This window comes from Micropterus salmoides, unplaced genomic scaffold, assembly GCF_014851395.1.
Source record: "Micropterus salmoides isolate LMB-PRFRI ecotype aquatic unplaced genomic scaffold, ASM1485139v1 Ms_hic_scaffold_15, whole genome shotgun sequence".
NCBI classification, from domain to species: Eukaryota; Metazoa; Chordata; class Actinopteri; order Centrarchiformes; family Centrarchidae; genus Micropterus; species Micropterus salmoides.
This window is the reverse complement of record NW_024040596.1, coordinates 7,282,968-7,427,146: the sequence shown is the minus strand read 5'-3', so window position 1 is coordinate 7,427,146 and position 144,179 is coordinate 7,282,968. Positions and strand designations below refer to the sequence as shown.

At 40.6% G+C, this 144,179-nt stretch overlaps 4 protein-coding genes and 1 long non-coding RNA gene across 15 annotated transcripts; 3 read left to right on the top strand and 2 right to left on the bottom strand.

Moving 5' to 3' along the window:
* Positions 1–25,571: 25,571 nt before the first annotated feature.
* LOC119903888 (basic leucine zipper and W2 domain-containing protein 1-A) lies at positions 25,572–35,218 on the bottom strand. 2 transcript variants are annotated; one of them, XM_038720170.1, is made up of 12 exons: positions 35,073–35,217; positions 34,126–34,199; positions 33,431–33,607; positions 33,050–33,144; positions 32,643–32,708; positions 31,281–31,416; positions 29,201–29,310; positions 27,882–28,052; positions 27,397–27,543; positions 26,922–27,060; positions 26,540–26,662; positions 25,572–26,304 (listed from the first exon to the last, which is right to left on the bottom strand). In XM_038720170.1, exons 2-12 carry the CDS (start codon positions 34,187–34,189, stop codon positions 26,273–26,275), a joined length of 1,260 nt encoding a protein of 419 aa, XP_038576098.1. In that variant the 5' UTR covers positions 34,190–34,199; positions 35,073–35,217; the 3' UTR covers positions 25,572–26,272. The 2 variants fall into 2 exon arrangements, with proteins under 2 accessions (XP_038576098.1, XP_038576099.1); XM_038720171.1 differs by lacking the exon at positions 27,397–27,543 and having other exon boundaries at positions 35,073–35,218.
* Positions 35,219–36,117: 899 nt separating this feature from the next.
* On the top strand, positions 36,118–98,654 carry myo1b (myosin IB). 8 transcript variants are annotated; one of them, XM_038720161.1, is made up of 33 exons: positions 36,118–36,406; positions 46,433–46,579; positions 50,416–50,531; positions 66,514–66,608; positions 69,254–69,358; positions 70,663–70,709; positions 72,750–72,813; positions 74,697–74,795; positions 75,835–75,938; positions 77,578–77,725; positions 78,474–78,592; positions 79,135–79,221; positions 79,365–79,430; positions 80,073–80,078; positions 82,410–82,514; positions 83,875–83,937; positions 84,130–84,330; positions 84,574–84,800; positions 85,169–85,369; positions 86,402–86,495; positions 87,692–87,841; positions 87,963–88,031; positions 88,128–88,214; positions 88,569–88,655; positions 89,724–89,810; positions 90,600–90,686; positions 91,974–92,048; positions 92,230–92,364; positions 92,727–92,833; positions 93,024–93,156; positions 93,760–93,912; positions 94,601–94,731; positions 96,540–98,654. In XM_038720161.1, the coding sequence occupies exons 2-33, from the start codon at positions 46,454–46,456 to the stop codon at positions 96,670–96,672; spliced, it is 3,507 nt and encodes a 1,168-aa protein (XP_038576089.1). In that variant the 5' UTR covers positions 36,118–36,406; positions 46,433–46,453; the 3' UTR covers positions 96,673–98,654. The 8 variants fall into 8 exon arrangements, with proteins under 8 accessions (XP_038576089.1, XP_038576093.1, XP_038576094.1 ...); XM_038720163.1 differs by lacking the exon at positions 36,118–36,406 and adding an exon at positions 42,501–42,522; XM_038720162.1 differs by lacking the exon at positions 36,118–36,406 and adding an exon at positions 44,685–44,974.
* Positions 98,655–115,068: 16,414 nt separating this feature from the next.
* On the top strand, positions 115,069–119,327 carry LOC119904553 (motor neuron and pancreas homeobox protein 1-like). Its single transcript, XM_038721330.1, has 3 exons — positions 115,069–115,744; positions 116,634–116,794; positions 118,019–119,327. Exons 1-3 carry the CDS (start codon positions 115,276–115,278, stop codon positions 118,358–118,360), a joined length of 972 nt encoding a protein of 323 aa, XP_038577258.1. The 5' UTR covers positions 115,069–115,275; the 3' UTR covers positions 118,361–119,327.
* Positions 119,328–119,879: 552 nt separating this feature from the next.
* cfap65 (cilia and flagella associated protein 65) lies at positions 119,880–131,888 on the top strand. Of its 3 annotated transcripts, none has more exons than XM_038720159.1 (35): positions 119,880–119,926; positions 120,272–120,354; positions 121,024–121,214; positions 121,343–121,445; positions 121,685–121,851; positions 121,983–122,191; positions 122,411–122,547; positions 122,630–122,855; positions 122,997–123,265; positions 123,363–123,539; positions 123,633–123,871; positions 124,021–124,177; positions 124,331–124,456; positions 124,724–124,975; positions 125,060–125,196; positions 125,321–125,405; positions 125,532–125,678; positions 125,815–125,980; positions 126,149–126,277; positions 126,385–126,598; positions 126,781–126,909; positions 127,034–127,124; positions 127,222–127,307; positions 127,513–127,579; positions 127,876–127,986; positions 128,338–128,529; positions 128,832–128,990; positions 129,149–129,292; positions 129,541–129,657; positions 129,826–129,960; positions 130,044–130,094; positions 130,254–130,474; positions 130,655–130,786; positions 130,999–131,412; positions 131,524–131,888. In XM_038720159.1, the coding sequence occupies exons 2-35, from the start codon at positions 120,274–120,276 to the stop codon at positions 131,597–131,599; spliced, it is 5,337 nt and encodes a 1,778-aa protein (XP_038576087.1). In that variant the 5' UTR covers positions 119,880–119,926; positions 120,272–120,273; the 3' UTR covers positions 131,600–131,888. The 3 variants fall into 3 exon arrangements, with proteins under 3 accessions (XP_038576087.1, XP_038576088.1, XP_038576086.1); XM_038720160.1 differs by lacking the exon at positions 119,880–119,926 and adding an exon at positions 119,937–120,027 and having other exon boundaries at positions 123,636–123,871; XM_038720158.1 differs by lacking the exon at positions 119,880–119,926 and adding an exon at positions 119,937–120,027.
* A 109-nt stretch (positions 131,889–131,997) lies between these two features.
* LOC119903886 lies at positions 131,998–132,569 on the bottom strand. Its single transcript, XR_005444627.1, has 2 exons — positions 132,503–132,569; positions 131,998–132,204 (listed from the first exon to the last, which is right to left on the bottom strand). It is a non-coding gene; the product is annotated as an uncharacterized LOC119903886 (long non-coding RNA).
* Positions 132,570–144,179: the final 11,610 nt, after the last annotated feature.

Here is a 144,179-nt window from a genome sequence, read left to right as displayed (position 1 = left end):
TAATGCACCTGCTACACGCACTGATGTTTATAAAGGTATTTCTATCTTAGCAGCCCACAAAACATTAAATAATTATATGCCAAGAAAGAAAGAACAGAAAGAAAAGACCTTACATTACTGAAAGCATTTGAATGAAATGCCAATTTTCTTCAGTATAGTTTTCACAGTGTGGCTCATCTGAACATGACAAATTCACAACAGCTGAGTTCCAATGTAACTTTTATGGAAGCAAAAATTGGGCAAACTGTAGCAAACTTTTCATGACAAAATGCTTACTCTTATGCCGATTCTGTAAATGAATGACTTTGCTGTTGAGTGTGTTGGTTCCTTGCACATAAATGCATCCCTGCGTGTGCGCATGTGTGTGTCACAGTTCCACTTTTGCTTTTTGTGTGGTTTATGGAGTTATAATGCAGCTGTTTTAATACACACTGTCTGCATGACTTAGTCCCGCTGTCTCCTATCAGCCAGCGGAGATAAATCAGGGCTTGTTGGGTGCTTGCTGAGGCGCTAACCGTGCCGGTTGTTCTGATTCTCAATATGTTTGCCCAGCTTAGAAGCTGCAACAGTTATTCTAATTCAAATCCCTCGTCCTATGGATGAAGAGACATACAAGATTTCTAGACATCTTTGTTTGGCTGAGTCAGGCCCTATGTGGCGCAGCTGATATGAAAAAAAGGATTGCTTAGTGTATTTTGGTGAAATACTCCGGCGAATAAAGGAAGATTTTGAGAAAACATACTTTCATCCTTCATGTTCTTGAAAAAGTGACAATGAAAAGCAAATAATAATGCTGTCAGACTATTTTATACCTTCATTCCCAGTTCAGTCTTTCCACACTATTGGTGCACTTTTAAATATTTTTACTGCCTAATTGTTCAAAAGTACAATAATGCACCAGCAGGGGTTTGCAGGTGTTATCAGTCATGCCAGTCACTGTTACCTCAGTGGCTGCTGAGATATCAAGCTTAATAAGCAGTTTGGTCTGCCCTCCTTTGTTTTGGTCACAACCCCCCACAAGGCATTTAAGTTCATGCCCAAATTATTTTGTAAATATTTACCTCTCACTGTTTTTTAAAGAGTAAGACAGCATTTAAACATTTGTTTTGATTAAATGTTCTCCTGCTGGGTGATTATTACACTCAAAATAAACTCACTACCTCAAACAACAGGCAACAGGAACTCATTTTGCAGAAACTTCAGTTAACGGGGTGCCCCAGTAGCTCACTTTGTAGAGCGGGTACCTTTAAGGCTGAGTCCTTACTGCAGTGGCCTGGGGTTTAATTCCAACCTGTGGCCTTTTGCTGCATGTCATCCTCTCTCTCTGCCACCTTTCTTGTCTTTCTCTGCAGCTGTCACTAACCAACAAAGGCAACAATGCCCACAAAACATCAGGTAATGAATTGGTATTTTTAATTTCCAGCATTATTATGACTGAGATGGCAAGTGGCATCAATGCTATTGATTTACTGATGTTAGACAAGGCAGCGCAGAGTCAGCTCAACCTCAATCCTCCTGTGATTGTCTCAGGCGTGCACCTGCCTCCAAAGACAGAAACTCTTAGACACTCTTAACTTCTGAGCATGGCAAGGCAGAAAGCAGGCGACACTCTGAAACACCTTCAACTGCTGGGGAAACACATTTTTATGGGATTTAAAGGTTAGTGATATTGATTTTTGCTTAGGCAACATTATGTCACGCAAGCGACATAAAAGACTGTTGTCACACACAGTATCTCTGCTATGCTCAATCTTCTTAACCAGTTCTGCAAATTGACTATGATGATGTTATCTAAATTGGGGCGATATGCTTAAAATGTGTCATTAGAAATTGACAATTTGCAGAAACCCCTGCAGTCATTTCCCACAAGAAATGGTAGGTGCTGCAGAGGAGTGCCCTCCTAATGCCACAGTTAGTCCTTGGTCAACTATTCAGCAGATATCTGCTGTTACTTTATACCTGAAGTCAAGTCAATTTTATATCACATGTTGCCTAATGGGGCAAAATACAGAAACACTGGAGAAAAATTCAAATTCACCACTAACCACATACATATCTTTCAAACTGTGTAATACAATAAATATCATATAGTGACATATAATAATTTAATAGTATGCAAATCTGTTTTTTTTTTTAACACAACTCAGGCTGCTGGGCCAGCTGGCAAATCAGTTCTCTATTGTAAAAATGCACGCATGTGGTCTAGTTATGAGATAGTGGGATGGTAGGGGCTGAAGAGAGAGGTTAAGGTGGAGCTGGGAGCAGTTTCTGAGACATACTTTAGACAATATGGAAAAGAGTGTGTCATTCTAGCTGCATTGTTCACAATCCAATTGATTTCCATACTTGTCAATCTTTTACATTTGTATATCAGATTCAAATAAAAAATAATTAAGCATATTCTCTGTAAACATTTCTAGTAACCTACAAAAAGATGATAGTATGTTAAGTTAATGTTGTGCTGGTAATTGATGACTGCTTGTTTGAATGGGTGGCCTATTTTTCTTTGGCATCTGTTACACTTTCAAATGGCAGAAAGGAGTCACATCTCGGACCTCTACCCCTCAGACATGATTCATCTTTGCCATCTTAAAAATTTCAAAAGAGCACACCACAAGAGTTCAAATGATGGCCAATGAGAGACCTTATCTGACAATGGATTAGCAATATTTCACCACCACAGTTTTTCAGAATATTATGTATTATACATGAATATATAATATTCAATGAATAAAGTTTGGAAAAAGTAAATAATATATAAAATCCTTACTCTTAGCTGCACACTGTAATACCTGAGGGCCACTAACAATGGAGACCCTGTACTTTACCACCTCCTCAATGAACCCTGTGAAACTCTTTAATTATAGGTGTCTGAGGCCTTCTTCAGACCCCTGTAGTTAAAGATTCTTCGTTATGGTCAAATCAGTGCACACTGAAGTCCTGGCTTTGACTGTAGATGTATTTCATTATCTGTGCAAATCCATTTTGACTTGGATAACCCTAGATAAGCAAATATTAAAGCTTGATATGGTATTACGCCAAGACCCATAGTTTGAAGTCTTTTTCTTCTTCTCTGGTTGCTCTGTAAATTAGAAGCAGCAATGAAATAAAGCTAACATTGTACCATGTTACAATATACTACTGTGTTGCTTCTGATTAATTACTTATTGGTCATAAAACATGTCTACTCTGACAGACTAAATGTCAGCATGAAGCTGGTTTAATTGGAAGGCTTTTTGCCCTTTTGCCCAGTGGTGTGCAATGATGCATGAATAAGAGAGAACCTGTATATTTCATGTGTACTGCAGGGAACAGCCTGCGCAAACATCCTACAATCATTATTTGTTACTTGAGTAATGAAGCTAACAAGTCACACAAGTACAGTTGTACAAACCATGACTCTGCGGTGAAATCAAAGATTTCATTAAATAAAACCATATATTGACTCCAGTTCTAATAGGGGAACACTGAATTTTCTGTGAACATACACTGAACTCTACAACATGTTATGGACATGCTCTGACCAGTGAGCGAGAATCAAGCCATTGTTGCTTGTCTCTTAAAAATCTTCCTTTTCTGCCTGGTTTATTCTTTTACATCTCCTGCTTTGAAAGGCGAAATCAATAAGGCATGGTGGCTTTCATCTCTTTCATCTCATCAGTGACAAAGACAAAATGTCCTTATTGTTTGTATTCTGTGCAATATCTAACAATAACACAAACCTGGAGAATCACATGAAAGCAGGCGATAATGCCCTAACAGAGTAGTTTCATCAATCAATTTTACACACTACTCAGCCTCAAAGCGAATCATGTTTTGGTGGATCTGAACATGTGTTTTCTTCACCGTTCCTTTTTTTTCTTGAAGGAGGGTACTATATAATGTAGAATAACTGTTTGTATTATGAAAGAAGTGCAGACCACGTTAAGTGTTTTACAACTGAAAACCAAGGGAAAAAGATGATATGAGCAATACACCTATTAGAGTCAACTCTGCTTGTAAAAAAAAATACACCTCTGTACAGGAGGAAAATATTCAGTCACAATGTTTCTTAGTTCCCTGATGTTTTTTAATTGCAACTTCAGCTTCATAATCCTGCAAAATCTTGACCTTATGTTCCATTTTAGGCTCTTTCTTAGGTTCTTTATACCCTGTTAGCAGTAAAATGTCTCTTTCCTGCTGATAACTTGTCCACAAACACAACTCACAGTACTTAACAAACTTATGTGTGTTACTATGTGATTTCAGGATCTTAGTCTGGTCACACAACTCCACACAACCCTGTCTCCTAGAAATTAAGTGCATACAAAACTGATTTGCAACACGTTATTTGAGGGAAAAGTAATATTTGCTGTCCACATTTTGGGTAAATTAACTTATTGATGCTTCATTAGTTAAATGTTCACTGACAACATATTTTTTTTGTTTCCACCAAAATATCTGATCTTGCAATACAATATCCACTCATAATGACTACTGCATTATTAAACTTTTTTTTATGTTCAGGTACTCACAGCACTTGGTTTGCAGTGACATAAAATACAACATGTTCTCCTCCCCTCATCCCTTTGTAGTGTACAAACATGCATTTTATATCAAATAAATTTGGACTACTCCAAATTCTGTCTCGCTCCCTGGAAGAAAGAAAAGGAGGGGGTGAGATAACAACCCTCAACAGAAGGCTGAAGAGACCCCAAAGGAGGGGGGTTGAAAGGTTGCTTTCCCTAAGTGCTATTTCTGGGCAGTTGATTGTAAAAACTGGCCACCTTTGGCAGCAGCCAAGATAAGCCTCAGTGCCTGACTGATAAAATGACAAATAAACACTGTTCAGAAATTAGCGTTCTCCTGAACAGCCTATCGGAACTCTTCTTAAGAGAGGGCAGGAAACCCCCAACACTGCCCCACACACGTAACCATGGCAACTTACCTCCCTCTTTGTTTAATTACCTCACATCAAAGGATATTCTCCTTTCACACCCAGTTGTAAATTCGTGAGGAACTCCAGGACACCAGAAAGACTGCCCTGAACTCTTTGTGTAAACCAAAGAGTACTGTCTCCTCAAAACTCAAAGCATTACCTTGTTTAATTAAATAATCTTTTAGTTACTTGACTAGGTCTCTCCACTCCATTTGAGTAGTTATGTTACCATGTTGGTGTTATTTGTTGTTGAAAAGAATCTAAACAAGTTAATTTTGCAGTGTTTTAATTTTCAGCAAGGATCCCTGACCTTTATTCATTTCATGTTGTGACCAATGCTTTGTTCACAACACTTTATGACACTTCCTTTAGAAAGGATATGATAAAGAAATGTCATCCTATACTACTCGAGCAATTTTCCAGCTCGAATTTAAGGTTAAATAACTAAATTCCCCCACTAAGCACCCCCAAGTGGACAAAATAAGTATTACATGCCATCGTCTGAAATGCTGTTTAATGTATAAATGTCACTCTGTATTTACCTGTCCATAATCTAATGCCATATGTGTATCTTGCTTATATTCTCCAAGAACGTGTAACAGCCAATATATCCAGAAAGCTAGTTAAGTTCCTCTCATCTGATGTGATTCCTATGAAATGCTAACCTTTTAAGGTCTAACTACTGACAATTGTTTTCCTTTTTATCAAGTGTTTAAAACTAACAACAGTACAACCGTTTGACAATTAAGGTTTGATTGTGGGAAGATATTTGATTACAATACGCACAAATAGATTGGTTGATTAACTTTTAATGTCTAAAGAAAGACGGTCTCTCAGGAAACCGGAAACAAGCCCTCCCTCAAGGGAACAAAGGACTGCCCTCTGGGAACCACACCCCAACAGACAAAAGCAGCAACACACGCTGTCTCGCTTTCTCTTGTTCCTGTTCTCTTCAACGCGCCCAGCGTGCTCCCTCTCCCGGGAATGCCCTAAGAAGTTCGATCCACCGCAGCGAAGGCTTTGTTCGTTTTCAAGCCACGCACGCGAAGTGCCTCCGCATCAATTTTTATCCCTCGTTTCTAGCAACTTTACTTGAGTTTCATATTCTTTGGTTTTGTTTTGTTAAAAGTTATCAGTCCGTTAAGTTACACTAGTTTAATTGAAGAACGACCAAGTTCTTTTTAAGCTTCATTCTTCGAGGTAACTTACATTGATACCACTGACCCAGCCATGTGGTCCCGCCAGCAGTAACCCAAGGACATCCAAACAGAACAGCCTCATTGCCAGACCGAGGACGGTCAACACTTGAGGGTTTTCTCCATTCAAGACACGGAGAACCCCCGGAAAATTCCTTAGCAGAAAGCCAGGAATCGGGCAGCTAGCGTGGGGACCCGTGCAATCAGCCAGGCAGGCCGTTGACCCACAGAAAGGCATTCTGTGATCAGTGATGTCCAATAGTCTGTTAATCCATTATCTTTAGTCCTTAAACTCCTAGACAAATTTAATTGAGCTAGTATCATCTAACCACTTTCATTAGTTGTCTTCCGCCGTGAGTCAAATGCTCCCCACAATAGAACCCCACATTCTCATTGTTTAGCCATTGTTTATTTCTTTGATGTATATGTAACCGCATTTATAGTCACCTTACTTAGTTAATAAATTTCACTGTAATCAAAGGAATTGTGTGTGTGTTGCCTGTCTCCAAGTCCCTGTCATGAGAATTTACCCCTTTGATATGAGACTGACTGACTGATTTAAGATAATTGAGTGATCGTTAACTAACTGATCACTAGTGAATAATTGTCTAATTATTAACCACACTCAGGGAATCCCGAGACCCTGGGCGAACAGAATCTCAGGTGATGCCCCACGAGAGATTTATGAATTTATATTCTCTGAATATTAAAATTCATAATTTTGTATTAATTCTCATAAATTTATTAGATCAAAAGTAGTCATGCTACACCTTCTTATTCAATTTGGTGCACACCTCTCTAACATCTCATTCTAGGTACCGTCTGGGGGCCGATAATGAGCTCAGGTGGGAACACACCAGAGACGGAAATCCCACACTGAGTCTCCCTCCACTCAGTCCTCCCAGACCAGGCTAACAGACATCTTCCACCATCACCCCTCCACTTTACATCCATTTTTCTGTCCTCAACATCCTTACTTACTGAATTCCCAATAAGCCTTTAAATTACTATATTATATTGTTGTGATGTGGTCCTTGCTAGTGACTGACTAGCTAAAAAAAAACTAACCACAGACGGGAGTCTGGATACATCCACTGCACATGTTGACTTTAAGTATTTTAATTACAAGTAAATTTTCCATATAATTTTAGTACATAAGTTCAATGTAAAGGGTCACATGTAATGCCATGTTTTTCTATCATGTTCAGTCAGTTTGAATAAATTACATAACTTCATAACTACATAACTGTCAGATTTGTTTTAATAAAATAAATGTAAACTTCTACAGAAACCTAACATGTTTATTCAACTACTGCATATGCAGTTTAAAGGAACTTCTACAGAAACCTAATGTGTTTATTCAAGTATTACATATATAGTTATATATAGTAGGGGAACTCTATATAAACATTGTGTTTATATATGTATAATAATTTATGATAATGCATATACTGTCCGTTAAACACTTATTCTTACAATAGTTTTGCCTAAGCACTCACAGTTCTTACCATCTTTTAGTGACTGTTGCTTAATCTCATAGTTGTTTTCAAAAGTTTTGGTAGCTAACGCTACTGTACTTTAGCTTAGCCGTTAGCGACTTTAGCTTAGCAGCTAGCGATGGCTTCTCCTTTGCCCTCTCGCTCTCCTACTTTCTCTTGCTCGGTGTGTCAGATGTTCAGTTACTCCTCTGCCTCCTTTAGCAGTAATGGTATGTGTAACAAGTGAAGTTTATTTGTAGACATGGAGGCGAGGCTCAGTGATTTCGAAGTCGTTAGCTACTGTAGGTAGCCAGTCCCCGGTAGTCGGTGTGGAATGACCTGAGTTAGCCTGTGGTAGCCGTCCCCCTGGCATCTCCTGAGCAGCCAGGAAAGGGTGGCTGGGTGATTCTCCGCAGGAGGAATAGTCGTAAGCATTCAATGCCCACGGGTCACCACCAACCTGTTCACGTTTCTAACAGATTTTCCCCACTCAACGACACACCCGCTGAGAAACCAACTCTGAACATTGGCAGCTCCATTTTGAGAAACGTGAAGTTAGCAAAGCCAGCAGCCATAGTTAAGTGCATCCCCGGGGCAAGAGCGTGCGACACTGAGTCTTATTTGAAACTGCTGGCTAAGGATAAACTTAAATACAGTAAGATTGTTATTCACGTCGGCGGTAATGACTCCCGGTTACGCTAATTGGAGGTCACTAAGATTAATGTTGAGTCGGTGTGTACATATGCAAAAACAATGTCAGACATCGTGGTTTTCTCTGGACCCCTGCCAAATCTGACCAGTGAAGCCGCATGTCGTCATTTCGCCGCTGGTTGTCAAGGTGGTGTCCAGCAAAGGATGTGGGCTTTGTAGATCATTGGCAGACTTTCTGGGGAAATTAATTGAATTAATATTAGATTATAATATTGATTTGTTTTGTCTTACTGAAACCTGGCTGGGTGATGGAGAATATGTTATCCTAAATGAATCCACCCCTCCCAGTCATATTAATACTCACATTCCTCGAGGCACAGGCTGAGGAGGTGGAGTTGCAGCTATCTTCGACTCTAGCCTACTAATCAGCTCTAAACCTAAACTAAATGATAACTCATTTGAAAGCCTTGTTCTTAGTCTTTCACACCTAAAGAAATCACTGCAACCAATTCTATTTACAATAGTGTCCCGAGCACTCTGAATTCTTATCTGAATTTGCAGAGTTTTTGTCAACTTTAGTCCTTAAAACGGACAAACTTATTATTGCAGGGGATTTTAATATTTATGTGGACGTTGAGAATGATAGCTTTAGTACTGCGTTTATATCTCTGTTAGATTCAATTGGCTTCTCTCAGAGTGTTCATGAACCGACTGTTTTAACCACACCCTCGACCTTATTCTGGTATATGGTATTGAAATTGAACATTTAATAGTGCTCCCACAGAATACCTTTTTATCTGACCACTATTTGATAACATTTGAGTTTGTATTGCTGAACTACAGGCCATTAGGCAAAGATCTGTCTGGTAGTGCTGTAGCAAGATTTAGGTATGCGATTCCATCAGTATTCCCAGTAGGTATGACTTCATCAGCTTCTTTAATGATAAAATTCTAACTATTAGAAACAAAATGGCACCACACTGGCAAACAACTGTAAAGCCAGATATATGTTTAGACTGCTTTGCTTCCCTCAATCTTTACCAACTAATTTCTATAATTCTTCACCTAAACCATCAACCTGCCTCTTAGACCCCATCCCAACTAGGCTGCTTAAAGAAGTTTTACCCTTAGTCAGCACTTCTCTACTAGATATGATCAATCTATCTTTATCAACAGTACTTTAAAGTAGCTGTAATTAAACCTCTTCTGAAAAAGCCCACCTTGATCCAGCTGTTTTAGCCAACTATAGACCTATATCTAACCTTCCATTTCTCTCTAAGATCCTGGAGTTAGCAGTTGCCAAACAGCTGTGTGACTTTCTACATAGCAATAGTTTATTTGAGGATTTTCGGTCAGGATTTAAAGTTCATCATAGCACAGAGACAGCACTGGTGAAAATTACTAATGACCTCCTAATTGCATCAGACAAAGGACTTGTCTTGTACTGGTTTTATTAGATCTTAGCGCTGCATTTGACACAATTGACCATCAGATCCTATTACAGAGACTGGAACGTTTATTTGGCATTAAAGGAACCGCTCTAAGCTGGTTTAAGTCCTATTTATCAGATCGATTTCAGTTTGTACATGTTAACAATGAGTCCTCCATGCACGCCAAAGTTAGTCATGGAGTTCCACAAGGATCTGTCCTCGGACTAATCCTCTTCACTTTATATATGCTTCCTTTAGGCAATATTATCAGGAAATATTCCATAAACTTTCACTGTTATGCAGGAACCAGGAAAAGAGATCATATTTCTCCTGTTTTAGATTCTCTGCATTGGCTTCCTGTAAAATCCAGAATAGAATTTAAAATCATTCTTCTCACCTACAAAGCTCTTAATGGTCAGGCACCATCTTATCTTAAAGAGCTCATAGTACCTTACTACCCTACCAGAGCACTGCGCTCCCAGAATGCAGGGTTACTTGTGGTTCCTAGAGTCTCCAAAAGTAGACTAGGAGCCAGAGCGTTCAGCTATCAAGCTCCTCTCCTGTGGAACCAGGTCCAGTTTGGGTTCAGGAGGCAGACACTTTCCTCTTTGATAAAGCTTATAGTTAGGGCTGGCTCAGGTGAGTCCTGAACCATCCCTTAGTTATGCTGCTATGGGCCTAGACTGCCGGGGAACTTCCCATGATGCACTGAGCTTCTTTCTCTTCTTTCTTTCCCTCTGTATGCAACCTCATCCCATTAATGCAGGTTACTAACTCGACTTCTTCCCTTTCCCGTTTTCCTTGCCTCTGTCGCCTAGTGCTTGCTCTTGGTGGGAATTGTTGGGCTCTGTAAATAACATCAAAGAGTACGGTCTTGACCTGCTCTTTTATGAAAAGCGCTCTGAGATAACTGTTGTTGTGATTTGGCGCTATATAAATAAAATTGAATTGAATTGATATATATATATAATATTAGTTATTCTATTTCCTGTAATAAATCACAAAGCAATACCTACAAGAACAGTTCTGGACAATTTATTGGCAGATTTATTATACACTGAACAAAATTATAAACGCAACACTTTTGTTTTTGCCCCCATTTATCATGAACTGAACTCAAAGATCTAAGACTTTCTCTATGTACACAAAAAGCCTATTTCTCTCAGATATTGTTCACAGATCTGTCAAAATCTGTGTTAATGAGCACTTCTCCTTTGCCAAGATAATCCATCCAACTCACAGGTGTGGCATATCAAGATGCTGATCAGACAGGATGGGTATTGCACAGGTGTCTTTAGGCTGACAATAAAAGGCCACTCGAAAATGGAGCCATGAGAAAGTGAATATTCCTTCCTGCAGCTCCGCTTCTACTGCTGAAGACCTTGATTAAGTTAGCTGTGTAATTGTCAAGTTGTGCCAGGAACTTGGCCTGAAGTGGTGATGTTGTCATATGCATGAATTCTGCATTTTTGTTTAAAAAAAAAAAAAAAAACACTGAAAGAAAATAGATGTACATGAGGAATTCTTTTCTGCGTTACAAAAATAAAACAAAAGAACTCACTTTTTGACACTTTGGACTATAAAAAGCCAAAATTGGCTTCATATTATCAGCCAATAAAATCTGATAATATAAAATTCCCATTATGGGCTGAGAATTGATCAGTACTGATAAATATATATTGTGAATCACTTAAAAAAATAGTATTGGTACATAATTTTTGTGAAGCAGCTTTACATCAGCAGAGTAGTGGACACAATATCAATCAATACTCACTTCGCTGACTGCAAACAAGGCAGGCCATCTGCTTACAAATTCAGAGATCAAAAGGTGCATCCTGGACAACCTCCTGACGTCTGTAGGAAAAGGTCTTCTGCATTTTCGCCTTGACCACAGCCTCATTGTTTTTCTTTTTCAACTCTGTCAAGAGAGCTACCCTTTCATTCTCAAGACTCTGTTTTGTTTCACCCCAAGGAAAGGATGGAAGACAGTTGACCTCTGCTTTTCTTGTTTTTTTTTATGTTCGCAGCTGCTTTGTCTTGACCTTTGCGCTTGTACTTGAGAGAATTTACACTGACCACAGGTTCCCCAATTTTGTTGTCATGTTTTGTGCAAAAATTGGCAAGCTTTGTCTTTATGTAGCGTTTCCAACCCTCATGGCCGTCACAAGTCCCTCTTTCTCTCAAGCATGGATTGGCAAGCACCAAGACCTCAGCAGCCTCTACAATTTGGGAATCAGTGGGGTACGAGCAGCCATGAATTCAAGGATGTCCATTCTTAGCTTTGGCGGGGGGGTAAAAAGAGCCATTTGCGATGAGTGGTCAGAGGACAAACTGTCTTGGTCAAGGGACAGAGTGCTGAGTGGGTTCGCAGAATCAGAGCTGTAGGATATAGTGGGTGAAGTTACTGGTGCTACAAGATAGTGGGGTCTCTGGAATGCTTGAGCTAGTTTCCCTGTCCAGTGACTCCCCTATATTCATTTAGGAGCAGCGGTGCGCCACTGCTGAATACTGCATTCTTTCCCCCCTGTACACTAATAGCTGCACCTCCAGTCACCAGTCTGTCAAACTCCTGAAGTTTGCTGACAACACCACCCTCATTGGGCTCATCTCAGGTGGGGATAAGTCCACCTACAGGTGGGAGATCTGGTGACCTGGTGTAGCCAGAACAGTCTGGAGCTCAACGCTCAGAAGACAGTCGAGATGGTCGTAGAATTTCAGCCTACCAAAGACAATGATGGTGCACTTCTACACCGCCCTCATTGAGTCCATCCTCACCTCCTCTATCACCATCTAGTAAGCTGCTGCCACTGCCAGGGACAAGGACAGGCTGCAGCGCATCATTCGCTCTGCAGAGAAGGTGATTGGCTGCAATCTTCCTTCTCTTCAGGACCTGTACGCCTCGAGGTCTCTGAGGTGAGCAGGAAAGATTGCAGCTGACTCCTCCCACCCCGGACACAAACTGTTTCAGACTCTCCCCTCTGGCAGGAGGCTGCGGTCCATCAGGACCAGAACCTCTCGTCACAAAAACAGCTTCCCCCACTGACACTCCCCCCTTGCAAATGATATAAATGTCTCATCATGTCATGTAAATACTGTTTCATCTCGTGTCGTGCTCAGACCTGGCACATTGCACATATTTGTTGTTGATTGTTGATCTTTGTCGTTGTATATTTCTATGTTGTACTTCTGCACGGCACAGACCCAGAATAATGCACATGTATATATCTGCAACGTTGTTCTTCCATTCCATATTTATATATTTCTACATTTATGTATGTTGACTGTATGTTTGTCTACGTGTAGCACCTTATCACCACAGCAAATTCCTGGTATGTGTAAAACACTACTTGGCAATTGTTACAAGCCCCTGTTGTCTAGCGGTGTGGGGGCCATAAACATATAGGCATAAACTGGAGTTGTTCTTAAAAAGGTAACTTTTATTGGTAACCAGAGGTGCAGGCAGGTAAACAAACAAACAAAAGGAGGGTGGATGAGGGTGCTGTGTAAATAACAAACCAAGTTAAATAAAAGAGGTCCTCAAAAGGACGACTGTGCCTATGTAACGGAGTTAAAAATGCACTTTAATAATTCTTATTTCCAAATGTGCATCTGTGGATTTTATTTATCATTTAATGATTTTATTGAATATTTGTGAATTTTATCTCATTGAGTTATTTTTATTTATATTTATTTTTGCTATTTTTTTTCCCTGTGGAAAAAGTCCTTAGCTGCACACTACCCCTTTTGTACCTCCTAAGCTTCCGTAGTGCTCGTCTCCCTCAGTTGCGTCTTGTACCGCTGAGGGTAAGTTGTGTGGGTTAGTGCTGCTGGGTTTATGTATTGTTTTCTTTGGAAATGGAAATTGAACCATTTACGTTAAAACTTTAAACACAAATTGTGCAATGTTAATATGGTTATGTCACGTAGCAGTTTTGTATTAGTGTGACCGTTAAAATACGTTTTATCAGTGTTTTCATTTCAACTTTCTAGCGCCAGTTTTACCACGGCAGGCGGGCCGTGTCATGTACCTATGTAACTTGTCGGAGTTTTCAGCGTCTTGTCACTTGAGTAAACGCTGTATTATTGTATGTTTAGGAAGCAGAGGTAATGTAAGAGGAGGCCAGAGGGCAATTGATGTGTGCATTGTGTTCTGCAGGTATGTGTTTTCCTTCTGTTTATTAATGTAACTTTTGTTGTCTCTGTCACCTCCCACACACACTTTTTATTCAGACCACCAGGTGTCGCTGTTAGGCGATGTTGTTTTAAGGAAACCTATGTACTGTTTTTATGTAATTGTTGCATTTAATATTTAGTATTTTCTGAACAGTGTTAATGGCTTTCTATGAACACTATGTACACTATGAGCAGAGTGACTCATGTGATGTTGGAGTAATGTGTTTGTAATGTATTTTGAATACATGAAGCTCTCAGTCGCGTCTTGCACCGCTGAGGGAAGCAGAGGTAATGTAAGAGGAGGCCAGGGGGCAATTGATGTGTGCATTGTGTTGCTGCAGATGTGCGAGCCAATAAATCGTGGAAAAGAAGTGATCTCAAGAGTCATCCTTCACACACCCGACCAAACCCGTTACACCTAACTATATATTTAAACAAGGTAGATTCTTACTAAGAAACACAAACAGCACAGCACCCACTACACCTAATGAAAACAACGTACAAAGTACTAAGGTACAAAAGGTACTGTGACACAGGCTATGACAAACTGAAACACAACTGCAGAGGCTAACAAACAACGTAGTTACTTCACTAATATGGCACACAATCAACACATGAGGCAGACAAGTCAACTGACATGACAAGCTGCCCAGAGCAACTGGTGGGCTCTCCTTAAAAGCAGGAGGTAATGCTGAGGTGGTGACGAGCCATTTGTCAGAATGTCCACCAATGTCCCATTCCCAGCTCTGTACCTTTCATACAGCTCAGCGAGCCAGCAAACTGCCTAATAATCCCAAATAACTTAATAAGGCAGTATGAAAGTGGCTATATGACAACATTATGACAACAACCATAATCCATAGCCTAGTCTCAACCGATCCAGCGCAACAATTTGCCCATGCAGGGACCAGCAGCAGATTCAGGATGATAAAAGATGCTTTCACTCACCACAGCTGAGGCCCGGCGTGAGGAGAAAGGAGGCACAACGGTTTTTCCTCTGGGCAAACTTCTGGATGACTCTGAAGTTTTTCAGACAGCCCGCAGACTCGTTGTGGCTCCGCAGTGTTTGTTGTGCTGCTCAGTGGAGCGCCTGTTGGGCAGCGATGTTTACCCATCCAAGTGATGTTGAGCCCAGTTTCACAGCATCGTCCAGGTGACTCCCCGCTGTTCTCATGTTTTGCAATCCTTTCAGAAAGATGAAGATGAAAACAGGCACAGGACGGTCTCCCTCAAAGCAAAATGTTAACAGCCGGTCACACACTAGGCTGTCAGGGGCTCCAGTGTTCGGCACAACACACCGGTCTACTCTGCTGTGCCTGTTAAACTGATGATACACAGAGCAACTTTTAGAGCAATCGTGCAGGGCAACATTGCCGTCAACGGTAATGAGTAAAGATTACTAGCGTAATTTCCTTCCCCCACCACATTGCCAGCCGCCCCGCCGCTATCCGATCAAAACATCATCGGACTTGCTACTAGCAACATTGCTCAAAAAGTTGCCCATTAGTCCCGCCCCTTAACCAGTCACAATTTTAGAAACGTGATTGCCATCTACATGAACGAATCGGAGGCCTCTCCTAAAATAAACATCAACTGTCACACCTCAGGGTCAGAGGTTACTCTCTTAAAGTGACAGAGCCTAATATGAGAACACTTGTAAACTGCTCTTCACCTTTTAACTCAAACCAAGGGTTTACATAATATATACAGTATATATTGTTTTTTGCATATGCTCCTTGGGGGCTCTCTGGTATTTTCAGAGGGTGGCCGTGTCAATATGTCTATATTATTGTTTTGTTCATAGTGTGTATATTAGTGTTGTCTATTCTGTAGTTTGTGTCTGAATTTATTTTATTATTATTATATTGTTATTTTATTATTGTATAGGTAAGCACATCGTGAGCAATGTACAGTCCTGAGTCAAATTCCTCGTATGTGTACACATACCTGGCAATAAAACTGATTCTGATCTCATTACAAATAAATACAAGTGTATGTTCACTTCTTTACCTTTATCTGAGAAAGACCATTTGAAATAATTCTAGTCATATCCACATCCAATAAAAGACTTGGGGGGGTGGCGTTGTTTTTAATTTTTTAAGTTACTCACTACGTTACTAACCAAGTAAATGTTTTAGTAAATACTTTGGTACTCTACCTCAAGTAGTTATTTTAAAGACTGTTACTTCTACTTGATTACTTGATTTTGCAAAGCAACAGGACTTTTTTTTACTTGACCATTACTTATAGCTTCATATTTTAACATCTGGCAAAATTCTTAACATTTACATTATTTTAAATATAATCCATGAGAAATTCTTCTAGGGCTCTATGCTAAGCTTTTTCTCAAGGAGCACACAAAGAAATTTAGGAGCACAGCAAAAATGTTCAAGTAACACACAATAAATTAATAAACTATTCAGGTTAGTAAATCGTTTTGTCACGTTTCATCCTCTATTTCATTTTTATATTTCACTTGATTTGATTTGGTCAGTTATATATATATATTTTTTTCATGTTATAAAGGAAATTGCATGTAATGATGTTGAAAAACATTAAAAGGTAAAAAAGGAAATCAAGACATAAATAATGTGTAGACACATAAAATATGTACATTCAATATCCATCTACATATAAGACAAATTGGTTGTAAATTCCCATAATGACCAACTCCATGCTCTGCTCATTTAAACAAATGCATGAACAGGATAATTGTTCAGGTCTGCTTCAGGTAATAACAATAGAGAGGCTGGTGGAAAAAAATGTTTTTATTAAAGTAAAAGTTTGACACTTGACTATTCCATTACTCCTCGAAACGTTTCAAACTTAACTACTGTCAAAACATTTTGAAAATGACCATTGTTTTGTAGACACATTTTTTCTGAATGATAGCACACATAGTGCTAAGATCAATGACAAACAAATTGCATTTCTTATGACTACTTCATAATAAAAGACAACTTGTGTTTTTAATGTAAAGCTGCAGCAGTAGTAGCAGTTTGGCTTCCATTAACAGTAAACTTATTTAGCATTTTTCCAAGGAATGTTGCCATAGATACCTAGATCGTACTACTGCAAATAGGTTAATGTTGTAATACTTTCATGTGCCCGTATACTCAATCACCATTACCTCATTCAGCAATGGATAGGGATTAAACAGACATTTATTTAAATAAAAATCTGTAGATTATTATTACTTCAAGGAATGCCCTGGCCTAAATAACATACCTACCTGCCCCGAATACAAATAAAATCACAATCTTAATAAACTGCCCAAAAATATCAACTCCTAGTAAGGAGTTCAAGGTAGTTGTTAACACACACAAAACAGTTAACAATAAATAATGAACTGATTTACTAACTTCTAACAGCAAAATGTTCTGACAATGATTTGACCCAACATACAAAGGAGCTATGGACTAAGTCCTGACAAAACAGCTCACAATACACAAACACTCAAAGGCGTGCAGCCAAAGTGGCCAAGTGCAGCTCCTCAGCATTTATACGTTAAACCCCCAGCAAAACTGTGATTGGCTGCAGGTCTCCAGATTCATCAGCCCACAGAGACTAGGAGCAACACAGCACATTAACACATTTTATCAGTTACACCTTTACCTTTGAAGGGATGTAACACTTCTCATGATACTCTCTGCAAGAAAGCGAATAGGCATATTTCCCAAAATGTTGAACTATTCCTTCAAGTTGAAAGAGAAAAATGTATCCCGTCTTTTCTGGCAGGCTTTGTTTTATGAATAATTACCCATTTCAGGATTCACAATTGGATGTATTTAGTTAAATGACATGCATGAAAATAACATTTTTAGAAGGATGTTTATTTCCAACATGACTACATGTTATGACAACACGACTATGAACAACACATTTTGAACAGGATTTTCCTGTGACTCTCACGTTTTACCTTTCAATAACTAGTATCATATTTTATATGCATGCATAAATGGTTGTAAATAGGTCTTTTTATTATTTTTCAGTAGCAGAATATCCATCCATCCATCGTCAACCGCTTATCCTGCGTACAGGGTCGCAGGAGTAGCAGAATATCTTATTAAATAAATCCATAACATAAATCCAATTTAAAACCTAAAATGCATATGTGGTGTTTATACTTCTCTATACACGTCTCTGGTAATAATATATTGATTAAAAAGCAATACGGATTCCATCTTTAAACTTGTACAGTAGAGGTACACTAAACAATCACTCCACAAGCACATGCCAGATGCACAGATGAAGGCCAGATGCTACATTGTGAGTGCAGAAGACAGGTGCATTAAAAGAGGTGTGAAGGAATCCATTACTGTCAGACTGCAACAACCATCCCTCAGTAGACCTGGAGCACTATGGCTTCTCCACCTGTTTTTTTTCACAGCAATTCATGCTCGCACATAACTCAAGCAACACTTACACATGGGTAGTGACTGTCACAGAGGTTTAAATAATTCCTCCTTTCAGTGGAACTGATCAAGCCTCCTGCATGTTCAAGACTACACAAAATAGTTGCTATTGTTGTGATTCCTGATCACGTTTTCTCTTGTGTTAAATGTTTACAAACAAATATTTGGAGACATGACCCTGTGTAAGTAGGGAAACTTTAGGTTAAGAAATGAACCCTGAGTTAGGAATCTCACTATGGGACACGCTCCCCGTGCTGCCCCCCAGAAGATATACTAGTATTTCCAGACAAGCTTACCTCGAAGACTTGTCATTAACACATAGCCAGTTACTATAGATAGGCACATTTGGTACTGAACTCATGCTCAACATATGAGACAGTGTAAACACAGTAACATCTAATTTATAGAATCTGGTGACAGTGTGAGGCGTTGCCCAGCTGGAAGCCTTACTTAAAACTTCTTGAAACAGTGCCCAGGACATGGCCATAACATGAGTGGAATGAGCACGTAGACCTATACAGGGGGTTGCAACCACTGCTGAACTGGCCTCATGTATAAGATGAGTGGAATGAATACCAGCGGTGACCCTGCCTCAGTAGCCTGAACCTTTTCACTGACAGACGTGCACAAAAAACAGCAATTGCTGTCTGCTACAGGATTTGACTTTACGTAGCCTTGGTGGTGGAATTCAGGCCACGCAATATCAAGCTTTGCAGCCGCTCTCTTTTAGGCCCTCTGCAGGTCCATGCTGGCAGTCGGGTTTGGAGATCTACTGCACATACCATCCTCCTCCTCATCTTCTCCAGAACCAAGACCAATGGACGTCCCCTGAGTCAAAGTTGACACCTGCGATGTCACTGTGGTCCGCCATCTGGCTGGCCTCATAATCGTTGGGGTTGGTTAGCGGGTTGACAGTGTCAAGCTGTTAACCCCATCTGGCTCCCATGGAGATGGTGTGTCCTTGGGGGCTCTCTGCTAAATCCTGTGGCAGGGGCTTGGATATCCCCATCATAGGATCTGTTGCGCTAGTGTGTGCCAGTGACTCTTGAAGAAGAGATGAGTGCAATGCTCACTAGTAGCCAGGGATTCTAGCATAGCCTGGGTGTGTTGCACCCCTAGATACGCAGTACACACAGAAAGGGTGTCAGCAATGTTACCGTATGTGCATGTCTTGGTTGGGGGCTTGCCCTTGTCCATGGTAAGGTCAAAGCTCCGTCATTGGGTTGCTCTGTTGGATCCAAAAAGCATTATAGAGCTAGTATGGAGGCCAGCTGTAGCAGCTACAATTTGGTGACAGCCAAGCTACTAAATTCAGATAGCATTCTGTGTCCAAGTGGTTTGCTCACTCTATAGACTGTGTTGCTAGACCATTAGCAACACCTGCCGTCTGCGAGGTTTAAGACTGAAGGGAGAATGTTACTTAAGGCTTTTATAGCAGGAGGAAGTTCTTCCTCTAGGGAGCAGATGTCATGTCTGTCTGCCAGTCAAGAATGGCATAGTGTAAAATAGCTTCTGGGGGAGTGCTACAAAACACACTTAACTGCAGTAACTGCCTGCTTGGTAATCTGTCTCGTTGAGACTGAGAGAAAATCAACTAGACAGCTAAAGCAAGAGGGGTAGCGAGTTTTAGCTAGTTATATCTAGTGGCTGTGCCCAGGAGGTGGAGCTGGTTATCTACTGATCACAGGGTGGACGGTTCCCCAGCTTCTCCTGCCCCAAACTGGAGTCGATAGGAGGTCAGCAGTTTGTTAGTGTGTGAAGGGGTATATGAGAGGCAAATGAATAAAAGCTCTGTATTAATGCTGCCATTTACCATTTCAAGTGAAAGCTATGTTATAAATACAAAGTATACATTATATTGTATGTGGTACACAGTAGACACACACCTAGCAAAACAGAAAAACATTTCATTCCTATGAACAATACACTCCCTGCGATAGACTGGCGACCTGTCCAGGTTGTACCCCACCTTTCGCCCAATGTAAGCTGGGATTGGTTCCAGCCCCCCGGTTGACGATGGATGGATGGATGGATGGAACAATACACTGTACACAATACTTTAAAATGGACAAGAAAGTGTAACATAAAGGCATTACAAATAAACCATGTTTTTTCAACTTCACTGGTTTTGTACTAGGTCTTTTGCAGATCAATTTACCTAAACAAATTACTCTGAACGTGGTACATGTACTCTTATCAACATGTCCAATTCAAGAGTTAGCCAATTGTAGGTACAAGGATAGAAATCTTATCCCTGAAATGCCTCTGCCATTCTCTTAACATAATCCATGTAAAAAAAAAATTAAGATGAAAGAAGGAAATTGGATCAGACAAAAGCTGTTTGGTAGTCAGTCCTCATGCTATATTCAAATCTACTTTTTGGCTATCATTGATTCTTCCCTGCCTTGTTCGGTGATTATGAAAAAATAAGTCCTTTATATGTTGTCATTGCTTCAGTGGGAGCTATTATTTGAAGGAAGCAGCATTCATATATGTGATATATATACAGAAAGCTCATTTTACATACAAGTGCAAAAGAACATTGAAAATACTCATTGACAACATTGAAAAAGCTTTTCCTGTTGCTTACCTAATATGTCCTTGGTGAGGTTTTGCTTATTACATTTTTGAAAATATCAAAATTCTTTGTATTTGGGTGGGTTTTATTGAATATTTTCTAAGTAACTGGGGGAGAAAATGTAGTTATTTAATATTAAGTGCATTCCTCCTCCCTACTCTGCCATTCCTTACAAAAACAAACAGTTTTGTAGAGGCTTTTTCATGTCTTTCCACAGCCTGTCTGAGTCCCTAGAGCTGCCGGTGCATAAACGGGCAAAAGAAAGCTGAGAGCTGCATGCAGACCGAACACTCGCACTATCTCTCTCCGTTCCAGAGTTCCACAGTCATTATGCCACACTCCAGGGAGACTCGTTAAAAACATTCGAGAGATCCAAACTTTCATTCCATTTGCAAGTTATCAGTGCGGTTTGTCACAGTCAAAGTGTTGTGATGTAGCTTTGGTGTTCCCATGAGGGCTCTGTCAAAGTGCCTACCCCTTCCCTTTCACTCCTTGCACAGCTCCAACTAAATGCAGCTACTGTATCTCCAGGAGTTTCCGGCACAGCCCTGATGACAATGATTAGACGTACGAATAATCAGCCGAAACTCTTGAGTAATCAACATGAGTTGCGGCAGGTAAGATGGTAATGGCGTCAGCTCCTAAAGACGCCAGAGATGAACACAGACCCAATAAATGGTAGTTGATCATTCTTTATCAAACTAGGCCATCCATCCCTTTGCTCCCAGTCGTTTGTATGCAGCTATCAGACCTGGGCCACTGAAGAGGGAAAAGGACAAGCCAAGAGAAAGTAATGATGTTTGTGATGAGCCTCAGTGTTGACTCAAGTCTAGCTGCTAAATCCCTGGACTCTCACAGGCTGGTCATTACACAGACTCAGTATGGTCCCTATAAGCTGGCAGAAGGGTTTTGGGGGAGTGAAGATGCTCTTATTTGAGGCTGTGGTGACCATCAGATCATCGAAACCTGCAAGTTTCACCCTTTCAATTATAACTCAATTCACCCACTTTTGCAGTACTTACTTTTATGATTCTACTGTTTGTGTAGCTGTCTTGTTTGACCTTTTAAAAGGCAAGCCATTTTCTCGCTGCATCTCTGCCTTCACCTCTCAGTTTTCAATAGCATGAACTATTGGAAGAGCACAATAGCCACAGTTGGGTCATTTGAAATTTTCCTTCACTCACTGTTCCATCTATATATATACATTTTTTATGCCATATACCTTCTGTACCTACAATGAATCTGTTGCTAATGTGTTGCTTTCTTGCCTGGCTCCATCCAGCTTGACATAAAGGATGAACACCTGACCCTAACTCGCATTCAACGGAAAAGGTTTGAATAGAATATATCGTGCAGCATTGTCTGCCAAATCAACATATATGATTGCTACGCAGATCTTCAACATCAGCAAGACCGACATACTATTAAGTAACAAATTTGCATCATAATGTCCATGTCACATTTGTCAGATTGGGAGTGGAGTTGATGATCAACTAAAAAACACCCACTTGTGCACTATCCACTGTTACCTGTACATTTCATATTTTGGCATTATATGGCAATTATTAATACCTGAAGTTTAAAAAAAAATTATCTGACTATCATAAATGATATCCAACACCAATAAGAGATGTAAATTAAGGTATACAGAGACCAAGTCAAGACTTACAGTACTTTCAGTCAGGCATACATGATAAAAATGGTATAATATATGATGAATATTGTTCAGGGCAAACAACATTAAACTTGAGTCCTGACGCCCCCGGTCCTGGGGGCAGCGAGATATTTTCCATGAATTTTTTTTGAGGAACATCATCTCCGAATCTAGTATTACATCACCCCATCCATGTTATACACCTCCGTGAAGCTAGGAGGCTCTGCTAGAATCTCAAACCAACCATTTTTATCCAGCTTATATCACAACATATATTACTCTGTGAATACTGTACATGCCTGCAGTCATTGCCATCTAAACTTAGCTCAGCTCCAGTTCTGATTAGCTGTGAAACTCATATCACTCAAATCAACAAACTCACTAATTAGCCGGCTAACAATAACGAAAAACGCACCAATTTACATTTAAAATTACAACTTACTGTTTTCAGGCCAAAAATAGCATATGGATTCATATTCCTTAGCTTCTGACCTATCAAAAGAGACCAGAATTATGCATTTAAGCTTACTGGTTATGTTATTTTAGGTGTTTTTCCTGCAAATAGGTGGTAGTTTCCAAGGCAGCCATGTGCTGCCTGCCTCCAGGAGACAAAGCTGACCAACAGGAGCTGAGTGAGGACAGCTGACACACAACAGCGGCTGTCTATAACCCAAAGACTCTTCAGCTCTCTTGGTTTTAAAAGCTTAGCAGCTATTTCCTGTCACAGAGGTGCTCAGTCGTCCGTAATATGACTACGTTGAGGTGGGGAAGGCTGCACCTGCTTTAGGTTGTTTGGCAAAAGTTGATCCGAGGACAAATTGGCGGCATTTAGTGAGTCAACATGTTGATCCTCATTTCCATATTTCACCTGGGTGCTAAGCCCAGCATTAGAGTGTCGTCCATAAACACAACAGCAGCAGAGCAGAACAAACTGGCCTGCGACACAATGCTGCTTTAAATTCAAAGCAAACAGATATCACTTGCAATGTGCCCAATCTAAAACTGCATGTTTTGGGGTGGTGATACCCCGAGTAATTATCCCAAGTCTCTCCCTTTTCATTCAAAAGAGCCGTTGCTCTGTCTCCTGCTGTTTTCTGACATTATTCAGATAAGTTCTGCATTGCAGTCTGAGTCATGTTTACTGACCAAAGCCGCAGTGTGAAATTCACAATAATTGCTCTCCACAACTCCCCTGGCATTCCCTGGCACATTGTGCTGGTCTGTTCAGTTCAAGCACTCCAACTGAGACAGATTCTTCTAAAAAACAAATCAAGTCAGTGTTCTTTTCTTCAAGTTGTGTCTGACATATTTGTTTTCATGTCAGTGAAAAACAAATGATTACAAAATTCAAACATTTTTGTTGTGAATGCTGCAGGATGATGACATGAAAACATGCATAAAAAGTCACTAAGGGAATGCAGACACCTCTGGCCTTCCTGTCACTGAGAGACAAGTTTAAGTCTGTCTTGTAGAGTATGTTGAACACCTCCAGTTTCCACAGCTTGACATGCCTTGAGATACACTGGTAAAAAAAACCCAAAACAGATCCACTGTATATCCACAGCATATGTAGTGGCTTAAAAATGGCAGCAATAAGCAAAACAAACATGTGTGTCAGGACACAGTGTGTACTCATTATAGCAGGTTCTTCAGTATGCCGCCATACGCTGTGCCTGTACAAAATGACATGCAGGGAGGAGCTCTGTGTGTGGTGTGAAGTGAGGCAGCACTTGTAGCAAGCAGATAACAGTCGCACCAAGATCGTATTGCCAATGCTTTGCACAGGAAGAGGGCGGAGGGAGGGGTGGCATCATTGCCATTCAGCACTGCACACACACAAATGTGCACACGCTCTCGCACACAAATCTCAAAAGCAGCTGTGTTTCCCCCCTGCCGGCATGTCACTCTCCCAAATTGTTTCATGTTCTTTAGAGCGACTAAATAAAACCAAAAGGCAAACAAATCCTCCTGGGACAGAGAGGCAGAGAAAATACTCGTGTCAGATACTTTGTAGTTGTGCCTGGTGTCTAATACTTTCTAGTCTGGTTTCTTCAAAATGGCATTTTCCATTTGAGCTTGGCTCCTAAACTGTGGAAGGTTTTAATAGGAGGAAGCATCTCTTAAGGACTTACTGCCATCTGTTGGTACTGAGTGAAACTGATTATCAATCGATAATGTTCTTTGTGCTCTGCTTTACCGCACCGTATTCCTTTGTATATGACTTGACTATATTACCCATTCTACTAATGTTTAAGGTCATTGTAGAAATACACTTAACAAAAATTTGACCTAGATGTAAACAATTACTGTTCAGGCATTCAGCTTCCTCCTGACGTACGTACTGTACTTTTTTCCATAACCACTCAAATGTGTTCAAGGACCAAGTAACTGTGCTGAAGTGAATATTTTTCCTCAACAGTTCTGCTCAAGTACGCATGAATGGATCCTTTTCAGAGGAAGAGATACTGGTCTTGCTTCAACACTTGTTCGAAACCCAGGCCCTCTGATGTAAAAAGTATAAATTAAAAAATATCTCGTTTTTTGGGAAATCCAAACTAAGTTTCCTCACACTTCAAAATCACCGGCCAGGCATGAGGTTAAATATGCACTCAAAATTTGTTTTGCGGCGAAGCATTAAAGTTATCCCTCTGTTTTTTTAGGCTTTGTAAAAATGACTTGTCATAATGTATGTGCATGGACCTCCGTTTTTAACATCTCGAATCACCATCTCACTCATTTTTGCATGCTTGACTGAGCCATAATTACCATTTAAAGTGGGATAGAAGTGAGGTGAATGAGATGGTTGTTTGCACCTCAAGTCACGCATGCTAGGCTGCCTTTCTTGATTACTTGATTAGGTGAGGCTAGAGTAGACCAACCAATGGAAATATTCGAGGGAACACAGGCTGATCTGTGACAGATGGATTTCCCTGAATTTCTGCAAGAGCCTTTCCATATGATTGGCTGTATATATATATATCTCTGCTAATTTAACCTAATTGCTCATAATATTACTCCTAGGTATGTTCTCACTGTAGTTATTGGATTGACAAAATGTAATAGTAAATAACTCAGTAATGAAAACGATTAATTTCCATTTTATTTTAAAAAGTCAAACTATGATAAAGGAATAAAAACGACAAAGCTAGCATGGTTCTGATACATAAGATGTATAGAACAAATAAAGTTCATTTCATGGGACATTGCAACCATCACCACTGCCATTTAAAATGGCACATCTCTGTCACCAATGATGGAGAAAGATGTGCAATGAGCACAATGAACTGTCAAAAAATTCAAACATTGTCACATAATTGGCAGAAATGTAAAATGAGGTTACAAAAACAATTTGCTTTTAAGAGGACCAAGATATCATGGCTGCACAGATGGACCTCTGGCAAAGAGAAGTCCCATGACTAAATACCTAGCTGTGAAATATGCCCCCCAAACTAGCTAATTTTAAAGGGAACCATTTATCCAAAAAAACAAAAAAAGGCCCCGTTGTTACATGAAAGGGGTTTTGAATTATTTAGCTAAATGTGGCACTGTGACCAGCTCCTAAAGGAGTATAAAGAAGAGTATTGATTCTGACAGAAAACATGATGAAAATCAAAACAGTATTAAAGCCCTTACATTACAGTTGAACTAGATATGAGGAGGTAGGGAATAGAACAGGAAAAAACAAAATCTAGACAGGCTGTAATAAATCCTTCTACTGCATCTGGAGCTATGTTAATGAAAACATACAAATCAAGATGGTAGTTATAGCTGTAGGGTCCTCAGTCTGCCTCCTCTTCCTCAGACTCGGACTCTGGAAAAAAGAAAACATCAGTCAGCACTATGCTCAAACGTCAACGCACACTAAGCTTTACCACCGACGGCATTTACATTTAGAAGTGGGGCAGGAAAAAAATGAAAATACAAGGGGTGAATCTGTTATTCAGCGCAAACCCATGCCATGTTTTATAGCAACCTCTGGCTGTGCGAGATAGAAGCAAAAACACAGACTGACAAAGACAGAAAAAAGGAGATGGTGAGGTGCTCACCTTCCTCAGCGTTCTTGAGCCATTCAACAAACTTTTTCATCTGTTCAAGGAAAACACTCTTTCCTTTGGCAAGGTGGGCTTCATTGTACCACTTCAGAATTGCCTCTTCACTCAAGACATCCGCTTAAAGAAAACAAAAAAACAAGAATATAGAGGAAAAAAGCAACAAAAATGAATTCTGTTTATCATGACCCAGCAGCACAAATGAATGTCGCCGGGCAATGATACTGGGTTGATGACATCGATCAAGACAAACAGTATATAATCTCTGGCCATCTGTCATTCTTCACACATGCCTTTAGTGCCTCCTGCTATGAAATAAAATTTTTTTCTACAAATGTGAGTGTAGAAAAATTAGTCCCAACGACACAAAAAAATTTACCTTTGTAGAGCAGTACAACGATTTTCTGGAAGGCCTTCATGAAGTGGATGTTGTCGTAACAGTACTCCTGGATCTTCAGTAGGAGGGTAAGTTCAGAGAGGCCCTGGGAGGTAAACGCTTTCAACAGTGGGCTGTATTGCTGAGAATGTAAAACAGGAGAAATCAGAGTTAGAGTTGTACAGAAATTGTAAAGATTCATAGAAGGGGTGGAGAGGTGGAGGGGGAAAAACATTCAGAATATTTATCAGATTTCTTCCATTACTTTCACTTTGTCAGTGGAATGGCTTTCGGTTAGTAAATCAATTATCCTCTCTGCTAAGTTCAAAGCCTACAGTAGCCTGGATTTTGAAACATCTTTAAGGCACAATTTAACAGTGACATCCGACGAAGTTACTTTAGATCTCTCCTTTCCAAGCATGTTGTCATGACTGCCACAGAGTGGGGGAACAGCAGAGCCATATATCAGAAGTGTCACCTTTAAAAGTTTGATGGCTTGTTCTGTGACTAGCTCCTCCTTCTTGTTCCACTCCACGGAGCTCATTACACTGGACCAAATTAATCCAATCATTGTCTGCTCGGAGATGTTGTTCTTCTTGATTTCCTCTCGGACGTAGGCGATGATCTGCAAGACCCCGAGCCCAGAGATGGAACACACATTATTGGCAAAGCAGGCAAACCGTGGCCAGCATACGCTGAGGCTTATTGCTCATCAAATCCTGCCGAAGAGTCTGAGGTGCGAGAACCCTGGCAGGACACAGAGGCTCGCAGGAGCAGACAATATATTTTCCGGTTGAGTAAATTTCAGCAACTTGTCATTGATTCACTACAGTCCAGTGCTTCTCAAGACGAAAGGGGGCAGAGGTTAAGAAGAAAGCAATCCTAAGTGCTACCCTCAGTGGTGTGATACACAAAAAGGGACTCAAGTTAATGTAAAAGAGCTGCAAGACTAGCAAGGCTTACATCTTTGAGGGGATCTCCACGTGACATTTGCTCCTGAAGTTCTTTCTGGAGCTCCTTCCGAGCACCTATGGACTGCTGGTTTCTGGCAAAGTCCGAAAGCTCCTTGAGCCCAGCGTCTGTGAAGTACTTTGAAAAGTGCTCACAACTGCGCTTGTTTGCAGGGAAAAGCTCCTAAAAGAGAACAGTCAAATATTGAATGGAACATATCTTAAGCAATTGAGAAGCATTTTTTCATTAATTGTACTTGATGCCTAGAAAGATATGTACTAGACAGAGATGAGAGATAGAGAGAGAGAGAGAGATAGATACTTTATTCATTACAGAAGGGAAATGGCTAGAGATGTAAAGGCCGATGCCGAGTACCGATCTGATACCAGTGTAAAATTAATAAGCCTCAATGTGAGGAAGAGACTGGGAATCATTATTTTATGTATAAGGCAACATCAGGCTTGATCACGAGTGAAATGCCTCCAAAACAACAGACTCAGGAACAGTTTCTTCCCACAAGCCATCACTCTGATGAACAGCTGATTTCGGACCCACAGGGTCAGGAACAACTTCTGTGCAATAAGCCCAGTAACTATGCCTCTAATCAGCCACCTGTTTACTGATTACCAATTATTTATTCATTATTCTCTATTTCAGTTCATATTGTATATACTGAATACCAAATCCACCTGCCTCAAGTACATAACACCTGCACATAATACTTATTTATTCCAGCATCCTTTGCACCATCGCACTGTGTACATGTACCTGTATATCTCATCCATCTCCGACGCGTACATAATAAAAATAATTCACTCCTGCATCCTTTGCACTCTGCTCATTGCACTATTGTGTCAATCTTTCTGTATTTTGTTTTGTTTATTGTGTGTGTGTGTATATATATATATATATTGTGTAGCCTGTGTTTGATATTTTTTATTATTGTATAAGTAAGCCCATTGTGAGCAATGTACAATCCAGAGTCAAATTCCTCGAATGTGTACACATACCTGGCAAATAAAGCTGATTTTGAAACTGCTGACCCCTTGTTTTCAGATCCCGCCATGCTCTGTTAGCTCTCTTAGTAAAATGTTCGGGTCTACCAACGTACTACTGCGGCCCCACAGTCACGATACCTGATCCAGCTATTTGAGTCAGTATCGGGCCGGTATCTGTTATCAGTATTGGATAGGTGCATCCCTATAAATTCACGCAGATTATTCATTTTATTTTCATTGTCATTTAGAATGCAAACACCCTTACAGCATTGCAAAGCACAACGCATCATCTCTGCATTGTAAAGATTTATGTATCTGAGATGTCATTCTCACCATGAGCCTGTTGTCCATGCCAACCTTTCGGAGACTGGCAGAAACAGAGTTGATGTCCTTTTCAGAAAGCCAGGATTTGAAGAGTTTTACTGCAAAGCACGCTGAAACACCTGAACAAATGCATAAAGATGTGTCAGCTGTTGCTAGCAGACCTGCCAGGATAAAGTTAGGCCTGAGTAATCCATTGGTAAACAACTCCCCAGGATGCGATTAGACAGGTTTTAACTGGAACAATGCCTAAAAATACAATCACGTAGTCAACTAAATTAATATGGACCACAAGTGTATTAAATATGCATCTATATCTAAACTAAATGTACTATGGTTTCAGTGAACATGATATCAGAGACCGCTGTCTTCCATCTATCATAGGGGCCTGATACATTAAGCCATCAGGCGCCATCCATCAGGCATAGTTTTTGCAGTCCCTTTTTTCCCCCCCTTTGACTCACCAAAGACGACATTCTAACAACGCAAAGCAAAACTTCAAAGTACCATCTGCATCTTTTTTCCCCAGACATTATCAATATATAAGCATGCAACGAGACCATTTAAACGCATATATATATATATATATATATAAAACCTAATAATTTCCTGTCATGGGGTTGCCTCTACGTGTATCTTGGCCAAAGTCTTTGTGGTGGGTTCAAGTGCAACTTTTATCTTGAAGTGATGTTAGACAAAGCATGTAATGCAGATATGCTGGTATCGTGTTATCGACCGAAGCTGCAGTATGGAAATTCCGAAAATATTTGAGGCATTTGAGAAACATGGTCTCTTTACATACTTTGTCCATCAGAAAGCAACGACAAGTTCATTTTTCAACTGTAAAATTTACCACTCGTTACGTCTTTGTCACAGTTTTTAGTTCACCACTTTATTAAGGGATAGAAATGCTAGTTTAGTTTTACATTTATAAATAAATATTGGCCAAGATTGTTAGCAGCCTTCAAATATCGATATTAGCCTAATAAATCCAGTATTGGTTGGACTATAGTTTGATCCGCTGCTCTTTGTTGGTTTTATTTCTTTCACAGTAACTTGTTGTGTCAGTTTATAAACCACCAAGTTAAGTGACTGCCAGCTGACAAAAGCTTAAATTGTTTATGGAAATTTCCCTAAATCTCTCATTTTTGTAGTCAAGGATTTCAAATGCTTTCATCTTTAGAATTGCAGAAGGATATTTCTTGCTATACTTATCTTTCAGAAAAAATACAATGTAGGCACTTGCTTTGATTTCTTGGTGAGTAATTAACATGAGCTAAACAATCGCCCCAAAGAAAAAACAAACAAAACATTTAGATATCATTACAACATGTACAATACGTCTAAGCAAGTCTGCAAACGGCATCATAGGTCACCTCTCACATTTAACATGTATCAACTGAAATGGAGGAATACTTTTTTAATCATGGTTTATGCCGTGCAGGAACTATTTGATTTCCCTAATTGAATGACTCAGAAATCCTGAAGGTTAAACAGCAATGTATATGCTTGATGCATCTTTAACCGATGCCACCGTTATCAGACATGGCTGTAGGCATCTACTGCTGTTCATTATGTACAACTCAGAAACCGAGATTGATTGTGTCACTGATCCATTGTGCAGTTTGCACTAGATTTGGGATGGGAAACTGTGGGTAGCAGCTTTTTCAAGAAAGGACTAAACAAGGTTTTCACTCTTCTTGACCAAATATCTGATCTGATAAATGAACTGTTTACAGCGGTAGTGTCTGGCTAGTGTCTTGTTGGCATGATTGCTTATCTGTATCTTGATTGTAAAGCATTGAGGAGCGCTTTAAGATGTAAATCTTAAAATATTAATTTTCACTTTTATCTTTAAAATGTGAGATAATTGTTAGGAAATCATTGTGACAACAATCCGCTGTGCATTTTAAAAAGACAGATTTTGGGCGAGAGGTATTAAAGAGATAAAAACACAGGTTCATATTGTGTTTGAAGATGAATTTGAAGACGACGAGACGACCCCTCCCCCATTACATTTAATTATTTTAGCTCAGTCCAAGTACGACTTATCTGTGAAACAACACAGCTAGGCACACCCAGAAGTAGGTACCTTCTTTGACTAAGTTCTCATTGAAGAGGCTGTTAAGAATGGATGCAGAGAGATTGCCGTTGGCCAGCAGAATTCCTGTTAGCATGGCCAGCTTGTTGCGCTCAGACTCTGTGAAGCCCTTGAGAAACAGCAGCAGCTGCCAAAGAGCAAACATAAACACAATCCTGTAGGCTTAATTGAGTCAGACATATATATATTTTTTACATTTAGGTTGGATTAAAATAGTCATGAATTGTAAGACCTGGGGTCTCATTTATAAAACCGTACGTAGGAAAGACAACTAAATCCTGTGAACGGACGAAACATAGGAAGTGCATGCATTACTGCTGCCGACAACTGAATGCACGTCACGGTTCCTCGCGGGTCTATTTAAAGTAGCCGGGTATTTAAAAACGATAAAATATTCTTTGTGTGTTCATCAACGGTGATAAATTATCCGAAAGTCCCGCGAGCACCAGTGAAGTTGGGGCTTCGTCTCTTCAGCAGGGTTAGGGTTACGCACTTTATTGAAAGTTTTATTCTTTTTACATGTTTATTTACAGCATTAAACGTTGAAATGTATATTGTAATAGGCTGTATATTACCTTATTGGGAGTACACTGGCAGTTCTACGTAAAATCAGACGTCAAGCACCGCCATATCGCCAAAATGGCATGATCCACGCTGCGAAGCTTCGACTGTGAGAATGACAGTTGAATCAGGATCCGCCCATCAAAGCATCGAATCTTCGACTATTTGGGGTACATAATTTCCTCGGTTGAAAAGACAGTAAACCAAATGCATTCCACTTGTGTTTAAACATTTATTTAGACTACACAAACACCCTACTTACTTAACGAGGCTGCCGATGAGTTCAAAGAACTATGACTTGTTTTGTGTGACATAAGTTGCAGACTGAAAGATTTACTTAATAGTGTTACATTTTACCATACCATGTTTTTACAAGCAACACGTCACATCCAAACGTTGGTGCACAGCGTTTAATTCAAATCCCATTACAAACCAAACATGCGATAACAATATATGAAACTATGCACTTGTATTTGTTAGAGGAATCGAAAACGGCATCAATTTAAATGTAATTTGTCCTCCTGTTCACCTTATTTATGAAAATATATTACACTGCATGTTAGTCTTAATTAATATGATTCCCGATTGAACTGTGCAACATACATTAGATAGATCTTTTGCAAAAGCATATCTCCATTTGTGTTTATTATAACTTATTATTGTATTATTATTTTTTTAGATCACGACCTTTGCATAGGAATCAGCATACGCGCCTTTCCAGCTGTTTTATAAATGAGACCCCTGGACAGGTACTACGTGTTCCTGTAAAGGTGCTCTTAGCAAAAGACAAACCTTTTTAATCTCCTCCTCAAATCCTTTCTCCAAGTATTTGTAACGCCTGATGAGCTTGTTAAAGACCTAAATGAAACATAAACCATTTTGTTTCATTATTGGTACGAACAGACTTTTTTTAAGTGACCACATTATTATACTATACAATATTACTATTACTATAATATGGGGTATAGAAAAAGGTCTGCAAATTTACATAGCCCAGAGTCCACACCTTAGAGAGTTACTGTCTCTCACAGAAAACACTTCTCCTGACCTGGCTGTCACTGTGTAACACATTTGCATAATTCCTGCCACGGTGACAGTAGCTACACATACCTCGCAATAAAGCTGATTCTTATTTCGATAAACCTAAAACCTTTTTGAACTTCCCTGTGTTAACTTTTTTATAAAATTTATTGGTTTACCTGTGCATATGCCTGCATGGTCTCCATGTCCTCCTGTGCTTTGAAGAGACAGAACTCAGTGCAGGTCACGTCATCTGACAAGGTACCCCCTGGAGCTGAAAGGAAACACATTTTCTTAAGATGTGTGTTTATATGTGTCTTATGTTTCATACCTCCAATAAGTTGCTTTACTTTGCATGATTTTGTGTCTTCTGTTGCATATAACTGAATGAAGACCAGAAAGGTTTTCCTGGGTACTATTAATCTGATGACACATGGTGCTAGGCTTTACCATGGTTTGACTTTATTGCCTGCAAACGGATAATTCCACACCAAAAAAAGGCCTTCTTGCTACTTTTTTATGTAAAGGCAGTACCAATATGAAACAGTCCTGCCTCTTACCCAGCATTCCACCAGCCACCAGGATGTCGAATAGAGTCTCAGCATAGCGTCGGTAGTCAAGCTTGGCACCAGAGGCATCCAGGAATTTTGCGACAGCTTCCAAATCGGTGCCAGTTTGGTTCAGACCTTGTATGATGCTCTCCTGAAACTGGGAAGGGTCAAACCTCTCCTTTTCATCTGTTGAAAAGACATATTTACTTGACTTTACCCCTGCCACTTACATATGACCTTATGACATTCTAAAAGATTTTTTCCAATCTCAAGTCATGAACATATACAGATTCACATATTCTCTTACTTGCACAAGTAGCATTTAAGTTATGTTCAATTGGGCAACACAATTATGTTAGAATACGGTGTGTGGGCCTACTCTTCAGTGGCAGTAAAAGAATACGACACGCCTTACTACATTTATTTGCCAAAACATGCTTTGGGCCAGACACCTTTCTATGTATGAAAAGTGGCAATTAAAATGCGTTTACAGGCATGGTCTTCAGTGATCAACCCTACCATATTTCAATCCTACTCCTGTGTCTGGAATTCGAAGCAGGTAAGGTGCTGGATAGACAGGCCAGTACTGTGAAAAGCTGGGAGTCAATCAAGCAGGTGTTCTCCATGGACTAATGTTATCCAAACAAGACAGCTTTAATTGTAGTATGCAGAACTGTGTGATGCCTTAAAGATTCTCCTCTCACCTCTTTTTCTGGTTTTGAAACGCTGGCCTGTTAGCGTAGGCTTCTGCTGCCTTTGATTACTCATAAAAGACACTCTGGAAAACAAAAAGGGAAGTTAAACAAAATCAAGATAATATAACATTAGTAAATAAAAGTGAAAAGACTTTTCTCATCTATATATCTATGATACACTGGGGGGGACATGGATGAAAATAACTATTCCAGCCATCACCTAAGTTTATTTAATAACTTAAGATGTAGTGCAACACAACATCACAATATGAAGGCCGCTGTGAAACAGGCACAAATCAAATGATAATTATAATGGAAACAAAGTTGGCAGAGTGGTTGTAACGTTATGTTCAGTATGTTAATCACACATGTAGTGATTTTCACATTTGCATTTATTCATTTAGCTGACGCTTTTACCAAAGCGACTTATAATTGCTATATATGTCATCACCACCACATACAGTGCGTGCAAGGTAAAAAAAAAAAAAAAAAAAACTCCCAGATATTAGCCACCTTGTTCACCTGACATATGTGAGGGGCCATGTACTGATCAGTGACTTCTGGGCCTTCATTACTCAACATTTATGTTAGTTAACGTTACAGTTAGAGGTAACGTTAACCCACATTGTTAACCTTAGCTAAGTGGATTCATATTCAACAGTCTTGGACATCTGTCTAGCGGTGTTCACTGTTATTATGCGAATCTATTAAACGTTATTAGTTAACGTTACAACCAAGATCTGACTAAATGGCGTAAGCGGTGACACTAAAGATTTAGAAATGTTAAAGCCAGACAGAGCCGAGCTGGATGGCTGACTCCACCTGGTACCGTTAGCGTTAGCTAGCTAACTGCAATTAGCTTCAGCTTCCTTTATTTTCCTGAAGCAGAACCACAATAAGCTCAAATATACGACCATCACTCAATTACATTAAACAAAAACAAGCCGCAATCTCACCGAAATCTTCTTTTTGAGCAAAAACAGTCCGTGAAATAAAAACTAAAACCGCTGGATCCCCCCCAACAAAATCAGTTCCAGGGAAGAGGAAATTGTAGACGAATCAGCGCATGTGCAGTAACACCAAATCTATGTGGGTCATCACACTTGTGTGGGGAGAGTTACAGTTCACAAACTGTTCAAAACTGAAAAAGAAACGCCGGAGTGAAATAACCGTGGTACACTTACAAGCGCCTGTAGCACATAATACAGTATGATTTAATGTTTTTGTCGGAGGAAGCAAGATGGCGTGATATAGAGTCAATTCCTGTACAAGAACCCCCCGTACAGTTCGATGTCAGATTCTTTGGTTTACGTGTAAATGGATAGAAGAAACGTTTCCCCCCCTCCACGCAGACTGCAACAAAAGTTTCTATTTCCATTTAACCCTTTCTACTGACGCACCACACTTACCCAGAGTGACTATCATTAAACAATGGGTCAACAAATCGTTGCTATCTAGCATTAAGACACAGGAGGGGGGTGTTGTGCTGTCGGGTGGATGGCGGATCTGCCTGTGGGATGAAGGGAAAACTTTAATGCTGCGTTACCATTCACCTCGTAAATCTTGGCTCTGATTACTGCAACTTCTCAAAACACGTTTGATCAAATCATTCCCCCCACTTTTTTTTTAAAGGATTGACATTTGAGTCTAATAATTCCCATTAGGCTATTTAGATACGCTACAAAACATGTTTCAAAACAACCTACAGGATTTTCCCGTAAGTTATCAGTCAATTCATCAATCCCACTTTCACCATGTAAGTTAGGCCTTTTTAGGCATATAATTTAAAATGTTTAATTAAATTGGTGAAGTGTAAAATCACAAATAGCTGGTGTTTGGTAAACTGTTGGTGAGCTGGTCGTGGGAAGCATTGTATTTCCACATAATGACAGTGAAATGCGTGGCGAGCGCTTCAGGTGGACAACTAAATCACTTCGCCATATTTCCGCCGGAACGAGAAGGCATCACAACCCCACCTCCCCCGCCGCCTCTTCGCTCTGGAGGTGATTAGGGGACGCTGGACTAGCCTAGAGACGCCGCTCCAGCCACTCCCTACGCCCGGCGGACCCTGCACTCTCCAAGTCCATCCAGAGCTCCATTCAAAGTCCACGAGATCCGGATGAGAGCCACGTTCAGCCTCATCCAGCGCGGCAGACACGAGTTAAAGTGAAGGCAGCGGGGAAGGGCTTCAGGAGTCACTCCAGACTTCGGAGAACCACCTCTCGGATCCTAATTTTGTCCGTAGAGTGGATTTAGGACGAGAAGGAACAGCTCTTGCGGAGATAAAGAGGCAAGTTTGACATCTTCATTTGCTTTAGCTAGGTGCTGACAGTGCGAGACCAGGTCCTCTCGTTTGACTCATTTGTTACACGGTTGCAACTTTTCCTCAAAAGTTAACTTTTTTTGTGTGTGTGTGTGTGTCTGTGCATACAGTCTGTAGATCGTCTGCTCCCCAACTCATTCATTCCTCCTCACTTCGTGCAGGAGGGGGGTTGGGCTTTTTCTTTTTTGTTTATCTTTATTTTTCTTTGTGAGCGAATTGTAATGTCATAAGGATAAATCTGCTCGGGCTGAGCGTGTCCGAGTTTAGTTTCGCTGTTTCGTCTCCTTTCTTAATCCAAACCGAGGCTCGTTGAGCAACGTTCACGAAAAGTGTGGTCGCTAATTGCCTACATCTGCTGCTTCTTTGTACACCCCGAGAGAGTCCAAACCACTGCAGACCCCGGCCCAGAGGACACTAACTTAGCAAAAGTGTCAACTTTATTTTGAGATGACATTATTATCAAAGTGTGGCTTGTTCAGCGCCGTATGAATGTAACGCTGGCTGTGAAATGGGCGTTTTTAGTCAGTTATGCTTGGGGGGGAATGAAGTCTGATTTCAACTTTGGGATCCTTCAAAGTGAAACAACCACTGTCATCATATTTCATTATAAGTAGGCTATATATCCTTACATTATGTACACTGTTATCTGTTGCTGCATTTGAGGGAGGGGAAAAAGATGTCTGCTTTAAAAGTGGATAAACTGACTGAAGGTGGGTTTACCCTCCAGGACGCCCCTGGTTTTTGGCTGACTGGAATAAATTACTGCTCAGCATGGACTGCATGAATAAAACTATTCACCTCTTTGAGGAACATCCCAAAGTTCCTTCTTGTCAAGAATTTGACCTGCTTTCTCTCTGCTGCCATCCCCTGCCAGATCTAGCTTGAAACTTGTGAAATCAAACAAGGAGTGGAATACCTCCTTTTTTTTTTTTTTTTTTTTTTTTTTATGGGAAGGAAATCTATAGTAGATGGAGGATAAAGTCACTCTAAAGTAATAATGTATGCAGTTAGCTGAACTGCTGCTGTAACATCACCATGGATTGCCACTGAAGCTTTAAATCTATACGTGCATGCCCTTTAGAAATGTGTTAAAGTGATTCAAGTGCATATGTTTTTGTAACTGGAGTCAAGGCGTGCAGAAGCTGCTGATTGCACTAAACAGCCTGAGTTTTTATCTCGACTTGGACTGAGATTTCTCTCTCTCTCTCTCTCTGTCATGTTTAGTCCAAACTATGTGCATCTTAGTTTACTGTATAAAAATATTCATGCGTCTGAGTTGTGGGGCCCTAACTGATTCAAAACATGACTTCAGTGGAAATGTTCCAAAATGTTATGCTTGATATGTTCTAGTTTGTCGCACGGGTGTCTTTTGATGCCAGAGTGCGTCTATGCTTGGCTCTGTTTTGAATCCTGTAGTTTTTCCCAACTTCTAATTCCATTTGTGAACTTGAAATCCCGAGAGGATCACATCAGGATCAGATGTGAACTTTCCTATTTTAAAAAAAAATGGATTGTGTCTTTCTCTTTGTGGTTTTCCACAAATATGTCCCGCCTCTGATGGCCAGATTCTCAGTGGGGAAACCAGATGGGAACTTTATTGCCCGCACTGATCAAACAAACAGTGATGTAAGATGACTGTGTGAAAGGTAGTGTGAGCTAAGCCTTTCGGAGTTACTGAGAGACTCCTGGAAAAAGTAACAACCGTTTAGCTCAGACTTGGATGACGACCGTGTGTGGGACTGTCGACCGCTCTAGTAGCTCTCCTCAGTGTGAGCTTGTTGGCGGGCTTACTTTAAGTTGCATCAGTGCCTTTTTTTCTTATGTGCCAAAAGCCTCTTCATGAACACTGTCGGGTGGGATGCTGTGGTCTAATGTGGTGCGCGTAGAGGACCAAAGTCCCCCAGCCAGTGCCATGGTGATGAATAGTGTTTGCACATGTCTGCCCGTGCAGCTTAGTGTAGTGAGGCGTGCATCTTGTGTTAGCCCTGCATCAACATAGACAGACGGCTAGAGACTCTCTCTCATAGGGCAGCCAAGAAGCATAAAAAGTCTTCTGAATGATGTGTAGTTGCATTTCCATTTCTTATCAACTTTCTGAAACATTTTTTTACCCCTTGTTTCCTGATTTATGTTACTTTGGAGTTGAAAGGGTAAAAATCCCACAGTGTCCTCAAGTTCACTATCCTAACAAAGAACTACCCTCCTGTGCTGTCTGACTCAGAACATTTTCCACGTTCAACTTAACTGCTTAAACTCTACTTCCTTTGTCTCCCTGTGGAGCGAGAGTAATAAGGCTGTACGTTTTGATTCGTCTCACTGTTGCTTTGTTAAATCTAGTACAGCCGCTTTCTCCATTCACTTAAGTTAAACCATGCCAGACCAAGCGTTGGACTGCCTGTTGTGCAGACGACGCTGAAGCTGCGAATGCAAAGCAGTCTGGGTAACGTTTGAGTGCGTTCATGTACTATAATACAGTGAAAAATTGTAACCTTGCAGTGTTCTCCTGTGTGCGTTTATTTGATAGCTGATAAGTGGCTGAGGCACTTCAGAGCTATTGTTACTGGTGAAGACCAACAGCTTGGACCCTGAGGAAGGAAAAGAGGAGTGTTGACCACATTGACCGTAGAAAATAATAGGTCCACCCGGAGGATTTTTATGTAAAAATCCACCCTATCTGTCCCTTTTATAACATTCCAAGTGGACTGTGTGCATATATGAGCATGCTTCCTGTCCTTAAGCTAATGTCATTTTACATGATTCCCTTACATTGCCATTTGGAGCTGCAAGTGTGAAAAGTTGCATGATGCAAGTTGAAATCAGTGGTAAAGGCCCATAGTTTTCACTTGGTCTATCCCTCACGTATAAATCACATTTTTACAGTGTGTTACTTCTACTACAGGAGATAAGTATGTATAAGGGACGTCTTGGCACACTTAAGGAGAAGAGGGGGGGAATTGACAAATATTATTCTGCTTCATTTGTGAAAATAAATGCTCTAAAAGTTACCAGTAAAACTCACGATAGTCACACATTATTTAAATAGTTTTAGTGTATGGGTGTGGGTTGATCAGATTTGATTGATAGTAGCCTGGAAACAGAAAGCAGGAATGCTGGAGGTGCAATTTTTTGATGAAGGTAAAATGTGTCAACGATACCATTATAAATGAAGCAATGTGGCGCTACAGAGATGCCCCCGGCCTACAAATCATATTCTCCAGACGCAAGGCAACATGCTTGGTTGGTACAGACCACAGCAAAAATAACATTGATCATTTTTTGGATTTATTTTTTTTCAGTGAAAAATGAAATGCAAAAATTACCATTTCTACTAAAAATGTGATGCATGTTGCAGTATCTGTCACAATAAATACTTTGCAAATCGTTAAGACCTGCCGTTAAGGCCCGGTCACACCAGCACTTAAATTATTATTTTATTTTTTGTGACACATTCAGCCGCAATTAGTATATTCGTTAAATCTGCACATTTTTCACATCAGGCTCCTCTTGGGAAAACTTTGACACGCAGATTTGACGGTCAGTAGCTGTTTTGCACGATCCACTTGATGATCATATAACCTCCTGTGAGAGTATAAACTGTTAACAAAAGAGAAACGGTTTTCAGACATTTGAGACAGGATGTGATCAGGCTATCGCAAGTCAAAATGTCTGCTGTGAAAAAGGGTTAGCCTTGGACCACCACTTTTTGATTTAAATGTTACTAAAATCTGATCGGTGCGTCACCATTTTCCAGCTGAGCCCTGTCCACCTCAAATCAGTGAGAAGCACAGACAAAAATCCCCAAATGTGGAAATCTCGTGACATTACCAGAACTGTTCCGACTTTGGCAGATTATTTTGTGATCATGTAGTACCCCGTTGCTCATAGTCAGAAGCTGATTAAGAAAATATGTTTTCTGGGCCTTTTAAATCTAACACATCAGACAGTTATTCCCATCAGCTATTGGGTCTCTCTTCAATCAGGGTTTTGTATGTCCAGTGGATTAATCATGGGATGGTTGTTTGACCGTCATTTTGCCAGCTGTAGGCTCGTGTTTTGCAAATATACCAGTATGTCTCCCTGCAGTTTGAGATGTATTGTAAATAAAGCGGTGTTTGTTTGGGTTACAGGTTTATGTTTAACCAGTCCGGATGGTTGTGTGGCATGAAAACCCCACGCAAATGTGTGCACTTTTGACAGACAGAAATCATCAAATAGAAGTCATTAACTGCAAGTTATTGTTGTAAGTTTGTTCAGTCTTTTTGCCTGCGAGTAGAGCAACTGCCAGTTTGTTCGCATGCCAGCTTTTGCGCACATACTCTTGCACAGATGTGCACCTGGAGCATTGTTGAGGGCTCTGGATTTGAGGTCACTTTCTCAGGCAGCAGCTCATTCTCTGCCCCTCTAAGCCTCTGTCCTGGCCTCTCTGGCACAGCCCCATGCCCTACTGCTGCTCCATTAGGGAGGGTTTTAATCTCCATCATTGCCAGCAGCCTGTGATGTTGTGACTCTCCTGCCCCGCAACAAGGCCATCTTGATCTGCTGGGAATTTACACACTATTACGCTGCATAATAGATTTTATTATCATTTCTTTGCACATGTACACACGCCACTGTGTTCTCAAACAAACGCTGCAAGGTAGAACGGCGCTAGTCATCTCTCCGTGTAGCTCCGACCCATTTGCTTACTCACAGATTACGTGTCATAGACTGCAAGCTTGCTTTGTTGATCATGATGAAAATATTGGCCATTTCAAAACTGATAGTCACTCTGAGCTGCTTTTATTTTTAATCCTGTACGTGTGCGCATCCTAATGAGGAGCATCTGGCTTACTGACTCCACGTTTTGTATTTTCACTGCCCATCTACGCAGCTCTTGACTTTTGGTCAAGTGACTAAAGGACAGAAAAGAACACGTGGTCATAGTCTAGGGCCTGTAAATAATGTATGCACATTTAATGGTGTTTCTCGATGTTTTCCTTGTATCTTGACCTGGTTGGGAAATCTAGGTCAGCGTCAGTGGCAGGAAGTAAAACATGTCTCATAATACTGTTGGTTACGTGCATGGAAATCCCAGCTCCAGCCCACCCATCACTATCAGACTTTTGATGACAAAATCTCTCACGCGTGTTTATCATACTGTTGAGCAACTTGGCTCTTATGAATACAGCACTTTAATCTGTGGGAATTATAGATCCAACTCCAATTTTAAAATTAAATTCTGTGGCTTTTACTGTATGTTATGCAGGATCAAAACAATGCCCTTCTCCTGACATTCAAAGTGGGCTCTAGATGATGATAAGTAAAGGCAGATAGGAAGTCCCAGCAAAAGTAATTATTAGAGGTCCTATGAAACACTTTCCATTTTGCCGTTACATGTAGCCTACACATCAGTGTTACAAGGACAGTTCAGAAAAGTCTCCATTCATATCCAGCTATTTGAAAGATGATGTTGTTTTTTTGTTTTTTTTAACAGAAAGCAATGTTTTTGATGCTTTTGGTAAGCGTATGGTATGTGTAAACCACTGCCATGCACAGGCACTGTGCCGGGCAGATTTTGGAGAGCGCACTCAGTTACATCCAGACGAGGGCATTTGACCTTAAGTTTTGCTACATCACTGATTCATTAGATTTAGATTTGAGATTACTGGCAGCTAAACCATGTGGGCACACGTGATGCTTTCCTCTTAAACATGGATCAAAGTGATTTAATCAATCTCTCTAATGCAGTTTGCAACAGAGAGATTGATAAACCAGCCAAAGGTTTATCAGGGTTCCCACGCGGTATGGACAAGTATGGAATTAGATTTTAGTCATTTGAGAGTCCGGGTAAGTATGGGAGCATATGTGTTTCCAGATTATTGTTGCCCCTATTCTGTTTTTGAGTATCGAGGGGGGGGGGGGAAATAATAATACAAGCAGTGTGTTTTTTGACATTTTGAGCAGGCAGTCAGTGCAGCCAAAGTGTTTACCACTGTCTGAGAGAGAGCGGGCCAGAACGAGCCTGATGTCATCAAAAGCAAGGCAAGAAGTGTGGCGAGCGAAGGAACGCACACTCCTACACAGATCTGCATCTACACCTGCAGGTCACAGCCCCACAGCTCTGCCCCAAGTGCCTCATGCTGCGTTCCAGTCAAAGTTAGAGGTCATAATTTTCCAGATAAAATTTCCAACTTCCGACACAAAACATCAACAAAAAACATGGCTGACGGTAACAAACTGATGTTGGTGGTGTACACACAAATGAACTCTCAGCAGTGCCCTAGGTGTTAATTAAAAAGATAGCTGTTTTAATAAAAAAAAAAAAAGGAGTGACGTATGTTACTCGTTAAGTGTGTTCCCCTTTAGCTACATAACTTGCGCACACAGAAGATTTTCAGATACAGTATGTATACCGTAATCAGCTGCTGCCTAACACTGGTGACACATTTGACATCAATTTGCATGCAGAACAGGTTTTACTATTTGATTGTATAATTTTAAATAATTTTAATTTAATACAGGAAAATATACTTTAAACGGCCTTTTAGTTAATGGTTTACCATTTACAAAATGCTCTTCCATGTGGGCTGCAGCACCAATGTCACTGCTGAGAGTTCAGTTCTGTGTACACAAGAAACTTCAGTTTGTTCCAGTTTTTTGTTTATGTTTGGCGAACACTTCGAGGTCGGAAGTTGGAAATTTCAGCTGTAAAATGCAGACCTCCAACACTGAATGGAATGCAGCAATATAACTGTACCAATTCCAGACATCCACGACCAAATTAGTTTGAGAAAGATTGCGAGAGAACGAAGTGGCAATATCTTTTGAATTGAATATTTTACATAGCAATGCAAATAACCAAACACTAAGCTTGTCTGAACATTTGAGTTCTGCAGTCAGAAAAGTAAACAGACTTTTCTGCGTACGGAAACCAGACCTTCTGTGACTGCAATAATTATTGTTTAAATGGACACCATGAAGAAACAAGGCTTCACAGCTGAAGTGAAAATGGAGTAAAGTAATTTTCTGTTCTTATTTTATTAGACACAAGAAATATACAATAATATAATTTATTAAATATTTAAAGGGAAAATAATACAAGTAAAGGTAGCACCGGTTAGTTTATTTCCTCTTTGGGCAGATGTGTTTGACAGTGGAACGCCTTCTAACTTTCTGCGTAGGTGTGTGGACTGAACAGCCACAGATCGATCTGTGTGAGCTACAGTACCAAGATACAATCCTCTGGCAATTATTTGGCAACATAATAGCATAAATAGGCAGAATGTAAAATCTCTAGATGTCAAATCTACCTGGACATTTTTGTAGGAGCCCTGGTTCATACTGGGTCGTTTTGATTTAGATTGATAAAGTGATTTTCTTTAAAACATAACAGTGGGAGGTTTTTTTTGTCCTTCATGTGTACACTTTGCAATAAATCTGTGTTTTTACCATCACAGGCATTTACCAACATTTATCTCATCTCTCTACCACTCAGCAGTGAGGATAATCCCCTGAGTTTAATCAAGGCTGTCAGCCCCCGCCCCCCCGCCCCCTTTGGATCCTCCAGTACAACAGTTAGCAGCAGGCAGCAACTCTTATTAATGGGATTGTGTCACTGGCTGCCTAGAAGCCAGCTCTGAATCTGGGGTAGTGGGTTATCAGCAGAGGAGCTGAGGGCGCCCAGGCTGCAGACAAATACAATATGTTGTTGGTCAGACTGGCACAGGCACTCGGGCAGCATGGACACACAGTTCTCCCCCAGGTTGCCCAGAGGCTTCAGCATCTGTTTTCACTGAGAAAGATTAGGCTATGTCCTTTTTAAACTTCATTCAGAGACTAGACGCAGCACTTCCAGTGTAGCAGATATCTCTTTGTCCGCATAGGCAGTAGGTTGTCAGGAGCTAAGTAGTTAACTACTTGATATTGTACTACTCGGCCAATATTTAGTCTATCTATTTAAAGTAATGTAATACCCGGCACTTTTGAGAGTAACAAACACACCTGGGGATGCTGTAGTAAAACAGCAGCAACAACGTGAAACCCTACAGAAAGATAACATACGGTGTGAGCTCTCTGAGCAGGTGACTGTTGTTTCATCCCTCCAGGGAATCAGCAGCTGTGTTTTTTGTAAGGAAATAACTTGATTTAAAACTGCATTGCAGGCAGCCAAATCAATACGTGAGCCGTCACTGGGAATGTTTTGGCACAATGCCATCAGACCGACACATTGCGCTAGTCAGCGGGCACAAAGGAATAGACCTCACTGGACTGTGAGTTGACAACAGACCTGCTTTGCACATTACTCTGGGTCAAGATGGAACTGTTGGTGTGTTTGCAGCAAGGCAGCCCTTTTTTAAAAAACATCTTAATTGCCAAAGAACATCAATCATTTTTCAGCATTCTCCCCCACCGTTCCCCTTCTTGTTTTCATGCCGGGTATAGGAGTGAGTCCTTTTGGAGCTTGAATCTTGCCTCCTACCAAGAGCCAGGCAACTTCTTTATGGGCCAATAACATTGTGCCCTGCAGGCGAACAGAAGCTGGGGAACAAGTGAAGTGTAAGTCTACACAGGGGATCCTTTTTATTTTTTTTTTCTGGGAATGCCACGCTGCTCCAGAGTTTCTACAAAAAGTTGATTTTGTTGATAGGTTTATGCTTTGCAGACAAAGTGAGGGTTTTGTGCTGAAATGTTGGGAGCTTTGAGTTGTTCTGTTTTGGCTGTCCACCAATTGTTTCAGATCACATACTGTTTTACCCTCTAATCCAGTTGTTTAATCCCCAAACATGAATTTGCCACGTCTGTGTCTACACTGTGTCTGATATTTGTGTGATATTAATCTAAGCAGAAATTGTGTTGTTTTTTTTTTCCTCCAGGGAGGGAGTAACAGATACAAGCTATAGTCATTTTGGGGGCTTCTTCTAATTTCACTCACATCTCTGCTGTATTTTAAAGATCTTAAACATCAGAGTACATTATAAATATGCAGCTTTGCCATTAATTTATTCTGCACCAGCCAGTGTCTGTCTCTGTTATGCAAAAAAAGACATCTGTACTAAGAGAGCAGTGAACAATAGATGACTACAGGGCCTCATCTGTCTGTCACAACTGCAGACATTGGGTTTTTAGTACAGCAAATCCCTGTATCAAGTTCCTGAATGTATCCTAGGCCCCTCTTTTATCTCGAGCCCTATAGCATTGGGATTACTGTCCCAAAGGAGATGGGAGGCAACACTGGACTGAAAACTGCCACCCCCAGCAGTGTCTTTGTCAGAGGGCACTCCGGCCCAGATCCTTTACCGGCCACAAATATTATATTGCTGCAACAAGCAAGTGGGGTGAAAGAAAGAAAAGAAGCTATGAAGCAGTTTACTGTTTTGGGGGCTATTTCTTTGATGCGAAAGAAGCCACGAAACAGGAGCAGATTCCAGCTGCGCAGACAACCAGAGGTCAAGGGCAAAGTTCCTTAGTTATGCAATCGCCTACGGGACATTCTCACGTGCCACAGGAGAACAAGACTGAATAGCCAATCAAAAGGCCCCGCTCCTCCCCCTGGAGTCAAACCACTGCTGTACAAACATGTCCACCCCGGAGTTTGTTTGCATTGGCTAAGTTTAGGACTGTTTATTTTCTGATCAGAGAATGCCTCTTAGCAAAACATTGCTGGAGAGCTCGCCAATAATGGACTACAAACCCAATATAATGGCCTACTAGGTGTAAAAGTGAGAGGTCTTTTGAACCAATGCTTGCTAGCAGTTTTTAAAAAATTTTTTTTGTTTTTTCCCACAGACTTTCTGGCGTGTTGTTTGTTAGCGCATTTCAGCCACCTCCTGTTCATCAGCATAATAGCGAGAAAGTAACGAGTGCTTGCATGTGCTTCATGTGTACGTGCACAATATAAACAAAACAGACTTGTAGCTTGCAGTGGTCAAAAACTCCAGGGTACATTTTAAAATGTATTTATAGTATGTTTAATTTACAGTATGTGTGATGTCTTCCTTCTGTATGTTTGTGCAGGGGGGGACACCTACAGCCAAAATGGAGGTGAAGACGTCACTTCTAGACAACATGATTGGGGTTGGCGACATGGTCCTGCTAGAACCCCTTTCAGAAGACTCATTCCTCGAGAACCTGAGGAACCGCTTTGATCACAATGAGATATACGTAAGTCTACCATTTTATATTCAAGTAACGATTGCATTAATATAACTGAACCCTATTCGAGTAGCAGTTTAACAATATTGTGTTGTATTAGACTCTTTTGCCGGGCCCTACCTCCAAAGACTGACACAGACGGCTTCCCTAAGGAAGCACACAGATACTTTTCATAACTCTATTGTTCCTCCATTCCCTTACTCGTTTTAGTCTTGGGTACAGAAGTGGCACAGAAACACAGACCGCAGTAACCAGCCAATCAATAAATCACATCACCGAGGAATGTAGATGATGCCTTTTTAAATGGGGCATGAAATCCACAGCTCAGGGACAAGGAGGGACTGGCAGGCTGGCTGGCTGTCTCTAGAAGAAGGAGGCTCTTGAGCTATCATCCCTGCATCAAACAATTGGTTGCGGGCTTTGTGCTGTGGCACTCCACGGTTCTTCCTCTGCTCTGCAGGTTGGCTACTCTAGACATCAGCCAAGATGATTACAGCTGTGCTCTGGTTACTGTTGGCTCCAAGGGCTCAGGGCCCAAGGGATGATGTCACCTCATATAGCAGTGATTGCCTTAGTGGTGCGCTAGATATTTTGTCGAGATGCAGCCCACATCCTGCTGAGGAATGGGAATAGTGTTTTCACATTTCAGATGCCCTCAATTTTCTGTCCTAAACTATAAGCTCAGAGCTTTTTATTTCCTGTGTGGCGCTGACCTAAATGTTGTGGAACTAGTTAAACATGCACAGTTGCGCTTTTTAAAATGTATTTATGTTTTACAGGCCTCAAAGTTTTCACTGTACTGGTGCAAATCCTAATATTTCTGACTTACATTTTTAGTTCGGTACTGACTGTCTATGAGATGAAAGTTAAAATGGCCTCTTCATGGAAAGGTAAATCCACATAGTCTATAATAGCAGCTTTTTTAGTGGCATAAGCTGCACCTCAAGATTGATGACCAGGACATGCGCTGTAGCCTATACTTATCCAATAAATCTGTGGTGCATGTGAATGTGTTTTTCCCTCATGTGGCATCATTCCTTACAAATGGCCCCAACCCCCACCCCAAACTATCATATGACAGCTCACAGCAGAAGAAACATGGCTTTGTTTTCCAGAGGGACAGCGGATTATGTATCCAATAACTGTGGAAAATCAAAGGGACTGAAAATCACCCTGTTAACTGTTGCCCTGCTTCTTACTGTGAGTTGCATGATTAGGTGTAATGCCCTCCTTTCCTTCACACCAAAATTGTAGCAGGATGATCAGTCTCCAATCTTTATCCCAAATGAATTCTTAGTACTTCGAAGTGTATCTAGCATCTACATATGTCATTTTAAAGGCTTTTCGTGACGGATGAAAAGATCAGGGTACCTACATATGTTTTGTACATAGTCTTCAACCCCACCGCTTTTAATTAACCATAACCCTAGACCCTTAACGCCTTTTCACACCTGCCATTTTCTTTTTTTAAATGAACTGAATTCATATGTGTGCTGTCTTGCATGCAGATTTGCTGAAGTGAACGCTTTTTAACATTGCGTTATATAAAGCTTAGTGGCAAAGAAAAATGAATTCATTTATGTAGCTGTTGGGCATGTGATGTATCATCCACGCAGCTATAATTTTAGTGACTTACCAGATGGATTTTTATAACAAGCAGAACAGCAGGTGTGGAAATGCAGAAGGAAGAAAACATACAGCACAAGATTACAACTACATGAAAAATATGAATTGGGTCTACGTAACATTATCGATCTCCGCTGATAGACATGCTGCTCTTTGAGTTTTGACTAAAATCCTGTCCAACCTTTTGTACTGTGGAAAAGGTCAAAAGATTGTAGAAGAAGAGAGCTGCATGACACTTTCAGTGGGCAGACAGCAGGAATCAAGAAGAAATAGAAATACAGACTGGATTTTGGCCCCATCAGTGCAACCGGAGCACAGTTATAATTGGAAGTTTAATTTTTTTCAAATCTGAAACTAATTGCTTCATATTTGATACGAGAGTTTAAAATGCATGAAAGTAACCTTTTGTCTTGTTTGTATACGATACATTTGTTTTGGATGTGGTGTGAAAAGGTGTAGAAGTAATGAGCCTTTTTGACACCAGTATTATGACTTGATCTGTATGAAGTTTCTTCATGAAGTCCCCTGCATGTTATGTGTTTGTTTTTTTTATGATCAGCAGAGGCTGAAAAATATAACGTTTTTTTGACACGTGTTTTCTGCTTTTGGTCAAGAAAAGCCCTCATTAACATGTGATGCTTTGTTTACATTGCACACACTCTTTCCCTATTGTACCCGTCCTCTGCACTTGAAAAGGCCTCATTTTGCCTCTCGTGGGCTATTGAATGGGAGGCTGTAGGAGGTTGTGGTGTTGCCACAGGGAAGGCCATGCTCCACTCTTGTCAGAGTGGGTTATGCAACAGCCATTACCATGGAAAGCAAAGAAAATGTTTCAGGTTGATGTTTCAAAGTGCTATCTGGGCTCTGTTTTGAGCGTAGGAGGATGAAGATGATGGCTGGTTGCATTCGCTTTCAGAAATATCTGACAAGTGTTATCTGTTGAACTGGACCTGTGTGGATGTTACATAAAGGTGTTCTTTTATATGAAACCAGAGAAATGGTGCTTTTTAGGTTTGTCGATGTGATTAAACAACCACCACTGACGTGTCAGATCTTGCAAGTTAATTAGATATTATGTAATTGACTAATGTTACAATGTTTTTGATGGGGAAACACTTAACCTAAATGGATTATTTCAGCAATTTGTTTTTAATTTTATTTTATCTTGAGTTTTAGGTTTTTGTTTACACCAGTTGCTAAACTCTAGGCCTGACGCTAATATACTTAAAGAGATAGTATTATGGTTTTTGGCTTTTTCCCTGTCCTTTTATTGAGCTATTTATCTTTTTTTGTGCATGTAACAGGTTTGCAAAGTGGGAAAAAGCCCAATGTCCACCCCAAATAGAGTTCCCAACTCCCACAGAAAACAATGCTCTGAACTGCCTGAAAACAGCTCGTTTGTAGTCCGGCCTTTACTTCCCTTTCTTGTGACGTCACAAGTAAATACATGTCATAATGCTCGCCGAACGACTAGTCCGACACGCCCTCAAAAACACCGGTGGGCTGCAGCACACCTCTCCTCTCCCTTCCAAACTTTATGGATGAAAGGTTCTTTTGTTACAGATTAATAACTCGCTACTCTTGCTCCAGTCATATTGCCAAGCTGGTCGGCAACATTTAGCCTACAGCTGAATCGAAGCTGTTTACCGTCTTTTCGCTGACCCGCCTTTCTCTGTTTCTGATTGGCTAGTAGTCCTTAACTAGGAACTGCGCATGTGCAACTCCCAAAAAGATCATTTAGAGACAAGATGTATCACTCCATAGCTAAAACAAAGCCTTCAACACAGGGTGAAAAGAGGAGCTGCAGCAATGTGCAGTATGACGACAAATATGTGTTTTTTGAAAATTAAACCATGTAAACCTGTTCTGGTACAACCCCTAAATAGGATTTGGAACCTGAAAATGAGCATAATACCACCTCTTTAAAGTACATAAACAGCCTGGCAACAGCTTGACCTCGTTGCAGTCTGTGTTTACTGCCTACCCCCCCAGATTTCCTTGTTTTTACGTGTCTTTCGCTTCAGGCATTGCATGCCTCGACAAAGTATTAGGAATACACAGCTGGGAAAAGCTGACGGGCAAAATTACTCCCACCTATGCTTAACAATTAACAACAAAATGGACAGAGGAGAGGAAAAGTTGAAACCAGTGCTCTTGTTAGAAACTGACAAAATGCAATGTGGATTCACACTGTTTCCTTTTTCTTCTCTCCCCCCTAGACATATATTGGCAGCGTGGTGATCTCCATGAACCCCTACAGGTCCTTGCCCATCTACACGCCAGACAAAGTGGAGGAGTATCGCAATAGGAACTTCTATGAACTTAGTCCACACATGTGAGTCCACCTCCCTGGTCCTCTCCAAAACCATCTTGTGTTTATGTGAATTGTCTGTCCTGCTAAAGGCTCAGGGGGAACTAGAGTTTGACAGTGAGGTTTTCAATTAGGTTGGCACTTCATAAGAGGGTTGTTGAAGGCTTTGTTGGTCAGAATTTTTTTTTGAGTGGAAACTGTCATCTGTCTGTTGAAGATACAGTGTATTGCAAACTCTGTAAGGATTATCAATTTGAAGCCAGTGACATGTGGGGAGGGAGGGAGGGGGGGGGGGGGGTGATCAGAGGGACACTAGCTCTTGTATGGAGAGTCAGTCTGTCACTTCTGCTGGCCATTCAGCACTGTGGCATGCCATCTGTCCATTGGCAACATTAAGTCAACATTGCTGTGAGGCTGCCAAGATAAAACAAAGCCCAGTACTCGTCAATTAGCCTGCTGTGTCTCTAGGCTGCAGCAAAACCCCTCAGACGGACTGAAAGAGCGAGAGTGCCCCTGTCCCAGAACAGACCTGCTCCCTGCAGACAAAGCAAGTCCCTCGGCTTTACTTTACTGCCAGCTACACAGAATTGACATAACAGTTTCAGGCTGTTTTGACCTGTTTTCTTTCTCTTTGTTTTCCAGTGCCTGTCTCTACCCTCTTTTCTTCTTTTGTTCTTTCTTCATCTACTGGTAGGGACTACTGAGTGCCTTGTTTTAAAATGCATCAAGTTTTTTTTGGAGGTGTCTTGATTTACCTGTCGCCCACAACAGATTCCCCATTCAAAATAAAAGTTCTGTGCTTGCTATGTTCTTTTGTTTGCTTCAAGCTGGGACAGAGAAATGACCAGGCACGTGTGCTGGCTTTGCTGGTAAACAACACAGCTCATTGCACAGACCAGCTTGCTGATAAATGCCTTAAACGAGAACTGGAAGTCGATGGAGGAAGAAAACCGTTTTTTTTTTGTGTTTTTTTTTCTGTAAAATCCTTTTGTTAAAAACTTGCTGGACTGTCTTTTGAACCAATATTGTGGAAACACTGATGCCAAAATTCCCCCATGTGTTCCCAACCAATTATTCACTTCTGATAGTTTGGATGTTTTTCTATGGATTATCATTTTGGACCCAGAGAGTTTACTGGCCTCATAAATAAAAGTAGGCAAGAACCAAACATCTAGATTACGAGAAAGTTCATTTAATGATGGTTAATATTGGAGCATTTCAAAAAAATAAAATGTTTCTGTTTGGCAGTGGTCAAACATGTTCAAAAATGGTCTTTCATTACCACAAGATAATTTGGATAGTTACCGTAGGCTAAAGGCTAAAATGCCAACCATTTGTCAAAGTCTTTGCAAGATCATTTTCATACCATACTGAGGTGAACTGAAACTACCTTTTAAAAAGGCGGGGATGTAAACTAGGAAATCACTGTATGAGCTAAACATGCAAAAACACTGGTATAGTCCTTTTTAAAGCTAACGTTCAGCTCTTGAGTCAGAAATGACAGATGTAATGCTTGTTGCCTGCTGCTCCAGGGACATTTTCTTTTATTTGCACAATATTCAGTGACTTCTCTTGTGTTGTTCTGAGCTGTTACAACTGATCTGGCTGAAACTTCAAAAACCAAGACAATGTCTAGGCCGTCAGACAGGTTGAAGGAGCCACGCTAAACCAGAAATGTGTCTTCCATCACATGCTTTGTGAAGCTGCAATAGAATACACACCCAGAAAATGTTGTGTAGAAATAATTGTGTTAAAAAAATAAAACCCCTAGAAATAAGCCTACTTTCCTCTCTGTTCTACTTCTGCATAGTGATGGATGACTTGGTTAGAAATAAGCAAAAACGAATTATTTCAATTGACTGACATGTACATCCTCTAAACATGTTAAAATCATCTTACCATTACTCTTTAAAGAACATTTAGCCCTGTTTAATAGCTCCTGTACAAGACCTAAAATGCAAATGGAGATTGTTTCAACATGCTCCGTAAATTGATCTTAATCCTCCAGTTAGGCCATCTGGACCAAGCTTTGTGGCTTTGCATTGATCATCGTGTGAAACCCTCAGTCCTGTCAAATGCATCCACAATTCTTGTCAATTTTAGGCAAACAAAATTGCTCTGTTATTGCAGTTCATGTTACCTCTATGCTAAGTTAAATACACACACAGCTCTCATAAGACATTATTGAAGATAATTGGAAGGCACACAACAAAGCTAGAGTCTACCTGCTTCCACAGTTTGTGAAAAATTAAGCTAATGTTGCCTCTGTATTAAGCACACAGAGCGGAGGTTAATGTTGATATATTTTATAAACTCAACTAACTTCATATTCCTTGAACATTTGTTTTCCCATTTTGTGGACTTATCATCCAAAGTATATACAAAGAATATGAGCACATACAAAATTTGGACTTGCCTCGAATACATTAAAGTACATTATCCTAGAAGTATCTGGATAGTTGTGGTTTGGAAACTCATTTGAATGTTGTAATTTCAATGTATTTGACTTAACTGGAATTCAAATCAGAGCAGCGAGCATGCATTACTACAGGTGATTTGAATGCATGATTTGCATGATTTGTCATGCTTTAGGTACAACACAAATCTTTTTTTTTACCAAAAACTATGCATGAATATCTGGGATACTGAGATGACACAAGTTTTAGCAAAAATTGGTTCACCGGTTAGATTTTTTTGTGTGCAAAAAGATTTGATATGAGCTAAATGTTAGTTTTAGCCTTATTGCTAAGCCTATGTCTGAGAGAAAATTCATTTAACTACTGAAGGACCAAGAAGGCATTACCACATAGACTATTCCTTGAAAGAAAACGCATAGGAATTTAGTGTCCAGTCAATATTTTAAAACCAAAAGTGACTTCCAATTCCTCATGATGTTTCCAAACCAGAAAACGTTTGTTTTTGATGACCCTGTTCTTTTGCGTGGCTGAGCTACAGCTGGTTGAGGGGCATTATTACCGCTGTGGTATTACCACATCAGTGTTGGGCTTTAATTAAGGAAACAACAGGGGGTCCTTGGAATCTTCCTCTTGTCTTTCATTAGACACTTCAACGGTATAAAGTCAGCAGCTCAGAACAGGTTGCTTCAGTCAAGGGTGTTTGGATATGCCATAGTCCCTAAAGATGTTGTTGGCCCTTGTCTATAAATCCCTTTTGACTTGGGCAACTCTGTGCATCAACATTGACCAAAAGACTAGTCATTTTTTTTTTCTGATGTAGGGCTAAGCAATAAGGCTAATCTGTATCATCATAAGTTCAAATTTTTTTTTTTTTTTACAATTAATGATAATTAAAAGGTTTGACAGTATTTGATCTACGGTCACCTTCCTGAACTAATAGCATTGTGTGATCAGCTGAAAGAATATGTAAGTATGATGTGTGTGTATATAAGCATTGTATTAGCCGTTATCATGTTGTATGCTGTTTCATGGAAGTTGGCTAAACTTTCTTGCAAAAATTTGTCACCTGAATGTTTGCTAAGATAATAATCTCCCAGCCCAATGTAACGATCTTCAAAGCTTTGGAGACACTTTTGCTGAACATATTGAAGAGTAAAAAGAAAGTCATGTCATTAGATTAGTATTGGTGAATGGGGGCTACTGACTTCATTAAATTTCTCACCTTACTGTTACTGCAGGGATATTTTACAGAGCAAATAACAAGCAACAGATAACTGCTCAACCCTTAAACCCCATTTAAAACCAGCACATACCCACACTCAGAGTGTAAAGAACACTAACGTGTCGATCAGCAGCATCCACTTGGGAGATCAATTTTATGTAACCTCGTCATGGACAACACCATGTCAGAATGTCACAAATCTGTTTTCAGTGACTTTCTGACAGTACACAGTCAGTCCCACTGTAAAGAGCCATGTACAGTGACAAAATGTCAGCTGATAATGTCAAACACGTGCTGTCCCCCCCCCCAAAAAAAGAGAGAAATAAAAGAATCACTGGTCCTCTGTTCTCAGAACACACGGCACACTCTGTGTATGTTCTTTCATTGTCTAACTTGGTGTTGTGGGAATTGTGTAAGCATCCTGGTTGGTCTGTTTGGATGAGATGAAAAATTAATGTAGCTTACAGTTATTGATTAAAGCCAGGAAAAGGTGCCCGAGCAGGATTAGTTTTGTAAAACGTGTTGCTTTTGGCTCACCCTGTGTGTCTTTGTATCTCCAACGAAGTCTGAAATACCATGTGTATGTGCGGCGCTGCTTTTGTGTCTTTTGAGTACTATTAGGGGGGTGTGTTTGTGCATTGGGGGGGGGGTGTACATCAGCTAGTGGGAGAACTGTAGCTGGCCCCTTGCTCTAAAGTTGTCACTAGACCAATTGACGGTTAAGTTCCATCAAGAGACCAGTATACCGTGTAGGGGTTATATTCAGACAGCAGATTTATGCAATTAATCTGGAAAAAAATAAAACAACAAATCATAGACATGCATCTACTGGTCACACAACCATGACAGGAAGCTTGTTATAATGTACGCCACAATAATCTAATATCTGGGGATTGTCAGGAAATTGTACCATTTTAAATACAAAAATATTGTGATATTGAAAATTTTAAGACATGTCATTGGCTTTCTTTGGTTTCCTTTTCCAACGTTTATTCATAGTTCCAGAGAAATGCATCATTTCCTCTGCTGGACAATTTAGCAAAATGCTCTCTGCCCAGATGAGGCACCTCATAATTAACTGGCAGGTGTTTTGCTCCCCTCTACACAAAGTCGAAGCATTAGACATGAACTAATTAGTGGTCTTTCACCATGCACAGCAGCATTACAGATGGCCTGGAGGCATCTTTTGTATGTCCCTTGCCATCCAGGCCAGACACAGATTGAGAGTGTGTGTGTGGACGGGCTGCCAGCCTCATGTCTCTAGGGTAGGATCGTATTTCCTCGATGTTTAATGAGGTATTGAGACCCCCAATGCTCTCAGCGCTCAATACGCAGTGCATTGGCTACAGCAGGTCATCACGACTGCCTAATGGAGCAAAGAGTGCAAGGCGTATGTCAAGGTTTTCAGCTGTCATGCACATGGTTATGACAGCTTGACTGTGAAATTTGCTTTGTTATACAGTGTTGACATCCAGGAATATTATCTCCCCTGAGTGGTTTAATAATTCTCCTTCCTTAAGATGCGTGCGTCCTTGCAATGCCTCATCATAGCATGCCTTATGATGATAGCCAGGTCACGTGCCCTTTTTAGTCAGTTTGTCAAAGATATTTCCTTTGATCTTGTACAACTACAGTATTACTACACTGTACATATACATTTGTGTGTGTGTGTGTGGCTCTCGCTCTCTTGGCTAAGAACATGAAGTATTGATTTGCATTAAATCATTAATTGTAGTGTATAGCAAAATTTCCAAGTGCAAGAACTGCCATTTATGATCAAACAGTAGTGCTTAGCATTTGACACTCTAGCGTGTTTGTCACACCGGCATCACTACAGGCTATCTTTCAATCTGATGCCTAGTTTGTTAGAGTAAATTGATGCTATATTGTGCAACACTCCCCAACTACCCATTTGCATTAATTTCAAATCTGTCAATCAATAGACATAAGACTGGGTGTGGTTTTACATGCAGGATGTTGGGTTATGATAAAATAACCATGGTAACTTATTGCTCTGTCCGTGGGATGGACTTTGGAGCTTTTTACTGCATCATGTCATCACACTTGTGTTTACCTTTCCAGGTGTACTGTCAGTTGGAACAACTGATCAAAAGGCAATAAGTAAAAGTTTAATATGTCCATGTAGGATGTATTAGGGTTTTTCCCAAATACATTTGTCCCTTTGGTTTCTATTGGTTTAAAACTTTAAAAAGTCTGCCTTGAAATGCTGTTTAGATTAATGAGTTCTTCGTGTTGAAATCGGCTGTGTGAATGCATGCTGTGTTGTTTTGCAGCAGACTGTCAGCTAACATCTAAAACTGTAGAAAACTGATTGCACAGCAAGCCCTTAATAAGCCATATGGATGTTCGTTATAAGAGTCTTGTTTGATGTCCTTATGTCTTAATGTCAAAAGATGGAAAGGCACATCTTTTGTAAAGTAGTACACATTTATTATTTTTTTTATCCATTGCAGCTGCAGTTGTTTGATAATAAGCTTATGCCACATGTACGCTGTACAATGTTTTCAAGGAGGCGTAAGTTGCAGCACAGAACCTGTACGTAGGTAGATTAAGTGGGCACTTGTTGAAATGGCATTTTGACTCAGGTGGGTAGAGTGAGTCCTCTCCAGAATGTGTGTTGGCGTAATGGTGAGCTTGGTGAACTTGGAGAGTGTGTGTGTGTGTGTGTGTGTGTTCCTTTTTCCACCTACGTCTTCAAGCCGAGAATAAAATGCAAATGTATTAAAATGGAAAATGCTTCCATTATAATCAATTGGTGCATTTATTCATACAGGCAGCACTCACACCTCCTTGGTTAGGTAGATACACACACTAGTATACACACACTCCAGGTCTCTTTCTCCCCCCGAGCTTATAGATTTTGAAAATGTGCTTATTCTGACATTGGAGGGAATAGACCAACCTACAGTTCCCTCCAAAAGTATTGGAACGGTAAGGCAAATTCCTTTTGTTTTTGTTGTTCACTGAAGACATTTGGGTTTAAGATCAAAAGATGAGTATGAGACAAGAGTTAAACAACTTAGGACATATCACCGTTTGTATTAGACCACAGCATTCTTAGGTGAGCAAAAGTAATGGAACAAATAATCTTAAATAACATTTAATATTTGGTGGCATAACCCTTGCTTGCAATAACTGACTCACGCTAACTGACTACCGCAGCTTCTTTCAGTTGTTTGTTTCGGGGTGTTTCTCCCTTCAATCACCTCTTAAGGAGGTGAAATGCACGCTCTATTGGGTTAAGGTCAGGTGATTGACTTGGTCAGTCTAAAACCTTTTCACTTTTTCCCCTGATGAAGTCCTTTTGTTTTGTTGGCAGCGTGCTCCAGATCATAAGCAGTTCCTTTATTTTTTTTTCCTCCACACTTTGGCCTTTCCATCACTTTGGTAGAGATTAATCTTGGTCTCATCAGTCCATAAGATTGTGTTTCAGAACTTTTGCTGCTCATCTCTGTACTTCTTTGCAAATTTCAATCTGGCCTTGCGACTCTTCCTGCTGAGGAGTGGTTTGCATCTTGTGGTGTGGCCTCTATATTTCTGCTCTCTGAGTCTTCTTCGAACAGTGGATTGTGATACCTTCACCCCTGCACTGTGGAGGTTGTTGGTGATGTCACTTATAGATGTTTTGGGGGTTATCTTCACAGCTCTCACGATATTTCTGTCATCAACTACTGTTGTTTTCCTTGGTCGACGTCTGTTGCTCAGGACACCAGTAGTTTTTCTCTGGTCGATTTTCATTCTTTTCTCAGCTTGAACCACGGATGAAAACTTAGACTAGTCATGCAGAGCTATTTAATGTTTGGACAATCAACCTAAAAGGCAACACCTGGGCAACAAGAAACATCTGTCAGTCACATGTTCCAATAGTTTTGTACATTTGAAAAATGGGTGGGTTCAAACAAAGGATGATATGTCCTGAGTTGTTTAACACATCTAGATGTGAATACCAGGAAATCAAAGCTGAAATTCTGAACTCTTGTCTCATAATCATCTTTTGATCTTAAACCCAAATGTCTTCAGTGAACAACAGAAACAAAGGAATTTGCCTTACCGTTCCAATACTTTTGGAGGGGACTGTAATTCTTCATGTATACTGGTAATAGCTGACCTTTACTACATACAGTAACCACAATGTTCAAGTTTGGCCTGGGACTTTTGCTGCATGTCATCCCATCTCTCTCCACATTTCCTCATACTGTGTGAACCAGGTTCTGTCTGGTAGCGCGTAGTATCTGAGATTGCTAAGCCTAGTGACAATCATTAATAGAGAGAGCTTATGAATTCATGTTTTTTTTCAGAAACTATGCATCTACCTGCAGATAGTTTAACACAGTGCTGATAAAATATTGTCTGCGCTGTCTTTTTAAGATAGAATTTTTATAGATTTTCTTTTGTCTGTTGATTTCCAAAAACCATTGTAAACTCTTTCTATTCATAGTCAGAACAATGGGTATTGAGCTTTTTATCTGTGTACACGGCTTGCGTAACAATATGTGAGAGGCATACCAAAATGAAGGTACATGGGTAAGACTCGTGTTAGCTGGGTAGAAGATTGTTCCACTTTGGAACCTTTCTCTCTCTCTTTGACAATAATATATTTTGGCCATTATCAAAAGGCACGGACTTCCACTGATGGTGGTGCTAGGCAACTAATACCTGCAGAAGAAAACAAAGTTTTATTGTTTTATATTTTATGTTGGGACACATTTTCGGGGTTTAACTGTGACCAAATCCCCTTATTTAGGGTTCAAATGTACCTTAATTTACTTTTTAAGATGCATATGCACATTTTTACATGTAGTACTGAAGTTGAAGCGGTGCCATGTTGAAACTGATGGAGAGGACTGCAGCTCCTGCTGTTGTACTGTTGAAGTGCTGCTTTCACTGTCTGGCTGGTGTACAGTCATGGCAGGGCAGCATGTGATTTGTCACATGAAATCAAACCAGCTGTCAAACAGATTTGGAAGTGATTTGCGTGGGATTGAGGATTCAGTTGGCTTTTGAAAATTGTCTAAGACTTCCCAAAGTGCCCAACTAAGGGCCCTAAGGGGTCAGGCTGGCATTACATAGAGTGCTAATGCTAATAGAAATCTAATCTGCCAGACATCGTAGCAGTATTATTTAAAAATAAAAAAAACGCGCTCGCTCGACATGCAACAATCTGTGTGATATCAGTGCTTTGATTGGCTGTTGAATGATCACAGTGGAAAAAGAAAATGCAAATCAGCTTGATTACTAGCTTACAAATCAACCCACTGTTAATGAACCAGAGCCATTTCTCTCTTCTGTTTCATTGTAAACTATTTTGGCTCTGGGGGGAAAAAAAAAAACCCTTGATGGCTTTATTCCCTTCCACCAAACCTCTTGTTCTGTGGCAGAGGAGGAGAAGGTGTCGCCCACCACTGTGGTGCTGATGTGGTACACATTACACTGTTGGTCAGACCCACAATGGCTCTGTCTTCTTTAAAGACATCTTGTACTAAATTAGGCATAACAGTTTATTTCTATGCAGCCTTTGTGTTATGAGATCATTCCAGTGTATCTACAATTGAGTTAAACAGAATGAAAACGATCGACAATCTATTGCTGAAGTCTGCAGTGCTACAGTCAGCATTGTGAAAGACATCAAAACATCATCTTTTAGTGTCAGTCCTAAGAATGAAAGAGCAAAGTCTTCCTTCTAGACTCCTTTTTGTACTAATACTGAGCATTCTAAGAGGAAAATGTCATACAAGTCTAGTACCTTTACTAGTTTAACCAAACGTCAGTTGTCCTCTCAGCAGAACTATACATCAGTGTCAAGGTGTGTTTTGCGTTGCAAGGTCTCTCTGTGAGCCTGCAGTGGCCAGAAACGGTGCTACAGTGGAAGGCTGAGACTTGGAGAGCAGGATGAAGAGAGGAAGTCCTCAAACCTGATGGAGCTGGTGCTTTTTGGGCTATAAAAAGACTTCTAGTCCTCCGTTTCTACCATCCTGACTGGCTGTGCACATGTGGCTATGTATTTTTTTTCCCCTTAAGCGTGTTTCTCTATCTTCTAGCCAAAGGCACAGGGCCTCATTTATCATTGTATAAAATCTTATGACTCGAACCATCCGGTCAAACTCTTTTAGCCCCTTCACCACCTTTTTATAATTGGGGTCACTTGAATATTCTGTTTGTTATTTAAATATGCTGCATGCTGATTCCCATAAACCTACTGGAAGAGGCTCAGAAGAGTCTTTGTTTGGGTATTACTTTGAGGATGTTTTGCCACCTTACTCAGCATGCTTATTTCCTGCTTTTCCAAGGATCAGACAAACAACTTGAGCCTGTGTTTTCCCCTGCTGTGGAACACTAAATTGCTGTGCAGTAAAGTAAATGAATGCCCTGGACCCCCTCGAAGTTTGATGTACGGGTAGGAGAGTATCAATGAGTAATTTAGCAGAGGTCTCAGGCAACCTCTGGTGAGTGTTGAATAAATTAGAGATCTGTGGCAGCAGTACTTCTCTCTAGGCTTTTAATTTAGAGAATTAGAGGTATTCTTTTTTGCACCTTGTAAGTTGCACATTGAGGGTGCTCTTTTAAATCTAAGACTGTTATTATGATCTTCTGTCAGATGTTTTCTAGATTTTTGCCCCATTTGCTGATCTTCTTACTACCACCTATTTTACAGCAGCACATTTTCATAACCAATACACAGATGGGCCGCATCTGTCAGAACCCGGTTCTTTTGTCTGTTTGCATGTATCCGCTCGAGTGTATCCGCTCACTGCCCACCCCCACCAGCGTTCGACAACAAACTCCATATGCATATCAGTGGACTGGACTGTTGTAGGAAGGTGGGTGGTTGGCAGTGTGTTTCTTGCCCCAGCCACCCACTCTTCCACCTGGTTATAATGCATCAGGAAAGAGACGCTTCCTTGGCTGTTCCTTCAGAGCAAGGCGGATTTCCTTTGGTCTCCTGGAAGAGCCAGATCACACTGAGATCACAGGCTACTGTACTGCCCCCCCTGCCCCCGTGCATACAAACACATAATGGAAACTAAGCTGGATTTAGCATCAAAGTTCTGAACAGAGCTGATCCATTTTAAGGCTGGAAAATGAACAGAGTTGTATGTAAATGTGCTGCATGTCATTAAGGCATGGCTGGAGATTATTATTGTTTGCAATAGTCCTGTCATCTCCTAGTGGCTGGGTGGGCTGCGCTCCAGCCCATTCAGTACATTACAGCTTCATTAGCGCCTACAAATCAACACAACTACAACTTTGAGGGCAGATTCAGCACTTTAAAGTACTCCACCCTTTTAAGATTCAGGTCACACAGTGCAGGCCCATCATCTCTGCATGTGCCCCAGTTACCAGAGGTTGGTAGTAAAAAGAACTGACTAGACTATTTTCTACTGCTTACCTCATGCCAGTGTGGCTTTGTGTCCACCGCTGCCACGTGCAAGTCCAAATTACAGCCTGCAGGCAGATGTGAAGGGGAGGTGCCAAGCAGCACTTACGGTCCAAGGCCTTATCCCAGCCCTAACCCCCACACACACCCAGCTCCACACACACTGATCAGGGAGGCCTTTAGGATTTTGGTGCCTCACTCCCTGCTTCCTCTGCCTTTGATGGTGACCTTTGATGGTGCTTCATCATCATTTCGACTTCCACGTTTGTGAAGTGGTATATTCAATTGCTGTTCATACCGCTTTCATGGTCTTAATGATAGCACAATGTTAGAGCCAAAGGGATGTACATTATATCTGATTCTGCTTTTTTATTTATTTAATTTTTTTCTTGCTTTTGTAACTGGGAATAAAAATACACATTAGGTTCTTGTGAGACGTCCGTTGTAGATTGAGTACAGTGTATCATCTGCTCACGCACATTGGGTGTGGCCCCTCGCTTCTGCTGACCTCTATTGATATTGTGATTATGTGAAGCCTATTCATATTAGGGGTGTGTGTGTGTGTGTGTGTGTGTGTGTGTGTGTGTGTGTGCGTGTCTGGCAAAATACCTCCCACTATTTTACACCCCTCACCTTCCCCTGACAACCCCCCCCCCCCACTGGCCTCCTCTGGGGGCGAGATAATTGTGTGATGGTTTGCTCATTGTCAGGATCACGTCAGGCAACAGTGGTGTTTTCACAAAGCAGACATCTGCTGTGCTGTGCTGCCCTTTTCAACAGTGACGTAATGTCCTGTTGCAAGTCCTAAACCATACAAACATGGTGTACAGGAGACTGTAGGGGTTAAGCAGTGATCAGAGATTGTGGGGGTGGGGATCTCTGAGTGAGAGGCTTGTGCTTTGATGGACAGAAATGTTACATTTTTGGTGCCCTCAGATGCTTCAAATCTTTTTAAAGATCCCCTGTAAAAATATATTTTTCTCATAATAGTACATTCAGTGTTTCTCAACAGAACAAATGATATGTATCCTTGAGGCACAATAAGCATGTTGAATGCAGTTGTTTCCTTATAAACATTAACAAAGCAGATTGATTATTTTTTCTATACTTTTGAAACCATGTTGGTTAGCTGTCTTCATCCTTGCATTTTGCTGGGGCATCACTTAGTTTCTTGGCTAATGTCAATCAGTGGAATAGTGGGAAACCAAACGACATTGTATGATTTGCATGCAATACAAATATGCATTACTGCCCTCTTCAGTCTTCTGGGATATATTTAGCTCCACTTGTGTGCTCATCTGGATACACCACAGATCTCTTTAGAGAGAGGCAAGTCCCACCACTCGGCAGCTATCTTGGTGATATCTAAATAATAGGGATGCACTGAAATGAAAAATCTTGGCCGAAGCCGAAACCAAATATAATGAAAAAACTTGCCAAATGCCGAACAAGTACATTCACATTTATTTATTTATTTATTTTGTCAGGTTTTTTTGTTTGTTTTTTTACCATTGCATAAATGAAATGGTCAAAATGTGCTTTTTACTCAGTGTTTTCTACAAGATTTGCAGAGAATATGGGGGGTGGGCCGAGGCCCGAGAGGATCCACTAAAGTAAATTACATGTGTCCATTTTACTTTTAATGGACACATGTACTATGTTTTATACTTTTTGTGAATATAATCCAATTAATCTTATTTCCATCCTGTGTAGACACCTTATTTTGAAAACCGGACGTTGTCACATGTATATCCTTTCACTAATTTCATCAAGTCCGACCCAATTTGATAAATGTTGTATGTGGTTCTCATATCGTGCAACATGAAGACTTCACAGCCTCCCTTCAGGTGGATTCTCATACTGCAACACCTGTCTTTGTAAAGAGAGAAAATGAGAGGATAAAGTTGCTAACCTACCTGTCAGCTCGTACTGGTCTGTTTCAGTGGATTTAACATAAAGGCTTGAATACGTGTGCACTTCAGCTTTAGGTGCAGCTAGCTTAATTGCCTTCTCATAAACGAGTGACAGAAACACTCAATGTGGGTCAGACCGTTTTTTGCCTTTTCAGTCAGCCACAGATGGAGTGGATGTGTTCGGAGACAATTCCGCAGAACAGTGTCTGCAAACTGCGATTTTTGCGTCTTTCTCAGACACTTTAAAATGCTTCCACACTGCCGAAATGTCAACGTAATTGTTCAGTAAAATTTCTTCGGTCTTTTGACGTAGTAGGCCGAACACCGAAAGTGCTTTTTTTGCTATTTTTGGCCGATTCATTTCAGTGGCCAAACATTCGGTGCAGCCCTACTAAATAAATGAGGAGAGAACCATAATGCAATTAACAACATTCCCTTAGTCCCAAAAAGCATTTCCTTTTATAGGCTTCCGTTATAAAACATCTGAACTTGTCAACAGTTTTACAATCATTACTGTTCCTCCTATGAATTTAACCATGAAGGTTTTATGCTTGACATTATTGCAGTGTAAAAGTCCATCGGCTCAGCGAGGGGGAGAGAGAGAGAGAAATGGAATAAATGGGAACCATCTTCGTCCAGTTCTTACAGTCCAGTTGTATCCTTATGTCATCCTAGTAGAGCTCAAGATAATAAAGACAAAAAACCAGGGACCTGCCCATAAAAACAGTGCACCTCTAGTGTTCAAAACCCCCACAGGGTACCTTTTTTTTTAAAACAAACAAACAAACAAAAAACAATTATAATTTCAGTATTAGCTAACTACACCAGCTTGACTCAAAGGAACTTTTACTTTTCCTGATTTAATTTATTTTTTGCTGGTGATGGGCCCACAATGTGGGCGGACAAGGGAGAGGGCTGGTTGCGGGGCTACATAGGCTCTGGTCCAAAACGATGTGTGATGGTGCAGAACCTTAAGCTCTTAGCCAGCCTGAGCTTTAACTTTGTATTGTGGCCTGGAATGCATTCATCTGGCTGTCCATCTCAGGCCCCCTCTCCGTCATGGCTTCTTACTAGCAATCAGCTACTTTTCAAATTGGAGGTCAGTGTTAGTTCAGGGTGTGATTATATGCTCCAAATTGTGCTCCACACCGCACTGACTCCACTAATACATTCATTGCTGTATCCCAAATTAGATTTAGACATTAGCTTCTTTTTCCATGTCTTAGTGTATTTGTGAAAGTTAGAGTGGATAATAAACAAATTGCATGAATGATGCCACATAGCCGTTCAGCGCACAGACTCGCATGCTGTCTGAACAGCTCCCTTTCGAAATCACTTGGAGCCCTGTCTAACCGGTTTTTTCACCCTGCTGGTTGGTGCCACGCTACATTTTGATGTGCAGTGTGCTTGAATCTGACAGCAAATGTAACCACAGCAACCATGTTCGGAGTTCGATATCCCAATTTCAGACCCAGATACAGAGCCCAGTGGGACTGCTGTTTTGAAAAGCCCTTTCAGCATCTGTGAATGTCACATTCCTTTTTGCATTCATGTCTAGGACTCTTAGTGCATATAAGTACTTGATTAATATTATTACGCAGACCTGGGAGACCTGGAGTGCCCCCACCCTCTAGGAAAGGACCTAATTAGACACTGGGGAGAGACTATTTTGATGCATTCCTCCAAAATTACCTCAAGCTAAATATACCCTGTAATGTGAAATATAATACTTTAAAGATGTTGATCTTAGCTATATATTTTAAAAGCTGGGAGATTAAGCCTGTGATGGTTTTGAAGCTAGCAGCTTTAAGTTACATGAAAACTATATCCACCTGTAGAGGTGGTAGAGTTTGGTCCACCAGTACAGACGGACTCAAAGGGACTCTACTTAAACCTAGCAGAGCTCATCATGGAGGTCTTAAATGATAGTCTTCCGCCTAATCCGCCCACTTTCTCAACAGCAAAGACATTTTGAGGTTGTCATAAGGCACAATCACAGCTATTACCAGATGTGGCTTTGGAAAAAATTCCTGAATAATGAATGCCAAAGTACGAAGGGGACGGGAGACAGAAGGAGTAAGGAAAGCTAATGTAGAGTCCCGTGCCCCGCTGGAGGAGAAAGTTTGAACATGGTTCTTGCAGCACTGTAAGTGACTGTTTGCTTGCCAAATGTTAAGCTGTAAAAAAAAAAAAATGAAAATAAAATGTTGCTGCAGTCTCACCCATCAGTGTTCCTTATTGGGGAGGATCATATTGAATTACATACCACTGTGCGACACAAGATGTCAAATGTTGTCATTGTGATATGGCCATCACACCATCCACACCCTTCTCTCAAACAATCATAAAGGCTTGGCGCATAAAGAGAACAAATAATATATTGTTCTGGAATTCAAAGGGGATGAAACTGCAAAAATCAGTCCCACTTTGCCCATTGTATTACTGTCCTGGAATGTATGACAATAGGCCTCGTTTTATAATAGGCACTCCTTTTATCATTCAGTAATCCACCATGTTGTTTTAAATTCTCAGTGACTGATTGCGTTATTCAGACACCTGCCAGGGTTTGATTAAAGCTGATTCATCTCTAATTGTGTATTTTTATAGCAACAGAATTTATTATGTGGCAGTCAAAACAATCAGTTTAAAAATGAGGGGCGGGAAAAAGGCCTTGTAAGCATGTAACTGTTTGTTTGAGTGTAATGTTAGTGCAGTGGTTTAGGAAAAGGAGTAGGAAACGGTCAGTATTCTAACTATCCAAGCCAAATCCCAAATGTGAACCAGCCAGTGTAGCTAAATAAAGTTTAATGTGCCTGTCCTACAGATGCGACCCAATTTCCAATAAAGCCACATGATATTGATTTGTAGTGGATGCCATACAGCATGGCACAGTAGCATACCATTTCTCTGAACTCTAAATTGTTTTTTAACCCTACTATCTTTGTATCACCCCCCAAAATACCCTGGAAAATACTTAGAAATAAATTGAATATTGTGTAAACTAAAGGTGTATAACTCTAATGTGAAAGCTGATGACTTTGTGCTTTTTGTTTTCCAGCTACGCTTTGGCAGATGAGGCTTACCGTTCACTGAGGGACCAGGACAAGGACCAGTGCATCCTCATCACAGGCGAGAGTGGGGCTGGGAAAACCGGTAGGTAGCCAAATGCTAACTCCTTTTCAATTTAACGTCTGCTCATTCCATGGGAAATTTAGACTCAGGCAGCGTACACTCCAGTCTAGCATCACCCCGCTATATATATATATATCTCACACATTCATATCTGGGATCAGCCTGGCAGAAACGCATAGCTTAAGGCTACTAATATCAGCAATGCATCTGTTCCCAGCATGAACATGAAAAGTTCTTCATTTATCAGAAGCCAAGGAGGGGAAAAAAACACTTAAATGAGCAGAGTAAACAAGGCACCCTGCAGTCAGCCAACACATCCGTGGAGGGTTACAAATGTGCCATCAGGCGTTCATGTCTGTTTAGCTTTTCTTGTTTGGAGGGCTGGACAAAACTCTGTTGAAAGTGTAGTCAAAACATATTTCTAAAGGCCGCTGTAAGATGAGGGTTGTTATCTATAAAGCCACAGTGCAGATTTAGATCAGATCTACCTTCTTTTTTTTTTTTTTTTTAAGGCAACTTGATGCCAGGTTTTTCCAGAACGACATGTTGGTACTTCAAATGTAAGAGTAACTCCGTCAATGTCCACACCTCCCAGTTAAACAAACTTGAAAGCTCGTGTCGGACTGCGTCCTGGACTAGAAATACTAAACGGAGCCTGCTGATGCTAGAGGCAGCTGTGTTCACATCCCTGGTCCTATATATTCCTGTTTTTATAATAGCATAGCCATCTTTTGGAGCAGTTTCCAATAGGAATGGAATTTCCTGCTCTGTTAGGCAGTGCTATGCTGCAGGTAAAAACCATATTGAGTTGACAGAGCACATACTGTGGGAAAGCAGTCACAATCTACTCGTAAATGATCTTCCTGTACAGTAAAGTTACATACATTCTTTCCTTAGAACTGTAAATGTTGACCCTTCACCCTTCTATATTATTGACCCTTCTATATTATTGACTTAGGGTGCTTGACTAATTGATTCCAGTCTATATTATTGACTTAGGGCATTTCAGTATTATATTATAATTTTGGGGCGGCGCGCTTCAGTTTATAGATGTTTATATTGCTAAACTCTACCGGCTACGTTACCACTTGGTCACAAACTGGCTGCGACTCACAGCGCTAAAGTGAGGAGTTTACTTGATTATCACAATGTACACCGGTGTTGCATCAGCTAATTGATGTGTGGCATGAGAGTGTGTGAAAAGTGTTACATTGGTATGAATGGCTCTCCCATCCTTATCTTTTTAATCCATCTCCAAGTCCTACCTTTTGTCTCATGAATTGTAACACATTTGTTTGTGTACTACTGGACTGATGCCTAATCCATTGCCTGTATTGATACATGACTGACTGTTTTCATCCTTTTTATGGTTTTGAACTACTGGTACATTGATCTCTGAATTCTACAACATAACTTTCACTGTAGCTCTTTGACAGCAAACATCAAGAGCTATGAAGCCATACATCCTTTTCAACAAAAGCCACTGTCAATACTGTGCAAGATTTGCCAGTTATCCAGAATAATCAGTGTAATTTCAATAGTGAAATGCAGTAATATGACAAATGGACCCAGGACAAAGCAATGAAAAGCACAGCACTAGGCTTTATTTGGGGCCTCTCATGGATATTAAAAACCTCACTCCAAGAAGCTATTCAGCCAAGACGAGAAGATAAATTTGGATTTTGCTAATCTCATTGGCTCCAAAGCTTTGTAGGGGAATAAGGCCATCAAAAATGTGCCTACCCCATCGATATGGGTCATTGACATTCATGTCTGGCTGGGGGTTTTCTTGTGCTCTGTCTCGCTGTGGCTTCTATAGGAGCGAGGAGCTGTGACGAACATTATTATCAGATGCCAGCATGGCATAGGGGAGACATAACATAGTTCCATTGTCTGTGAGAAATGACTAAGGAAGTATATTTTGCTACCCTGAGAGATTAAAATGTGATGATTGCATACCATGTTACTCAGCAAAGCAGTATCTCTTGATCCCTTTATTTTTCTGTTGCACACCTTCCTCTTTACCTACTTTGGCAAAATGTGTTATCACATCTGGAGCTGTTTTTATTATATGCCGGGCTCATCAGCAGTCTGTACCAGGCTCTTTTCTATCCCTCTTTGGCACATCACACACACAATCACTTCTGGGTCACTGTCATCTCACTGGACAGGAGAGATTATCCTGATGCCAGCATCCATCCTATAAGGCATGGCACTTGTTTCAGACAGCAGCAAGATGCCTTTTGAGCCCGTGTCATGTTTCTCAGGCAGAAAATGTATTTTCACTCCCACAACACACACACTGTCTGAGTCTGTCAGATCAAATTCAGGTCCAACACGAGAAGTGGATGAACAGGGATCATCTCTGTCGATCCGAATAAAGTCATGTTTTGTCTGCATTCTTTTGGTTCCCTGTAAAACATTTGAATGATGATAACATGATGCAACTCTGGTCACCATCTAACTAAACAAAGTGGGTCTTCATTATGAGGCCTCTGGTCTGTACCCCAGCCTAGTGAATCCCCACCCTGCCCTGATGGGTGTCTGGGGGGATGAGGTAAGGGGAATTTTATGAGGACCAGTGGGATGGGTGTGCAGGTCGCACTTGTTCTCAGTTTTGTCTAGCAAATGCTTTGACTTAATATTATTTTGTGTGTGTGTTTCAGAGGCCAGTAAGCTGGTGATGTCATATGTGGCAGCAGTGTGTGGGAAGGGCCAGGAGGTGAATAAGGTCAAGGAACAGCTGCTGCAGTCCAATCCCGTGCTTGAGGGTGAGTTAGCGGCATTCACACTCGAGCTGCATCCCAGTTTGTGGGCTGATCGTCTGAAGTTCACATTTAGCATTTAGCGCCTGAGTCTTTAACAGGTTGGCAGCGCTGTCCAATTTCAAAGCCTCTTCAAAATGCAGCTGCAAAAAGCAACCTTTTTAATGGAGTTTTATGATGAGCTTTAATATTGTTGCGTGGTTTTTGGAATTATCTAATGACCAGAAAAAGCATGTAGGCACACATAAGCATAAGCATGGAATTTGTGTGGCACAGACAAACTGATCAGCAAAAGAGCTTTAGTAGTCCTATAAATACTATGTAATACATGCTTCTTATTTCTTCTACTTTTCCCCAGTTCAATGCACGTGCACGCGCGCACACATATACTGTCTTATGCCTACAGCTCAGTGCTGGCAAAGGAACAGCTGTATTTTAATTGGGGGCAATGGACAGGAAATGCCCACAAATGATGAAGCTATCTGCCCGTGTTCAGTTGCTGCAGAAACCCTCACATCTGCAAGAGTTTAGCTCCTGCCGATCTAATTGCCCTAACGCTAAAAAGGGGGCACAGTTACCATGCTACTCACTATGTGTCTGTGTCGTGTTCGCTCTCTGTGACACTCTGTTTCGTTTTCTCTCTGAATCTTTTATTGGTTTCATTCCCCGTCACCCAATATTTCTTTTCATTTCACGCTCTGATTCCTCTTCCTTTCTTAACAGTAGTCTTAAACACCTTAATCAGCTGTTATCAGCAATTAAGCACTTGCGATAATAGCGCTGCGATGCATGACACATTAATAGCATTTTAATATAGAAATGTGGTTAGAAGCAAATTAGGGCTCTGGATGAGGAAAATACTCCAAAAGCCTAACACGAGGCCTACATTCGCACACATGCCTGAGATGCTTTTAAAGTGCCCACACACAAGCATCCATACTTGACAACACCGTATTTGGATATCCTGTTTGTTTATAAGCAGTGGCAAATATTGAAGCACTTTGACTTGTGGTGGGGCAGCAAGGTTCAGCCCCTCCTAAGCCTAGAAAGCCCCGGTGCTTTGCTTAATCCATACAGAATTATGCAGCTTCATCAGTACAAATGGCTTTGACATCCAGCCCTTATGTGATTGACAGCTAGCTGGAGCGAGGCACAATGTTAAGAATCCATGAATGTTTGGAATATTTATAAACAAGCTTTGATTAGTTTTAATGCATTGGCTATGGCTTTATACTAGATGGATTAGCATAAATTATGCATTGGTTGCAATGTTTTCATCATGTCCCTTTTATGATATTCCTCTTTTTCAGCCTTTGGAAATGCCAAAACAGTGAGAAATGACAACTCTTCCAGATTTGTAAGTATCCTCTTCCTAACTGATGAACAACTGTGATGTGTTGTTAAATTTGATGATTGCTTCTCTAATGAAGCCTTGCTACTCGCTAAATGTTATGCACAGCTTGGATGTTTTCATTCAGACTTCATTCACACTAGTGCATAATCTGGCGCTTTTGTCTACATTTTTCTCTTAACTTCAAAATAAGCCCCACAGTTTTTTATTAATTCCCCAGTTGAGTTTCCCCCTCTATATTTCTTTTAATTTCTTTACACAGTGAAATGAAAGTAGGATCTTCAAATGTTATGGTGGCTTATTTTCCTCAGTTCTAATGACATTGACTCTGTCTAGACCCACATTCTGCTGTTGCATTGAAGTCATAACAGCCTTTGTAACTGCTTGATGGCTTAAGCAAAGGCCTGCAGGTGTTTGTAAATGAACTGGTTTAAAGCTCACATCATGTCAAGGCTGAGGGTTCCTGTAGACGCATGTCCTTGGTAAGTGATGCGTGTTGGTAAGTGTTTCACAGCAACATTGTGACGTCAAGCATAAAGGACTAAATACAGGGAATAACATCCTTTGTTGAGAGCCTTTGCAGCATGTGTGTTTCCTGATAGCTTTGCCATAAAATATGAAGACACATTGGATCTGTACCTTATACCCATACATTACAGCGGGCTTTGCACACTTTTGTATTGTGCTCACAAATGTTAAATGGCCTTTGTAAATGCTCTCTAACATAAGGTTGTTTTGTCTGCCCAAAGAGAAAGCAAACTCTTGTGTAATTGCACTGATTTTATTTATTTTTTTATTTTCTACTCATTTCTCAGTTGTAAAAAAAATAACACTTGTTTATTAGTTGAGCTCCAGACAGTTTGATCATCTGATTACTTCTGCAACCTACTATGTTTTGAGAATGTAGAAATCTGAAGCTAATCTCTATGGAAGCCGAGAGAGATAGCATCATGAGAATGATTCAGTGTCTGCATCGCTCTCTGTATAGACACAAATCCATAAAAAACATTCCAGGCAGTAGCAAAGGAGACCCGGTGTGTTTTGCTTTTTATTTCTGGCTCTGCATTTTCAGCGAGGCCTGATCCAGCAGTAGCAGCCTGCTTCAGTTTCCTCCCTTATGACATGACATTACATCAGATCAACCCTATTCGACCCACTTCTGTTCATGTTCATTTTTTTAACATTTTATTTAGCTGCAAATTCTTCAAAAAGTGCCTCAGTTTAACTGAAAAACTTCCAGTACATCCAAAAGCCTAATTGCAGCACACTGTCGTGGCGAAATAAGATTGAAGGGATTTTTGCCTGAATATTAGGTTGTTTTAATGGAAATTGGCTATACCAGCCAGTAGCAACTAGCAGGCTAACCGCCAATGTACCTTTCCTAAGCCAATTTTAGATTTTCTTTTCACACTCTACCTACATTGGTACATACAAACACACGCCAGCGCTTGGACTTGCAGTTGTAACACAGAGTATTATAAAGGATTATGCCTCTGATCTGTTTATATTTAGGTAACCTTGATATAAACCTCTAGACACGGACCTAAGGCCTCCCCATTAGATACCAGTTCATCAGAGCTTCATCAGTTTATCTGAGATTTATGAATCAAACGGTTGCTTCATTTTGCTGAGTGCAGCAGGCTTATTGAGTTTGGCTTGTGCCCACTCACCAGCAGAGCTTGGCCTTTTCTGAGGACCTGTCTGCTATTAATACATCAAAGGGGGGGAAAAAAACTCAGACACAGGACTCTATGTTCTAACTTCCAAGTTTCAGACAGAAGGAGAGAGGGGGGTACATGAAGTGGTTTGTTTTAGTCTTCCAGTAGGAAGAACTTAGCAGGGTGGCGGGGGATGCTTTCCCTCCACAGAGGCCAGTTATTTCATAGCAGTTGGTGCTGTATCATAAATTGAATGAGTGTGTGCAGAGGTCCTCACTGTGTACTGAGCTGAACAAGTGAGCATGGTTTTTTTGGACCCGGTTCACAGTGCGCAGTGTATATTAACGTTCTAGAAGTTGTGTTCTAACTGTTGTGCTCTGATCTGCAGGGGAAGTACATGGACATTGAGTTTGACTTCAAAGGAGATCCTCTGGGTGGAGTCATCAGCAACTGTGAGTAGTATTTGAGATGAAAATGCCCCTTTTAAAATTAGATCTATCTGTAAATGTCTTTATTATGTCGCTCCGATTTTTTTGCCTTCTTGTCATGTCCTTATCAGTCCTCAACACTGATCCCTTTGTTTAACTATGGTGCTGGGAGACAGTCCAATTAAAAATACAAGTGTCTGTCTGTCTATCTTCAAAAGCAGTTTAAGAGGCCGTTCAGTTGCACATTTTATGAAAATTGATTCATGCTTTATTGGAATCAATTCAATTCCTAGACTGAACAAACCCCCCCCCCCTCCACCCGCTGACTTTCTCTCCTCAGCTCTCCCCTCTGTTTTGGTTTCGTCTTGGTCTGATCACATTGTTTTGTCTGCGCTGACTTCTCCACCAAAGGTCATAGAAACAAAGAGGAGCTGACGGCCAAGGCATAAATGAACCTCTGTCTGTTGGCCTGTGTTAGTCCAGCACAAGGGACTGCCTGTTATGAAGCGCCACTGACATGTGACTGCTTCAGACAGGGCTGGCTAGACGGATGGATGAGGATGTGCTTGCAGGGCAGGCCTGGATGGATTTCTGTTCAACTCCCAGCTCATTATTTTCCCCTTGCACATCCTTCCAGCCCTCAATGCTTCCTACACCTCCGATTAGATAGCTATAATTTGTGAAAAGCCAATTTCTGTAGGTTTGGTAATGATAGAGTAGTAAGATTTTTTTATTTTTTTATTTTTTGGGCAGCTAAACAGCTAAAGCCCTGAGTCAAAATATAGCAGAATATTGTTCCCACATTACTGCTTTAATGTGCGTTTGCTTATCTAAAAGAGACGGAGCATGTTGTGGACAGAGCATACAATAAATGTCCAGGATGCTTTACTGCAGAAAATGGGAAGCTGTGGCTCTAAAAAGACCAAATGACTAAATGTTTTGGCTGGAAACAATGTGAAAACGTCACTTTAGTCCACTTTGGATGAGAATAATAAGAGACTTCACACAGAAATAAAAAAGAAATGGGGACCCAAAATATTAAAATGCTGAAATAGAGGAAGTGGCTCTTCAGTGGTATTTTTCCTACCTTCTCTGCTTCTTTGATCATAACTCTGTATTGCCGCTGCCAGCCACTCAGTCATGGTTGTATTATTGATGTGCTTGCTCTTATCGAGTCACTTAATGTGATTCATGGCCAGTGGGTGCCACATATTCACTTGCAGCCTGATCCACCGCTGACTCTGACAACCCCAGGTCTCCGTGTGGGGCTCTGTAGTTAGGTGCTCGCACTGATGCAGTGCAAAGTGGCAATTCTGTCCTCTCAGCACCCACAGACTGGTGAGTCAGAGTTTGTGAAGTCTGAAAATGTTCACTTCAGTGTAACGCATTTCTCCTAAAATAAGATGTTTTCTAACTAGACAAATTGAATGCTATTATCCAGCCAGACTGGCAGTGAAGAGGATCTGAAGCAGCCTCAGATGCTGAGCTCTGCAGTTGCTCTTTAATTAAATCATCTTCAGCCTAATGCGGTGAGAAGATGATGATTCCCTTTTAATCAGGTACTGTTGCACTTGGTCGGTGGCCCAGAAGAAAGGGCTGACGTTTGATATCCTTGCGTGGTTTCTTTCTTGTACGCTTCCTGTAGCGTTTTCATACACGCAGAAATAATTACTAACATTGGCTGGGTCACCGTGGCAACTTAAATACATGCAGTAGTTGGAACCAGGGAGCCCACTGAGCTCCACGCAGATGTTGGGCATCCTTAATACTCAGTATAGCTGGTCATCCTCTTATTTACTACTCAAGGACACCTCAGTGAATCACCTCAGAAACATTTCCTGTGAAGTCTATTATTGGGAAATTACTTTTTGTCACTGTTTCCATTTTGTTGTTCTTTACTCTTTTAGATCTGCTAGAGAAGTCACGTGTGGTGAAACAGCCACGAGGAGAGAGGAACTTCCACGTCTTTTATCAGCTCTTGTCTGGAGCCTCTGATGACACACTCAGTAAGTCGTAAAAATTAATTGGAAATGAATAGAGGCGTGTTTGTGTGGGAGGTTTTTTTGTAGAGTGTGAAGGGACAAACTTCACTTGAAGATTAAAGGTCTTGTGGATCTGAGAGAAATGACAGTTTTGAACTACTATAAAATTAAAATTTATCAGCCCAAACCACAACCACTGGGGTTGTAATATATTTAATATAATAGGAAGTAATGAATCAGTGCAGTAGCTAGTAAGGAGTTTTGTACAGAGGAAACACTATTGTTGTTGTATGCTGTATGTATCTTCAGTCACGTTGTTTTTATTCAGGTGTCAAGACTGTGATGGTAATCGTCAGCATGGAGTTTGTCTTCTTAACTCATAGTCATCGGAAAACACCAGCATGCCGTTCCTTAGGTCGAAAGCTTGCATAAATGTTTTCCAGCAGGACTGCAGCTGCACGAACACATGGCTGATGCATTAATAACCCAGTCTTCCTGCCTAACAAACAGCACAGAGAACAAACGCTGGCTGTGAAACCTGTTCCCTCTATTTGTGGTTACTGTGGACAGAGGGCATTGTTTGAATGGCCTGAACACGGGAGCGCAATATAATGCTCATTGACTCCGGAGCGCACACATCAGAGGGGCTTGATTCAGCTGTAGCTAATGCAACCGCTAATGAAATCCGACACTCACACCCACGAGAGGAATAGATTTCTTTGCTTCCAGATAGGGGTGCTTTTAAAAGGGAATTTGATCTTCCAGAATAATGTTCACAGCAGTAACTCTAAGTGCCTACACTGTGTAGTAATACACATGGAGTGACAATTGACAAATTTGTATTAAGGCATGAGGTGTCAGCCATTTGAACCTTCAAGTGATTTTGTTTCTAGATGGTCCTTGAAGAATACAGCTTATAACTATCATTACAAGAGTGTGTGTGTGTGTGTGTGTGTGTGTTGTGTAATTTACATTTAATGTAAATAAGGCTAAAATTGCCTTTAGCCAAACTGCTTTGAACAAATGTAATATAAATTGCAACCACATGGTTTGTGTTTCACAGAGAAGCTGAAGCTGAACCGGGACTTGAGCAAATACAACTACCTGAGCCTGGACTCTGCCGCGGTCAATGGGCTGGATGATGCAGCCAACTTCAGGACAGTCCGAGTGAGTAGTACATACACGTATTTGTCTGAATAATATTACACTTGACCCCAGTTTAGACACAATCCCAGCTGATATTTTAAGAATAAGCCAAACTAACTTCTTGGGAAGGTAGAAATTATCCTTATGACAGTTTTCTAAACCAAAATGGACTCTCTCAAAAAACAGACAAATAAGAACAAACATTCATCTCAAGCAGCATCACGCTCCAGTGGCGTTCAGCGCCGGCTATCCTTTGTTACATCATGCCAAGTTAATTTAAATCCCGCACAGAGGGTAGAGGCGGTCTGATCGACATAACAAAACTAACAGATTGTAGATTAGAAAAGTCAGTCTTCTCGATTGTGAAAGCACTCCACACCAGACTCCCTCCTCCCACCTATTGTGACACCAGCTGATCTTTGAACTGAACCTGAACTTGAAAATAAATTTAAAAAAACCAGAACTACTAGGTTTGCATTGATTTTAAACACAGGGAATTCTATGTGCATCATTTAGCCAAATTTCAGTAATGGTTCAGCTTTTAACTGCACAGTGGCAGCAGCATTTATTTAGGGAAAACCAGCTGCTTCCTTTTATTTAAATAAGTCTGTGCGCATACATGCTCTGTATGTACAGTGCCACTATGTCTTATACTTACTAATGGTGAAACATAGGATGTTGTGTCTATAAGAGACTATTTCTACTACACTCTATTGTCAGTCCTGCTCTAACATGCGCTACTCTGCTACTGTATAAGCCTTTGCAGTCTGCTTTGTCACATTCTACTTGTATTTCACATCCTGCTTCTCATCACCTCTCCCAGTATTTCCCATACAGCTGCATTTCACCACCGGAAACACAAGAGGACATTCCCACTAAACAATAGTCCCTCCACATGGTCTTGTCTGTTATATACCCCAAGACGGCCACGCCTTCTTCCCTTAAACTTAAATGTTTAGTTATCGTTATGAACTTTAACTTAACTGTGGTCAAATTTTTATTTTAACAAATACCAAAAGCGCTTCAGAAAACAAGAAACCAGATGTTGTAGGGGGTTTGTAACACTAATCTCAAGCACTTAACTCCATTAATTCTCTTTTTCCTCAGCTTTTTTAAAGGAAGTTGTTTTACATTTAGAGCTAATGTGATGAACTAGGATTCGGTTCACGATTTTTAAATATTCAGTTGGCTAATTTGTGTTTTTTATGAGTAAATTGAACTTGTATGTTTTATGGGTTTTTGCTTATCTCTGCTTTTCTTTGCACCATTGAATTATGTAAATCAAATGTACTCTGAGTCTGGAGTCCCTCAAAATAGAGACCTCAGTCTGAATGAAGAGGCTATTCTCTTGAATGAAAGATTAAAAAGACACGGTACCTGGCTGACACAGCTTATTGACTGGTGCAGTCTTTTTTTCGTTTTTAACCACAACAGTGTGCACAAATACTTTGATTGGTGATGTCAAATTGATGATCATCCTGACAACACTAGTTCTGATAGGCTGCTATAATAATGTCTCAGTCTCACTGAAGTGGTGTGTTTGCACAGTCATTAAACACGGTCACATTACAATGCATTTATAGCTTTCTTCCCTTTTGCAACCATGCTTCTTAATAAGATTCAACAATGTCCGCTCTTCGACTTCTTACTTTTTGCCCAGAATGCCATGCAGATCGTGGGCTTCATGGAGGACGAGGTACAGTCGGTGCTGGAGCTGGTGGCGGCCGTGCTAAAGCTGGGCAACATTGAGTTCAAGCCAGAGTCGCGCTGTAACGGCACTGACGAGAGCCGCATTAAGGACAAGAACGGTGTGTTTGACAGATGACAAACAGGAAGCAGAGGGTGTCTCTTCGTGATAATATCTCTGATCCTTTTATAACTCGCCTCCACCTTCATTTGAATGATTTGGCAGCATGACGTAGTTGCAAACAACTGAGTGGACTGGGTGTATAGTTATGATTAGATATCAGACAAGCTGAATATTTGTATTAATTTATTGGTTGTAATTTTATTCTGCAAACTTATTGTCTATAGTTTTAACACTCAAAACTTTTGACCTATATGCCCAACTAGCTTGATATTGAGCCACTGCCCCCTATTGGCTGCTTGGATCCCTTCTGCAGTTGTCCTCACCAAATAGATATTTGCATTTTATGATTTGCATTACAAGAGCTATTTATGTTACCAGTCCTGCAGCTGATCTCTTTAGGTAAACATGATATTTACATATTTCCCTCCATGACAGTGGCATGATGCATCTAAAAGCCTCTTTTTCCCCCCCATATGAATCACTCGCTTGTCGCCATCATATTGAAACAAGTTTACTTTTTAGCGGTCTTCTATTTCTACCAATGTGCTTACCATGTCATCACAGCCATATGTATTTAGTCCATAGATGTCAACACAAAAGGTTAGTATTTCGCTTTAACTCTTAAAACTTTCCTGTACTTGATCTACCAGCTTTATGTTAAGATACAACTTAAAATATAGGTCAGAATTCTGTCCTTTTCCCTTGATCCCTGCAGTGGTTTGTTTATTGTTTGTTGTGTTTTGCAGATTTGAAGGAGATGTGTGAGCTGCTGGGGATCGAGCAGTCAGTGCTGGAAAGAGCGTTCAGCTACCGCACAGTAGAGGCTAAGCTGGAAAAAGTGTCCACTACACTGAATGTGGCCCAGGTCAGAGGGAGCGTTACAAATCTGTCTTGCACCAATTATACCCCTGCATATCTGTCCTACTTGTATTGACAGTAACACACACACACACACACAGTAAACACAGGCCATTTCTTCCCCCTCCCTTCGGCTGCCACCTCTCATCCATGTCAATGCTACAGGAAAACCTCTCCATTATAGATAAGCTGATTCCTCCTGGAAATTGAAATGTAGGTCATATTTTAGAGGTTCTTCAGTTCACCCAAACAGCTCATATAACGTGGATGCTGCAAACCTAGGCTCTCTGTGTCTGAAAGTGGAGACGGAAATGGTTCAGAGGGTTAACCTGACCTCAGAATGATGTTTTTGAAACTTGTGTTCGTGTCCTCGGAGCTGCGGCTTTCATGATTAAATATTGTGGAAGCTGTGGACTATTTTTTTTATTTTATTTAGATTTTTTCCCAAGCTCATGTATAAGCTTTTAGATTTTTTTTCTCTCATAGTTTGGGTATCCAGCAATGTTGTGAAAATTAATTCATGCACCAATAATGCCTTTTTATTTACAGGCCTACTATGCCCGAGACGCCCTTGCCAAAAATCTCTACAGTCGTCTGTTTAGTTGGCTTGTTACCAGGATCAACGAAAGCATTAAAGTAATGTCCACAACATATGATTTTATTTCAGTTCATTTAAACAATTATTCTGCTTTTTTTTTATTTTATTCTTGCTAAGTTAAACTGGTAGTACATTGCTCTAATAATATCTTTCTAATACTGACAATATTGTCTCCCTATAGGCACAGACTAAAAGTCGCCACAAGGTCATGGGTGTGCTGGACATCTATGGCTTTGAGATATTTGAGGTAAGACAAATGGCAGATCAAACCCGTTCTCCTAATTCTGATAAGCCACAAGGACAGAATCTGACCACTTAAACAGTTTATTACATATAAAAGGATTTTGCTCCCAGGCTGTTTTGGTACCTGTGAGGCGCTTATCAACAAGACCTGCCGGGCTGATAAAACCATATTGAGATCAGATTACCCCAGCTTTATTGCTCCCAGGGGTGAAATTATTTTTGTAGCAAGGTGATTTCAACACTAAAATCAGGATTTCACAGTAGAAAAATGGCCACTACATTATTAAGGGACTGCTCAGTACACAGCAAACACACATTCCCAACGCATCACATACAAGTTATGGCCACCCTGTCAAAGAATTTACTCCGAGAACAGAGTGTCTCAGCGTCATAGTGCAGCATAGGGTTAATTACAGATAGCGACCAGCCATTTGGACATCAATGTGCACGTAGATAAGTATGTGCATGCAAACACATGTGAGACAGAGTTTGAGAGCACTGTATATACTAAATGGAGATTGCTTGATGCCTCCAGTCCCCTCCCACCCCCACATGTTCATGTCTTTTTCATATCCCTGCTTGTTCACCTCACTCAATCTCAAGTCCTTCCTCTCCTCTGACTGTTGTGTTGTGTCTTGGTCACCAGGATGGAGTAAGTAACACCTGCACCGGCCTGTTTGCTGTGCCAGTGTGCATGCTGTGATCTAAACTCCTTGCTACTTAATTTAGTTCCCCATGAAGTCAGGGCTCCCGGTGTGCAGCATAGCCACGCGACTGAAAAAATGCTAAAGAAGCCTTTTCATCGTTTGAACCATGACATAACACCCAGTTGCCAGTTTATTAGGCAACCTAGCTGAAAATAATGCAGTGTAATATAACAGCCCTGCAATAAACTGCATTTATGACGGCTGCTGTATAAAGTTCAGCTTAGAGAGGTATTGAAGCAAGTTTAGTCACTTTGGAGGCTTATGTTTGTGGCGCTGTTGAGTTATACTAAGTGGTGTTTCTAATATTTTAATACCCATTTATATCAACACAGGTTGACTAATGTTGTGTTCCAGGCTGTTCGGTACTTCTGACCTCAAGGCATTCCTGGTGCATGACGCCGAAAGTGAAATAAAAACATCTCTGACTGTGACAAACTGATGTTTCTTTGTTAAGTGTACAAACAGTTGAACCCTCAGCAGTGCCCTTGGTGTTAATTAAAAGGTTGGCTGTTTTAATCAAAACAAGTGACATAAATATACATTACTCGTTAACTGTGAATCCGTCTAGCTACATTAGTTGGTAATCCTCAAAACTCAGTAAAGGTGGTAGGCTATATTTCCTAATGTGTTCACTTTTTTAAACGTGTTCCTGCATAACGTTTGTGCAGAGAAGATGACTTTCAGAGATTGTTTGCTGTAACCAGCTACCTTTTTATAAAATTGGCAAAATATTTCTACATCAATTTACATGCGAAACAGGTTTACTATATGATTTATATGTATTATTTTAGTTAAATACAGGCAAATATACTTTGTTGTGTGACGTGGTTCAGCTGCTTCTCCTGAAATCGTAGTCTATTTTTATTTTTCCCCAAGTAGAAACTCCGACTTCAAGTGACGTTCCATGTTTCTAGTTCTGAGTTGCCTGGAATGCAGCATAAATAATGTTTTAGAAGTACTGACTTATTGCAAGGCTGTTGTATTATACTTAGTTAGTTTTAGGTAGGTGTACCAAAGTGTGTTGCTTGAATCAACACCTGAGAAATGTGACTATTAACTTCAAACATAGTTTATAAGACGGTTACTTTCTCAAGCTGCTATGAAACGCTTGTCATAAAACATATATTAGGGTTGCAGTACAATTCTGTCATATTTCAGTCTGGTGTCAGCTGCCACTTGGGGGGGGGGGGTGTGTGTGTGTGTGTGTAGGGGTGAAGATGGCCTTTTGGTTTCTCAGTAAAAGGAAATGGCGTCTGAACAACAATGACAGATCTCCTTGTGACTTTGCGTTCTGTTTCCTGGTTACTGAGAAACCTTGCTGCGTCCTTCACTCTGAGCTCTTAGACTAAACATGCTGCTCTAACCATTGTTGTGTCCTTAGCAAATGAGTGTTAACCTAACCCAGCGCACAATAAGGCCTTCTGCCAAGAAGCATGACTCACCACTCAATGGTCGTAATTGACACCAATAATAATTGAGCAATGCGGGGAGTAAAAATGGTTGAGGCATTTAAATTGTTAACCCGTCAATGTTTAATGAAATCTATGACAATTTATTGGAACTTGTTCTGATAAGGGTTCAACATCATAAGATACATCAGCAAGATTTACTGGTATAAGTCATTCACTCTTTAGATTGATTTAAATATTTGTTCATTGATGGTTATCTAAGTGATGAGGTAGTGAATTGTTGAGCAGAAGGAAAGAGCTACAGGTCCGAAAAATATGTCTGCAGATGAGGTCAGGGTTTTATTTAAGAGACTTTTTCTTTTAACTTAATGTAACTTTAGACACTTGCACATTGTTGACTGTGGGCGTAGTTCTCAGAGTGTTCTCAAGTGTTCCTGCTCCAAATCTGATACTAAATCTATATTCCAGGAAACTTTGGACTAGCAAAACTGTGAGGTGTCCTCATCTGTACACGCTGGTGTGAACGTCCTCTTTAATAGAACACTGCAGGAAATTGATAGAAATGGCAAACGTTGGCAAATTGGTGACCATGCTTATGAATGTTTGCAGAGAAGAGCTGAAATGAGCTTTGATAAATAAGAAAATGAAGCAGGAATTGTCAGTGCATCGATGATGCATTTCCTAATCGTAGGGATTTGTGAGGAACCTAGCACAGAAATTTTGTTCTAAGATATGGAAAAGGTCCACCTTCCCCCATTGCAGGCCCAATAAAAGCAATTTCACTGGCAGTAACAGAGAGAGATAATTAGTTTACATGTTGACAGTAGCTGGAACTAATTGTTATTGCTCCTGTTGCTGCTCCCACAGGACAACAGCTTTGAGCAGTTCATCATCAACTACTGCAACGAGAAGCTGCAGCAGATCTTCATCGAGCTGACCCTGCGTGAGGAGCAGGAGGAGTATGTCAGAGAGGTAAGCTCTCATACAATCCAAGTAAACTGGAGAAGACTGGTAGTGGATACTGGGATAAATTACCCATAATGCCCAGCCTGTGGGCCTGGAAACACTCTGTCACCTGCAGCTGCGGCTCTAAATCATTCAACATGTCAGCGCTCAATTTGTTGTGTTGACAGTTCATCATTGCAGGCCCCTGCAGCACGATCCCAACCTGGTCGTGTCACTCATCTCTTAAACCTTATTTTTCAGCTTAATGTGCAGTATTGCCCTTGACCCAAACCCATTTCTACTTCATTTATATCTTCTATCCCTTCTCTGCCGTCCATCACGCTCAGAGTTTATTCTCTCCCCGTCTCCCCTCTGTGGAGTCTCGGGGACGGAAGTGATCCCTCACTCCAGCGAGAGTAAACACTCCCCGTTGTGGGCCTTTAAGCTCTGTTTGTTTTCAAAGCTCTGTATGTATGTGAGTGCTGCCGTGGTGACCCCCACACCCCGTCCCTTACCAACACCACCATCAACGATATCCCACTCCTGGCCGATATCCAGCCTACTGCATGGGAAAATACCACAGCGCTGGAGAAAGGAGGGAGGCCCGCCAATCAGGAGTTCCATCAGTTTAAGCCACACCTTCTCTGCGCCCTCCCCCTCAAAATATCTGTCACATTGCTTACATCAACCGAAGCTATGTTCCCAACCCATTAGCAGCTGTGGATTAGATATCGGCAAAGTGGGTTCCTTAAGCGACGGGGGGGGGTTAGAGGGTATGATGGAGAATGTTTTCCTGCCCTTACTCAAATAATGCAAAGACTAAGCATTAGGCACAGCAGGAGAGAATGCCTGGTGAACCTAACATCAACATCAGCTAATAAGTGCTAGTGATATTAATGTGTCTAGACTGAGTATAACCTCAGTGTAAGACTTTCTTTGAGTTAGAGACACATGCATGATGTATACGCTGCCATGCTCTCCACTCATCCAACCCTTATTAGCGTTCTGTTGAACAACCGACTGCCATCAGTTGTGGCTACTTCACATCAAACGGCTGAGGTTGAATAAAATTGGAACACAGACATCTTGGGCTTTGCTGCACTGCATCCAGTATTGCCCTTTCTGTCTGATAAACTATGCAGAATCCTCTCTAGCTCTCTACTGTGAAGTATACAGTACTTGATGAGGGCCATTGTGAGAGCAGCACTGATTAAGTGACCTTCAAAATCTTAACCAGGGCCTCAGTGATGTGTTAAAACACAGGACTGTTATTTCATCAACCACTCAATTCGGTGAGCATGTAGCTGATTTAGAAAAGATGTCTTGATAACTCTGGCGAAATGTAGAAAAGCTATTGTCCCTTTGACCTTCATTTCTTTTGATACAGGGCATCGAGTGGACCAACATTGAATATTTCAACAATGCTATTATCTGCGACCTCATTGAGAATGTAAGTCAGTCTCCCTGTTCTCAAAGATCACATGAACAAATTCAGCATGAATCCACAATCCCCAGCTGTTCTGCTCACCGCAGACAGGCTAGGGGGTTTTAACAATGAATAATATGGAATATAAATTTCAGTAACACTTCATGATTGGTAAATTATACAATTTCTTATGTCTACCGACCTTGCTATACCCAGCATCAAAATGGCATTTTGGCCATGTTGGACGAGGAGTGCCTGAGGCCAGGGACAGTCACCGACGAGACTTTCCTGGACAAACTGAACACCATCTGTGCTGAACACCAGCACTTTGAGAGTCGCCTCAGCAAGAATTCCAAGTTCCTCACTGACCACAGCCTGCCACACAATTGCTTCCGCATCCAGCACTATGCTGGGAAGGTACTGGACATTAGTCTGCGTACAGAGTAATAAGGAATGAAAGCAAGATGTTTGTGAAACAATACAATTCATAAATGGAATGCAGAAAACACTGAGATATAGATAGTAATATGAATTTATGCATTTGATGCGACTATTCCATTCTTGATGTGCACTCAGTAGGGCAGTATATCACAAAGTTGGTGTTCCGATGAAAAGAAAATACGTTTAAGTCATTAACATTCTTTTTCTTTTCATATCAAGGTGCTGTACCGTGTCGAGGGCTTTGTAGACAAGAACAACGACCTGTTATACCGGGACCTGTCACAGGCCATGTACAAGGCCACCCACAGCCTCATCAAACAGCTGTTCCCTGAGGGCAACCCAGGCAAAGTCAACCTGAAGAGACCCCCAACTGCTGGATTCCAGTTCAAAGCATCAGTGGGAACGCTGATGAGGAACCTGCAGACCAAGAACCCAAACTACATCCGGTAAAGTCCTGTTATCCAGCTAAATGAATAAAATGTAAATTAGACAGACAGTATAACTGTTGTTACCCTCCCAGTGAGATTTGCAGCCTGACTTTTTTTAATGTAATGCCAAATAAAATGAAAAATGGACTATCGAACCTTAAATTTCTTACATCCAGATTTCCTTTTATTCTCGATTGATTGTAGTTTTGTGTACTTGGGTTGAGCATAAAACCTAATATTATCAATGATAAAACAGTCTTTTTCATCATTCATTCATTAAAGTTAGACAACAATAGCTGGTCCAAATATGACTTTTAATAAAAGGGTTAAATCAGCTCCATATAAGTCTAAACTTGGTGAGAAGAATCTCGCTTCTTGCTTCCCAGGTGCATCAAGCCCAATGACAAGAAGGCATCCCACATATTCACCGAGTCTCTGGTCCGCCATCAGGCGCGCTACCTGGGCCTGATGGAGAACGTCCGTGTGAGGAGAGCAGGCTACGCCTTCCGCCAGGCCTACGAGCCGTGCCTGGAACGCTACAAAATGCTCTGCAAACGGACCTGGCCCCACTGGAGAGGGCCCGCCAGGTAATGGTTGTGTTTATTCTGATGCAGTGACTAACTGTGGAGCAGGTGAGGGGGAGTAGAGAAAGGGCTTTGTCACTGGAAGGTTGCCAAAGCAAATTCCTCCCAAGTTTTTTGTGAGAAAATGTCAGTGTGTAAACTAAGAAACACTCATCGGTGTCTTTAACTGAGGCACCAACCCTCAGACTACTCCCAGTGGAGTGACTGTGACCAGCACTAATAGACTGCAGTCGGAGCGGTCAGCTCCCAGGTGTGATTGCGTGGAGCTGTGTGAATGTGAAGCAGGTTTTTGCTGGGAAAGGGCTCAGATGACCTTCCCTCGATAAACAAGGGTTATAAAGGGGGGGAAATATTTGCTGAAGGGTTCGCCTAACATACTGACATATCTTTAAAGATACCGAGCATAGTCTAAGATAAATGTAAACAGGGCACTTTTAAGGAAAGGCTATTTTATTATCTTTGCCTTTTGACTGTTATCCAACATAATTTTAACAAACATTACACAGTTTCAGGTATTTGCACACTCTTCTTAATGTACTACCAGCAGTCTTGACACAGAACAGTTTTTCTCTGTTCAGCAGAAATTAAGTATTACCTCTCTGAACCACAACATGTTGAGACATTTCATCCTTATCTGTCTTCCATTCCATGTGAGCCAGACTTGCATGTTTCATCCTCTGTGCTAGTGAAAAAGCACTGATTCCTATCTGCTGTATCACAAATCTGTATCTTGTTTTTCAGCCATTCCTCAGTGCTTTGTGTGGTTTCCTAATTTCCTCCCTCCACATGTTTCTCCAGATTTGTTTCATTCTCCTTTTTAATCATTCTTTTCTCCCTTTCTCAAACTCGGCGTCCTCACTGCTGTTCTTTTTTGTTTTGCCGTGTGTCCAAAATCTTTTCACTACTTCTATACTGTTGATCTTGTGTTGGAAATCTTCTCACTACTTCTGTACAGTTGCTCTTATGTTGTTGATGACTACTTGAAGGGTCAAGTATGCTTTGGATGACCCATCTGACCCTTCTGGCTTCCCATAGGGAAGGAGTGGAGGTGCTGATGGCCGACCTCCAGGTCCCAGCAGACGAGTTCTCCTATGGACGCTCCAAGATCTTTATCAGGAACCCAAGAACGGTAGAAAACACGGATAAAGCAGCCCTGCATACCTTTAAATCTGTTTTCTAGCCAGTTTTGACATCTGCTGTGTACTCTGATCAGAGCTGTATTTGAAAGTCTAAAGGTTGAATCCAATGTACTCAGCTGCCCTGTTTTCTCACAGTAAGATGTTTGTGAAGCAGGGTGGGCTGCATTTGGAGCCCCCACTTCAGCAATTAGCATGCAACCACCACTCTGAAAACACATGGTTTCACTCAGCCACCCCGTCTAACATGGGAAATGAGCTTCTTTGCTAGCCGTTTGTAGGCTCCTCAACTGCTCAAGCCTGAAGCGTTTTAATGGACTTTCTCCCCACCCAGCAAACAAAGCTTGGAATTACATGATCTCATACTGGGAGAAATTCTTTTCTCCTTTAATTGATGCTTCTGTCTGATAAACTTATTTCTCTTATATATCTACAGCTGCGAAACCACTACATAGTCTAGTTTGGTGGATCTTAATCTGTGTTTCCAGACTATGTTTCTTTTGGCTTTTAATCCAATGCAGCCCCGCCTCAAGTTTAATTGTTTCAAGGTTTTGGGAAATTCTTGTCAGTCAACATGGAACTTGCTTCACTAGACGCAATGCTGAGTAACTTGGAGTTAATAGTTAAGCTCTTGCGTACGTTTTTAATTTTATTATGCAATTTGTGTTCTTTGAGCTGTAACAGTGTTGTTACCTTAGCTAACCTTAACATAATATCTTAACAGTGAGATGAGGTTACGTAAAAATATATATATGCATTGTTGTGAAATTTAAAAAGCCCCATTTGCTCTGCCTGCAGATGAATAAATTGCATCACTTTACAGCAGGACAATCAAATGTTGTACTCACATCCCTGCGGAAGATTAGTCACATGTCACTTTTTTTATTGTCTTGCTATAAGCCCAAGCAGGAAAGGGTTATTTTTCTCTGCTGCAGATAGATTGGACTTTGTACTTGATATCTCTAAATCAGTATTTGCTCATATAAAAAAAAAATTCTGTTGATCTAATAGCGGGAAACATTTTTTCCCCTTTTTATAACTTTGATTTCCGTGTGGTCTTTTGCAGAGGTTAAAAAGACACAGTACTAGCCAAAAGAAAGTGTGATCTTGATACCTGCCAACTGTAACAACGGACATAAGCGTGTTTTCTTGTTGTCTTATGTAGTTAATCCTCCCCTCTTCCCCACAGCTCTTTTTCTTGGAGGAAAGGAGGAGGCAATGCCTGCAAGACCTGGCCACACTCATTCAGAAGATCTACCGTGGCTGGAAGTGCCGCAGCCAGTTCCTGCTGCTGAAAAAGAGTCAGATAGTGGTGGCAGCATGGTACCGCCGATATGCGGTGAGGCTCTCTGAGGAAATGACCTCAAAATCCCACACAAAGCAAAATATACAAAAAGGCGTTGATGTATTGTATGTATACCTGGTGTTAATTTCCTATCCTTTGCTTTTCCATCTCACAGCAACAAAAGAAATACCAGAAGATCAAGAGCGCCACCACTGTGGTCCAGTCCTACACCAGAGGATGGCAGGTGTGCACCTTCCTGTGAATTAATGCTCTTTAATATCGAATGTGGCAGGAAGTCGTGGAAAAACACTGAAATGTTTGCATGTTCTATTTCCACCAGGCCCGTAAACTCCTGAGAGAGCTGAAATATCAGAAGAGATGTGAAGAGGCAGTGACCACCATCGCAGCCTTCTGGCACGGCACCCAGGTACTGACGCATTAAAGTACAGAGGGATATCAGAGTGTGAGGTGTTTTTAATTCAACAGAGCTTCAGTCTGGGTTTGATACAAGCTTTTTATTCATGTTGGAGAAAAAAAACTGCTCTTGAAGTCTTAGCAGTGTTCCTGCCTAATGGTCCAACAAATTACAAAAAATTCTGTTCTTTAACAAAGCTTCCCTTGATATTATTGCTGCGGTTTCCCTTTGTTCCTGCCTCTTTTGCTGATCACACACCTGCCACTCCCATCCCCGCCCTCCCCCCAATCCCCCTTTCACTTTCCTTTCTTAATACTTCTCACATCTCTCAACCCTGTCTTACCTAACACCACCACGACCCACCAGGCTCGGATGGAGCTGAGACGTCTAAAACAAGAAGCGCGGAATAAACATGCTGTGACAGTAATTTGGGCATACTGGCAGGGAACCAAGGTATTTTCACCCAGCCGTAGTGTGTCTCTGTCCCAGCTGTCTTGTCATCCCTGTTCACCACGTCCCGTCCCATCCCATTCCCACTATGAAACTGCTTAATAGAGTAGCTGCCCCGTGCGGGAACCTCAGTCCCTGTCCTTTCAGTATCTGGCCGGGTTAATGTGCATTACTGTTGTTCGTCCTGTTTTCTGTTTTGTTGCTTATTTTAGTCATGGTGTTACAAACCAAACTAGATTGCAACACACATGAAACAAGACTTAGCTCTGAAAAGTAGCCATACTCTGATCCTTTGTGTATCTTTGGTTTGGTTTGCATCCAGTCTGTTTGTGTTTTTAGATGTGTACCTACTCTTCTATAATCTAATTAGCTCCATACGGTGCTGATTTCCACTGTGCTGTCTACTCTAGCTCATGCTGAGAAGCCTCTCTTTAAAATACTGATATACTGACAGCAAAACACCAGGGAGCTCTTATAAATAAGCATGGAATTATGTCAATATGATGACACACATGTTACTACTTTATAAAGCCTCAGTGGCTGTGTAATCAAAGCCACTGTGCAGACTTTGCAGTCTGCATATCTAACATGCCTATATCTTATCCGTATTGACATTGTTAACATTTGAGATATCCTTGTTTGTTAATAATCAGTATTTCAATTCAAAGTCTCACAAACTGCTGATAACCATCAATTCTGACTCATTATGGACGCGGTTAAAGTTTATTCTGTGTTGTATGTGACCTTTGATCTTAGCAAACATAAAGGCTCCTTATTGGTCAACATCTTTATGAAGATCCAGATAATGTCGCATTAATCCAGACTCTCCCACAGTTGTCATATATTATTTATTTTCTCTCAAGGATTGTAAAATGCAGTCACAAAACGTGAGCACCCACTAAAAGATCCTCGCACGTTGATATTAACCACCCGCTGTCCCATCTCTTGACATCTTTTGTTGTCTTTCGTCAGTGTCGTCCTCACCGTGCTTTTTCACTCCTCTCCTGGCACAATTAAGTTTTGATTGTCACTGAAATTAACCTCCTCCGCAAATGCCACGCTTTTCATCAGGCCCGGAGAGAGCTGCGTCAGCTGAAGGAGGAGGCGAGGAATAAACATGCCGTATCGGTCATTTGGGCCGGCTGGCAGGGCACCAAGGTATTTGGGGAAGCCTGTTGACTTGACTTGCCGTGACTACATGACTTGCCGCCTCCATCAACTGCTGAACCCATTCTAAACATTTTATTTGCCGTGTAAGACAGTTTACCACGCACCCTCTCAGATACAAACTCGCCCACCTGATGCTGAGGTGAAAAGAGTCTTACCATTTCAACCAAAACGGTCATTTTCACCAAAGCCTGTCTTTACAGCTCTGTCTGCCAGTCTAAATGCTAGTTAGCAACTTAAGCAATATACTGTCTCTCACACACACACACACACACACACACACACACACACACACCAGGGACAAATGGGTCATGTTTTGGGTGTGTTTTCAGCATCTTCCTCCAAGGTCCGTGCATCACCAATGCATGCTGCCTGCCGTCTGCATGACATCTTTTCTCCTCGTGTAGTTAATGCATGTTTTCTCTTTGAACCGGATGAAACTGTCTGGATTCATTGAGATGATCTCTGCTGCTTAAGTTGTGACTTTTGCTCTCCTCCTCCACTAAAAAGTGTTAAGTCTGTTTCCCTTACAGAAGTTCCCCTGATAAATGCTGAAATTACCCAGAGTGCCATGTTTGTTTCTGGAGAAGTGGAGCTGTACTTTTAACAGTCCCTCAATGGTCACACGTGGCTGGTGTGCAGTGTGTCTGTGTTTGTGTGTGTGTGTGTATTTGATGTTTTCTGACCTGAGGCAAAACAGAGTCTCCCTCTTCTTCCTCTCATCTTCTCTTGCTTCATTTGTTCCCGCTCTCTGTCTCTTCCCGCCCAACCCCTGAACAGGCACGCAGGGAGCTGAGGAGACTGAAGGAAGAGGCCAGACGTAAGCATGCTGTCGCTGTGATTTGGGCCTACTGGCAGGGACTCAAGGTACCTACCAGCCCCCCACGGCACAGCCATCACCAAGTCTGCCACCTACTCATCACTCCTGACCCTCTTCGTCCTCCTCAACCATCTATAATATGCACACTTCTACAGGAAACGTCTCTACCTAGTGCTCCAATCACACTTTATCCGTAACACCCTTGTTTTAAACTGTTTGCAGCATTCGACAACCCAGAGGTTAAACACACTGGAACATGAGTGATTATACATGGTTATTGGCTGATATATTACATGAACCTTTGTTGCACAGTCAACCGAGAACAAATAAACATACACCACAGCATCTAGTTGTGCTAAACGTTTACCTCCAATATGCAAATCCCAATTCCCTTTGCAGCGCTGTTCTTGTGAGACTTGCAGGATTTGCTGATCTTAAACATTTACCTCTGCGTCACCTGTGTGTGGCCCGGAGAGATGTATTTAACACAATAAGTGTGATCTCATCTTAAAGGGGTAGTTCAAAGCATTGAAAAAATACTTTTGGAAGCAATGTCTTTTGTTAGGAAAAAGTTAGCAAATCATTAATACACTCCCTCCTGTAATCCTATAACTTTAGATACATTTCAGATCATTATTTAGGGACAGCTACTATTTTCCTTTTTTTAACGTTTTTAAGGCTGAACATTTAAACCACCAGAGCCTGCCTGGCTTGGCAGTCTCTCTGTCTTACTCTCTTTCTCATCTGCTCTTTTCTAAACATCTTCCTCTGTCCACTTTCTCTACATCTACCCATATAAAGCAGCACTGTTTTGTGCATCCAACTGTGTTTGTTTCGCTTGTAATTTCTCTAGATGTGTAAAGTGTGTGTGTGTGTGTGTGTGTGTGTGTGTGTCCTAGTTGTTGGGGATTATCTGTAGCGTTGCTGTCTGGGTTTTAGAAGAACAACTGTCCTCACACTGGTCATTTGTTGCATTGCTAATCTTTTCATCATGTTAATTGACCCACCCTGCACCTCACAACGCACCTGTTCACAACTCAATTGGTGTAATTAAGGTCAGCATGAAGGTCAACTGTAACCATAACAATCACTGGATTTTCAGTTATCAATGTAATTTTAATTAATTCCAGCAGCTTGCAGTTGACTGTCAGCTCCAAGTGTTCATTGTTTGTGACTAACCAAACTTCTGTTATTCTAGTATGCTGTTTATGTCTGTCATCTTCCTATCAGTGTATTCCTTTTCTTTCATGCTTCACGATACAGTAATGAGCGGCAACAGGTGATTGACAGTTTGTTTGTTTTTTGTTTTTTACTTTTTTCTTTTTCTGTAAAAGGTCCGTAGAGAGTACAGAAAATTCTTCAGGGCAAATGCCGGAAAGAAGATCTATGAGTTCACCATACAGAGAATTGTAAGTATGAGTTGAATATTTGCCTCAGTGTTTACTGGAATAAATTGCATAAAAAAACCTAGAAGTCGGTATGAGCAAGAATAAAGGGTATTTATTGTTGTTTTTCATCAAAGATTTGCTAGGATCTTATTAAACTGCATTCCCTTTCCATACAGTTATCATTTTATGTCCATTTATCCAGATGCAAAAATACTTCCTGGGCCTGAAGAGCACCATGCCCTCCATGTCACCCATAGAAAAGAACTGGCCTGCCAGGCCTTACATCTTTCTGGATGGAGTTCACACAGCGCTGCGAAGAATCTTCCATCTCTGGAGGGTTGGTCACAAATAACTCTTCCCCTGTTTATCCCGTTCAACTATTTAATTCTTGTCATTTCACGATTTATGGTCATCGACTTTAAGTATCAACATCAAGCTTTTAACTGTATCATACAAAATCTTTATATCCGAGCCACAGGCTGTAACAACGAATTAACAAAAGGTCAAATGAAAAACACTTGAGGCAATGATCCTGTCCATTATTGATCAAATATATACAAAGAATGAAATGAGCAATACAACACAAGATCGATATAACACACTTGAAACCTGAAAATGGAAAATATTGGAGAGGCCATACAAAATATTTCCTATTTCTCAACAACAACCCTTATTTGGTGAATTTATTCTGCTGTTCAGTGCAAGAAATACAGGAGCCAGTTCACAGAAGAGAAGAAAGCGGTTTATGAGGAGAAGCTGGAGGCAAGTGAGATCTTCAAGGATAAAAAGGCTCTCTACCCGAGCAGGTACCTGAAACTTACTGTAGCAGAGTGTCTTTATTTCACAGTACATGAAAGTAATACCTAGTGATCCACTGTTTTGATAAATGAGTCGATTAGTGAATCTCTTAATTTCATGGTAAACACAAAGCGTCAGACCTCATATGTGGCATGTATTGTGAATGCCTTTGTCTCTGGCTCTGTGTTTTTGTCTCAGCGTGAGCCAGCCCTTCAAAGGTGACTACCTGGAGATCAGCAAGAACCCCAAATATCAGAAACTCAACAGCGCTGTGGATGAGAAGGTTCTGCTGGCTGATGTGGTCAACAAGATTAACAGGGCCAATGGCAAGGTAAGAAACATCACTGGCTCTACAACATTTAGAATCCATTTAGCTTGTGTAAGTCCAAAATGAGCCGTAATTACACTGTGACCTGCTGTTTAGACTGGAGCAGAAAACTATTACGTTGATTTGATGGGTATTTCACCCTGCTGTGCAGCAGTCTGATGTTTTTTGACATCTAAACAACTAGTATTATTTTGATTCCAGCAGATAGCAGACATGTCGACAGGTGTATTGTGTTTAACTCTTAACCCTGTCTCTTTTATTTATATAAAAAAAGAGGGAGAAGTGCACTTAAAAACCCATTTCGGTCTGCGCGTTTGCTTTTGCCACAGTGTTGACATGTAGCGTAACTAAAATTCAGAACAGTCCCGAATTACTGTTACATATCCACAGTTGTTGTGTTTTTTCCTAATGACAAACGGGTGACTTCATGAACAAAATAATTAATTTTAACGTTGTGTTTTGATTTTCACGTGTGTTAATGTTCATTGACGCTGAATGTACCGGTAGCCACGCCCCCTCCCCACCCGTCCCGAATTTCAGCCATTCTCATCTGGTCACCCTAAGCACAACATTAGAAGGGTGAACACTTTATGCTCTGGTTTGCAGGGTACAGCTCGAATCTTCCTGCTGACTAAGAAGAGCTTCGTCCTGGCCGACCAGAAGACTGGCCAGGTGAAGGCCAGTGTTCCTCTGCCAGACCTCACCAGTGTGTCGGTCAGCACACAGAGTGACGGCTTCTTTGCTCTCAGACTCAAAGAGGTGAGGGAGACCTGAGCTGTTGTGATGTGTTGTTTCAGTGCGGGTATGAGTCGACCTTCTCATCTAACTCAGCCAGATAGCGTTGCGAATACAAGGATTTCTTAAAATGTCTAACTATTTCTTTAAGGCCACTGAGACCGTTGAACGGTGGTCAGTTGTGCCCTTGTGGTGCTTTATTTAAATATCCATGGACATTAAAAGTTACACTAAGCAGCATTTTTGTACACACAAGTGAACCTGCCTAATTTACTAAATGAAGTAGATTGACCCATTTCTCCTTAATGAAATTGTGCTGGTGGGAGATCTCTGGCTACAGGAATTACTGATACAAAACTTTCTTTCAAAGGTTTTGTTTTTTGTTGAATATCACTGAGAAACATGATCATAATAATAACTTTACAAGAGTTAAGTTTTTCTACGTTAACTTCAGACACCTGGCTGACGTGGACACCTTTTACCCACCCATGCAAACACATAGAAACATTAAATGGAAAAAGCCAGAAGGTTGTACATGACATTTGAGCAGTGGCAATACATAGAACAAAAGATATGAGACAAAAGTAATAGAAAGAATGCGTAAAATAAAAAATGAACTAATAAACATGTTCCGACCAACGCTTTTTGAAAAAGGAAATGAGTGCATGATTACAGGACACTGAATACAAAATTCATTGATATTTTTCTTTAGGGTTCGGCCTCAGCCATTAAAGGAGACTTCTTACTCAGCAGTGAACATCTGATTGAGATCATCACCAAAATCCACCGCATCGGGGCCACGGCTGCAGACAGGGAGCAGCTCAACATCGACATCTCAGACGAGTAAGAGAGCATGCAGAGTTAAATGGGGTTATTTAGGTTGGGATTTGTCTCCCACCTGGATGGTTTTTAGTGACGTGGCTAATGTTTCAGCTTCAGTTTATTCTATTCACAAACATCTTAAAATACAAGTACAATCACAAGAAATGTATGTAGGGGCCCAGACACTAAGCAAATGATAGACATACAGTATCTCACAAAAGTGAGCCCACCCCTCACATTTTTGTAAATATTTGATTTATATCTTCATGTGACAACACTGAGGAAATGACACTTTGCTACAATGTAAAGCAGTGAGTGTACAACTTGTATAATAGTATAAATTTGCTGTCCCCTCAAAATAATACATCACACAGCCATTAATGTCTAAACCTCTGGCAACAAAAGTGAGTACAGCCCTAAGTGAAAATGTCCAAATTGGGCCCAGAGTGAAGATTTTGTGTGGCCACCATTATTTTCCAGCACTGCTTTAACCCTCTTGGGCACGGAGTTCGCCAGAGCTTCACAGGTTGCCACTGGAGTCCTCTTCCACCCTGATATGACAAAATCACAGAGCTGGTGGATGTTAGAGACTTCAGTCTTAATTTAAAAGAACTTCAGCAGACCTGCTGTTATTTGGAAGTTTATTCTAGATATATGAAGCATAATAACTGAACACTGCTTCTCCTTGTTTAGTTTTGACTTTGGGGACAGAAAGCAGACCTGTCCCAGACGACCTCAGAGGTCTGGATGGTTCATAACGAAGCAGAAGATCAGAAATGTATTTTGGCCCTAAACCATTTAGTGCTTTATAAACTTACAGCAGGATTTTGAAATCTATTCTTTGACACACAGGAAGCCAATGTTAAGACCTCAGAACTGGAGTGATGTGATCCACTTTTTTGGTCTTAGTGAGGACTCTAGCAGCTGCGTTCTGAAGCCGTTACAGTAGTCAAGTCGACTGAAGATAAATGCATGGACATGATTCTAGTAATCCATGTCCCTAGTCTGCTTGTCTTCAGCAAGCTGTTTGCGGGCTGTCTTGTGCATCATCTTTAGAATAGGCTTCCATCTGGGACGACAGTCATGCAGACAGATTTGATGCAGTGTGTGCGGCGTATGGTCTGAGCACTGACGGACTGACCCTCCACCCTTTCAACCTCTGCAGCAATGCTGGCAGCACTCGTACGTCTATTTCTGAAAGAGAACCTCTGTCGCTAAACACGTGCACTCAATTTCTTTGGTCGACCATGGTGAGGCCTGTTCTGAGTGGAACCTGTCCTGTAGAACCGCTGTTTGGTCTTGGCCACCGTGCTGCAGCTCAGTTTCAGGGTCAATTTTTTTTATAGCCTTGGCCATCTTTATGTAGAGCAAACAATCTTTTTTTCAGATCCTCAGATTTCTTTGCCATGAGGTGCCGTGTTGAACTTCCAGTGACCAGTATGAGGGAGAGTGAGAGCGATAACACCAGATTTAACACAAGTGCTCCCCATTCAGACCTGAGACCTTGTAACACTAACGAGTCACATGACACCGGGGAGGGAAAATGGCTAATTGGGCCCAATTTGGACATTTTCACATAGGGGTGTACTCACTTTTGTTGGCAGCGGTTTAGACATTAATGGCTCTGTGATGTGTTATTTTGAGGGGACAGCAAATTTAGACTGTTATACAAGCTGTACACTCACTACTTTACATTGTAGCAAAGTGTCATTTCCTCAGTGTTGTCACATGAAAAGAGATAATCAAATATTTACAAAAATAAAAAATTTTGGGTGTCCTCACTTTTGTGAGATACTGTGTATTAGAAGTAAGTTGTTTCTGTGCGACAGGTTTCTGGTGCAGTTCAAGCAGGACAAAGTGTGTGTCAAATTCATCGAGGGAGCCCCGAAGAACGGCAACAGCGTGTCCTGCAAGCGCAAGAACAACCGCCTGCTGGAGGTGTCTGTGCCAACATCACCCTAGTGCAGCTCCCTCGCCAGCTCTTTAGCGCTGTTCCTGAATGCTCAGATTGGCGGGCAATTAAACACCGAACTACCACCCACTCCCGAACCTCTCGTCTCAAGGTCCAACCCCCCCACCCCCCATCCCAGTGCCCACCCTGAGTTAGAAAATGACAGTTATTTGGCTTGTTGTTGTGTTTTTTTTCTTCAGTCTCTTCTTATCAGATTTACTATGGCACCACTTTAGCTGTAACCATGCGCCACTTTTTTTGGCAAACTCATCCCTTATCTGGGTTGCATGCCACAGAAATTTGGTCTAATGTTTCACTGGTGTTATGTAAAACTGGGGTAAAGGGTTAAAGATGGATGGAAAGAAAATCTTGGTGGCGCACAAGAGACTTCTGTATACCAGCGGTGATGTTGATAATGATTGTTCTCTCTGTATGTTGGATAAGTCTTTGGAGAAAATGTCATTATGAAAACTTTGTGACAAGTGCCAGCCTTAACTGGCATTGACTCATCCATTTTTTAATAGATGGCTTAGAATTTGAGTTGAACTAACTTTTGGGCTTGGCCTGTCAGATTTAGTTTCTCTGAAGAACTTAAAATACTGCACTTGTTTTCACCTCGGTGTAACCAAAGGAGTATCATCTGAAAATGAATTTTGATTGAATGTTGTATGATTTTTATATATATATTTTTTTTTTTCAGTGCGCAGTTGAAGTAAATGTAATTTGCTAGATAATTGTATCCACAATTCCTATGTGCCAATGAACAGGTCCCATGACATGTCACAGGTCAGTGCACAAACATAGAAAACCCATGTAGGTGATGGACTCTGGTTCTATTACTATTAATGACAATACATTACCAAACTTTTTCGAATAGAGGAGCTTGTCAACCTGGCAATTTCTTTTAAGTTTTGACGGCACTGCACATGTGATTAACTTCCATTTCCTCTACAAGCACAGTAGAATTTGTGATCTTTTTGAAGCTTTATTTTAACTCATAGGATGTAGGACTCATGTATGATTCAAAGACCCTCTGGCTTAATGAGGAACTTGATTAAAGATACTGATAAAGGCAGTGCAGACACTTCCAGAAGAAGCAAAGCTACTCACACCAGATTCTGTTAAAAAAAAAAAATTCTGGTGAAAAGTTAGTCTTTTTTTTTTGTGTGCAATAAATAAAATGCGTTGTCTCAATTATTCCCTTTCCAACAACACAGTAGTGAGAACCCATAGCAGTCACCCTTACTGTACCATAAGCTGTACATAGGCTATATAGGCTGTAGCCCTGGCATGGACAAAGGGTTTCTTTAGTATCCTAATTTTAAGTGCTGTTTGTTAAATAGCTGTTGCCACTGCAGCTTGAGTTATTGTAGTGCTTGAACCACTCTGACAAAGTGTATTTTTCAAGGGGAAAGACCAAATATTAAGCGCACATGAACATAGTGTATCCGAAGAAATCAACCAGCTTTTACAACCTTCTAGTACACATATAAACACACAGGCCAAATATGATATTTCAAAGAAGCAACAGAGTGCTGTATTTTCAGGTATGTTGGCTATAATTTTATTTCTGGTAATTGTATTGGTAATTGGTTTTGTACTGTTGAGTTCTAAGTAAACCAGATGTTTCTCTGGTGACTGAGGGAATAACACAGCCAAAGTTGGTCTAGTCATGTTTTGCAATCCGGGGTACCTCGGCTTGTAAGTTATTGTATGTTTTAATTTTTTTAATGTCACACACGACACAGGGATCAGTTGTTGCTGTCCCTCTCACGGGAACGTTTGAGCTGAATGCCATGCCCCCACGCGCTCTGTTTCGTATTTGAACAATGGCTAGAACTTCAAAATGATGTCTGCATTCTTGTGTGCCTAATGTTAACCTGTGCTGAGAGACAGAACATGGAAATGTTTCAATAGAATTCAGTGTAACATTTACAAGTAATCTTTTTTTAAATTAAATAAAAGTCAGTAATAAATAAATGTTGTTCTTGGATTCTGTGACCCTTTTCTTGTTATTTTGTTCATATTCATTTAGTCTAGCAATGTTACGTTTTCTGGCGGTGATCCCATCTGCCCATCAATGACACTTCTAAACCTTAAACAGTACTGAATGAAAGCTGAACAAAGTTTCAAGGTATTTTCTTGGGCTGTTTTTTTACAGAGTCTTTCGTGTAATCCTCAGTGTGCAGGAAATGGTCCATCAGCCATCAATGCATCAGATTATTAAATCTTACATTCCTGTGAGGCCTTGGTTGCTATTTATCAGCAGTAACAGAGGGCTGCCCAGGACTGAAAAGTATTTTGGGGGTTAGTAACATTGAGGCTGGACAGCTAGGCCTTGTAGTCAAGCAGCTGGCCACATGTTTTCCATCGCATCTGGGGAGAGCTGTCCTAGGGTTAAATTCCGTGGCTTGGGGAGAGCTGCCGGCAACAGGTCTCCAGGGAGCAGCCCTCAGTTTGAGCACAGTGTGGTAAAAATAGCATACCATTTTGGGCTGCCCAGTACCCAGTTCCCACCACTCTGCAGGCTGGGAAAGGAAGGAGGAGCCCCAGCATCCCAGTGGATATTAAAAGCTCAGTGGGAGTGCAAAGGAATTGTACAATGCACAATCCCATCTCCTGCAAAGCCTGTAGATTTCAAACAGCAGTGTGGACCTGCATCAAATCAGCACAAAAGAGCAAGAGTGGCTTGGGGAGATAAAAGCTCTTTGCTGATGTACCAACCCAAAGCAGAATAAGGAGTGGCGTAATTGAATTACTTTTTTAATATCTTGTACCAAATTATAACAAACAGTTTTCAGGTCTGCTGCATTTCATCTTAGATTTGATGGATACTGGGATTGCCACTATGGACCACTATGATAATTTACAGTACCATCTCACACAGCAGGGGCAAATGGGAGGTAGGATCAGACTGCTTTGAGGTATTGGGTAGTCTTTGGTGACATCCCATGGACTTTAGATGACATTACAATAAAAATGACGGAGGAAGCTGGAGGAGGATACAAAACAGAAAGATTGTTACTGATGGATAAAACATTGATAAATTAATTATCATTACACTAGGAAAACATTACTTGTGGCTTTTATTCTAATTAGAAGTTTTTCTTTATTCTTTATAAACTACAGAAGTGTTGCAAGTTTTTCTATTTGCAATTCCTGTGGAGCATTTCTTGCATAAGAGAAATGACATGATACTGGCTTCACTAAATTTATGTAGTCTACTAACGCATGCAATACTGACCAAATTGCTTTAAATTTGTGGTGTTAAGCCAACATTATCTTCTCTTTCCTTTAGTTCACTGTATTTTACATGCAAAGCAAAATTATAGTAAGTTGATATACAGTATCGTTTTGAAATTTCACAATGTCACTTTGCTATGATAACTGATACAAAAATATGCCTCAGTGGCCATGCAAAACCACTCATGTCTTTTAGTGACCAGGCATATGGAGAGCCTGCAAACAAATGGATTTGGGAACTCTCTTTGGGGGATTTCACATCCTGTCCAAATCACATCAGCTGCAGTGGATTGTAGTGCTGCTGGCAATAAAGGCAATGAAGAAAGTACTGCAGGTATGGAATTCACTTTACAAAAAGTCACTTACTGCTTTTGTTACTGCTGACTACAATCCTACATAACAGGTGTGAGGCCTTCTATCTTAATCTCAGTGAAATCATCCCTGTCTAATAAGGTGGAGACCAAACCTTCAAAGGTGTGTGGCTCTAGGTAACATCTTGATACCAAAACCACTAACTGTCACTGTAATTAACCACTCTCTACAGTAACCGAATTTTATTGATGCTGGCTCTGGTATCATAATTCACTTTCAGTTCCTCTATTACAGTTTTAGTGATTTAAACATGCCTGCAGTTATGTTTCAAAAGGTAGGATAGAAGGAGGAAGAAGTATTAATTGTCATGTGAACTGAAATGACCCCATAACATTTTCACACAAGGACAAACCTTTCCTCTAGCTTTTCTCTGAACAATATACTGTATACACGATACACACCATGCAAACACACATACAGTATTAAAACAAAATACACCAAAAAAAGAAACTAACACAGCATAAGTTAAAAAAACAGTGATGATTGAATAGAAAAATACACCATGGCTACTTGCTCTGCCCGTTAAAAAGTAATTGCCTGGGGATAAAAGCTGTCTTTGAAAAGTGGTACTGATGCTGTGATAGTGCTTACCTGATGGTAGCAGTCAAGATAAATGGTGACAAGTGCTGTCTCTGATTATCTGCTGTTTTCCTGCAACTTTATACCACAGATCTCTTCCAAGTACGGCCATTCAGCTGATTGCAATCTTTTATTTTTGATGCCAACAGTTTTGTCCCCTCAGTTCAAGCACACAGGTTACCTAACCTCAGCACTGTAAACAGAGCTCCCAGAAATTGTCACCATAAGGTGGCTGGAGTGTGAGTGGTCCTATTTTTGCTCAAAGCAATAACTATCTCTTGGTTTCGTACACAGCTTGTTTGTGGGATGTACTTGTGTTGTTACATACCGAAGGCCAGACACTAGGGGCCAGTCAAACTCAGCTTGTGAAGCCAACAATAACTTCCTTTTAGAAGTGCAGAATTTAGAGGTGACCTGGAAGGAGGAAATTCTCGGCCCAGAAGTCCTTTGACAATTTTTCAAGAAGCAAATAAAACTGTCAATTTTATTTAGGTGTATTTGATGTTAAGGTGAGATCTTCAGAAAGAGTTCATGGATAAACAATACATATATTAACTATATGAATTACCCTTCAGTTAGTTACCCAGAAGAGGCTTTTAAATGTGCATATGTGACCTTCTTCTCCTCCAAAAGAAATGGACTGCACTTCTTAAATGAGGCCACTAGCTCACATCATTGCCTCCTCACTGTCAACAGCGTAAAGCCACAACTAGAACTACAGTATGTTAATCTTGACTGCAGTTTGCACTGTGGGGGAGACCCAAATAACATTAAATGCAGGAAGCTGTCATTTATATTCCCCTGGTTGATTACCATTGGTTTTTCCAAGTGCTGAATTTACTGCCGTCTAGAGTCAATAAGATAAAAGTTCGGTGTAAACTAATGAATCTTTAAATTCAACATCCAACCTTCCCTCCCACCTTTCTCCTTCTCCCAACCTTTCTTTCTTTCTTTCTGCCATTAATTTAATGTTGCATATTATTAGACTTCACAAGTAACCACCTTTCGACAAAATATTGGACAATGAGGTATTACCGTATTTGAGTTTACTGTTTTAAATTAATATAATTTAGTTAAGAAGGATGTCTCCGTTCATTCATTAATTTTCTGAAATTGAAAAAATATCATTTATTTTATTAACTCATATTGCCTATTATAGTACACAAAAAAGGTTTAAAGAAAGTTTTTGCAAGGCTGTGATATGTTACAAACACGTCCTATGTGTGCTGGTGGTTAGTTATCCATATTGACTGCATTGAGCTGTCACAGCGTTAAGGCTGATTTCATTATTGAGTGAGGGAGTTTAGGACGTAGATGTCAACACATTGGCCACCAGGCTGCTGATTTACTTTGGTATAAATCTATGCTGTGATTTAAATGACACCAACCTTCAAGAACAGAAACAGACTATCTGTCATTTGGAGGAAATTCATTTTGAGCCCGTTCCATGCAGGACTAATAAGGTGAATGTCTACTTTTGGAGGTTATTTTTGTGTTGTTCCCAGTTTCTCTTTTCACCATTTAGTTTTTTTATCCAAGTTGAGGTGAATACAGTAGATGAACAATCAGTCAATTTCTCTAAGTGGTTAGCAATTTTATCATCATTTCTGTCTTATTTTCCTAAGAACATAACATATTTGAGTTTTTTGGGAACAAGAATACAGAAATGAGGTAGAAATAAAGGCAGGCAGGGAGAGACTCCCTTAGACAGAGAATGACACACAGAGTGTTGCATGGCCACCCCTGGCAGTGGGTCAGACAGTCTGGAGGGAGGGACAAGGGCTGGAAGAGGTCTGATTAATGAGTGTTACTGGGTGGTGGAGAGTTTGTGTCCCCACTCACCCTTGTGTCACCAGCACACTCAATGGCTTCATCAATTTGTAGCCATTATCACGTCAATAGGCAAGAATGGAGGGAGGACGGGAGTTAATGATTGAGGGGGAAAACAGGCTTCTGCTGCACCATCTGTGGATAGCTGAACATGGGTGAAGCAAGAAGTGATCTCTTTAGTCATCTCCTATATAAATGTACAGAAGTGAAAATATAACCATGAGTGGCCAAAGTTTTATTGCTTACAATTGGCAAATATATAAACTTAAACTAGCTTTACTTTTAATACCCTCAGAGCAGCTTCTGAATTATCAAACATTTAAAACATTCATTGACTAGACATTTTAAGATTATCTTTAGTTTCTGTAAGTTTTTGTACCCCAAAGTGGAAAAAGAGACATGACAGAGCTTTGATGGTCACATCCACCAACAATAAAATCCTGTACTATGAAAGTTTTCACTTGTATTGTTCTCTCTGTTTGTCCTTTTCACTTTCTGTCAAGATTTTTGTGTCCATACTAAAATATGTTTGAGAGATATCAACTGACGTTTGGTCACATCCACCAACAGAAATTTTTAAGTGCTCACTCATTGCTCTATCCTTCTGTCTTGCTCTGTCTTATAAAGTAGTCTGCTTAAAAAAAGAAGAAGAAACACCGATTCTGTTGTGGGACATTTGCACAAGTTTGAAGAGTAAATTGTCACTATCTTTATGCTCATTCATCATTGAACCAACAAAAGTTATTGGGTCAGTGAGTGTATCATGTCTTCATGTACCGTACATGTGAACGCATGCACCTGTGGAACTGATATGGATAAGCAAATAGCTGCACACACATCATTAGGTGCTCATTTACAGACATTAGGTGGGAGCACTGGCCCCTGAAACACCCTGTGTGATTGCATGCATCCTCACCTCCCCAGACCTGTGAATTTAGGAAATTGTCATCTCATGAGGCCCATAATGTTGTCAAGTATTCTTCTTCTCATCCACTTCCTATTTAATTTCCGCTGCTCAACACTCTCTGATCCTTGTCATCATTACATCTAGCTGTGGCAGCATTAGTCCAGATATACCAGTTTCATGTATTAACACATAACAAGGATATAATAACCCAAACTAAAAGTCATGGCTTTTCAATGTGTAAACCCTTACTTACCTTGGGTGCTGAATAGCAGTTTGGTTTTTGTGTGACAAAGGTGTTAAAAACAGAATTATTAGCTAGCCCAGAGTGAGAGACAGAGAGAGAGAGAGGCAAAGAGGGAGAGTGAAACAGCCAGAATGATTCTTCATCAAGCAGTTCATACGGCCTCTAATGACGCTAATCGGTTCAACACCTGGTTTTTCATTGCATATCACTGTAACTAATTAAATTGTTCCAACCGCAATTAGACAGGCAACATCTGGGGTGGGGGCATAGAAAAGAAGCAAAGGCAGGGTAGAAACAGAGGCGATACTGGCAGAAGGTAGGGCAAAACCAGAACGAGAGGTGTAAAGTAAGGGCATTGGGGGTTCAATTAAGGAAATTAAATCTGGTCGTCAATGTGGGACAACATACATCAAGCAGTGACAGGCCTTCCTCTAAGCCTGTCTGTCCTGCCTCTGTCAAAACGACCAATTAAAGCAAAGCTAATCCCCTGTTAACCCATGGCTAGCCTCTCAAACACAACCTCCTCCTGGATACAAGAATTCAGTCAATCAAACACAAGCTGTTCACAAGTACATGAACACATTTGTTATACATTAGATTTCAAAAGTCTTTCTGTGTGTGTTTCCTCTATTTTAAACAACATTATGCTTTTTAATCCAGTACAAGCTGTTGTTAAACAGTTACTCTAAGATTTGTGGCAGTGATCTGACTTTTTTTTTTATATTACCATTAAAAATATTTATGGAGGCCAAAAAAAATTAAAAGCAAATGTCTCCCTTTTCATCAATATGAACTTTAAACCTAAATTGAAAGCCTGTTTTATTTTGTCCGTGAGACATTTGTACTATTTATCTCCCAGCAATTTTGTCTGTATTTTATGAGACAGAATTACCCTTATTGTTGACTGATCTCAGGAGCTAACACTGACAGCATTTGGTTCTTGGATTTCAGCTATTTTATATTTTCTATACTTAAAATGAACAAAAGCAGCATGGTTTTGTATACACACTTTATATAATATAGAAGATTCTAAAACAAAAAAGGTTAGCTCCATGGTGTAACCTCGAAGCCCACAAATTAAAGCCAACATGTTCCATCAATCTGGAACAATGTCTTTTAATCTGGCGAGATAGTCGTAAAGTATAAAGGAAGGCCCTCCTTAATGTCAGAGCAGCCTATTACTCATCATCAGCAGAGGAAAATAAAAGCAACCCCAGGTTTCTTTTCAGCACTGACAGAGAGTCACAGCTCTACTGAGCCATGTATACCTTTAGCCCTCAACGACTTCATGAGTTTCTTTAATGATAAAAATTCTATTTAATAGAGATCATCCTGTCTCTTGAACCCATCCCAACTAGGCTGCTTAAATAGTTTTACCCTTAGTCAGTACTTCTTTACTAGAAATGATCAATCTGTCTTTATTAACTGGCTAGGTACCACAGTCTTTTAAAGTGGCTGTAATTAATCCTCTTCTTAAAAAGCCCACTCTTGATCCAGGGGTTTTATCCAACTATAGACCCATATCTAACTTTCCCTTTTTCTCTAAGACCTTTGAGAAAGCAGTCGCAAATCAATTTTCTGACTTTCTACGTAAAAATTGTTTACATGAGGATTTTCAGTCAGGATTTAGAGTGAATCTTTGCACAGAGACAGTACTGCATACGACTTACTAATTGCATCAGACAAAGCATTTCTCCATTGACCATTACATCCTATTACAGACTGGAACATGTAATTGGCATTTAAAGGGGCTATATGTAGTTTTTCAATGGAACCACTTATTAATAAATCACTTTTTTACTTCCTTTTTGTTGATGGGCTGTAACCTCACTTAGAAATTAACCACTCTCCTGTTTCTTTGTTGCTTGCAACAGCCATTATTCTGCTTCTTATGTGACGATATCGGGTCAGGATGTAGATGCATGCGCGCTTCCGAGCCGACTCTCCGACTACAGCAACAACACTTCAGCTAACGAAAGGCAGTCCACTAACACCATAAAACAACCGCCTCCTAGAGACTCCAACACAAACTCCAATATAAACTCCAACACAAACTTCACGTAAGGATAAAAACCAACATCAAAGTTTTATGTGCTGAAGCCCGTCAGACAAACAAGAATCAAATGTCGGATGAAAACAACAATAAAATCAGAAAGTGCCTGAATCATGGAGATACCTCTGTTTTGATTTGGAACCAACAAAACCGACACAAAGGTGGCTTTCACCCTATTGGACAAGTATTATTTATTATTAAACCTTTATTTAACCAGGCAGGACACCTAAGAACACTTCTAAACTAAACAACTTCTTAACTAACATTACTGCAAAGCATGTGAAATTACTGCAAAGCATGTGAAGGATTTAGTGATTCTATACTTTAGTTTGCTCAGGTTAGACAATGTTAGCTTGCTGGCTATTGCCAAGCAGTTGCTAACATTATCCGGTGCAAATAGTATAGTTGTATTGCTGCTACATTACTTCACCAGCTAATGTGATCCATATCCCTATCCTGTATTCCAGTATTAATACAGTAGTATTACGTTAAAGTGTTGATTTTAGCCTGCAAGAAATTATTTAAAGGTACAAAGCAAATGTGGAGCGATTTGTTTATACTATCCTATTGCAATTCAAGGCAGGAGCAGCCAGCTAAGTTGGCACAAATCTGCCACTGTTTACTTCTCAATGTTGAATTCAGATTTATTGTCTTTTTACCGATGCTCAGGTGCACAGCTTCTCCATTGGTCTCAGTCACTGTAACTCAGTGATCTATATAATATACAATACATGGTGGAGGACACAGCACAGGGCCACTTACTGTGGTCTATCTGTTATAAAGTGTAGCAACAATCTCATTTATAATATTCAGTCTAGCTCATTATCCGTTTTGTTGTCATCCAATACTTTAGCTGTGCTGACATTGCTGAGCCTCTGGTGAAATAACATCCCCTTTAAAGATCTGCATTAAGCTGGTTTAAGTCTTATTTATCAGCTTGATCTCAGTTTGTTAATAATGAATCATCCATGCATGCTAAAGTTAGTCATGGAGTTTCAGGCGGTTCTGTGCTTGTGCTCACCTTATAAATGCTTCCTTTAGGCCAGTGGTTCTGAAAGTGGGGTCTGGGGACCCCCAGGGTTGCTTGAGAGTGTTCCAGGGGGTCCCCAGCAAAAAGTTAAAATTATAATTTAGAAGAAAGCATAGCACATTTAAAACTTAAGACTCTCAAGTTGATCCAGATTCATGCAGCAGTTTATTGACAAGAACTAGCAAAAGAGATCATATTTCTCCTGTATTAGCATCTCTGCACTGGCTCCCTCTAAAATATCCAGAATATAATTTTTTTCCAGACACCTTCTACAAATTTATAAGTAGTCTTAGGACTTTCCTCTGGTAAAACTTACAGTTAGGGTTCTGCTTGCTCATGGTGGGAATTGTTGGGTCTGAAAGCTAAATCCACACTACTACATTTTAAAACACAAACCTTTTGATATGTTTGCACCTCCCATCCTGATTAAAAAGGTGAATCAGAAGACCTTAAACAGAGAGATTTGAAAACATGACCCTGTTTTTGTTGGTGGCGAAAAAAGGAGGACTTTAAAAACAATGACACAGACACTAAATTTGGCTTCCTGACTGGGTCTCATAAGTAATGCAAAGCAAAAACACAATACTACTGACAGTGTCTATGTTTTGGTATTTTTATTAAAATATTTTGTCCTGTGCAAATAACACTGGTGTGGTTCTTCGTCTGTATATTTCTTCTTTCTCTAAATCTTCAACTGCGCAGCAGACAATCTGCTTCCTATTTACACCGGCACGCACATGCCCAGTGTACGTGAACGGCTACTAAATGTGTGTTTTCAGTCGTTTAAAACGCTGATGTGGACAGAGATACTCATTTTAAAACTCTGTTTTTAAAGACAAACATAGAAGTGTGGATGTAGCCCAAGAGTATGGTCTAGACCTGCTTTAGGAAAAGTGCTATGAGATAGCCTAACTTCTGTTATGAATTGGCGCTACTGTCAGAATTCCTGGCAGAGAAAGACCCAAACGCAGAACACAGCAGAGTTCACAGTTTATCAAATAAAGAGAATAGTGCAGGGAAGGTGGGCAAGAGAGAGGGGTTCCTTTCGAGGTCCAGGGCTAAGGGAAACACGGGAAGGCTGCTGGTGGGCTGGGGACTTGAAAAAGGTCCAGGCTTCTGGCGGAACAGAGTGTTTCTGACTGAGTGGCTTACTGAGGCTCGACAGAGGTAATCTGAAGCAGAGACACAGGTTAGATTTCGCAAAACTACTTGTTCAGAAAGCAAACACAGATTTCAAGGCTGGCTGGCTGGTGCAGACACAGCATAGGTACAACAATCCAGCAGGGACTGGGTGTCTGAGCCTTCCTTTTAAAGCCGTGGCAAATAGCAGAACACAGGTCAAGTGTGCTGATGAGGATGAATCTCAGGTGTGAGCGGAGCCCGCAGCAGACATGTCCCAAGCTCCCAGACTGGAGGGAGAGAGGGAGAAACAAACAGAGACAGACGAAAGAAAAACACACCAAGCTCCCTGCACATAACCCAAACATAAAGACACCCAAACACACACACACACACACAGAGAGCTCACACTCGGGGACTCGGGACAGCTACATAAATTTAATTAAATATATACCACATATCTTTACAATCCAGAAGAAAACATGTTGCATAGAGTGCATATTGCCTCTTTTATCCAAATTGCTTTAAAGCCATAAATCACCATGCAGGTAATTTCAGTATTCTCTTATAAACAGACTGTAGCAACGTCCCCACAGACTACAATGCAATGACATCTAGAAATGTGTAACCTACACTCATTCCATGGAGTTACAAGCTTCTCCCATCCAGTGTGTTTTTATTTAATCTTCCTCACTTGCTGTTTTTCATCTGAAATCTTCAGGTTGTGGAGCAACTAGAGGAGAAATAAAATGCAGGAGATGAGAGGTGACATGCAGTGTCAGGTGAAGTGGTAATAAAGAATTATGTGTTTCCCGTCATCACCTAACCCTAACCCCATACACACACATATACATGCAAACACATGCACACAATGGATCTGATTAAACCCCACAAACATGGATTGGTGGGAGTGTCCACGGACCACAAGGCTAATTGAACTGTCTCCACTCCGACAGGATGGAGGGGTGTGGAGAGAATGATGAGGACTAGATTAAACAAGCAGGAGTTATGATCATAGAAAAGATCCATAGAAAGGAAAGCAACTGAGGTTTACAGTCATGTCACTCAAGAAATTATTTTTTTTTATAGCTGTCCGGTATGTTTTTGTACATGCGCATACTGCATGATTCCCCTTCCACAACTGCTACATCTTTAATCCTTCCATTGTTGGATTTTTTTTCTTGTAAAAAAATCTCTGGAGCTATTGGATTAATTGCCATGAATATTGTTACAGCTATGTAGGTTCAGCAGAGGATGAAGCCTACTGACTTCTAGCCCCAGCTTCAGGTTGATTCTTGTGTTGCAGAGTGAAATGTTTTGACAGCTGTTGGAAGTATTGGCATGACGTTTGGTACATTTGTACATTCATGTTCCCCACAGGCAACCGACAGGATGGTTTGTAATACCTTTGGTGATCTCCTGACTTTTCATTTAAGCCCAACATCAAGTCAAATGTAATAATATGTATTTCCGCAGGCTAACACGGCTCTGCTTGTTATGCCTTTATATATATATATTTTAAGTGTTTCTCTAATGGACCAGTCTCACCTGGTTGACTTGCACATCTGATAGAGTGTAGTGCTTACTAGGAGTTTTGCATTACTCTATCACTATGTTCAATAATCAATAATTATTAACATGTAGACATCTGCTGAAATGTGTAACATGAGATTGACAGTAGTTTCTTCCCTTAAGTAGATTTGACACATGTCGATGCTTATGTATATCGATTTCTACGAACTGCCTGCAAGAGGAATTGTTTCCTCTCTCTCTACACACAGACACACACACTTGAGTGACATTGCGTGGCTACAGTGTCCATAAGGGTTGTGAATTTGGTTCATTAATACTTTATGTACCCTGAAGAAGGAGACACTCCTTTAATGATGATTGGCATAAATAATATTGAAAGAATCAAATTACCATTGCAACCTTTTCTACTATAACTATAAAATTACATATTTCCAAGGACCTAGCACTCAGCTGTTTGAAGAAGAAATCTCTGTATGAAGCACCGGCATGTGTTTGAAGCTTCCGAAATGAATGTGTTTGCTGGGTAAGAGAAACACATCAGCAGAAGTGATGTTCTGGTGGTTTCCACTCAACCCCACTCTTCTTACAGAGAAAACCCAGTTTGTAGAAGGGTTAAAGTTAGTTTACAGCCATCATGTTTTTGTGTTAAAGGAAGAGCGTATTTGGATAATGAGTATTTTGGGAACCTGACCCTGCATAGCAGTCTGGGTGTCCCACAGAGCAACAGATGTTTAACTACTCTGTGCAGCCACCACTCTGCCGTCCCGTCACTGCCCCTGTCTTTGTGTATTAACCAGCTCTACGTGTGTCTGTCTCCTCCTCTCATTCACAGGCCTCTGTTTAGGACTAATTAGCTATGTGCCTCCTCTCCTCTCTCCCCCTACATCTACTTTGATGCCGCATTTCATTGTGCTGTCATCTCACTGTTTACTGTGCTAAGTAATAATCATTCAATCTCACCCCCCCTCCCCTCCTGTCCCTCCTCTTCTCCTCCTCAGCTCCTCCCACTTGTCCTCCTCATTATGGCCCGGTCTCAGTTGTGACGGCCGTCATTAATCAACTCAATTTGAACGACGCTGAACCTTGCAACCCTGAACACCCACCCCTGCTCAACCAGGAAGTGTTCTATTCCCCTGCTGTCCATTAGGCCAATCGGAGCAAAACTGGGGCAAGACAATAGACAGAACAATAGAAACCAAAAGCAGATATTAGACTTGAAACCACAATAGGACACAGACAGCAGGAGAACAACAGGCTTTATTGTACTCTGTTGGGGATTTAGGGGGATTTTCTTCTAACCTTTATGTCTCCTGAGATACATAGTCTTATTTGACACTTACATCTGCCTTAGAGGCTCACTAAAGTCTCTACCATGGGAAAATTCCTAATTGGCAACATTTTTGTGGAAGAAAATTTCCATGTAAAAACAATCTTGCAAATTGTCTTAACAGATGTGAAATATGTGAATATACCCAGCTAAAATTTCAACTCAGATATCTTGCAATAAATATTAATGTTCGCTTTTGGCATACATACCTATAATCCATCTGGCAAGAGATACAGATGTATCTGCTGTCGCACCACTGTCAGCACTGCACCAAACAAAATAGTTTATTTCTCTATATAATGTTATAATTTCTGTATACATCGTAGACATATAGTGTAGTACAAACTGCATCTCATGTTACAACCCTGTTATAATATGACTAATTAATTTAGCTTTTACCTTGCACCTATAATACGATTGCATTATGCCTTTTTCATGGCCTAGACAAAGTGTGAAAAAACATAAAAGATTTTTTCATTTTATTTTTGAGAAGTCACCACTATTGTTATTGATGTTGTGTTGTTTTGCACAAAAAATAAAAAACAGAAAAAAACTTCTACAAATGTGATGGCAACTTTGTTTTTTTGGCCACTGGAATTCATATGGTTCGTCAAAACAAACTATTGTAATCAAATCACTGAATTAAGTCAGTTCAGATTTAGGCTCTGGCTCTACCTCTCCTCTATAACTGTGCACCATGCAAGAATGGCGTAACCTTTTTTGCCTCTTAACTATAGAGGTCTGACAGAATCGCCCACTGGGTTAACCTCTTTTACATTTGTGTATGAATAGAGGCAACATGAATGGTTCTTTTACAGCTAAGGGTAGAGAGGAGCTATGGCCTGAGTTCTGTGTCTCCCAGACTCGCTCTTGTCTAATTTGACTCTGTGGTCTGCATTTTTTGCTCTTGTCTATATGCGTGTATGTGTGTGTGTGTGTGTGAGTGGCTACGCATTCAAATATGTGTGTGTCTGCTTTCCTGCCTGTGTGTCAGGTGGCTGTAACATAAAAGTGGCTATTAGAAAATACTCCCATCTAAAACACAAGTAAGAGAGACTGAAAGAAAAAAAGAAAGAAAGAAGAAAAAAAGAAATACAACCTGTAGGCCTTCTTTCATCCTGCATTTAAACCTTATATGGGTGCCAAGGCTGCAGTAACTGTCACAAAGAAAACTAGACAGAGAAACAAAGCAATATCAAGTCAGAAGGAGCTGTATTGCCTAGTAGTGTTTTACACATACAAGGAATTTGCTTAGGTGATAAGGTGCTACACGTAGACAAACATACAGTTGACATATATAAATGTGGAAACATATAAATATGGAGTAAATGTGAACGCTAGCTGAGGAGATAGCCACAGCTGGCCTTACCTGAAGCTCCATTAGATTTTCCCCAGCTGTTATTTGATATACCAATATATTTGTCATCCTAAGTAAACCAAGTGAGTAGCTAAATAAAATAAAGATGGAGAATAGAAAACCTAGCTAAATTCTTCCTAAAGCTAACGTAACTAGCCTAGCAGAGCCAACAGCAACTGTCATCTTGACTTTTGACTCTAGTGGATTTCATGTGATCAGATTTAAGCTAGTTTTAAATCACAAATAATTAACACACAATAAATGTATTAAACTTAATGTAAATCGATGTATGAAGATGTATGAAGTTTGTAGATACTGCATTTCCCCCTTGAAACCCATGAAGATTAAGAGTGTTGTATCTGCTTTCGGATTTATGTTGGTTATAAATAAAAGAAATTATACCCTATAAATCTACAACAAACATTTCTGACACTGAAAGACTTAAATGAAAGAGACTTGCAGTCCAGTTTACTGTAGGCCCTGACTCCTGACATCTGGTTTAATAAATGCTGCTGTAGATGAAGGGATGCCATTGATGAACAATGTTTCCATTTTAATCAGACAAGACATACATGAGTTGACCTCATTCACTTGAATTGATATTACTGTACAAAGTATCAAGTCATGACTGCTAACCTATCTGTTTGTGAATAAGATACAAGCTTTGTGTTATAGGAACACAAAGCCTCTTTTGTTAAGAGTTATTAACATGGCAATCTGATGACCATAAATCACAATTCCATTATATTACCAAACATATTATCTCTCAGTGGTGTGAAATTTCCAATGATTCTTTTATATCTACAGAATCTTGGTCGGATATCACCATCAAGATATGTTGTACAGACTTTATTAAATGGTGATATATACCCGTTCTCTCCCTTATCTAATGTAGAACGAATCACAGGGTATTAATTATTTTACAGCTGGCTTTTACAACCTCAGTTGCTTCACACATTACTGTGACCTATTTTGACATAATAATGTCATGTAGAATTTGATACCCTTTAATTTAAACACTTCAATTTGCTTTAAAGAGGAAAAAAAAGAGAAGAGATACAAATTGTGCTTCGTGTGGATATACGTTACTTTGTGGACTTGGTGGAATAAAGCAGATTACTATGCATTTCCTCACATTTCACATTCTCACACATTCAACCAATTGGTTATATCAGAAGCAGCATGATAACATTACCAGATTGACAAAGAAGAAATGTGTATTTGCAAAGTATCCACTGTGACCCCTTTCTGCAACCATTTCTACTATATAACTTTGCTCTTGATCCTACCGTCTACCTGTGGTCTATGGTGATTCTTAGCAATGATTGATGATAGAACTTGCTAAATTAGTAACCTTTAAGCAGAGAACATCAAAGCCTCTCCATGATTGTGTATGTCTGTTTGAGTCGAATGAGGAAAGAGGCTTTATGAGTTTATTGCAGTAAAGTCTGGTCTACAATGGCTGTTCATCCTGCAATTATGCTATAACAGTAACAAATTAATTTAATTTTTATTCTGCCACTCAGAGAACTATAACATTCTGATGAATCTTAATAACATATAATTATACTCATATATTCATTTGCCTTGATGGTCACATGCACATTTACACACACATGCCTGCACACACACATGAATCCGTAGGCCATTTAGTTTATGTGCTGGGTAGGTTAGCAGGTGTTGGTGTGTTTGTCTTTGAATTGAGAGCAGTTTGTTTTCCCAGGCCTCTGACTGTCTCTTATCAGGCCTGTACAAACCGGCAGGATATCACCACTGGTTTAACTGTGGTAGAAGTACGTAGATCAATTTGTACATTTTAAGCAAAACTGAATAGGTCCGACAAAGGCTTTACAATGAGGTATCTTTCCAGGACATGTAGGAATCAGACAAAGATGTCTTATGTAAAGTTGGCTTTAGAGAAGAGCTTTGCTTACAGTAACATATAAAATGTACTGTTGCAATCAACATATGAGAAGCAGTTTCATCGTATATGCTACTATATGTGCATATTTGACTACTGTTTGTAAGAGGGATTGCATATTATAATGTGTTTAGTGACAGAATAAACCCCAGACAAATACTACAGGATTTTGTGCCACCTGTCCATGCTTTGTCTGTGTGTGGCTCTGGTCTGCAGGGAGAGAAAATTAGTTTGCTTTCTGTCAGTTTACTGCCCCTTTATCTTCTCCATAGTGTGGTGATGACCGATAATCATAGCAGCAACCACTGATAAGAGTTTCTGTCAACCTTAACAGGTGATAAAGTTTAATGAAGAGTTAGTTGTAAAATGATAAATTTCGTCATCTCTCTAAGTGAGAATATAGTAATTAAGGCAATATAGTTTTCAAGTGTGTGTGTGCGCAAAAGTGTGTGAGAAGATTACAAGTCAGTCACACCTGAGTCAGGGATGACATTTGAGGACTGTCAGACAGATAACAGACAAACTGAAGAAAAGAAAGAAAGAAAGAAAGAAAGAGAGAAAGAAATAAAGAAAACACAGTATTTTTCTATATTAATAGGATTCTGAAAGCTTACGAAAAAAGGAACTTAAACAGAAAATGTTGCTCATAACCTCCTACTATAGAAGTATGTTTATAATTTTGCTGAACTGAGTAGTATTTCTTATTTTTCTAGAATTCCACATATTCAGCTGATGCGCCATTGCCTATAATTAACCCCTTAGAATAAAACGTATAGCCTGCCCTCGAGCTCCAGGGCTCTGGCCAATCACAACGGAGCAAACTTTACGGCGCTGTTGGGTGCCAGTAATTCTTCAGCTCACTCCTGGAGTGAGTGAAGTGGTTTTTGTGCACAGCGCTTAAGTGGAGTAGGTCAGAAAGAAGACATTTCATAAGGGGAGAGGAGTGACAATATAGCAGTTTCTGTAGTATGTTTAGAAATTAGAGACCAATTTAAAGTTCATCAGAGGGAGTTACTTCTTAAGTTATTAAGTAAAACAGGAGTTTTTTTTAAATAAACAAATTAACACCATCTGATAACTGGAAACGTTGTGGGACAGAATGACTACCACCATGGAGAAATCTAAAAACTTTCGCATTGATGCGCTACTGGCGCACGACGTGGAACAGAGGACTGACAGCGACGGTGCGTCGCCGGGGTTGTATTACAGCAGGAGCCCCGACGGCAGTCCGGTGTCAAACCGCGGTTCAGAGACGCCCTCCCCTCATCCAAACACAACAAACTTCTCTTCAGCCCAGCCAGGAGTCCTATCCAAATCCCAGCTCTTCAACTTGTCCCAGTCAGCATTCACTGCTCTGCACCAAGGCGGTCTCCTCGGAATGCACCCGGGCTCCATGTATCCTCTGGCGGCTCTCGGAGGCCAACACCACGCCTTCATATACCCCGGCTTCACGCAACTGGTCCAACCATACCCGGAGCAGCTGAAGGGGGCCACCGTGGCCGCGACGCACCCGCTGGAGCCCTGGATCAGAGCCGGGATGATGATACCCAGAGTCGGAGAATATGGTGGTGAGCGAATCTCCCTGTCTCCTGTTATACACTTTCCTGCAATTTAAGATGGTTTGGAGCCCTTAAAGTCGTATATTTAGACTACCTTAAATGGTGATTTATTATTTTTTTTTACAATCTTGTTGCGAACAGGTAAACCCGGGTGATTTTAGGGGCTTCAGAGATGCAAAGATTCAATTATGTTTATGCACTCTGAGTTTGTGGATAAAGTTTAAAGAATTCCATTAAAATCTTTGATATCTTAAAGGTCATAGTTTGCTCAGCTTTAAAGTGATAACAACAACAACAACAACAACAACAACAACAATTTGTTTAATACTATGCTAAAAACAGATTGACACATTTGTCTCCCTTTACTTTAAATTCTTATTTAAAGTATGCCAATGGCCCTACAGCACATTTGTGTTTATGTTTTTTAGAGCCTTCAAACACATGTGTGATGGTTTGGGTTTGAAAGGACTGTGGCATTGAGATGCTGTCTGAAGGACAGTTCCTCTCATAAAAATAACCCAACATTTACGGTAAAGGTAACACCTGAAACAGACCTAGGCTACTCCTTAATCAATTGATAACATTTACAGTGTTTTCATTAAGGTAATGGTCCTCCTGATGGTTTATTATCCCTCCAAAGCAATATCCTCTCACCACAACGTCACGGCAATAAATGTTAACGGACAGAGGATACAGAAGATACAGGCAGGCCCGTGGAATCCAAACAATGACAGGGAAACCAAACTGGAATATTTTGGATCTGTCCTTTCTTGTAGGCCCATTCTTCAAAATAACATGGAGGCACAGAAATAGATAAAAGTGATCAAATTGAAACAAAGACAAATGCACAGAATAACCATACTCTCTGCTACTGTTTGTGTCTGTTTTCCCCTCTCAGCCATAGCCCAGGCAGGTTTGTTTGGGAAGTGTCGGAGACCCAGGACAGCTTTCACCAGCCAGCAGCTACTGCAACTAGAAAACCAGTTCAAACTCAACAAGTACCTGTCCAGGCCTAAACGCTTTGAGGTGGCCACCACTCTCATGCTGACTGAGACTCAGGTGAGAGAATCAGAGTGTGTAGGATGTGCTGTGTTTTATTATTGTATCAAATGGTACATTATTTCAGTGAGTGTATATTGCCATCATCCCTGTCCTTCCTAGTCTCTGTCAAGTTATCTACAGCTTCATGCTGCAAAGTACTATAGTAACTTATTGAATTGATGCTTTTGCCTTTTAGAGGCCTGGGTCAGGGATTTCTCTGGAAGCCCACTATTTGCTAAAATAACAAACAAAAATAAGCCGTTACCTCATTACCATCATTACAAAACAGTTAACTCCTGATGAGCATTGTTTTAATCTTGACTATCTATACTGAACTGACAAGACAACAGTGACATCACTTATTTCAGCCAATATTGGCACACTTATGTTACTGAATTACCTCTATGGTTTGTAAAAGGTGAGTTATGAATATGAGTGAACAGTAAACTTGCTCGGTTCTACCAGCTAATATTAATTACTTGAAAAAAAAGGCATTTTTCATCTATTACATTATATTATTATTTTAAAACACCATCTGGCTTTTCTTTCAAGCTAAAACTTAACTTAACCTAAGCAACGCCTAAAATGAAGGCTTATTGTTTCTAGGTTAAAATAAATATTGACAAAAAATTCTAATTTAGTTCAACTATGCCGCTATAAAACTGGCAGTCAACAGCATGGGTGCAAACAAGTGGAAAGGTGGTAACATTAAATTGTTTACTAGGTGATAGTTTAACATTTATTGCAGTACATATCTAGCTTCATCCTCACTCATTTTCCTTAAGGAGGCAGTTGAAAAAACAGTATTTGATGGGATTTGTACCATTTGACTTTATGATAATTGAATGATATGCAACATTGTAGTGATTGTCATTGTAACCAATAAGAATTATTTTTGATTGAGCAACAGTGGTACTGCTATATGATGCTGTAATGTGACATTTTGCATGGCCACAAACTGTTTGTGTTTTGTAAGACCTAAAGAAGGCTAGTTATGAGCTGAGTTAAATTCCTGTTCAGTTAAATTCCTGCTCACAAAAGTGCTCTCCCAATGTGCTATAAGTGTAAGTTTGTTTACTGCCATCTTTATTTAAGACACGGAAATCGTGTTGTGCCTCTTTTTTTACATGCTTCACCTCCCCAGCAACAAAATATTTAAGAGAAGATTTTTTTACTTGAACCCAACACAACCAAATATGTTTACACTGTTTAACTGTCATGATTCCTGTTATATTTCACTAGGTTAAGATCTGGTTCCAAAACAGACGTATGAAGTGGAAGAGAAGTCGTAAAGCCAAGGAACAAGCAAACCTGACCTCCCCAGTGACTGACACAGACAGAACTGACATGGATATACACAGCGCCAAGCCTCAGACTGATTCACACAGCTCCAGCCTTGAGGAGGAAGAGGAGATAGAAGGGGAGGACGAGGATGAAAAAGAGGAGATAGAGGTGCTGAGGGCAAGTTCTTTTGGCCCTGGCTTCATGAGGCATGCTGGAGGAGAAACAGGGAACTATGGCTCTTACTCAGAGGAGGAGCTGGAGGAGGGAGGCCCAATAACAAGGAGTGGGGTTTTCCCATAGTAATAAAGTTCTGCATGTTTTTATTGTACGTTTATTACTCTTGAGAAGACAATACACAATGCAATCAGGTGCACAAATATGCTAGCATAAAGAGGATCATTCATTTTTCACAGCCCAACCCATAGTGCCGTATCTGTATCTGGAGCACCCAACTTAGCAAAAGGGTATGTCAACATCTGCACATAGGGCTGAATATCAAAACTGATTACATCGAACCAGGAAAATGCCATCTTTATATACCTGGACATCTAGTGGTTTAATAGTCAGTAAACCAGAAGTTATGACTTCAGAATCAACAAATACTGTAATTTTGACATATTGTGGTAATATCTGTGCATGATTTACTTGCTAGTTAAACAGTACAAACAAATTGAAAGCCTATGTTCCTTTCCTGTCATCTGTAATACATTAATTTATGTATGAATGTACATGTACTCAAACTGTATGAAAGGGGAGGGGGGTAATAGCACTTTCATGGAAAAAGAGAGAGAGAAAAATTAACTTGTAGACTCAGGTTGTAAAGAGTGTCAGTGTTAGATTGTTATTTGTGTATCCCGGTCTGTTACAAATACTGGACCAATATTCCACTAAAAAGTTCATACTTTTATGAAGACTTTACACAAAATGTATTCATATTCACTCAGTTGAAGGGAATTACTTGTGGCAAGGCAAATGAAGTTATGGCTATTGTTGGTTATTTTTGACAATTTGGTGTTGAATTTTTGGTGTAGGCCTACAATATTCAGCTTTCCTTTGTGTTATCTTCTTGAAACTGCATGTCATATTTACTGAAAACCACACAAGTACAAAAAAATGGATGCATGTGGTATTTGAAATGAACTGTTAATGTGGCATTTTCTCTGTATTTTGTAAACTGTTCTCATTTTAAGCTTGTTTAAATGTTGTCAATATAATTTAACACTATATAATTTAATATATTTCACATTAAAAGCAACACTAGTGTCTTTTTGTGTGTGGTTTTGTTTTGAGGAATAGGTTGCGGAAAAAAAAGTCAATTCGTGTGTTTTGGGTCCGGTGTAACACCAAAATCTGTGACCTATCAGATTATGTGACTTCACCCAAACGACGATGTTTTCCTAACCATAACCAAGTACTTTTGGTGCCTAAACCCAACCAAGTACTTTTGTTGCCTAAACCCAACCAAACTCCACTTGCTTCTCATCGTCAACAAAGCCTCTGGCGCTAAACTTGCCATTTGGGTCATAGAATCTGATAGGATACACATTTTGGTGTCACACCTGTATGTACAGAGAGAGAGAGAGACTGAATATCAGCGAATGCGACGTATAATTACAGGGATAGTTCAGACAAGAAGAAGGAACCTGAGTTGCTTCCTGGTTTGGGGATGATCACAACTCCTTAATAACTACAACTCATAATATATTGTGTCCTGAATGTAAACACTCCCTGTATTTATAAATACAACCAGTTCGCGAACTGCCTCCTCGGCTGCCGTAATTACTAGGGCGATGCAAACAGGTACTTGTTGCCAGGGTGACGCCGTGCCCGACAAACTTCTCAAACCCACCCCAGTGCCTGTTGTTGGTTGGTGTTTTCATAACTCAAATGGAATAAATAGCAGTAGTTTGCAAGCTTTATTTTTTTGCCGTTTGAAAGGTACTGATTACGCTTAGTTTAGCAATAACGTAAGTATGTTTGCTTAACAGCTGTCAGCTTTCTACGGCCTGTGTTATCGTCTTAATTTGTCTAAACGTGCTCATAGATGTAACTGTTAACGTGGATTAACGTTAGCTAGCTATTTTTTTTAGTTCAAGTGAGACTTGAATATATGTGCCAACTCTGTGAAATAACAAATCCTTAGGCCGCCACAAAAAAAGTAATTTATATTTCAAAAATGTCTAACGTTAAATGTCTGCTCTCTTTCTACAGCCATGTTAGCTGAGGTTCGGGGCTCTGACACCTTGGGTTCAGGTGCACCATGGAAATCCTCCACCGCTGGGAAGGATATCAAAGTAAGTTAACTAAAGTTGACTAGAATCATCTTGGCATCTTTAATAAAGTGTGGATTTTACTTTGTAACTGACATTTCACTTTCACTAAAATAGATTAAATGTGATCAGTTTATATTCCTCCATAATTAAGCTAAATGCTTCATGAGCCGCAGCAGTCTATGGCTACATCTGTAAGTCATTATAAAGCTGTCATTTCTCTCTGCCTATTTAATATAGTACCTACAACAATTATGTGGGCTTCTACTGAAGGGACGATGGCAGAGAGGATGCACCATACAAGTCCTTAATGACATTTTTCACAGTTAACATAAGTTTACTTCATATGTCCTAAAACAGTTACACATGAGCTGGTGTCTACTGGTCAACACCGCATTGAAATAAAATTGATCTCATATGTGTATTCATTATCAGCTGTCCTGACATAATGACAGGTGCAAAAAACATACTGATTTATGACTGACTCCATTCCTGTCTTAGTGGTCTGTCTCACAAATGTAATAAGAGTCTAAATTACACAACTCAGTGCTATCAGTATAGTTATTTAAGCTCTAAAATAAACACAACATACTAAATGTTAAATTTTTAATGGCCAAATACATCGTTTTCAGTTTGTTGAAAAGTCATCTATCCAAGTCTTTTTCCAAAACTCTTACCTTCTGCAACACCTAGCAGGATCCAGGGATTCGCCAGAAGCATCGGGGTGGAAAGCGCCTGCGACAAGTATCCAGCCAAAGAAACTGCTTCTTAGGGTTGGAAATGAAGCGAGAGCTGGTCTGGGAAGACTGGGACCTGCAAGGAGAGTTCACCAAGACATTAGTGTTAAAGAATACTCATAGCAAGTTGCAGAAGCTACACATCAGGTTTTACAAACACACATTTACACAAACACACACAACAGTTATGTGCTATTGTTTACTTTCAAGCAATGCAATATAAATTTGATGAGTTTCCACAGACTCCAACATATCCTATCTTTGTCTCCTTACAGGCCTCCAGAGTCCAAGTTTTTCACCACCTTGATCCCCCAGATAATTGTTCTCAGCCCAGGGACTTCCTACTCAATGCCAATCACCTTTAGACCACTCCAAAGGGTAACACATCACACACTGATACAGAATTGCAGACTTTAATAGATCGCATCAGTATTTTGAATGTATTGTGTTTTTCTTTGTTGAGGAGAGAATGCTCTGTGAACAAAACGACACAACACCACAAGATGCATATATAGCTGTAAAAAGATGAAACACTTAATTTACATATATACTAGCAAGAGATACCTATCACATGTCTTTTATCTGTGTTTGTGTGTCTTTCTGACTTCATGGGACAGTGTGAGTATGATGACAGCATTGAGTTTCAAGGTAAAGATGGCAGTTTCCAGGTATGTCTCCGTGCCACCATTCCCTGTCATGCCCTGGAGGTCCCTGACTCTGTGCTGCTGCCACTCTGTGCTGTTCAGCACTCCTCATGTGCTACTTTCATGCTCAGAAATGTCAGGTACATATGAGTGTGTTTTAGACTAATGCAGGAATGTAAGAGGGATGAATAACCCGGGAGTAAATGAGGAAAGTGTGCTTTGCAGATAAACAAAACAATCTGTTGACTCTTTCATACTCTTCTTCTTCCAGTAAACTCCAGACATGCTTCCAGTGGGAGTGTGCCGCACCGTTCCAGCTAAGCCCTGAGCAAGGCCTGTTGATGCCGGGCCAGGAGTGTGACATCACTGTGGTCTTCCGGCCACAAGAGGCGGTGGTGTATCAGCAACAGGCCAACTGCAGGTTTGGAGAAGAAGGGGACAAAACAGAGAGCTGTTGTACTGTGCTTCTGCAGGGACTAGGTAATGCAATTAGCAGCTGAGAAAGGACAAGATAAAATGAATAGATCAATAGTTCTATAAGCCATTGATTTTACTCAAATGATCTTTGGTCTGACTGTATAAAGCAATGTTAGTTTGAGATGCATGTTCCATATTTGTTTTAATCACATTTTCACTTTTGATATATTGATCAAGCACTCTCTGAAATGCCTCTTGTCTTGCCTCTGCTGTCCTTTTCAGCCAAGTACCCATGTCTTCAGCTGAGAAATCCAAATACCAAGGATGAAAAAGAACAATGTGGTCCAGTGCTGCACTTTGGCTCTGTGGCAATTGGCCAAAGCTTACAGAAATCTTTTGACATCTACAACCCCTCCCCTGTGAGTAGTGGACAAAGACAACTGGAGATGTACACTCTCAACGGCCCTCCCTCTCATCTCTCTTTTCGCCCCTCTCCTCCAGGTAACTGCGTCTGTCTCTCTTTCACGATTGTCCAGTAACGTGCATTTGTTGGGGTCAGAGTTCAGCTGTGATGTGACTAGTGGAAAGGTGAGGCCTGGTGGATCACTACGGGCTACAGTTACCTATACTCCTGCTGTGGTGGATACTGTCTCTGTCGAGTACTTATCTCTAAAATGTAGAGGGGCGCTCAACAAAACTCTGCTCAAACTCACTGGAAACTGCCTAGGTGGGTGAGATACATACACAATCTATAAATGTATTGTTTTGTATAAATGCGTACTCCACTAGCATATTGTTCAACTTCCTTAACTCAGAATCTAGAATTAGATACATGTAATTATTGATAAATATAAATTTTTGTAACTAGGTCCCAAAGTTTCCATGTCCTCCTCTGTGGTGGACTTTGGCTGTGTTGAGGAAGGAGCAGCAGTTGTACAGACAGTGGAACTGGTTAATTCTTCGCCCGTTTTGGCTGTCTACCAATGGGATCTTGACTGTAGTGGCCACAGTGTGTTCACAATCCAGCCAGCAAGTGGCACTGTACACCCACATAGCCGTGCCACACTGAAGGTGGTGTATAGGCCCACACAGCCTATTGCACATCACAGAAGAGTGGCATGTCTCATACTGCACAGGGTAGGAGCCAATATGCAGATGCATACACACTTACAGCACACATACACAAACATCATCAATACTGTTCATTCTATCTAACTACCTAATGTCCCTGTAGGAACCCATGATGCTTGACCTGATTGGTACCTGTCACTCAGAGCTCCAAAAACCCGCCACACTGAAACCTGAACACTTGGTTTTGTACGAGCTCCACTGGTACCGTGGACAGGACATTGTCAGTGACATGAAGCAAAATCATAATGACCAAGAGGGAGTGATCTGTCCCCCGGAGGAGGTAAAGTGCAAAAGACTACCAAATGTCACTAGCAAAGGGCACAGTTTAGGTTTATTATTGTCTCCCCAAATCTTTCTCTGTTTCATTTTCTAGCAGGCACAAAAGAGATCGGACAGTGCTGGTGTTGTGTCGAGAACTTCCATGGAGGAATATTACCAGTCCTGCTTGGGGTGCATGGATCCAGTCTCTTCCATTTCTTCTGTATCATCTCCACATGTAACTGTGGTGCCCAGTGAGCTACTGTTTAATCACAAAATATCCTCTTCTTTGTCTACTTCATCCTCTTCCTCTCAGGCTGTGTCCATCACCAACCATACCAAGGGGAAACTCAGGTGCAAGTACTACCTGCTTGACTTCTCACTATGGCACTACATAAACTACAAGTTTTTATCTCTATAACTTGACTAGAATATCTGTTTTGTTGTTTTCTTGCTCATTCTGTTTGGTTGTGGTGGTTTTGTTGCGTGTGATTCTGCTCCAGCCTGGTGTGGACTGCTGCGCAAGATTCTCCGTTTTCTGTCTCTCCTTCATCATGTGACCTGGCTCCACTGAAGTCTACCTCATTCAGGGTGACCTATGACCCCAAGCAGCTCAATACTCTGCACGGAGCGCAGCTTGAGTGTTTTGCATACTACAAGGTAAAGTTGATGGATAATCTGCAGTAAAAATTCCATCTCATCAAACGATGGTGCGTTTCTTTTTGAACAAACAACTCAAAAATAAGTCCTTTGAATGGACTTATTTTTGAGTTGTTTGTCTCCTTTATTCTCATACTTCTCTGGATGCTGCAGGACAATCATATAGAGGAGCGACTGCTGTGTCCACCCTGGTGTGTGACTGTTAGAGTCGTAGGACACTCCTTCCAGCCAGGCAAAGAGCACTTCATCCCTTGCTGCACCCTGAAGCCCCCTCGAGTGGTGAGACACAAGGAGGAGAGAGAACACAAATGCTACAGTATATCTGTCTTTCTGACTCTGTCCTTTATCTATATCTGTCTGTGCCATTCCTTCAGTAAACAGCATAACATTAAAATGGTATTTAAGCTGATGTATCATTTTCCCTTAGAAAAAATATGAAGGCCTTGTCAAAGTAAAATTTTCCTTTATGAACAGTATAAAGGAAATTGTAACACTGCTATACACTAAGACAGAAAATTTTCAACAAGAAAACTTTGTTCTTTTTAGGAATTCCCAGCCCTTAGTGTTCTTTCCTATCGGACAGTGCTCCTTCAAAATTGTGGAGACCTGCCCCTCACTTTCTGTCTGGACCACATCTCAAACCCTGCCATGCCAGAATCTGTGTCTGTAGTGCCGAGCTGTGGTTTAATCCAGCCTGGGAATCATCAAATCCTCACCCTCAGAACAACTCCCACAGAACACAGTCCCAAGCAGGGGTTCAGATTACACCTTCAGCTCAATGAATCTCAGCACACAAAGGTAATATCACACAGGAACGCAGAGGAAACAAGTCACATTGTTCTTGCAGGTGTCAATCAGTGCATCTTTATTTGTGTCCTTTAGGAAGTGACAGTTGTCAATGTGGTGGAAAAGCTGCATGTGTCTCTGGAAGGAGACAGTTTATATTTCCAGCCAACAGCGCTGGGCTCACGGACACAGCGCTCCCACTACATCAGGAACCTCAGCCGACTACCTCTACGGTTGGTAGGCATTTTCCAGTGCTGGATTTCTGACATTTGTCAGTGTGCTGTGTGTAGTCTGGACTTATCCCAACATCATTAATCTTGTCTGCAGCTGGCTTTCTGTGATTGTCCTTTATGATAGGTTCCAATGGAGCATTCCAGAGCCAGACCAGGAGCTTATCTTTGTTGAACCAGATGCTGGTGAACTGCATCCTAATGAGAGCTCAGTGAGAGACTGAACAAATGATACGTTTATGCAAGCAGAGACTGTAGAATTAATTAAAAGATTCTTAGCAACAGATTTTATTTACCTGTTTTTTCTTACTATTGTTCTTGACTGGTTGACTTTACAGGTCCAGATATGGTATTTCAGCCCACTGGCAGAGAAAACATACACACTCAATCCCACTCTGTCTTTCTGGCCGATCCAGACACCTGGGTGTAACAAGTCACACCTTACCCTTGAAGTGGTGGGAATGGGCTCTAAAGGCTTCATAGAGGTGGGACTGCCGTTGTGTGCATGCACTGGAACTGTATGTCAACATTCAAATGAGTGTCATATTCAGCTTTTGGGGCATGAATTACTCTTGAAGTGAATCAAACCAAGCAGTGTGTGCATGTTTGTTTCTTCCCTAGGCAGAGAAAGCGGTTCTGGATGTGGGAGAGACTCTGGTTGGAAGCTATCGGTCAATTCAGGTTCCTCTTGTGAACAACAGCCCCTGTCCCATCTCATTTTGTCTCTCTGTACAGCAGACACTTCCGGATGAGGGGCCTATTTATGACCCAGAGACAGTGCCAATTGGTATTCTCTTTTGTGGCCGTTTTATGTACAGTATGTGCATGATATCTATCAGTTGTCAGTAACATGAATGAAGACTCCTCCCTGTCTGGTCTGTAGGTCTAACAAAAAGACCAAGATTGAGACAGATATACAGTTGTGGACTAAATATGTCCCGTTTGGCCCTTTTAGCCCTACGGCTGGACTGTGAGAGGGGAACCATTGCCTCACACTCCACAATGCTGCTTCGATCCACTGTCAGACCACATAAACGAGCCCAGTACATATGGACCATCAGCTACCAGACACTAAATGCTAGTGGTAGATAGAAAACACACAGACACACACACACTAATATATTTTGATGTTTTTATTGCTTGATACTTCCTGCTATCTCCCTCTCTATATCTGTCTGTCTCTCTTCGCAGGCTTTGTGTCATCCCCTCCTCAAGCAGTGTGTGAAGTGCGGGCTAAGGGCGTGTTTCCCACCCTACAGGTGATTGATGTATGCAGTAGTGGCAGTGTGGACAGACTCAGCAAGGTGCATCTGTGGAAACTCTTGTCATTGGACAGCCTCAACGAGCACCTGCTCTCCAACCCCTCCCCTGCAGAACTCACTTATAGAACCCCTACCAAGCACAGGTTAGGGGCAGAACTATACTCGATTACTATTCTCATTTAAACAACAACAAAAACGATAAAAGACCACGATAGATTATTTAATGAGGGTTGTGAAGGTCTTAGGTTTCATCCAGTTTTTGTTTGATTTTTACAATCCTTACAACCTTTTTAATAGATATCTTGTCCTCTCTTCCTGTTTCTAGTCTTCACTCTTGTCCTTCCATCTTTACCAACGCTGTGTTGGATTTCAGCTTTGGTGCAGCTCCTTTGAATTCAGACCCCTCGACTTTTGTGTTGATGTTTCACAACCCTGGCTCCATCTCTGTAGACTGGTGAGTGAACAGCAGACTGTGGCAAATAAAGTCGGTTCAGGTCAAAGATAACTGCATTTAGCATACACTTCTATGGACTGTGAAGTAGAGCTCTACTGATTTTTGGCCTTCTCTTCACTGTTAGGGCCTTCTTGTTTCCAGAGGATCAACAGATTGAGTTGGAATACTGGGCCGAGACAGGAGAGTTCAGCAGCAATGAGCTGTACCAGATGAAGGTCAGGCATTGGAATTGAAATTGACTTATATAATTCAAAATTTTACCTTTTTGATCCTTTTAAAAACGTTAGACACAAAGCATAAATATCTTCACAGGTTCAGGACAACCGTCTGTTCAGCGTTTCTCCACGTTCTGGAACTTTACTCCCTGGCCAGCAGAGGGCAGTACAATTCAGCTACAGGTCAGAGATTATTGCAAAGGAAACAGCAAGAATTAGCTGGTGTTGGCACAGATGAGAGTGGCCTAAAATTTTATTTAATTAACTTAATTAACTAAAATTATTCTGGCCCTGAAAGTAAATGTATACAAATTATCTTGTCTTCTAGTCATCAGATTACACTAATAACTTAATCCCAAAGAAATCTAAACTTTGTCCTCGTCCACAGCCATGACTTTGCTGGAACAGATCGGTTTCCTGTTGTGTTCAAACTTTCTTATGGCAGAGAGATCTTGGTGAGAGCAGAACTCCATATACATTTAGACAAGGCTCATATTTTTTCAAGTCACAACACAAAAACAAAATTTGCTTGACTATACCGGTAAAACCAGAGTTCAAAGTACGATAGTTTATTTGCTATAATTCACAGTTATTTTATTCTTCAGTAGTGCTATTCTAGATTTGTCTGTTTTATTTGATGTAGGGTTGGATAAATTCAGTAGCCGAATAAATTACTAAATATGGTGAACTCTTTATATTTGTTAGATATTCTATGTTAAATTGTGTGCTTGTGTTGTGGTTCTGTGTGCAGCTGAACTTTCAGGGGGTGACTGTGGAGACAGACAGACCATATCTCCACTTTCCCTCCAAGCGGCATGTCTTCACTTCTGTAACTATTGGGGACTGTACTCCTCCAAGGCAGGTGTGTGTTTAATAAAGCCTATTAAGTGAGGTCTATTTACGGTGTCCAACCGAAACATCAACATAGTATATGTTATCCACTAAGCAGCAATTGACCACTAAAATCTGAAATAAAAAATATTTTTATTGTTTTCATTCAAAGATAAAGTGATAATTACAGTATTGGGGCTTACTTTTGGAGCAAATTTTAGAAAGATCATACTGATCTAGTGGAATAAACCAATTATTATGGAAAATCTGGGAGATTTTATCAATAAATTTGTTTCCAGCTTTCAATTGTTAACGTTACAGCCAAAGTGTCTCTAAAAGGCTAGACAAAACCCGGATTTGTATGTCTTTGTTTTTCCTGCAGGTGTATGAACTACACAATGGCGGTGCAGTGCCAGTCCGTTATGAGGTGGACACTTCTGCATTGTCACAGCTACAGGTGGACAACTTTAACCATCCAGTGCTGTGCTGCCTCAATCCAAAGGGAGAGGTCCTACCTGGGAAGACAGCCATGCTGGAGTGGATCTTCTCTCCATTGGAAGCTAAGATGTACCATGTAAGGATTGAACTATACTCTGTCTGATCTCTGCTGCCCTCTTACCACTTTCCCCTCAAACCTTAGCTACAACTGGTTTAGACAGCTTTTAGTGTAGGCATCATGTTTCTCTTCAATGTAGCATTATAATCAGAACAATTTAGAAATCAAGCTGGGACGGAAACTCATGTTATTAAAACAACAACAGAAGTTGGTATACTGAGATACACAGATAAACAGTTACATGAAGTTTCATTCATAAATTTATTTAGAATAATGGAACATACCATAGTGTTTATGTTCTTTTTTTTGTGTATCACCAGATGGATATTCCAATCCACGTTCAGGATGGGGACTCCACTCTGGTGAGGTTTGAGGGATGTGGGTATAATTCTCCTACACTGGGCTCCACAAACCCATTTAACTGCAGTGATAATGAGGCACCTCAACCCTGTGTGCAGAGGCTTCCCTTCCCGGGACAGGTGAGAGCAGTACTTGTTCTTTTCAAATCATATTTCAATTTGAATTTATTCTGCTGAATACCAGTGGTCTGCTCCTTATAAGTCGCATTGTCTTTCTGTCTTTGACATTTGAGACTGTATGTATTGATCTCAGTGTGTGTATATGTGTGTGTGTGCAGGTGATATTCCTGTCTGAGGACACACTCTCTCTAGGCGACATACCTGTGTGCTCACGATCTTCAAGAATCTTCTTCCTGACCAATGTGTCCCCCACAGACACTGTCCACTATACATGGGGTCTGCTCCAGCAGAGCATTCACCAGGTACTGGAAGATGTGCCTGGGAATAACATTTTATGAATGTGTGTAAATTTCACCATTTTGAGGAACAAACAAGCAGATCCTCGCTCTTTGCCTCGAACTGCCTGTCATAGACAGCAGATTCTCACATATTTTTCTTCTTTGGTTGTTCAGTGTGCCACGTGACACATTAATCCCGAATTTGAGGCACAAGTGTAATATCACTGCTGACGTAGTTTACATGTGTCTTTGTATGTTTTGTGTTTTGTCAGGTGGTGCAGATCCATCCAGAAGGAGGAAGTCTGCATCCACAGGAGAGTGCCCTTTGTGTCCTTACCTTCACTTCTACTGACTATCCTACTGTTTATCAGCTAGACATTGTCTGCCAGGTACCAGTGCACTGCTAGTGTAGATTTAAAGCTGCATAAAGTGGCACAAGGGTCCTAGTTTCCAATATTCAATAACATTTTACTCCTGGCTTGGCATGCCATTGTTTAAAGTTAAAATTTAGTTTGCTGCAAATTATGGATGATGTGCATCTCTCCTTTCCTCTCCAGGTTATTCAGCAAGCTACACTGACTCGATATCATGATGCTTTACAGCGTTGGGAGGAAGAGAAAGAGAGACAGCAAGTTGAATTCACCATCACAGACAAAAATCTTACAGAGTGCCAAGGAGTTCTAATAGATAAGGTCCTTCCTCAAATTCAAAGTCATATTTTATGCCTGTGATGCCACAGTCTTCTTCACTATATTCCCCCTTTGCCTTGTTACAGGTACCTCTAGCAGCTCCAGTAAGAAAAGGGCCACCACTCAGGAAATACAAGGTGGTCCTATTATTTCTGTAAATATGATTTATTTATGGTTTATTTTATTAGGGACCGATACATCTGACATATATAAACTGAAAACAGCAATCCAATTTGCGTACCATAGTGTTTCATTTTGACTGCCCCTTTTTATGTTGCTCTTTCTCTCCCCTCCAGACTCTTCCTCCTATCTGTGCCAGTAGTAGTTGTGAAACAGTGGGCACAATATGTGCCAAGCTGACAAGAGCTGAGCAGCGGGCGCAGCGAGAAACAGCAAGAGTATGGAGGCGCCCTGAACCCCCACAACCTGCTCTTCTGCATCTGCGGGTTACAGCACACTCCCATGGGCTTCAGGATTACCTCACATACCTCCCAGACCAGTTTAATAAGCACTATAGGTAACACACTTAGCACACTTTTTATATACGAATGTCCTTTATATATACAGTATGTTCATACAAAAACTTATTTAAGATTTAGGAAATAAGTTGTGACTTCTATTAACCTTCCAGAAGAGCCTGATCTCCATTTTTTTATGTAGTAGCAGAAACGTTTTGCATCTGTGCTGTCTTCCTAAGATGCCTCCAGTCAGTCAAGCCTCAGCAACTTGAAACCACTTCTTCAAGCACACCCCTCCCTGCTAGGCTGCCTTCACCGACACATGGCCCTGAGAGAGACATCACCATGCACATACTCACCACTCTGCTCAGGTAACACTTTCACAGACACCCAGAGACATGCAGTAAAGACTTACATCCACACATCCACCTTGACCTACCCACTGGAGTGTACGTTCTTGCTTGGTATTGGATGGAATTTCAGGATTAGCTTTTGGTTGGATATAGAGTTAGGCTAAGAGCACTGTAGCAAGAAAGGTATATTTATCATCTGTGTGTATTTATGAGTCTCTCTCCCTTTCCAGGGACATACTTGATGAGCCAGTCTTCACCCAGTCTCTGATTACTTTGGCATCCAAGCCCATCACCTACCGGCTTCAAGAAACTAGTCCCTATCACTGCTCCTCATCTCCATCCTCTCTCCCTCCACCTCCCTGTCCCACATCTTCTCACCCTACACCCCAACCTCCGGTTTTGTTGAGCAAGACAACGGCCGGAAAGACAGAACAGCACAACACAATGGACAGTGAGGGGACTGCAGGATGTTTGGGAAACAGGCCCCAAACACAGAACACGCTGCACACTGAACATGCGCCTGCTGACATGAGTGAAGATGTTTTGCTGAACACCCTCCAGAACCTAATGATGGAAGCTGTCAGAGGAGAGCTTGTCCTCACAGTGCACCCCCGCACTGTTATGTTGCCACCTGTTTATACCAGGTGAACACAGACCCACACTGAATGCACACACACTAACAATACATCTGGCAGTGTTACCTTCTATATTTACAATGTTACACTAACTAGTTAACATGTTGTGTGTTGCTTTAGAACCAGGAGGACGTCCAAAGCCATAGCTGAGGAGGAGAGAGAACATTTGAAAAACAGAAAGGAAACACAAGTCTAACCAAGTCTCCCTCTACTGTTTTCATTAAAATCCAATTTATTGTCTGTCAGCTTCCCTCTTTTCCATGTTCACTTTGCCCTGACACACAACCTGTAGCTCTCCTGTCTCCTGCCCAGTGCCGCCCATCCTTTTCCCTCATCCATCCCAACTGTTTTATTCACGTCTCTTCTTCCTAGTCTTGCAGCCTCCTTCCTCAAAGATTCCTCCATAAACATTTTATAAATGATGTTTCAGTTTTATTAACACATTATCAAATGTTTGGGGTATTAATAAAAGAGATTCCAACTTATCCTATGTTTTGTTGTTGACACTTAAAAACTTCATCAGTTGATTGGTTTGAATGGCAAGTTAATGAGAAACATGGAAACTGTGGCAATGATTCAAAATGGACCCACAGGTTACTAGACCAGAATGTACTGTATTGCATTTGTGTGACAATTTGCAAGACTGTTATACGACATCTAGGGCAGTATTACACTTTAAGAGTAAGACTTTTGCATGCTTGAGGAGTAAGATCAGTAACTGAACTTGAAGATGGCGGGAATGTTCTTGTTGTGAAGATACTGGACCTAAGTTCTCAGCTTGTCAAATTCAAAGTAAGGGATCTGGAAGAGAAAAGGAGCAAAGATCTTGTTGGGCATTTTACTGACAGCCAGCTTTTCCTTGGAAATATGTTGTTAATGACTTTTATGTTTCTTATAGTGGAGCTCTTTGAAAAAGTACAGTATAACAAATATGAAACTTGCAAATGTCATGCAGCTCACATGCTACTTTAAACAGGCCAGGGTTTGTTCACTTTCAAGGTAAAAAATGTAAATGATTGGTGTGTCAATCTAATATTTATATTTTTGTATCTTTGGATAGAAAACCTAACTACACCCGCCACAGCACGGTGGGTCTTACCTTCTGTAAGTGTGATCCCACTGAGACAGAGGCAGGACATATTTTGTCATCCAGGCACCAAGTCACTTTTTGAGATAGAGGTATTAACATTGAGGTCACATTTCCGTCAATGTCCACAAAAATGTTAAAATCTTTGCCAAGGTAGAATTTCTTTGTTGGTGTTTGATTGTTTAAGCAGCAAGTTTGTTTGTATAAGCAGCAAGCAGCAAAGGACACGACTGACCCTAGCTGAGATTCAGTTTAACTAGGAGAGTATCCTTTCTAAATCCTTCTCAGACAGGAAATACAGAAATACCTGATAAATTGACAGTGAGACCAGCTGTCTCCCTCCCTCTCTTCTCTCGCAGTAATCAATCAGCCTTAGGTATACAGCATAATCTCATTGACCAAATGCTCTCCAGCTTCTTAAACATCTGTCTGGGTCACTGAGAAGCAAAGTAGAGGTTAATTAGAACAGACTATTTTTATGTCATGCTGTTTTGCTAGTAATGGAGTATACTATGGTATTGATACCTGTAATCCGAACTTTTGGAGTGGGAAAATGAACAATTTTAAGGTCAAGGACTGTTCAGTTTAGTAAAAATATTGATAGGAGTACCCCTCAATTATTTCAATGCTTTACACTCTGCTCATTCCATATCATAGTCTTTTGAATTATATACAGTATTACAATATTATAAACATGCCTCACCTCCTGGAGGTTTGTGTGCCTCTCAGCGTGGCATAATAATAAACCGCGGCCTCGGGAGATTGGCTCAGAGCTGCACCTCATTTGCAGATAGTACTCCATGACGGTGCTGATTAGCTCTGGATCACACTTTTCCCAGCCTCCCTGACACACATAGCAAGGAACAACAGGATTAGCTTAAAAATGTTGCTCCCATCCACACATTTCTGTCACCAAACAGCCCTGTGACTAAAATCAGACAAGGCATGAAGAATGCAATTTATCCAGATAGGTTTACCGAAGCCCAGTTGGAGAAAATAAACCACACCTGGTAGGTGTTCCTCCATAGCAACCAGGAGTTCATTCTAAACCTATTAGTGTAAAGAATCAAATTACAGGGTGGCCCTTAAAGAGAGAAAAACATTAAAATATTTCCCTTAAGAGGCCTACAGCACAGAGCCCTAACAAGTGTGAAATGTGTCAAAGTGAAACCCAAAATAAAGAAGTGGGTGCAACAGGGACTGCTGTAAATCACCAATTTGACTAGCTTTCAGCCGGTGGACCAGCCTCTTTGTGTGTCTGTGCAAAGTGGACAGCAGCATGAGTGTCTGCTGATGGCTGACAATCGTAACAGAGGCAGTAGAGAGAAGACTCTTGACAGCCTCCCTGGGAGACCACATCCTCTTTCACAGCAGCACATATAGAGTCCAGGACCTCTGTCACCATGGCTGACTCTGCCACCTCACCCAGGTGCAGAGCTGTGCCAGGCCGATATCCCTGTTCAGTCTGAGGACCAGAGGGCTGTGGGCCTCCAAGCCAAATTCAACATATGCTCTGAGTAAAGTGGCAAGTCCCCCTGCTCTGTCACAGCTGGGGAAATCTTCCAGCCTGGAGCACAGCTCTTGGTTCACCTCCCTTCAAACCAAGACTGTTTGCTGCATAGCTGTGTGGTTTGGGCTGTACTGAGAGAGGTGCAGGGCTGGTGTGGCAGCTGTTTTTGTTGGCACGTGTCTGCCAAGCTGCTACACGACCAGTTTATCTTCTCTTTTCCCTGGCATGGGCACTAGGGTAAGGAGAGGTGCTCCACTCACCTGCTGGACCACTGCTGTATAAGACCGAAAGTACATATACTGGTTATGCACGGTTTTGCAAGTACAGTTTTACTGGCAAAATCCACATTGGAGCATCTGCCCACCAGACTGCAAAGAATTAGAGCATGATTTAGAGGAAAACAAGCCTAGGCATGCTGACAGACAAGGAAATGCAGGCGATTCACTTCATTGTTGTCTCTGTGAGGTAACAGCCCCTTCCTGTCTCAGAACACCATTTAGTTACTGTCAGTCAGTGCATCCCCATGCTTATACACACAGCGCTTAACTCTGTCAACTCAACTGACAGAGCTAAAGAAATAGAAAGATAAGAGACTTTAACACATTTCAACGTGTTACACAAGATAACTGTGAAAATAAAATGCAGCAGATTTGTCTTCTGTGGTTTTATATTTAGATATGAATGAAAGTTAAATGAAATCTCTGAATTGTAGACGATTTAATGTACCTATAGTGGGACAGGAGCGAGGCGCAGAAAGGGAAGACTGCAATCCAGATATGGCCACATAGTACCACACACCACATGGTTAATGTCACAACAGTGACCTCACTCTCCAAAAAGTGACTTAATGTAATGTAACAAATAAATAAATTAATCAATTAATGACTAAGAATAAAAATGTAAATGTCTTTAAAATATTTAATCAATCGAATTTCTGGAATATAACTCGAATAACTGGAATATTTACTTTCAGGTCAGTAAATAAATATTATGTTAACTGTCTGCCCTGCTGGAGGAAAACACCTGCCGAAGCAGTTTTTTAAAATATGGCAACCCAAAAATTGTTCTTAATAATAATAGCGTATTAATAAAGTACTAAGACATAGTCATAGTCATAGTTTGCCAATAAAAATACAGAGAGCCAGGCAGGTGTCGTGAGTGTCAGATTCAGCTTTAGAGTATGTGTACACATACAAAGAGCATAGAACTATAATGTTCATACAAGTAAGTGAAATATATAAGTATTTATGTAAAGAAACAATGACCAACAACATTGTCAGCGTCTGCGTATTCCTGTGTCCTAGTGGAAGATCCTAGCCAGACAGTGATGGATGAACAGTATTTGTGTATGCGTTAGTAACCTGTAAACTTACAGTATCATTAGGTTATCACATCCATTACATTTCTCCTTGTACTTTCAACACCTTTCCAGCAAAACTGGATGCTGAACTGGACACTGAATACAGTGCAAAATAGCATGATGAAAGTTGTCAGACAGCGGGATTTCTAATCAAAGTTATTCTCATCATTTTGATGTTGTTTTGTTTTGGATTGCATTCATGGTATACAGTTATGGATATGTGTAATTCGAGAGCACAAATCAGTTAACCTTTAACATAAATGTTTTTTTCATCTGAGGCTTTTCTGTCCAATAAAATTAAACCACTAAAATGTGTTCGTTGTATTTAAATTAATCACCTTTTCATTGACATAAAGGATTATTTATTTATTGAATGTGTAACTTATAATAATACTACTAAAAATAATAAGCTTTTTTATATAGCACTTATCAAAACAGAGAACAAACAGAAAAAAATTGGGATATGCTTTCCGGTAAAAATTAGTTGTTAAAATAGATTTAAAAGCAGAGTCAGACCCCGCCAGCCTAATTTCCTCAGGCAAGTTGTTCCAGTGCCTTGGGATTTGTGTTATTTCCCTTTAAGAGTGAATCATAATTAACTTAGAAGCCAGTGTTCATCAACAGCTTTTATCAATTGCCACAAGATGGTGCTACATGCAAACAAACTGACTTGCCACATAGTTCCCATTGCCTCAAGTCACAGCTGAGCTTAATTTTATCCACATATAAGGGGAACAGGCACTTGGTAAGTATGTTACCGTAACAGCAGAGAATCTATATTCAACATGTGTATCCCAGTCAGACAGATCTCTGTCCAAAACAGAGCACTGTAAATGGAATCACAAAAGCTAGACATAGGGCTTCTTTCATTCATCAAACAAATGACAGAAAATCACAACTTTTTATTCAGCGACACACAATTTTTGCTCTGATAAGCACTGTGCCTGAATCGGTTCAAATGCAGAATTTGCTTTTATCCAGCAGTGCTTGCAGAACATGTATTTTTTTCTTGTGCTAATTATTATATATGTTGCGAATCGAGGTCATTCATTGAAGTGTGTCACTCTTTCTGAAATGGAGCTCTCTGTTCTTCAAACCCAGAAAGATTCCTGAGACCTAAAAGTCCTGACAACACATTATATTACATTTACTCATTTGGCAGACGCTTTTATCCAAACCGACTTACATTTGAGGAACAATATACAAGCATGGAGTTGTATATCGTCTGCGTAGCAGTGGTAAGAGAAGCCGTGCAAGCGAATGATCAGCCCTAGTGAGGTGGTGTAAACTGAGAAGAGAAGGGGCCCTAGCACTGAGCCTTGGGGCACCCCTGTAGAATGGTGGGAGGAAGATAATTGTCCTTGCCAGAAAACATTGTAGGAACGCCCCGAGAGGTAGGATTCGAACCACAGGAGTGCTTTGCCCAAAATGCCCATTGCTGAGAGTGCGGATAGCGGGATCATGTGGTTGACTGTGTCAAAGGCAGCTGATAGGTCAAGCAGGATAAGAACCAAGGATTGGGCTGCAGCTTTAGTTGACCTTAGGGCTTCTGTTACAGACGGAAGAGTCGTTTCAGTAGAGTGGCCACTCTTAAAACCAGACTGATATGGATCTAGGAGGTCATTCCGTGAGAGGAATTCTGAGACCTGTTTGAGGACTGCCCGATAGATTCTGATATTGGAATTTCAGAAGGTCAATATCCGGAATGTGCTTCTGTTAGAAAAGCTATGTGTGTGTTGAGTGCTCTTTGTTTATGTGTATGCATGTGTGTGGCTGGTGAGACACAGTGTAGTGTATGAAAGCTGATCCAAAAGTCATCTGCACCCCATATCTCCAAGACAATCTGTCTGTGTGTGTGTGTGTGTATGTGTGTGTGTTACCCATCTGGCTGGTTCCTCTCTATCTCTTTGCAACACCACAAGCCCTCTGGACACGGGTTGGACAAAGAAGAAAGACTAAAAAAGACCTGGAGCTTTCAAATGGTGAGCAGGGCAGACTAGATAAGATCTGTTATAATAAAGTTACTGTTCTGCCAGTAATGCTGATGAATCACACTGAAGAGTCACTCTGGCTGTGTGCCTCTACGTGTGTGTGTGCTGTGTGAGGGAAGTGGAAGAGTGAGTTAAAATTATGTCAACTTTCATTTCGTGAGAAAATACTTTTGTGTTACCGTAGTAAATCTTTAAATAAGCAGTGTCATTTCTTCAAATTCTTGAGCAAAATCAGACAATTTCATCATCATCAGTCATAATCATAACATAACAGTTTCACTAAGTACCTAATGTATGTTCAAATTTGTTGTGACAGCAATACACTATTGAATTTGAATTACCAACACTGGGCATGTAAAATAATATAAGAAAGACAAAAATAACTTCCTTGTGCTAGTGAGTGAAACTGGCAAAAGTGTAGGAAACTTACAAAATGTCATTAACACAGTGGAAACACAAACCAGTACACACATATATCTATGTACACACAAACACACAGTGTATGGGAATAACATCACACCACACTTTGGCCAAATCTAATCTAATAATCAAAAGTTCAGCGGTGATGTTATCATTACTCACAAATGGATGTGACGCATTTGGAGAACATGTCTACTCTGTCCCTGTCTTGCCTGACTTATTACTGCTATTGAATTAAAAATAAACACAGTCCAAATGGTTTACCTGAGTGGGAAATTAGGAAAGTCTGGTAGTTTATCACATTGATCGTCAAGTGTTTTGAAACTTGACAGAAGATGTTAATTTGGTCATCTTGCCTCATGGCACCGGTGTTGTTGAAGCTTAACACTGGTCTATGTTAAGTTTCATTTCAAATAAAAAAATCTAATAAATAAAAAACTTATTAGGTTTTCACACAGTCAGTACTTCCCATGTTCCCAACAGCTCTGATTCCGTTTCTAAAAAGGTTTATTCGCTGCTGAATGGGTTGGTGTCATAACCTGTAAAAACACTGAATGTATAAGTGCCATCTTGGGCAGATGTTCCTATTATTTTGTCCACCCCTACATATTCCTGAGAATGTTAGTAAACCAATGGGCAGTTGGGGGAGAAGTATTCAGATCCTTTACTCAAGTAAAAGTAGCAATACCACAGTTTAGAAACACTTACCAAAATACAATTACAAATAGAAATCATGCATTGACCAGCTTTACCAAGTATCTGCAAAATGTACTTAAATTTGAAATTAAAATTATTCATGATGAAGCAGAATGGCCACTGTCAGTCATGCTGTGTGGAGACAGTGGACACAATAGGGAGGTCATTTTTGTTACTTTTTACACTGTTGGGTAGTTTAATCTGTTACAGTGCATTATATTTTATTAACTGATAGCCTAATAGGGTTTGAATGTAAACCTTAAAGGTCCCATGTGTATTTTTGTAAACAAAGTTTTTGTTAACATTCAGTGTCACCAAAATGCATTGTGTTTATTCTTGAAGTCTTACAACTTGAATGCAAATGTTCATAAAACATTTGCAAAGCAGATTTTTTTAAACTTTAAGTTACAAGCTTGATATTTACGTCTTCCCTGCTTTTAATGGCACAATGCTGCATTTCAAAGCACATTCGTACCACCTGTAGATCAATGGAAAAGCATGAATCTATTGGCAGACTGTCCTCATGTACAAACAACAAAGAAAACAAGGGCCCAGTCTTAAATATTTTGCTCCATAGTGCTTCTAGCAGTCAAAAACTTCATAGGGCACCTTTAATCTGCAGAGTAACTAGTAACTGTAGCTGTCAAATAATTTCCCTCTGAAAGGTAATGAAGTAAAAGTATACAGTATATTGAATAAATTACTCAAGCCAGTATCTCAAAGTTGTTGCCTAGTTAAGCACACTTTATGAGTAAAGGTAGTTAGTTACATTCCACCACTGCTGCTGGGTATCACTGTTAACTCTATGCTACGTGAAGAAAGCTCATGCATTTTTATGCAGCTTGAATTTATCTTGTAAATTTATCTTGTGAATTAAGAATGCAAAAGTGTTTCCAATCTTATGTTTTGAATTTGGGTTTTTTCTTTATAGTTCTGCCTTCTTTAAAGCAATGAAACAATCCTCTAAAAAGAGTTTACAAGAAATGCATTTATAAAAGCAATCGAATAGAACTTTGCCAAACTTGAGGGGAAATACTTGAGGGCCAAGCACAGACACCATGTAGTTATATGTTTTCTCCTCTACTCACTGCCTGTGTACAAATATGGTACTGCAGGAGGGGATTATTTCAGAGATCCTTTGAACAGTTCACATTTCTCTGGCAATTCAAGTGATGTAAGTTAGACCTTATGGAGACCAGATCTGTACCTGGTTCTTTGGATCTTGGATCTGGAACAAGGTTTACTTTCATTACTTGCTGTAACAAGACCATTATTCTGCATAACCTCAGTTCCTTCCTCTCTGAAAACAGACTTTCTGCTTGTGGACATGTAAAATCATGTGGCAGCGGGAGGTATCAATATTTTATAATACAATCTCTCTCACACTTTCAGTGTGTGCCAGTTATGAATTTCATGAAGATGCCTTTCTCCTCTGGATTCCAGGGAAGACTGTGGTTTGTTTTAAGCAAGGTTAAAGCCCTCATGTGTTTCTGATTTAGATCTAATTCAAGTTGTCATATAAAATATTAGCTCCGATGGGATTTCTAATCATATTCGATCATAACCGCCCGGGAATGTGTTTTGTGGATTTTACAGTGTGGGCGAGGCTTTTTTCTATGGAAACAAAAGGGTGCACGTGTGGCACAGAGAAAGAAAGAAAGGAAAAAAGAGAAGGGGGGTGAAAGAGAATCACATCCAGAGATAGGTGGTGCATTCTGGCAGACAGTAGGAATCCATTTCACGCCCAGATGAAAGCAGTGTGAGAGGGGGAATGTGTGCGTAGCCTGTGTATGATAGGTGTGGCAGGACTGGGGTTAGGCCTGTTAGCTTTTCCTAGGTGGAGGAGGGAGGGAGGAAACACTTCATAACCCAGACCAACGCTCTTTCAGTTCAATCAGTGACAGGCCCTAGGGGAAAACACAAGTTATTGCAACTGATTGTTTATTTAGTATTTTTTTCCTGTAGCCTACAGATAAGTTCTCATATGAGATTGTCCAATACAGTATGACCCAGTACAGTATACTACAGTATTACAGTATATGATAAAGATCCTGTGACTTGTGTGACATGAAAGTGGATTGGACATAGTTTTGTTGTGCATGAGGATACACTATCAGGATACAGATAGTTAAGGTCCTAAATTCACTTTGACATTTGATAAACATGACTAAAAGTCCATGCTAGCTGCTCCTGAGGCTCTACTCAGGCACAGTGGTGGTTTGAGCTATATGCAGACGCTAACATGGCAACTGGCTCACAGTGACAATGCTAACATGCTGATGTTTGGCAGGAATAACATTTACCACGTTCACCATGTTAGTTTAGCATGATAACATTTGCTAATTAGTGCTGAACGCTGAACACAAAGCTGAGTCTGATTGTCATGGTTTTGTGAGTATTTTGTCATATGCAAAAGTATTGGACACATTCAAATTTGACCTTTTGATGGTGCTAGAGCAAAATTCAGGGGATCACAAAGACTGTACCAGATTTCATTGCAATCCTTCCAATAGTTTTCAAGACATTTCACTCCCAAAAGTGTCTAAGATGGTATTAGAGTAAAAGTCAGGGGATCGCCAAATTTATCCCTGAGACCATGAGTGTCTGTCCAAAATGTCATAGCAACACATTTAATAAATGTTGAAATGTTTCACTTTGGACCATGCTATGCTTTGAGATCAAGTCCAACTTTTGTTGTTTCACCCCTGACATTCTTCTCTTTCTCTTTCCCTTATACACACTGTCATACAGGCTATTTCACTCCTGTCATTTTTCTCTTCTACAACAAGAGGAGATGTTTATTTAACAGAACAAAAATGTTATAAGTTAAATGTAATGACTGAAAAATGCACTTTTGGCAAGCTTTAGTGAAGCTCCTGTATCTATCAGGGCGTTCTCCTTTACAACATTGAAGTCCCTACAGATGTATTATACATGCTGGAATGACATGTCACATATCTCCACTATGAGCTACGTGATTAAGATGAAACAGTCGGGGAATAAACAACTAAAGGGACTCCAGTTGATCACAAAGCTGTTTAAGGTCAACATGGCGTCATGTGAAGGGAGGGAGGGTAGAGAGACTCCATTTAAACCACTCTGGTTCCAGCTCCTGTGTTGGCTAGCATTTGCCCTGCTGAAGTGTCTTTGAGCAGGATACTGAACCTTCTGCTCTGAGAGATGTTGTTGTGAACAGGCAGAGAGGAGCAAGAGAAACAATAAATAGGCCACACTGATGATTTTAGCCCATTAGACACAAATTGATGAAACTTTTCTGCCTAAGCATACCATACGCTTTTGGACTGCTTTAGTACTGAGCAGGCTGTCACCTAAGTTTCAACACAAATATAAATGAAAACGTTAGTTACAACTGGTGTGAAATTAGTAATTCATTCATTCATTCTGGACTTTGTCAAACTTGCATTGTAACTGTATGGACACTGCTGTTGCATGCACAGGCAATTTTGGTGTGATCATTTGGTGTGTTCAAGGAAACTTCAACATTTGATAGTCAGCTGCAGAATAACAATCCTTTTCATGCAAAATCCATATCCACATTGTTTGTCTTTCATTTCATGACAGAATAGAGTGTAAGTGAAATGCTTTTTGCTTTCAGTAGAACAGTGCATACAATCTACATAGTGAAAGTACTTGAGAAAGTCAGTGTAGCTTAATGTCTCAGGCCAAGATTATAGTGGTGCAAGTATGGAGCTACACACAGTCTTTGAACATTACACATAATGTACAATATGAATCTACTGTATGTGGGCCGATAGCCATCTGGTTAGGGGCTGTGCAGTGTCTCCTCCCAGCAGGCAACCAAAGCTGTGAGCCAAGACCCCAGGCCCAACACCCTGCCGGACTTTGAAATCAGATCTTTATTGTCCATAAAGCCTTAGCCAAGTATGAAGAATCAGCCCTCCCTAACAAAACACACTCATCCAGCAGTGAAAGGGACAAGATGAGAGAGAAATTGGGGGTGTGTGAGACACAGATGAAATCAGGGAAGAAAGAGAGGCCGGTGGTTGAGAGATAGATGTGGAGAGAGAACTATGCCACAGTTATTTATAGGTCTTTGAGAGATAACTCAATTTTCAAAACTTTCTAATTTTGTTACGGCTGCTCCCAGTTCACATATCAATACACCACCCTCTTTGGAGTTCAGCTTTCTTTGCTAGAACATCACAGTAGGCTTTGTTCTGTTTCAGCAATTGCATGGTCATTGTTCACCTTGTTTTGACCACATATGAAGTGAGATGAAGGAAGAAACATAATGATTTAAGTTTGAAATAAACTACACAAACAAACATATATATGGAGCAGGGGGTTGCTTTTAAGAATATTATTACTTTGAAAGATGGACTTTTGGAAGAGAAAATAGTAAAATACATTTAACTTTTCATTGTCTGTAAAGCAATAGAGAACTAAAGGAGCCTATACACACCTGGTGGAATAGCAGATACTGCTTACATCACTTCTGAAGAGTTTTGGAAACTAGAAAACAATAGGGTGGATTCAGAGAAACCTGATCACAAGATAACCAGATGCTGATTTTCCAGCGGGCACAAGTTTCCATAAATGAATTATGAGAAAAGGAAGTCTGTTCGTCTGAGACCAAATGCTCTCACAGAAATCAATGAGCTAGTGGTGACAAGATGCAAAAAGTCTCACATTTGAATTTATGGAGGACTGTGTTGCTCTGTGCTAACGGAGCAGAAGTTTAGTCAGAATGAGGCATGTCTCAAAAAGACGAATTATGTAGTCAGCTGTACAAATATGTTGAATTGATTTATCATCATCTGACAATCCAATATTGCCATTAAGAGTTCTGCCCAGTGATTTGTGGCACTGCCTGCAAAGGCCTAATAAAAGAGGTAAAAAGGGAAAGCTACCTAGGTATAAATGGTATGGTGAAATCTGGACCGGTTGACAAATCTATTTCATGTCATCAAATAAATTGCCATATTGCCTAACCTTACATGGAACGGGTGGAGTGTTGTATGTTGTATGGAATGTAAAACCCTTTGAAAGAGAGTGATTTGAAGCTAAACATAAAATTGATGTGATTTTACATAAAGTCACAGTTTCACTCCATTATCAAGCTAACTTGGCTCGACTGGCCTCTAAGTCAAACTCTGTACTATATGCATACCATCTTCTTAATCCACATTATTTGGCATGCATTTTATAGGTTTTCTGTTGCTTTTAAGTCATCTGGATGTCACTATATGTAAGTTTTTTTTCTCCTTGGGGGCAAAACCCAACAACAAGCTATTGTTGCTAGCTACAATACCTTTTAGAATCAGAATCAGAATCAGCTTTATTTGCCAAGTATGTGTACACATACGAGGAATTTGAAGTTATGGCTATGTAAATGTATGTTTTGGTTGTTAGCGTACCATTTGGCGTCATCTTTCTGGTTTCTGAAGAGTAATTGTAAGGCTCAGTGTGGGTGGCTCCTGGCCATCTTGGCAGTGCCTGATTCTGGCTAATTCAAAAATGGGCAAAGATGTGGAGTCTGGGTGGAGCTAGCAGACAACTAGCAACTAGCCACCTAGTGGCTTACCATCACCCTTAATTATACATAACTTTAGGCTGTAATATAATTTAAATAAGTGAGTTATATAAAAATGCTACCCCCTGTACAGTTATCAAGCACGGTGAAATTAGCTGTAAGTAATAGCTGTAAAGTTGCGCATTTTAACATGGGGG

Coding starts and splice junctions, on each gene's coding strand:
- LOC119903888 (XM_038720170.1), bottom strand. CDS start 34,189: ATGAGTAATCAAAGGCAGCAGAAGCCTACGCTAACAGGCCAGCGTTTC. Junction 33,145..33,430: donor GGTGGCTGGTGGAATGCTGG/GTAAGAGGCAGG, acceptor GTTTCCTTTCAG/CTCCAGGGGGTACCTTGTCA. Junction 31,417..32,642: donor TTGAGGAGGAGATTAAAAAG/GTTTGTCTTTTG, acceptor GCTCTTTGGCAG/CTGCTGCTGTTTCTCAAGGG.
- myo1b (XM_038720161.1), top strand. CDS start 46,454: ATGGAGGTGAAGACGTCACTTCTAGACAACATGATTGGGGTTGGCGAC. Junction 50,532..66,513: donor TATGAACTTAGTCCACACAT/GTGAGTCCACCT, acceptor TTTGTTTTCCAG/CTACGCTTTGGCAGATGAGG. Junction 84,801..85,168: donor AAGAACCCAAACTACATCCG/GTAAAGTCCTGT, acceptor CTTGCTTCCCAG/GTGCATCAAGCCCAATGACA.
- LOC119904553 (XM_038721330.1), top strand. CDS start 115,276: ATGACTACCACCATGGAGAAATCTAAAAACTTTCGCATTGATGCGCTA. Junction 115,745..116,633: donor CAGAGTCGGAGAATATGGTG/GTGAGCGAATCT, acceptor TTCCCCTCTCAG/CCATAGCCCAGGCAGGTTTG. Junction 116,795..118,018: donor TCATGCTGACTGAGACTCAG/GTGAGAGAATCA, acceptor ATATTTCACTAG/GTTAAGATCTGGTTCCAAAA.
- cfap65 (XM_038720159.1), top strand. CDS start 120,274: ATGTTAGCTGAGGTTCGGGGCTCTGACACCTTGGGTTCAGGTGCACCA. Junction 124,976..125,059: donor ATGAATCTCAGCACACAAAG/GTAATATCACAC, acceptor TGTGTCCTTTAG/GAAGTGACAGTTGTCAATGT. Junction 129,658..129,825: donor AGCTAGACATTGTCTGCCAG/GTACCAGTGCAC, acceptor TTTCCTCTCCAG/GTTATTCAGCAAGCTACACT.